The 121,311-nt window shown below is 48.7% G+C and overlaps 3 protein-coding genes and 1 non-coding gene across 5 annotated transcripts; 1 reads left to right on the top strand and 3 right to left on the bottom strand.

Moving 5' to 3' along the window:
- Positions 1–9,184: 9,184 nt before the first annotated feature.
- Positions 9,185–18,434, bottom strand: LOC143825936 (uncharacterized). The gene is made up of 7 exons (XM_077314373.1): positions 18,336–18,434; positions 16,302–16,489; positions 14,636–14,835; positions 14,056–14,305; positions 12,484–12,791; positions 9,927–9,976; positions 9,185–9,370 (listed from the first exon to the last, which is right to left on the bottom strand). The coding sequence occupies exons 2-7, from the start codon at positions 16,476–16,478 to the stop codon at positions 9,258–9,260; spliced, it is 1,098 nt and encodes a 365-aa protein (XP_077170488.1). The 5' UTR covers positions 16,479–16,489; positions 18,336–18,434; the 3' UTR covers positions 9,185–9,257.
- Positions 18,435–57,363: 38,929 nt separating this feature from the next.
- CRHR1 (corticotropin releasing hormone receptor 1) lies at positions 57,364–107,147 on the top strand. The gene is made up of 13 exons (XM_077313849.1): positions 57,364–57,462; positions 73,165–73,249; positions 90,639–90,758; positions 94,385–94,470; positions 96,475–96,581; positions 97,323–97,443; positions 98,301–98,454; positions 98,916–98,976; positions 101,396–101,468; positions 104,468–104,553; positions 105,038–105,173; positions 106,502–106,543; positions 106,866–107,147. Exons 1-13 carry the CDS (start codon positions 57,436–57,438, stop codon positions 107,004–107,006), a joined length of 1,239 nt encoding a protein of 412 aa, XP_077169964.1. The 5' UTR covers positions 57,364–57,435; the 3' UTR covers positions 107,007–107,147.
- A 2,103-nt stretch (positions 107,148–109,250) lies between these two features.
- LOC143825824 (uncharacterized) lies at positions 109,251–117,766 on the bottom strand. 2 transcript variants are annotated; one of them, XM_077314157.1, is made up of 5 exons: positions 117,499–117,766; positions 116,107–116,220; positions 114,282–114,356; positions 113,212–113,457; positions 109,251–112,124 (listed from the first exon to the last, which is right to left on the bottom strand). In XM_077314157.1, exons 2-5 carry the CDS (start codon positions 116,138–116,140, stop codon positions 110,608–110,610), a joined length of 1,872 nt encoding a protein of 623 aa, XP_077170272.1. In that variant the 5' UTR covers positions 116,141–116,220; positions 117,499–117,766; the 3' UTR covers positions 109,251–110,607. The 2 variants fall into 2 exon arrangements, with proteins under 2 accessions (XP_077170272.1, XP_077170274.1); XM_077314159.1 differs by lacking the exon at positions 117,499–117,766 and adding an exon at positions 116,629–117,115.
- TRNAV-GAC (transfer RNA valine (anticodon GAC)) lies at positions 113,105–113,179 on the bottom strand. Its single transcript has one exon. It is a non-coding gene; the product is annotated as a tRNA-Val (tRNA).
- Positions 117,767–121,311: the final 3,545 nt, after the last annotated feature.

Here is a 121,311-nt window from a genome sequence, read left to right as displayed (position 1 = left end):
ACTTTATCGAGTAGTGGGTTCGATAAGGCGCAGAGTCGCTCGTGTGCCAAAACAACAGCTAACTAGCAGCCAAACTAATATACAGTTTAGGGCCAAAGCTTGTGAGTGGCCCAGAGCAGAGCCCCTTATGCCAACCAATAGCAGTCTGGATCCTGTGTGCTGACCAATGGCAATCATTTGTCCCCGATGCTAGCACTAGGAGACCTGCTCCCAGTCTCTGCGATCCTGCAAACGCAACAGACTTTGCCCGATGGGAGAGAAGAAACTCTCAGGTAAGTTCTAATGTTTTGTCTGCCTTCAGCGGGGGAACTCATCCAAACTGGTTCTATACCACAGCTACAACCAGGGTGGCATCCTCATTTTAAGGTTTATCCTGTTACGTTGCACACCTTTCTACCTGGTTTTCACTGGGCTAACCTGTAATGTCTCACACAGCTATTAAAGGAGGACCAGTCATACCTCCCTTCCTCCCGTATCTGTCTCCTGAGCTCTGGCTCTGAACTGCAAGGTCTCTTGGAATGCGTCTACTGCAAATTTTGAAACCCTCTTAATCTTTAGGATGGCTCTCTTAAGTGTCAAGGGAATGGTGTCTAGTCATTGAAGGTCGTCAGCCCAAGCTGTGATGGCCCTGGCAAAAACTGAGAATACACCAGGGTCCAGATTGCCAGAGAGGCTGCCCTGGGCCATCTCATTATTTCACACTGAATCTTATTCATGTAGGCCACTTCCTTCGTCAAAAACGGCTCCTGAATGTAATTCTACCACTGGAGCATCTAGCAGAGGGAGCTGGTCTTGCATGTTGTCTGCCTTTTCTCCTATGCTTGCAAAAAAGGATCCCTAACAGGACTTCCCCCTCACAGTCATAGTAGTTGTGGAATCAGCTCCTCACTGGTGGTCTTTTAAGCAGCTGCTGGATGGATATTTATCATGGATGCTTTAGGCTGATCCTGGATGGAGCAGAGGGTTGGACTAGATGCCCTTCTATGATTCATTGCATGCCTTCAGCATGAAATCAAGTGATATGGATGGTCGCTTAAAACCTCTAGTATCCAAACTGGTAATGCCTTCTGCATGCCAAACAGATTTTCTTCCACTGAGCCACAGCCCTTTCCCCCTTAAGAGAAGAAAAGGGCACCTTTTCAAAATCTCCAGAAATGTTCCGGCTGTAATAGCCTAGATGAATTTCCTTAGGACCGGCCTAGGGGAATTTTCTGACCCTTCACTTTCTTCTCTATCAGAGCTTTTGGTCATAGATCCCATGGGTCAAAGGAGCTCCTTTACCCCCAAACCCAAGCCTGACATGGGTGGTGAGGGAGGAAGGGAACATCTCTTTCGACAAGTTGTCAAAGGCTCCAGATGTCTCTGGTCCTTGTGGCCTGATGAGCAAGATCAGCCTTTGCTACCACTTGGCCAGGTACTCCTAGCCACAGGAAGGCCCACATGACTCCGGGTTCCATATACACACTGATGGGGGAGGCCCATGATGGCCTCAAGGACTGTGGCCTCCAATCTGTGGAGGATAGAAAAAGTGCAGAGAAGCTGCCCTATAGGAATTTTCCTGAATGGCTAAAACCTCCGGGAAATGCATCAAACAGGCTTGGGGGGGGGGGGGGGGCTGGCATTGCTCTCCCTGCTTGGATTGGCATTTCTTTACTTTATCCACTAGATGGCAGCAAAGATTGTGCTCCTGGACTGCCCCAGGAGAGAATATGCAGCTGCTGGTTTTCCCCAGCAGGGAGCAACAAAGAACTTGTACGGGATGCCAGCCAAAAAAACATAAGGTACAATTGCAAAATTTGTCCACTAGATGGTGACCATAAAACACAGTATTCGTCACTCCTAAAAAAGTATATTGATAGATTCAGGGGTGGCTGGCAGCCACGTTGGTCTGAAGCAACGGAACAAAGTAGCAATAGGAGAAAGTTAGAGTCCAGTCACTGGATTCTCAGAAAGGGAATGTGAAGTCGCAGAAGCACCCTGGCGTAATCCTGTTGCATTCTCCATAGATGAGCCCTGATATTAAAGAAAAGGTATGCCTACAAGGGCAAGGCATCTCAAGGTGACCCAGCCTCTAGGACGGTACAGTGCAGTGCAGCTTATTATGGTCAGCAACTAGTGAAAATATACAGTTGATCACCAAGTAAACAGCAAACTTTGAGGATAACGAAGACGAGGAGTAAAAGTAGCTAATTTGTTTAGATAGAACTTTCCTTTTCCTAGAGGCTAAAAAGCAATATTTGGCCATGTCGTCTGAGACTGCCTTAATCCCACCTCCCAGTAGAAATGTTACAAGAGGTCCCTTTGCGTATTTCAAATAATTCGCAAAGAGATTAAGGAGAGAGAAGGCGGGGATTATTAGTGTATCCTCCTCATATCTGTGCTCTGGAAAAGGCCCATCTGTGGTTAAGATTACTGATGTTCCCTAGATAATGGGCTATGGCAGGCGTGGCTAAACTGTGGCTCTCCAGATGTCCATGGACTACAATTCCCCCAGCTGGTGGGGGCTCATGGGAACTGTAGTCCATGGACATCTGGAGAGCCATGGTTTGCCCCCCCCCCTATGGCAATATCTGTCCATTATTATAACCTAGAGTCAGGAGCTGGTAATGAGGAAGTCTCCTGTTTGAACCTCTGTGTCCAAAAGTCAACGATGTATCAAGCTTTTTTTGCTTTAATGTGACATGATTGCCTTCCTCCCAGAAGACAAGATCCACTACAGCTGCCCCAAGTGTAAGCTGGTAAGACTTTTGGAGGAAAAGATTAGGGCACTAGAAAACAGAATTATTACTCTGACCCAAAGTAAGAAAGGGGAGGAGTTCGTAGTCCAGAGCTCTGCAACATGGAATAAAGAGAATACAACCAGTCCTGAAGAGGACAAGGAGATTGACCACAATAGGGAGCCTCTGCAGGCAGTTCGGAAAAAGACTGTACGGCAAAGGGCGAGACAGTTCTCGGGGCCTTTGGAGCTCCAGAATAGATTTCAGGCCCTTGCAGAGGAGGTGCAAGGGTCAACGAGGGAAGATGTGCCAAAACAAAGTCCAAGACAAAGGGAAGAGGCCATGGGGACAGAAGGAAATGGAGTTGAGAAGAAAAAAAAAAGGAGAGTACTGGTAATTGGAGACTCCCTGCTAAGAGGAATGGATCGCCATGTGGCTGGGCCCGACCCCCTAACCCGAGAGGTGTGTTGCTTGCCAGGGGCGAAAATTAAAGATGTTTCAGAAAGGCTGCCCAAACTCCTCAAATCTACGGATCGCTACCCATTTGTGATGGTCCATGTGGGAACGAATGACATGTCCCTGAATACCATCGCTCCTATTAAAAAAGACTATCAAGATCTGGGGAGGAAGCTCAAGCAAATGGGGGCACAAGTGGTATTCTCTTCAATCTTGCCTGTCAAGGGAAGAGGAATGCGTCGGGAGAGGAAGATAATGGAGGTGAATCACTGGCTGCGTAGTTGGTGCCGGCAGGAGAGATTTGGTTTCTGGGACCATGGGATAGGCTTTCTTGAGGAAGGCCTACTCGCACCTGATGGACTGCACTTATCGAAACTGGGGAAGAATGTGTTTGGCAGGAACCTGGGGAGATTCATCAGGAGAGCTTTAAACTAAAGCCACTAGGGGAAGGAGACGATCAACATAGGGAGTGTATGGAAGGAAAACTATTGGAGGCAGCCCAACCGGCAAGGCCAGCTCATAGGGAACCAAAAGTAAAAGGATTCAGATGTCTTTATACTAACGCCCGAAGCATGGGCAATAAAAAGGAAGAGCTGGAACTTCTCATGCTGATGGAAAGGTATGATCTAGTAGGCATCACAGAAACTTGGTGGAATGATTCTCATGACTGGAATGTAATGGTGGATGGATATGAACTGTTCAGAAAAAACAGAATAGATCGAAGAGGTGGAGGAGTGGCACTGTATGTGAGGAAAGGGCTTACCTGTCAGGAAATTCTAGTGAAGGAGAGCATATCTACAGTGGAAAGCATCTGGGTGAAAATAAGCGAGGGGAAAACAAACAGTGTGGTGGTTGGTGTCTGCTACCGACCGCCTGACCAACGAGAGGATGTGGATGCTGCACTTTGTGAGCAGCTTGAGAAAATATCCAAACGGCAGGACCTTGTCATCATGGGTGACTTCAATTTCCCAGATGTGTGCTGGGAAACAAACTCTGCGAAGCGTCCTCAGTCATGCAAGTTTCTGACCTGCCTGGCTGACAATTTCATTTATCAAATGGTAGATGAACCCACAAGAGGTTCAGCCATACTGGACTTAATACTGACCAACAGGCAAGAGTTGGTGGATGAGGTGAAGGAGGTGGGGACCCTAGGGGGAAGTGACCATGTCCTCATAGAATTCCTTTTGAGATGGGGAGCCAAGGAAGCTTGTAGCCAGACGCGGATGTTGGATTTTCGTAGGGCAAACTTTAATAAACTCAGAGACATGATGAGTGTCATACCATGGACGAGAATGCTGGAAGGGAAGGGAGCATGTGAAGGGTGGGCGCTACTCAAACAAGAGCTATTGCATGCTCAATCAATGACTATTCCAGAAATACAAAAACACTGCAGGAGCTCTAAGAAGCCTATTTGGATGAACAGAGAACTTCAAGAGGAACTAAGAAAGAAAAGGAAAATGTTCAGGAAATGGAGGGAAGGACAGAGCTCTAAAGAAGAGTACCTACAGGTTACTAGGCACTGTAGATCAATCATCAGAAAGGCCAAAGCTGAGAGTGAGCTAAGATTGGCCAGGGAAGCCCATTGTAACAAGAAAAGATTTTTCAGTTACGTGAGGAGCAAACGTAAAGTAAAGGAGGCAATAGGCCCGCTGTTGGGTGCGGATGGACAAACTCTAACGGAAGATGCAGAGAAAGCAGAAAGGCTTAGTGCCTATTTTACATCTGTTTTTTCCCACAGGTCAAAGTGTTTAGGCACATCTAGAGATGGCTGTAGCCAAAGGATAGTGTCTGGGTGGCAGGTTAACATGGATAGAGAGGTGGTCGAGAGGCATTTAGCTGCACTGGATGAGTTCAAATCCCCTGGTCCAGATGAAATGCACCCGAGAGTACTCAAAGAACTTTCCAGAGAACTTGCACAGCCCTTGTCCATCATCTTCGGAACCTCTTTAAGGACTGGAGATGTCCCGGAGGACTGGAAAAGAGCAAACGTTATTCCGATCTTCAAAAAAGGGAGGAAGGATGACCCGGGAAACTACAGACCAGTGAGTCTGACCTCTGTTGTGGGGAAGATAATGGAGCAGATATTAAAGGGAGCGATCTGCAAACATCTGGAGGACAATTTGGTGATCCAAGGAAGTCAGCATGGATTTGTCTCCAACAGGTCCTGCCAGACCAACCTAGTTTCCTTTTTTGACCAAGTAACAGGTTTGCTGGATCGGGGAAATTTGGTTGATGTCATTTACTTGGATTTTAGTAAAGCTTTTGACAAGGTTCCCCATGATGTTCTGATGGATAAGTTGAAGGACTGCAATCTGGATTTTCAGATCGTTAGGTGGATAGGGAATTGGTTAGAGAACCGCACTCAAAGAGTTGTTGTCAATGGTGTTTCATCAGACTGGAGAGAGGTGAGTAGCGGGGTACCTCAGGGTTCGGTGCTCGGCCCAGTACTTTTTAACATATTTATTAATGATCTAGATGAGGGGGTGGAGGGACTACTCATCAAGTTTGCAGATGACACCAAATTGGGAGGACTGGCAAATACTCCGGAAGATAGAGACAGAGTTCAACGAGATCTGAACACAATGGAAAAATGGGCAAATGAGAACAAGATGCAATTTAATAAAGATAAGTGTAAAGTTCTGCATCTGGGTCAGAAAAATGAAAAGCATGCCTACTGGATGGGGGATACGCTTCTAGGTAGCACTGTGTGTGAACGAGACCTTGGGGTACTTGTGGATTGTAAACTAAACATGAGCAGGCAGTGTGATGCAGCGGTAAAAAAGGCAAATGCCATTTTGGGCTGTATCAACAGAGGCATCACATCAAAATCACAAGATGTCATAGTCCCATTGTATACGGCACTGGTCAGACCACACCTGGAGTACTGTGTGCAGTTCTGGAGGCCTCACTTCAAGAAGGACATCGATAAAATTGAAAGGGTACAGAGGAGAGCGACGAAGATGATCTGGGGCCAAGGGACCAAGCCCTATGAAGATAGGTTGAGGGACTTGGGAATGTTCAGCCTGGAGAAAAGGAGGTTGAGAGGGGACATGATAGCCCTCTTTAAGTATTTGAAAGGTTGTCACTTGGAGGAGGGCAGGATGCTGTTTCTGCTGGCTGCAGAGGAAAGGACACGCAGTAATGGGTTTAAACTTCAAGTACAACGATATAGGCTAGATATCAGGAAAAAGTTTTTCTCAGTCAGAGTCGTTCAGCAGTGGAATAGGCTGCCTAAGGAGGTGGTGAGCGCCCCCTCACTGGAAGTCTTCAAGCAAAGGTTGGATACACACTTTTCTTGGATGCTTTAGGATGCTTAGGGCTAATCCTGTGTTGAGCAGGGGGTTGGACTAGATGGCCTGTATGGCCCCTTCCAACTCTATGATTCTATGATTCTATGATTCTATGATTCTTAATTAAGCCTTCTAATCGTTGAACCGGGACAAGCTCAATTAATCTTAATTTGCCTGCTGCTTTATCTAGCCATTGTGGGTAGGGGACAGCTGCTAACTTAAAAGGAATTTGGCCGGTGGGCTTTAAATTGGATTGCCCAGTTTCCAAGTCATTCAGGGCCGGTTTACACAGTGGTGCTCTCCCTTAATGAGTGAGAAAACACTGGTTTGCACACAGGCTGGATTTTTTAAATTATTTATTCATTTAAGCTTTTGTTCCTCCCTATCTCAACAGATTCCGGGCAGATCTCAGGATTCTTAAGATCATGTAAATTGAATTCTAAGATACAAAAATAAAACCTAAGGTTAAAAGTTTGGTCATAAAAACTCCAGCATTGGCCGTAAAGGATTATAGCAGGCCAAACGGTGGCTGAGCAGATGTCCATTGTAGCTTGGCAGGTGCAGGCAGAGAGGTCAGTGAGATCCAATGTCAAATACCAGGTTTTAACTGTAGGTCTTAAAATACAGATTTGGGGGCTCTGCCCCTCAGCCTCCTGTATGCAGTCAAATTGCATGGAGCCTCTGGATTAGGAGATCAAAAAGTGTGAGTCGATTCCCTTCAGGCTCTGCAAGTCCAGCGGATCCGATGAGCATCCACGCGTGGTTACCGGATTAGGGTTGGAGACGCTGATCTGAGAAATCTCCCACCCCCCCCATTTTGTGTTTATAACCTCCAGTCTGATGACACATTCTGTTGAACTCAAGAGCTTGCATTCTGCTTGGTGTTATTTCGGTGGGTTCAAAGAAAAGGGCTGGGTGTGGGGTTTGAGTATAAATCTGGGGGAAATAATGCTTCTTCGGAGACTCAACCTGAGTCAAAGCCACCCCAAGTGTAGCTTTGTCATTTTGCCAACTTAATGGAAAAAGAAATTCAAAAGAACTATTTTAATTATCTTCTCCTACACTGGGAAGAATCATCTTTTGAACTTGGAAACGTGCTTTAGAAATGGTAAGAATGGCATTTAAAAGAGATCTTCAGTGCAATTCACACGCATATTGGGCCCTTCACGCTCCGTCACTTAACCCTCTTCATCCTGGAGTGTAAAATGTCCGCCTGCCCCCTCCTTTCGGCCTCCCACCCCCCCCTTCCAAGAACAATCTCATCGGAGTGATAATTTTCTGACTTGCCAGGGGTTTACAAGCCACTCTCCGATTGCCTTAGGTAATTAGCAGTTCCCTGGCCGAGTGTCACAAACCGTGTCGGGCAGGCTTGGAGAATCGAACTGGTCGAAGGTTAATGTTCCCGGCGTCCCCCTGAGAACTTTAATGAAGGTGACCCCCTCCCCAAGCGGAGTAAATCAGGGGCCTGCACTAGCCATTGGCCCGGTGCCGCTGGACGCATTAAGCACAGGACGATCCGAAGGTGTGAAGACTGATTGACTGTCCATGGAGGATTTTCACCTGGGGGAATCAAGTGGAAGAACAGCTTGTCCTAAAGCCAAGGGCTCATTTCAGGCCCGTGGGCACAATCGGAAATAGCCCCAAAGTTCAGTATTTCAAAGAGATGTGTTTCTCCTCCCTCCTCCCAAGTCTGACTATTCTGCGGGCCGGTCAAAGCATTACGGAATACCGACTGAAGCGTTATGGAGTTCCCCAACCGTTCTCAGAGTCAGACATGACTTGTGAGTTCTCCTCGGTCCCCATATTCACAGTGCCTAATTTGAACTGGGACTGAGGTCCGTGTGGAGATGGCGCTTCCATTTCTCCTCTCGTGCCCTTTTCCTGGCCTGAAACAACCCAAAGAGCTGTTTTTAGGCCATTATGTCTTTCCCAACAGGTCAAGACTAAAGGTAAAGGTAAAGGTATCCCCTGTGCAAGCACCGAGTCATGTCTGACCCTTGGGGTGACGCCCTCTAGCGTTTTCATGGCAGACTCAATACGGGGTGGTTTGCCAGTGCCTTCCCCAGTCATTACCATTTACCCCCCAGCAAGCTGGGTACTCATTTTACCGACCTCGGAAGGATGGAAGGCTGAGTTGACCTTGAGCCGGCTGCTGGGATTGAACTCCCAACCTCATGGGCAAAGCTTTCAGGCGGCTGCCTTACCACTCTGCGCCACAAGAGGCTCAAGGTCAAGACTACTTCAGCACAAAAAAATGGTGAGGGATGGGTGGGGTAGAGGCAGAATGTCTTTCCATCTTCTCCCTGGTCTATTCCAACCTTTTCCAACCCGTTGACCGTGGGATAACCCGTGAAATATTCTTCAGGCTTCAAGTAATGGCAGACGTGATGCCTGCTAGCCAGGCCTCCCTGTCACGTTCCCAGAATTCACACATTTATAGTGTGCATGGAATTACTACTCATAAAATTAAATGCCTCCCACCCCATGTTGCTTCAATTCGTACAGCCCTCAAATGGTTTCACTAAGCTGTGACCCTCTACAGCAGGGGTAGTCAACCTGTGGTCCTCCAGATGTTCATGGACTACAATTCCCATGAATCCCTGCCAGCATTTACTGGCAGGGGCTCATGGGAGTTGTAGTCCATGAACATCTGGAGGACCACAGGTTGACTACCCCTGCTCTACAGTCCTTGTCCCCATGCTTAGACGGCCAAAGCCTGACTAGTGTTATAACCAGTCTTGTTTATTCTAGCAGTGAGGGTTTGAGAGTTCTTCTACGTTGAGACTTTTCTTTTTTAGCGTTTCTTCCCTTTGTTCTTGCCTTTGGACTGCCGACTTCCGCTCTTCTGGCTGCCCCAGGAGCAAGATGTGATAAGGGAGAGGAGTTTGCTAGGCTTCCGGCGAGAAGCTGCAGAGAAACCAGAACACAGAGAGAAAAGAGTCTCAGAGACTAGAGCTATCAGCCAATTGTACACTACCGTTGCAGGCATGTGTACGGTGTCTATGAAAAGGTTTACTAAAAGAATTAGAAAGCGTATACATCAGCCTTTCTCAATTTTTTACCATTGAGAAATCCCTGAAACATTCTTCAGGCTTCGAGAAACCCCAGAAGTGGAGCAATCATGCAGAATATGGTTGGGAAGCAGAGCTGTGGACACGCCCATCCGGGGCCCCTCCCCTTCCCACCCCCTCCAGGCCCATCATTGGCCATTGGAGGGGTGTCAACCTGACCATATATGGTCATATCACTTGATAAATATTGAACAAATTTTTAAAATATTTTAAAAAATTATTTAACTCCCCCTCTCTTTGGAAAACCCTTCCAGGGCTGGCAAGGGACTGCAGGATTTAATTAAACCCTAGTTGAGAAATCCTGATCTGGGAACATCAGACTGGGAGTCATAACTGATGGTGCGAATTAACAGCTTGGTGATTCTTAGGGGACAATGTGTGGTATCCCTTACCTCTCCGGGGAGATTTGCTTCGACTCTTCCTTCTGCTTTTACTGCTCCTTCTGAAAGAAAAGCCCTCATCAGACATCTTATCTCTTTGGCCACATTGGACCTTATATTGTCTCTCTCCCCCCCTCCCCCCATACACCATGGAATGAATTCAAGGTAAGGTCACCAGATGTTAACATTGGTAAAGCTTGAAAACCATTGACCAGGGGGGTTCTTGAGTAAAAATTTGGTCTATATGGAGCAACGAAAAGTTTCATAGAACGCAAAAATATATATTTTTTAATTTCAACATAAGTCCAAGTTGCCAGTTGCCCCCAGATGTCCCTCCAAAAGTGGGACAAATCTGGTCACCTTAATTCAAGGCCCAAATTACACGTATTTAAGGGAGATGTGTGAATGGATCCACCCACCCCCTTTAAAAAAAAATTGCTTTAATAGGATCCCAATCTGCAGTGTGAGGAGAGCAAGCATATGAAGAAGAGTTGGCTTTTGTACTGTGCTTTTCACTACCCAAAGGAGTCTCAAAGCAGCTTACAGTCGCCTTCCCTTTCCTCTCCCCACAACAGACACCCGGGGAGGGAGGTGGGGCTGAGAGAGCCTTGACAGGATTGCTCTGTGAAAACAGCATTATCAGGACTGGGACTGGCCCAAGGTCACCCTGTTGGCTGTATGTGGAGGAGCAGAGAATCAAAACCGACTCTTTGGATTAGAAGCCGATGCTCTTAACCGCTGCACTAAGCTGGTTCCTTACCCACCATGTTGTTTGTTGTAATCCCCCCCTCGTCTCCTCGTCACTTCCATCTTGATAGGAAAGAGACCCCAAAGTCACCTGGCAAACCCCACCCTGTGGTATCCTCTTTTCCAACCTCCTAGCTCAGCTCTCATGGATGGGAATTGAAATACAAATGAAAACGTCACTTAAACTTAAAAATTAAAAAAAGAAAAGAAAATCTTGATTCTGACAGCCATCCCCAAACAAGCAAACCAAAAGGTCTACGGCTGATGAAATGTCAGATCATCATGTCTTTGATTAAAATGCAGTGCGTTTAGCTTGCATTTCATTACAAATGCCAACAATCACTGTGCGTCAAAGGAACTGTGCATCTCCCCCCCCCTCTTGATGAAGAGAAGTTGGTAGGGGGAGAGACAGCAACTGTTCCTAGGGTTGCCAACCTCTAGATGGGGCCTGGAGACCTCAGGAATTACATTTTCCAGATTACGGAGATCGCTACTTCTGGAGAAGATGGCTCCACATCTCCAGACATTTCCTTACCCAGAGTAGGCATCCCTATTGGTTCCTCCCCAACGCAGTGCACAGGGCATAACTGGGAAGGGGCTCATGATATTCTTGGCATTAGCCAAGAGCTGGCAGGGGCTCATGGGAATTGTAGTCCATGGACATCTGGAGGACCACAGGTTGACCACCCCTGGCCAAGAGTGTTCATTCGTGCTACCTTTGCTTTCTAAAACTGTTTTAGAAAACAAACAGATGACCACTCAGTGGCAGGATGATCAAACCATGGAACAAGACACTGAGCTAAGGCATCCCAGTCAGCTTGACCCCTTTAGAACATTGGAGCACAGGTCTCGGATTAGAAATCAGGTTCAAGAGGCCCCTCTGGTTAGTCATTTCCTTGAAGTGCAACATGGTGAACAAGATTTTCAGGGGTTTTTTTTGTTTTACAACAGATAGTACCCAGGGTCTTTCAGAATGCAGACATGGAACAAAAGCTTTTAGAAATAGAAGCTTTTTATAGATATCATTTAGGGACTCAATCTCCCGGAGGTTTGAATGCTTCATTGAATTATTCAGTATTTTTATCAGATGTGGTTCCTCTCTCTCTCTCTCTTTTTTTTGGTATTTCTCCTTTAAAGTTTTCTTACACTATGTTAATTAAATGATTAGCTTGCATAGTATATCTATCCATGGACCATTCTGGCAATTTGGGTAGACCCAAACTGACTTCATAGATTGTGCTCTGTTGATAGATCAGCTACCCATAAGATACCTTCTACTACAGAACTGGATCTTACTTTTGGGTAAGTCTCTCTTTGTATAATATACAATTAACAAGGTTTTGTGCTGAACTTGGCATGCGTGACATGTTTTCTGAATGAAACTGGATTTTCGTTTTTGGGGCTCGATATAGTAGAGCTCTTTATATTTATGCTACCGTCAAGCGTAATACCAGGCTGTAATCGGTTTACTTGTTGGAGATATTTCATATATAAGTTATTAATTTAATACAGGTATTAGCTTCCAAAAAACCGTGTTGACCTGTTTGGTTTTTAGCCATTGTTCTGAATAAAAGCTGATTCTTATCACAGTTGATATGGGAACCTCAGCTCAGTGCTTTGTTCCTCGGCGTGGCCCGGAAATCTCATGGAATCCCATGACATTTGACCCTGCTGAGATCCCTTCCCTGCCCAAACCCCACCTGACTCAAACCTCCAGGAATTTCCCAGTCCCGACCTTGACAACCTTACACGATTAAGGCATGCCCCCTCCCCGCAAGATCAATCCAAGTTCCGCGACCCTCAGCTCCACTACCCGCTGCACCTGTTGGATGGCGGGCTGCTCTTGGATTCCACCTCTTCTTCAGGGCTGAGGTCCTGGTGGATGGGGGGCCTCTCCAAAAGCTCCCCCGACCCCATGTCTTCCGAGGGAGGGGAGCTACTAAGCTCGGAAGTCTTTTCTTGAATGACGGTGGGCATGAGGGGAGGGCCCTCGACACTGCGCTGACTCCTCACGGAGAAACTCAGACTCTGCCTGCTCCGGACGTCATCTTGCGTGAGGCTTGGGGGTCTGGTGAAGGAGTACACCGTCTGGATGCTCACTGTGTCCGCCAGGTTCACGGCACTGGGGCTCTGCAGGGAGACAAGGGTACGGGAGAATGGAAGCTCTAGCCACGCTTCTCCATGGTGAGCATATGTGTTGCACCAAAACGCTGCTTCTGTGTTATTGCAGCCTGGCACGGTTGGCCTTTCTTCTCCCCATGCTACTTCATTCCCCCCCCCCTGACTGTCACCTTCGCATTCAAGCCGTTTCAAAACCCAAAAGATGCACCAGAATTTTGGAAGTCACTGGGATCACTTATATGGGAGGAAAAGCCTGGGAGTGGTGGTGGTCTTTACTGTTTCTCCATCCCTCCTTGCCTTGCAGTCTTAGGCTGTATCAACAGAGGCATCATCTTGAAGTTTCAGGATGTCATAGTCCTGCTGTATACAGCATTGGTCGCCTGGAGTCCTGGGTGCATTTCTGGAGGCCTCATTTCAAAAAGGAGATGGGCAAAATTGAGAGGGGGCAAAAGAAGAGTGACAAGGATGATTCAGGACCTGGGGTACAAGCCCTAAGAGGAAGGGCTGAGGGACTTGGGGATGTTCAGCCTGGAGAAGAGGAGGATGAGAAGGGACAGGATTGCTCTCATTAACCGTTTGAAGGGCTGTCATTTGGAGGAGGGCAGGGAGCGGTTCCTGTGGGCAGCAGAGGAGAGGACCCGCAGTAATGGGCTTAAACGACATGAAGATATTGGGGGAGCAGAGTCTGAATCAAGTAACAGAACCAGCCACGGTTTCATAGACTCTCTGTAATCTGCCTTGAGTCCCAGTGAGAAAAGTGGCCAAGAAATAATGTGAATAAATTCACCAAAGGTCCCCCTTACAAGTTTCAGGGACAGAGAGGGGATCTGAAACCATGTCTTCCATGTCCTCAGTCCAACGCTGTAACCATTCTTCTATACCACGGGTGGCTGAACGGTGACTCTCCAGATGTCCATGGACTACAATTACCATGAGCCCCTGCCAGCTGGCAGGGGCTCATGGTAATTGTAGTCCATGGACATCTGGAGAGCCATAGTATGGCCACCCTGGTACCTGCACTGGACTTAGTCTTCTCCACTTTCCCTTCCCCCCTCTTCTCTCCCCTTTCTATGGAAATTCAGATTGTAAGCACCGTGGAGGGAGGGTCTGTCTATGTCAGGGATGGCCAAACTGTGGCTCTCCAGATGTCCACGGACTACAGTATGAGCCATATTGTAGTCCATGGACATCTGGAGAGCCGTGGACATCTGGAGAACCACCGGGGCTGCTGCTATGTACATTGGTACACAAATAATAACGCCTAAGAGCAAACCTCTGATCTCGGAGCCGGAGCTTCCCAACGTCCTCCAGGGTCTCTGATCTCGGCCTGTCTCTCCGATCTGCGCTCCGGAGGGGGACGCAGCAAGTTCACCACCTTGACCCAGTAGTCGAAGAGGTCTTCTCGTTGCTCGGGTGTGGCGCAGAGCTGCAAGTAGAAGGCCCGTCCACTCGCCAGCTTGAATCGCAGCTGCTTCTTCCTTGTGTTGTGAACCGAGATCTTCACAAAACGCAAAGGAAGGAGTCTGCGGCGAGGAGGGGGGGGGGGCAGAGAAGATGGTGAGGATATGATTGAAGAAACCTTCGCGGACAACGGAGTTACTGGACTTTAAGGGGCAACTATGTCCAGTAGAGTTTGTGAGTCACTACTTCTTCAGAAAGTTCGTACCGAATCTCAAATTTTGTTTGTCTTCAAGGGGTAGCTGGATTTTTAGTTGTTTCTGCTGCTATAGACAAACCCAGATACCCATCTTGATCTAAGCACACAGTTCTGCTTAATCCAGGGCTTTGAGAGTCTAAAGCCCGTGAAATGTATTTGCTCTTTTTTACCAGTCAAGTGAGAAGGCTGGACCCACCTGGTAAGCTCAAATGCCCTCGGTGGTGGATACTGGCCGTGCAGATTTTTAAATGGTGGCAGATGCTCATCAGAAGGTTGGACAGAGCGGGCCAAAAGCAACACATCTGGGATCTCCAGTAGGAGCTTGGTGCAGGCCACCGCCACGGTCATCGGCTCAACTTGGTTGTGGACGTCAATCACCTCTCCTCGCTTGCTCACCTGCAGAGGACAGGAAAGGGTTTGAGGGCAGAGGTGGCCATATGAGGAGGCCAACTGAGCTAGCCCCCTCAGAATGCAGGTGTGGGGCACCACTAAGGCCCATAGTACAGGTAAAGAACCATTTAAATCAGGGGTAGTCAGACTACGGCCCTCCAGATGTCCATGGACTACAATTCCCAGGAGCCCCTGCCAGCAAATGCTGGCAGGGGCTTCTGGGAATTGTAGTCCATGGACATCTGGAGGGCCGCAGTTTGACTACCCCTGATTTAAATGATGAGAACCCCAAAATGACCCTCTGTACTGCCAAATTCTGCATTGTCACTATTAATATGCTTACAAATTTCATTTTGTGCATTTTTGATTGCATTTTTATAATATATTTCCAAATGTTATATAGATTACTAATTACGATTTTAGTGTTAAATGCATTCAACTTTTTACCTTGCATTTTGATCTCCCATCATTTATTGCACTGGTCTTAAAGGACTGTAAATAAAGTGTCATCATCATTTTCCTAGCTTGTAAGATTCTGTTTCTTTGGCGGGTGATGTTTTTGTTCTGTGTGCGTTTGGCCCCCTCTAGTGGTCAATCTGATTTTACATTGACTTTTGTCAAACATAAATACCAGCAATTTAAATCTGCAGGGAGCCATGAACTGATATAATATCGAATCGAACACTAGAGGAAGCCAAACATACATGGAATGGACCTCCCACTCCCAAAGAAATGGGAACTTAAAAGCAAGGGGAATGAGAATGTGGGAAAGCCCCTGGCTGAGAGGAAAGGTTGTTTTCTTTTCCGTCTCCAGTTCCAGAAAAATAAAAGTGGGGATATAAAACTTGCAGTCCTCATTGAAACTTCCTTCAAATGGGGCCGAGGTACTATTTTGATATTTGTTTGCCAGATCAGGGAATCATTTAGCAAGCAGGGAAAGTCAGACTTACATTTCTCACATTAAAAGTGGGGTAAGAAGGATTAAATAAATTTACATAAATCTGTCCCTCCCCCCCCCCCATCTGAGATTTGATACCTAGAGGGAGGTGGAACTTTGCCTGAGTAACACCCTCATTTCTTTGCCCAGAGTTTTCCGGGCAGGGGGGGGAGAGAAAGCCAACTCAGAGATGCAGTGAGGGATGAAGAAGGAGGAGAAGAAGAGTTGGTTTTTATACACCGCTTTTCACTGCCTGAAGGAGTCTCAAAGCAGCTGACAATCCAAGCGGCCAGAGCCTTTTACACCACAAAGGCCCACTCAGCAGAGATTGGAGCTCTTGAGCTGCCACTTCCTCCTTCTCCCAGCTCCAAGGTCCAAGGGGGTGGCAGGTGACAGTGGGTGAGCGATAGGGTTGTGAGTGTCCTGCATTGTGTGGGGGGTTGGACTAGATGACCCAGGAGGTCCTTCCAACTCTGTTATTGTATGATTCTATTCTATGATTCCTTTCAACCCAATCCAACCTGTAATTGGTTACCTGCAAAAAGTCACTTTCCAACATGGGAGCAAGCCTGAATAAGTCGTATTCCCCATTGCGAAGCTGGCGTTGCAGGGGTCCCATCTTCCGGTTGAAAAGCCCTTTCCCATGGTCACCTTTGGCCATGAAGCCAGGCATCTGAGACTGGGACTGAGATTGGGACTGGGACACCGACATCTTCCTGAGCCCTAAACCAACATGGGGAGAAATCAGAGCAAAACTGGCATTAGAGAAGAGTAGGGGTGGTCAAATGGTAACTCCCCAGGTGCCCATGAGGTCCTGCCAGCTTGCCCTGTCTGTGGACATCTGGAGAGCCACACTTTGGCCACTCCTGGATTAGAGCTTCCCGATGTTCTGCTTTGGCCATAGATTAGAAGAAGATAGTAGACTCTTGGGTTGTACCATTAGGTCCACAGAAGAAGGTTATTGAATGTCCTGGTATGTTTACATGTAGTCAGCTAGGATGATGGCCATCCTAAATTCTGGTTGAAACACCACCCTTTCCTCTCCCTGCAATCTGAGGTGAGACAACCTAGGGGTCTAGTCCCTCATTTCATTTATATAGAAGACGAAGAAGAGTTGGGGTTGATACCCTACTTATCACTGCCCGAAGGAATCTCCAAGCAGCTTAAAATCCCCTTCCCTTCCTCTCCTCACCACAGACACCCTGTGAGGTGAGGCTGAGAGAGCTCTGCCAGGACTGCTCTGTGGAAACAGCACTCTCAGGACTGTGACTGGCCCAAGATCACCCAGCGGACTGCATGTGGACGACCGAGAATCAAGCTCGGCTCTTCAGATCAGAAGCCGCTGCTCTTAGCCGCTACACCATGCAGGCTCTGATAGGTAAGATTTTCTCTCCTGGACTCAGTTTTCCTTTTGTCAGCTGGGGGAGACGATGTGAGCGCCATTTACAAGATGGCCGTCGGTGGGCGGGAACCAGTGACAACATGACTCACACAATGGTCGGGTTCAATCAGAAAAAGTGGGTAGGTTCCATAAATTATTGGGAATACCCTGTTCTGGCAGAGGCAGATGTGGTCCCTTCACACATTAAAGCTTCCGGGCTGGGCTTATTCCAACGAGCTCTGTTTTGGGGAAGAAGCATGTGAATCTCAAGACGTGGATCAATAGGTGCTCAGACCTTCATGGCCACCATGTTGACAATTGCCCTTGAGACTGAAAATACTTTTAGCTAGGCCTCCTGCCTTCCTCCTTCTACCCACCCAAACTACTGTGTTGGTAGCTCTGGGATGAATCCCTCTGCCAACTGAATGTCACACCTTCTCATGAGATAGTTCCTGGTCCACAAAAACGGATGCCACGACGAATCCCTTCATCTTGAGGTTGCCCCAAGAACGGCTGCCGTTCTACGTTTATCGCTCTCTGCCTTGAGGCATATTGTGATGTCAGTGAAGCATTATGGGCCGGATACTACAGAGGCTACTGCATGGCTTTTCACAACTTCAGCCGAAATGCCCTCCTTCACTCGGGTGCCATGGAAATAATTTGGGTGAGAGGGAGATAATGCTTGACCACTTGCTGACTAGTTGGACGTGTGTATGTAGGAGGCTACTTTAAAAGCCGTAAATTTTAGGATTCGGGGGACAAGACCTCCTCCCTTCTTTAAGGGTCTTGCATAATCAATGTGGATGTATGAAACAGCACCTAGAATTCTTTGACAAAGGAAGGACTCCGAAAGGAAGCACGAACCCATTTTTTACTCTTCTAAGTAGGGTTAACAACTGCATGGGCGGAAATTCCTGGAAATTTGGGAGTGGAGCCTGGGGAGGGCAGGATTTGGGGAGGGGCCTCAACGGGATATAATGCCATAGTGCTGGGGTGGGCAAACTGTGGCTCTCCAGACGTCCATAGACTACAATTCCCATGAGCCCCTGCCAGCAGAGAGACAAACTATGGCTTTCCAGCCTGAACTTAGAATCTGGGTAGTCATTTGAGGCTCCCCTGGGTACTGAAATGCCCATTCCTTGCTCCTCCTCCCCGCTCCCCCACAAAAGCGGTGGTTTTGAGACTCACAGTCAGTCTTTTTGTAGGTTGTCGGGTCCTTGCTCTTCACTGCCCACAACAAATGGCCTTGGGGCTGGAGCTCCTCAGTTTACTTGTGCACTTTTGTGATGTCACCTTGTGTCTCTATGACCTGTTTCGACTAAGCAGTAAAGGGTGGCTTAGGGGAGGGCCAGGAGGACAGGGGCACCTTTCTTTGGGCAAGTGGGAAACTGATCTCCATTTCTGGGGTTCAAAAAGAGAGCTGGCTGGTGTTAGCAGTCACAGGGCCATTCCGCACTGGGATCCATGTTGCAAATTGTTTGTGGAACGAAAAATCGCAATTTTAAATAGTGGAATTTGTCGTGATGCATACCTGCCTTTGTAGTGGAATCCAGTTGCGTTTCTATCGTTTCCCACAGGGTTCCGGTCTCGGCAAAAATCGCTAGCCAGGAAGCGCTATTGCTGAGCTGTGTCCCGCCCCTGGCCGTCAAGCAGCCAATGGGCAGCTGTTATCATACTCCCAAACAGCCCCGTTCCCTTTAAGGAAGGTTTAAAAAAAACCCCGTTGCAACGAATATGCGTTGATTTGTTGCAACGGAGAGACCCATCCAGCTAGCAGGTGGTGTTTGATCTGCCGTTTCATCATTGCCACGCTCCCCTCGAGTGAAAAAAAAAATTACCCCCCTCACGGGCGCGATTTTCGGCCGAAAACAGTGTGAAAAATAAAGGGAAAATAAACATGCAAACGGGCCTCTGTGTTGCTTGTGCTTAGTGACTTTAAACAGAGGGACTGCAGCCGGGGAAGCCTCGCTGGGTAAACGAAGGCTTGCCGGTGCGTTGATCTCCGCTCGCTCTGAGAAAAAAAAATGGCGATCGCTTTGCCAGAAGATCAGAGGAGAGAGCCAGGGGGAGGGACTTTGCAGAAACCACAACAATGGTAACACACAGAACTTTCCCGCTAGTGTTGCAGATTGGTTGCAGGAGTGTAGCGCTTTCCGGAGGGTGAATCCACTTTTTGGGATTTCCCTGAAAGCGCTACAACGGAGCGGCTTTTTGCAGATCGGTTTCAGGAGTGTTGCAGATTGTCAACGACGTGCATAACGGCAAAACTGTAGCGATTTCAATTAGTAACCATTGTGCTATTTTGGACGAATGCGGAACGGCCCACAGTGTTGGTTTAGGCTGTGGGAGAGCCAGCTTCGTGGACCTCAGAATGATATTATAAGTGGACTGGGTTTCCCATGGGAAGAAAAGTGAATATTAACAGTATTGATTTCTTAATGGTATTTATGGTTTGATAATTTTAGGGCATGGAGTGTAGGTTTTAATATTTTGTGGGGTTTTAAGGGGCATGTGGTTGTATTGTTGTAAGCCACCTCGAGACAACTTAGTCAAAAGAGGTGGGATATAAATCAATTTTAAGAAACTATATTGAAATTTGTTTGTGCTGGTTGGTGTGGTGGTTAACAGTGGCACTTGGTTGAAGCCCACCTCAGGGCTCTCCTCCAGCATCCTCTCCCATCCTGGACCAGAAGGGAGCAGTTCAGTTGACACTGGACTGAAACTTTGTCTGGCAGTTTCCTTCTTTAGACCTTCTTTCACTGGCTTCGTACATTTTGTATTCAAGACGAGCTGCCGGTTTGTTTACCTATCTGGGGAACGGAGGAAATGGCTTACATTTAATAGCCTTCATAGCCTCTGCTCTTCTAATCTCTTCTGTGTTTTGATGCCCTCCCTCCTTCTCCCAGAAACAATCTCCTGGTTCAGCACTGTGTTTTCACGGATGCCGGCCTCCGGGTGAGACCAAGGGAACCCCCAAAATTACAGCTCCTCTCCAGACTACAAGGATCAGCTTCCCCTGGAGAAAATGGATGCTCTGCAGGGTGGACTCTGGGGCAGGGGTAGTCAAACTGCGGCCCTCCAGATGTCCATGGACTACAATTCCCAGGAGCCCCTGCCAGCAAACGCTGGCAGGGGCTCTTGGGAATTGTAGTCCATGGACATCTGGAGGGCCGCAGTTTGACTACCCCTGCTCTACCACCAAATCTCCAGGTGTTCCCCAGCCTAGACCTGGAAACCCTATTCCACACTGGTGACCAAGGATGAACTGGGAACCTTTCCATTCAAAGACAGGTGGGTGGGGTGTCCCCAGGGCTGCTTTGGCCGCTGGGACAACACAGTGACAATAGGTCTACGAGGCAGGAGGTCCCTGCTCACATGCTGTAGGGGCATCTGTCCCTCCCCAGTCACAATGTACATATTCTATGGGTCCATAGGATGTAATTAATTTCCACTTTTCATTTAAAAAAAAGAGTGTTCCTCTTGCCATGTCACTTGCAACACAAAAGCTACACAAAAAGAAGAAAAAACACACCTTGTTTTGCCAACTTCCAGGTGGGCCCTGGAGATCCCCTGCTATTCCAACTCTTCTCCAGACCACGGAGAACAAAAATGGTTGCTTTGGATGGCAGAACCTGTGGCCCTCCAGATGTTCAGGGACAGCCTCTAATCTGGAGAGAGCCAGATTTGATTCCCCACTCCTCCACATGCAGCCAGCTGGGTGACCCTGGGCTTGTCACAGTCCTGATGGTGCTGTTCTGACTGAGCAGTCCGGTCAGAGCTCTCTCAGCCCCCCTAACCTCACAGGGTGTCTGTCGTGTGGAGAGGAAGGCATGGAGGATGGCCACAGATTCTGCCTGGCACTTTATAGGTTCTCATGAAGGGGGAAGGATTACCATCAGAGGACAGGGCGGTATCCCTTTCTATTTGGAGGGGGCAGAGGTGATGCCAGGCAACTCTGGGGATTGTCTAAAATGCTATTATTTGCCTGCCAGTGGGCCTCCATGTCCTCTCCCCCAGATTTCCACTGCTTGCCATTCATGGTCCAAAGGCAGATGGGGACAAAATCCCCATCAGTCATTTCTGGGTCCATCTACCAGGGACTGCTGCACCCTCTGCCCCACCAGCCCCACTGGATACCAGCTGCCACTGGATGGGAGGTTTTGTGAGGACACACGACAATAGAGATTCCTGATATTATTAACCAAAATAAGCTATCTGCAAGATCTGGGCAAAATTTTGTGTGTGCGCACCCAGAAAACCTAGACAATGAGGGTCTGATTTGAGCTGAGCTCCTCCCACTCTGAAAAATAATAGGAGCCCCAGACGCAGGCCGCGTCTGCTGAATTGCCATTTTTTGATTGCTGCAAAATTCTCACAAAACAACACCTAAAATTGCTTGCAGGCCCAAACCCAGAGGCGTGTTTGCTCTGCATAAGCATCTTTGGTAGGATCTGGCGGCTTGTGTCAGCAGGCTGGCTTGTGAGCATCGCTCACCCCTTCAGTTGCTCTTTCTTTCTTGACAGCCGTGGCTTTTCTCTCCCAAGCAGCTTACAACATTGTGTGTGTGTGTGTGTGTGTGCATGTGCGTGTGGGTGACAGACTGTCATTTAGTCATCTTGTACATCAGAAGGGAGATTCGAACCTGGCTCTCTCAGTTCCTCATCCAGCACTCAAACCACTGAACCTCTCTCTGGAATGTGCCTCTTGAGTCAGATCTGTCAGTAGGTCGTTTACTCAGCTGCCCTTAATGACACCCAAAGGAAGAAACAAGCCGCGTAAGCCGTCTTAGGCCTGCATACTGAAACTCCCTTCTTTTGAAAAGCTCATGTTTTGAAAATGGCAAGGGGCTTTCAAAGCAAGTGAGAGGCAGAGGGGGTTGGCCATGGGCTTCCTCTGCAGAGCCTTCCTTGGTGGTTTCCCTTCCAAGTACTGTCCCTGCCTAGCAAGGGGCTTTCAAGGCCAGTGAGAAGCAGAAGTGGTTGGCCATGGGCTTCCTCTGCAGAGCCTTCCTTGGTGGTCTCCCTTCCAAGTACTGACCCTGCCTATCAAGGGGCTTTCAAGGCCAGTGAGAAGCAGAGGTAGTTTGCCATGGCCTTCCTCTACAAAGCCTTCCTTGGTGTTCTCCCATTCAAGAATTATTGGCCACCCCTGCCAAGGGCTTTCAAGGCCAGTGAGAAGCAGAGGGGGTTGGCCATGGCCTTCCCCTGCAGAGCCTTCCTTGGTGGTCTCTCTTCCAAGTCCCCCCCCTGTCTAGCAAGGGGCTTTCAAAGCAAGTGAGAAGCAGAGGTGGTTGACCGTTGCCTTCCACTGCAGGGCCTTCCTTGGTGGTCTCCCTTCCAAGTACCAACCCTTCTCCCCTCCTGGGATCTGTCAAGTGTGGGCTAGACCATACCGCCTCCCTTCCTTACACGGTAATTCTTAAATTGCAGATTTTTCTGTCCCCTCCGCCACTCTCTCCAAACAGGCACCTGCCTGAAAGTTTTGCCAGTCGGCAAGCACATTTCCGTGCAATCAGCAAAAGCCAATTAACAGGCTTAAAAACGCTACGTTGACTGACATTCTTGGGCGCTCCATCGCCTGGCTGCTGGCTGCTTTCCTCGCCTCCTCCTGGTGTCAGCAGGCTTCCCCTCTCTGCTCAGTCTCCGAAGGAGGGGACGGAAGATGGGAACGGATCTGTTGATTGATAGCTGAGAGGTGGAGGTGCTTCAAAAGCTCGCTCTGCGGCTGTTGGGGATGCTTGCTTCCTTGGGGCACAGCCGCCCCCTCCCCAGCATGCCTTTGGAGCTGATCCATTTGACACTGTGTCAGGCGAGGCATTCGTCAAGGGAGGCAGAGATGAGCTCAGGGAGATGCTGCTGGCTGACAGGAGGCAATTGAGAGTTATTAAGAACCACCTCGAAAAAAGCGAGGCAACAAGGCACACTGCAGCCGAGGGCCGAGACGTCCTTCTCGCCTTCTAAGAGCTCCCAGGAAAAAAACATATCTTCTCCATCCCTATTTTTGCGGCAGCTGTACCACTCGGTGAAGCATCACCCCCTGGATCGTCCCGGATCATCGGGACACGTTTGGGGGTTGTGGCATTGCCTGTCCAATGAGTGTCTTTGGTGGAAATCATTGTGGAAATGTCCAACCCCCCCTTTATTTCTGCCATGATCATAGAATCATAGAATCATAGAATCATAGAATCATAGAATCATAGAATCATAGAATCATAGAGTTGGAAGGTGCCATACAGGCCATCTAGTCCAACCCCCTGTTCAGTGCATAGAATCATAGAATCATAGAATCATAGAGTTGGAAGGTGCCATACAGGCCATCTAGTCCAACCCCCTGCTCAGTGCATAGAATCATAGAATCATAGAGTAGGAAGGGGCCATACAGGCCATCTAGTCCAACCCCCTGCTCAATGCATAGAATCACAGAATCATAGAGTAGGAAGGGGCCATACAGGCCATCTAGTCCAACCCCCTGCTCAATGCATAGAATCATAGAATCACAGAATCATAGAGCTGGAAGGTGCCATACAGGCCATCTAGTCCAACCCCTTGCTCAGTGCATAGAATCATAGAATCATAGAATCATAGAGTTGGAAGGGGCCATACAGGCCATGTAGTCCAACCCCCTGCTCAACGCAGGATCAGCCCTAAGCATCCTAAAGCATCCAAGAAAAGGGTGTATCCAACCTTTGCTTGAAGACTGCCAGTGAGGGGGAGCTCACCACCTCCTTAGGCAGCCTATTCCACTGCTGAACTACTCTGACTGTGAAAAACGTTTTCCTGATATCTAGCCTATATCGTTGTACTTGAAGTTTAAACCCATTACTTTGGTTATATTTTGCTGTAAGTTAGAGTGTTTAGCTAGCCTGGACTTTGTGCCCTGATGTAACCGAGATGCCTTCACTTGATACCCAAGGTTGCATACCAACCTCCCCAAACCTCCCCCACCTCCTCTCCTTTTGTGCTCTCTAGTTTCCCACACCTTCCTGTCCCTTGAAGCCCATATTGTTACCTCTTTATTATGACTCCTTTGAACTGTGCCTGGTTCGAGTTCCCAGGGGAGGGGGAGCCCCTAAATCGCTTACCCTATGCCTTGTGAATCAGTTCTGACTATGGAATTGCCGAGGGTCAGACACGACTGAACGGATAACATCATCATCACGTCTTCAATCTAGAAGGGACTTGCATTTCTAATCAAGAAACTTTACTTCAAAGAGTTTCCTTATTTAGAATTCAAAGTTGCTCACAGGAAAACGGCATGTATTTCCCATGGGTTTCATCAGATGCGAAAGACGCAAATGGGGTCCTCTGTGCATAATATGCTATGGGAAGCAATAAGTCCATTGATTAGGGTTGCCGGGACCCTCCCTGGTCATCGGTGGGGGATGAGCCGGGTTTGATTTCCCACAACTCCCCATGCAGCCAGCTGGGTGACCTTTGACCAGTCATAGTTCCCTCAGTACCCTTTCAGACCTGCCTACCTCTGTGGGTCTCTGTTTTGGCGAGAGGAAGGGTAAGCAATTGTAAGCCGCTTTGCATCTCCTTTGGATAGTAAATAATTGGGCTAAAAAAAACCAGCTCTTCTTTGTGTGGCAGTATCCAAGTCACCAATGAGGAACTCTGGCACCTTCTCGTGAGGAACTGCAGGTCCCTTTGGTTGAGCCACAACCCAGCAGAAATCTTCCCAGCGCGTTGCCGATTTAGTTCTCTCCTTACGCTCACGGTTTAATCCATGGCTCAGAGCTCCTTTTCAGTGTCGGGATTTCACTCCGGGACATGGAAACAATGGGGAGCCCCTGGGCGTGCGCTTTGCAAAGTGCCTCTTTTTGAATGACTACAGATGTGCTCATCCCAATGTCCATCTCTGTGGGACTGCAGACGGCCTCCTCCAAGGCAGTGAAGAAGCGTCCTTGTCACTGAGATTCCGGCCAAGTCCTTCTCCGGCTGCAAATCAGGGAGGAATTCGCTCCCGGCTCTTGTCTGCAGGATTTAGCACTGGAGAGTCATCCTGTGTTTGTGGAAACAAGATTTGCAGAATTTATAGGACAGACGCCCCCAAACCGCTTGGCTTTCTTTCTTCGCTTGGCAGGACGGGGGGATTTGGTTCCTCTCTTCCTTCCCGCAGTTCTCTCTGTGGCTGCTACAGTGGGCAGGATGGATGACTTTGGAGTGAAATGAAGCTGCAGAGAGGGACTGTGAACCAATAGAGAGTTTTACAGTCTGCAGCTACTTCTTCCTGGGCCTTTTCTCGGATAACTTCTGGGAGCGGTAGCCACCACCGAGCTGAAGGAATTAAGGAAACCTGCCCGGCCTTCTGTGCTTCTGAGCACGTGAAGAGTACCTTTGAAGGGATGAGAGCCCTCCAGGTGGGACCTGGGGTTCCCTTGGAATTACAGCTCATCTCCAGATTGCAGAGATCAGTTCCCCTGGAGAAAATGGCGGGTGATTTGGAAGGTGGGCTTCATGGCCTTGTACCCCGCTGAGGTCCCTATCTGACCCGGGGTCCAATCCCCCAATCTCTGGGAGTTTCCCAACCTGGAGCACGAAATGCTGCCCCCCCTCTGCTGCTAGTACTTTTCCTTGATTATCCAGTCATTGCTGTAAAAGGCAGTCCCTCCATGATGGGGTTAAGGTGGGGTTACCACCCAGGCAGAATATTATTGACTGTTCTTGGGGTGGGGATATGTTAAAATAATAATTTTAAAAATCCAATCTAGCTGCTCTGGCTGCTATATCTCATTAATTATAGGGTTGCTCACTTATAGGGTTGGGAAATATTAGAATGCATTTCCTGATGGCAAGGGCTGTCCGTAGATGGAATTTGCAGCCTTGGAGGGTGATAGAGAGTCTCTTGTTGGAAGTTTTGAGGAGTAGACTGGATGAGTCCCTGTCAGGAGTGGCTGATATTTAAGTCTCCAAGTCGGCTGGAAGGCTAGAGTGGATGGCCCTTTGTGGTTTCTTCCAACTCTGTGTGATTCTGGTTTTGAATGCCTGGACTTTTGTTGGTTTTTTTTGGGAGGGGGGGGTGTGCAAGCAAAAGTTCCCAGACTGACCTTATTTAGAGAGCATGACAGCTTGGTTAGCAGCAGCAGTTTCTAATCTGGAGAGTCTCCACATGGAGCCAGCTGGGTGACCTTAGGCTGATCGCAGTCCTGATACAGCTGTTCCCACAGTAATATCAGGGCTCTCTCAGCCTCACCTCCCTCACAGGGTGTCTGTTGTGGGGAGAGGGAAGTAAAGATGATTGTAAGACACTTTGAGACTCCATCGGGTAGTGAAAAGCAGGGCATAAAAACCAATTCTGCTTCTTCAGAAAAATTATTCACCTTCTACATCCATCTTTTATTTTAGAAAGCAGGCCTGGGGAAGGAAGAAATATCTCTCCCGAACAGACTTGACCAAGAATCTCTGCCTTTTTTCTTAAGCCCTCTTCAGCCCTGACTTCAGAGACATTTCGGGCAGAGAGTTCCTGGCAATTTGACAGTCAGGGGAAAAAAGGAGTTTAGCTGGCACGTAATCCCGAGGCTGTCTTTGCCAGAGTGAATTAAAACTAAATATAGACTCTGCCGGCTGGGTAAATTGCAAGGGGAGTTTCAAAGTGGCGGGGAGTGTCTCCCACCTACTTCCACCTGGAGCTGTGCTTTTTAGGAGGAGGGGAGAAGGGCAGGAAGAAGCTATTTAGGGGCATTTCCTCTCCAAAGCAGGATGGAAGCAGGTGGAGGGGGGGGAGGGGGGGGATGGACGGCTTTCTAGAATTGGCGCCAGCAAGGAATCAGTGATGGCCAACTTCTTGCGTTCCAAAGATAGGGTCCAGGGGGTCTGGGCGTGGTGTCTGGACCATTGCTTGTGACTTGCAGGGTTTTAATTAATTTATTTAGAGATTTTAATGCCACCCCTCCCAGGCTTTGCCGTCTCGGGGCGGTGCGCAGTAATAAAACAATAAGCAAGTAAAAATACACAATAAAACAGGCAAAAATATCTAAAGCCATTAACAATAAAATCACACCTGAGCCATGTTATCCCTGACTGCAGTGACTAAAGTGGCTTCCAGGAGCAGATTTGGGGGAAAGAATAAAGAAGGGGGACAAAGGGAGGGCCGGTCTTGTCCTGGCTGGCCTCAAGCATAGGCTTGGTGGAAGAGTTGCGTTTTGCTCAACTCTTGTGTGTGTGTCACCAAATCTGGATCAAAAATTGTGCCACATCCAAAGAAGGGGCTTCAGAATCCACGCCTGTACCATGTTCTCAATCCACAACGTCCTGTGGGGCAACGTCAGGAGAAGGCCTGTTTTTTATCAGGGGAGGGCCTTGACCTCCATGCCCTGTTATTGGCCCTTCACAAGAACTGGTTGGCCACTGTGTGAGCCAAGATGCTGGATTCGATGGACCACCGGCCCGATCCAGCAGGGCTCTTCTAAAGTTTTTGTTCCTCCTTCTTTGTGAACCCCAGAATATTACAAGGACTCAGAAGTGGAGAATAGGGAGTCTGCTAGATTAAACTAAAGGCTATTTTCTTGCCAGAAGCAGGAGATGTGGGACTCGCCCCCCCCCCCAAATAAATTCCATTGAAATGCCTTTTATGGGGGACACAAAAATGACACAAAACAGGATGCAAGTTTTTGAGCTCGCCGGAATATCTCTCCGTGCCAGATGTTACAGAGAAAGCCCGTGTAAGCACCGCTAAACAGAAGGAACTTCAGTAAACACGGATACATTACGACCACCTGCAGGGAGTACTATTCATAACTGTGGGAAAACGTAGACAGAGGTCTGAACTCGATGTGTCAGCTGCAGGCGGGGCGGATAAAAGAAATCAAATCAAGCATTCTGGCTTTTCTACATGCTGGGCGGTATGGAGCAGCAAGCGCAGAAATCTCCGTCAACGGGAAAATGCTTAAGGCTGCAGTGAAAAGCGTTGCATGGCAGGGTTAGCTTAAGAGCTGCAGGGCTGACAGAAAGCTACAAAGCGGGTGGATGCTCATTCTGGCTCTCCCCCTGTGGCCGTTCACAACACCTTCATTTGACAACACTTAGCCCTCTTGACTGGTGTGTAATCCTTCTTTCTCTTTTTAATTCATCTTGTATTGTAGGGAGACTGCCTGGTTAATACGGGCTAGGTTTTTATGAACATAAGAATGTCAGAAAAGCTCTCCTGGATCAGACCAGGGGACCAGCTAATCCAGCATCCTCTCTCACCTTGTGGCCAACCAGTTCCTCTGGAGGGCCAACAGCAGGGCCAAGAGACCTCTCTGATAAGAACACAAGAAGAGCCCTGATGGATCAGACCATTGGTCCATCTAGTCCACCCTCTTTTCTCACCCGGTGGCCAACCAGTTCCTCTGGAGGGCCAACAGCAGGGCCAAGAGTCTAAGGACGTCTTTGATAAGAACACAAGAAGAGCCCTGATGGATCAGACCATTGGTCCATCTAGTCCACCCTCTTTTCTTACCCGGTGGCCAACCAGTTCCTCTGGAGGGCCAACAGCAGGGCCAAGAGCCTAAGGACGTCTTTGATAAGAACACAAGAAGAGCCCTGATGGATCAGACCAGTGGTCCATCTAGTCCACCCTCTTTTCTCACCCGGTGGCCAACCAGTTCCTCTGAAGGGCCAACAGCAGGGCCAAGAGCCTAAGGACTTCTTTGATAAGAACACAAGAAGAGCCCTGATGGATCAGACCAGTGGTCCATCTAGTCCACCCTCTTTTCTCACCCGGTGGCCAACCAGTTCCTCTGAAGGGCCAACAGCAGGGCCAAGAGCCTAAGGACTTCTTTGATAAGAACACAAGAAGAGCCCTGATGGATCAGACCAGTGGTCCATCTAGTCCACCCTCTTTTCTCACCCGGTGGCCAACCAGTTCCTCTGGCCAACAGCAGGGCCAAGAGCCTAAGGCCTTCTCTGATACGAACTCAAGAAGAGCCCTGATGGATCAGACCAGCGGTCCATCTAGTCCGACATCTTTTCTTAAACCATGGCCAACTGCTTCCTCCCACTTGATCTCCTTGGCCAAGATCTGCGCCCAATCCAGAGTCATCGCTAGCTATGGCAATTCAGCCCATGAGGGAAAAGCAAGCTCTGCACATGCTCAGTAGTGCTCTTGCCTTTTTACCCAATGCCCGCACATGCTGCTATGCTGAAAGGTGTTGCCTGAGCTCAGCTCCAGGGAGATGTGGGGAAGATTAAGCTTGTCCAGCCGAGCGCAAAGCAAGCTGTCACATCGCCTGTCTCCTCCGTCTTCCTTCTGCCAGGCTCCCTCTCATCACCATGCAGAAGCCCGGAGGCCGCGACGAAGCCAGAAGCTCCTCTCTTCAGATGCCGATGATTGAGAGGCTTGCTCCGGCCTTGTCAGATAAAGGGCTGGGGGATTTGTGTTTGGCTTCCAAGGAGCCTCACCCGGACAATCAGTTTGACGCGCAGCTGCCACCGCTGGGGACTCCGAGGCATAAATCTTCTGGCCGAGATGGGAAGTGGACGGGAGTAGCGCGTATAACTGGAGAGATTGTCCTTTAGCAGTCCTTTGTGCACCGGGCCCTGTGTGGGTTACACAAAGCAAAGATTTCAAAGGGTGCGCATGCACACATGCTGTGAGGTGGAGGATGTGATGCCAGCACAAGGTGCAGCTGGGTACAGCACAAAGGGCTCTCCCTCAGGGAGGCCTGCTATGTCCTGCTGTCGGCACTGCCATGACCTTTGAGTGGTACTGCCATGACCTTTGAGCGGCACTGGGTAGAATTCCTGGGCAGAGTCTTTCAGGATGTCACTGGGTGGATGGGAAAGGCATGATGACTTGCTGTGCTGAACCATGACACAATTTCTTCCTGTTTAATTGCTCTTCAGATTTAGCACCAGGATAGTGTTTTAGCCGGTCGATATCATGGAATGCCGGGCGGAAGATCCTTTGTACTTTTCCTCCCAATTGATCTCCTTGGCCGAGATGGGCGCCAAATCCAGAAGCATCGCTCGCCATGTCTTTCTGATGCTGCTCATGAGGTCTAGAAACTTGCTTCACCCAGTAAGGAGCCGGCTTATTGGTGATGGGCAAGTCGCATCATGGACTGATGCGTATAACAGTTAAGGGTGCCTGTGGCAGCAGGTTTGACAGCAAAGAATCAGTGGGCTCAAAACCATTCATCCATGTGTCCGTGTGTCCGTTTGACCATTCATTCATTCATTCATTCATTCATTCATTCATTCATTCATTCATTCATTCATTCATTCATTCATTCATTCATTCATTCATTCATTTTGCTTACCATCCTTCCTTGCTTACCCCCAGCGATGCTCTGGAAACCCTGTTTAATAGTACAGCCAAGTATTACATGCTAGACAAATTTTCATTCCAAACCAATTACGGGCGAATCTTTAATTAAAATCAATGCGTTTGGACAGGGCAACTCTGCCTAGGAAGTGAACTACATGTGTTTCTCTCCAGCCTTTCACTGTGAATTTTGTTCACATTATAGAGGGTGAGACCAAACCTTTTATCCATTTATCCACTTTAGATGCTGCCCTTCCTTGAGGGCTCAGGGTTGCTTACAACGTTCATAATAACGAAGCGAAAACGTTTTCGCATTAGAATAATTAGAATCCGATATGAAAAAGAGTTAACATTTAAACATGTCAGTCACTTCCTTCCACGTTCAAATTCAATACCTTTATTGGCATAGCTAAAACAATAAAACTAGTCGGTAAAACAGAGCACAGAGAATCAAAATTCAAACTCAGGCTGTCAAGATTTACTGTCTGAATAGGGAGAGGTACAGAAATCTGGCGCTGATTTCGGTCGTCTGAGGGTGACGATCTTGAAGAAAATAACTAGTTATTTTCTTGGTGTCGAGGGAGTCATCTCTTCTCATTAATGGTTTCAAGAATCGTCCTCTACGGAGATTGTGTCTGTTGCAGTAAAAGAAGACGTGCTCGGTGGATTCAGGTTGTTTAGCCGAGGAAGTGCAGAGTCTCTCCAGGTAAGGGATTTTTAGATCTGTTTATTTATTATATTTATATACCACCCTCCCCTTGTGGCATATCGTGTGGTTGTGTGTGTGTGTGTGTTCTGGGGCCCAGGAGGTGCCAAATCAATTAGTCTCAACCAAATGCCTGGCCAAAGAGCTCTGTTTTGTAGGCTCCGTGGAACTGTGTTAGCTCCAGCAGAGACCAGATTTATTCTGGGAGCTCCTTCCACCAGGTGGGGGCCAGCACAGAGAAGGATCTGGCCCAGGTTGACTCCAAAAAAGCTTCCCTGGGGCCAGGGATCCACAGCCAGTTGGTGTCGGCTGAGCGTGGTGCTCTTTGGGGGGGGGGGCGTAGGCAGAGAGGCAGTCCCTCAGGTACACTGGGCCAAGACCGTGTATGGCCTTGAAGGTGATTACTGAGACCTTAAGCTTGATCTGGGATTCAACTGGTAACGAGTGCAGCTGTTGGGGTATGTGCCAGATGTGGGCTGTCCATGGTGTTCCTGGGCGAATCCTGGTGGCTGCATTCTGAACCAGTTGTAGTTTCCAGATCAGGGTAGGCCTGTGTAGAGCAAGTTGCATTAATCCATTCTAGAGGTGACCATTGCATGGATCACTGTAGCTTGGCGTTCCAGGGCCTAGTAGGTTGCTAGTAGTTTGGTTTGGTGCAGGTGTAAAAACACCAGCCACGCAACTCTTGTGATCTGTTCCTCCATAGAGAGGGAGGCATCCAGGATCATGCCCAGGTTTCTGGCAGAATAAGTCACTGACAGCTCTACCCCATCCAGGCTGGACAATCGTGCTCCTTCGCTTGGACCCTTCCTCCCCAGCCATGGAACCTCCATCTTTGAATGGTTGAGCTTCAGACAGCTTTGCTTCAGCCATCTCATCGCTGCTTCCAGACATCTGACTAAAGATTCTGGGGGTGAATCAGGGCGGTCATCCATCAGGCAGAAGAGCTGGGTGTCATCTGCATGTCGGTGGCATTGCAGCCTGTTGGGCAAGAGGTGTTAAACAAGATGGAGAGAGAGGACCGCTTCATGCGCGACTCCACCTGTGAGCTGCTAGAAGCAGGGGTAGTCAAACTGCGGCCCTCCAGATGTCCATGGACTACAATTCCCAGAAGCCCCTGTCAGCATTTGCTGGCAGGGGCTCCTGGGAATTGTAGTCCATGGACATCTGGAGGGCCGCAGTTTGACTACCCCTGTGCTAGAGGCTTTTAGTTTAGATACCAGCCTTTAGTTAACGCTGTTGTTAGCGAGTTTAAGCATTCCTTCCACATTGTCCTCTTATGGAAACCGTCTCCTGCCCTCTAGTGTGGTTTGCAAATCAGTGAAATGCAGCACGGTATCCCGTTGACATGTCCCTGCAGTCCATGAATCAGTGAGCCGTAACTGCAAAGGGGAGCTGTACGTATCCATCCTGCTTTCAGAATGATAATTTGAAGCCGAGGATAAGCAGGAAGGAGACCACGAGGGAGGGGGGGAGGGCTTTCCAGGAGCGGAATCTTAGCTCGTAGGGAGTCAAACCCACATAGTAATTGCTAATGAGGGATTATTAATTGGCTCTGTTGTCTTGACCAGTGTGTAGATTTATGACGAGGGATAAAGAATGGCTGGGGGCTGCAGTGAGAAAAGGAGCATTGCCGTCCCTGCTTAATAGTCAACTCGTGTTACGCTTAACAGCTCTCTGTGGGCTTCCTCTTCTTTCTTCTCTCATCTTTGCAGAGACGGACAAAATCCAACCAATCTTAGATTAGATTGATTAGTAAAAATGAGATTGAAAGAAACAGGAGCCAGCTTGTGGTGGAGTGGTTAAGAGTGGCGGCTTCTAATCTGGCCAGTCAGGTTTGATTCTCTGCTCCTGCACATGCAGCCAGCTGGGGGGGTCCCTGAGCTAGTCACAGTCATTGCAGAGTAGTTCTGATAGAGCTCTCTCAGTCCCACCCACCTCACAGGGTGTCCGTAGCGGGGAGAGGAGGGGAAGGTGATTGTAAGCCACTTTGAGAGAAAAGTGGCATATATGAACCAACTTCTTCTTCTTCAGCAATCTCAGGGCTCTCTCAGCCTCCCCTCCCTCACAGGGTGTCCGTTGTGGGGAGAGGAGGGGAAGGCAATTGTAAGCCACTTTGAGACTCCTTCTGGTAGGGAAAAGCGGGGTGTAAAAGCCAACTCTTCTTCTGATTCATAAACAGTGTATTTATGTATTGGAAAGAATGTATGTCAGAATAAGAGATGTATTTTTCTGTTCTTTATAGATTGCAAAATGGCAGTTTAACATTTCTCAGAACAGTAGTCCGGTAATACGCAGTGTAATATTTTGAATTAAATAATATTTTTAAAAGAAAGCAAACCTTCTAGAGGATCTGCAAATATAAGTTATAAAGGTATTTCTGCAGGTGTTCCTAATATTACCAGGCAACAAGGTTGACATGAGAACAAAGTGGACCAAAGTTCAGACCAACATGGCTACACACCCGAATCTGCCTAAGATTGACATTGTTGAAAAAATGGCTCGCTCCAGGAAAAAAAATCGCTAGCTCTTTCTAGAATTATGTAGTAGAATTATGGTTTTGCTAGAGTTTGAACAAAGGAATTCTAATTGCAGGATTCCTTCCCTTATTGAAGATTTTAAAATATGGTATGAATTAATAAGATATGCAAATCATAGATTCTCACTGCTGACTTCCGTTTCTGGAACAAGGAAACAAGGAATGACTAATCTTTTCTGTGGGTAACACTATACTTTGGAAGCAAGATAATCTTTACAGAGCAGAGGGCTTTCTAAAGCTGAGGAGCAGTATTGCCTTAGGAGATAATTATCATAGAATCACAGAATCATAGAGTTGGAAGGGGCCACACAGGCCATCTAGTCCAACCCCCTGCTCAACGCAGGATCAGCCCTAAGCATCCTAAAGCATCCAAGAAAAGTGTGTATCCAACCTTTGCTTGAAGACTGCCAGTGAAAGCATTTATAATTCCCATCACAAATGCTTTAAGACTTCCCTTTTAAAATTTCTACAAATGAGATATGTGATAAATGATTTATTCCTGGCCGAACTAAGGAAATCAGAGGCGAAACAGAGCTTGACGTTCTTATAAGTGATTGTCCCAAGAAGGTTTCTATAAATTATTGATGAAAGGAACAGATTAAATTCTAGATATCTGGAAAACTGGAGTGTTAGAATTAACAAAGGACCTTCATGAATGCTATGCCCCCATATTCATCAGACTCTTATTTTAGTGGACAAGGAGAAAAATTTGCTAGGTAACTATGTCCAGCTAGTGTCTAGCATCCTACAGGTTACCCTGAGAATACAGAAAATTGATCTAATGTCTAAACTAATAGATAAAATAGAATTACAAATCAAGAAGTTATAGGGACTGATGATGAAATCATGATTTTTTTTTCAAAAATTTGTAATGTGATCTTTTGGTACTTTTTGGGGGGATTTTCTCTTTTGCTCCCCCACCCCAGTTAACAACAATAAATAATGTTGTAAAAGAGAGAGAAGGGACTGCAGACTAAGGACAAGAGCCCAGTAGCACCATAAAGACTAACAAAATTAGTGGCGGGGATCAGCTTTCATGAGTTCACTTCTTCAGTGTCTTCAGATATCTTGTCATCTTCAGTGACTCACAAAATTACTTGATAGCCTCACAGAAGTTAACATCCTGATTTGAAAAGGGAGAATGAAAAGCCATCTGTTAGGGAGGGGACTGGGGCATGCTGTTATAGACTCCAGACTGGATGTTGACCAGCTGGCCGGTCAAAAGACCTGGGATTTAAAAGGCTGCTATATAGGGGATGAAGCAGAGTTGTTCTGTCTTGCCCCGGAGGGACGGACCAGAACCAATGGGATGAAATTAATGCAAAAGAAATTCCGCCTAAACATCAGGAAGAAGTTCCTGACAGTCAGAGCGGTTTCTCAGTGGAACAGGCTTCCTCGGGAGGTGGTGGGTTCTCCATCTTTGGAGATTCTTAAACAGAGGCTGGAGAGCCATCTGATGGAGAGGCTGATTCTGTGAAGGCTCAAGGGGGTGGCAGGTTACAGTGGGTGAGCGATAGGGATGTGAGTGTCCTGCATAGTGCAGGGGGTTGGACTAGATGATCCAGGAGGTCCCTTCCAACACTATGATTCTATGATTCTGATCATGGGGCAGGGAACCCGGTGTGGATGGAAGAGCCTTTCTTTGGTCTCGGGGTTACAACACAGGATTCTCTGGCTGTGGATTGTTCTGGGAGCGTTTGAGTTGATGCCATTGCTTGGAAGGCTGCAGGGTTTGGAGGGGAAGAAAATGGGCCGGACCCACTCTTAAATAAGCCGCAGGTTAACTGACCTCAAAGTGAACTGAAGGCTGAATTCCTGCAGAAGAAAAATCGCCCCATTTTTTTTTTTCCGGCATGGATAACACACTTGGAAAGCAGAAAGGCTGAAAACCCCTGGGGGAAATACTCTGTGAATGCAGTGAAAACTGCCGGAGTGAAAAAGGTCAAAATCTGAGGCTGTGGCAGAACCTTCCACATGGGAAGACATAGAGAAGATGCCCAGTAGGCAAGCAGAAAAATGGAAGAAGGCTGCAGAAGAGGAATATGAAGTTCTGATTCAGAAACATGGACATCCACAAACCTGCCCCTATGCGAGAAAGCAGCAGGGTGCAGGTAGGTTTTCCGAGAAGAATCTCAGAAGACTTTACAAAAGAAGATGAACTTCAAGAGCTATGTACAGGAGACCTTGAGAATGGGTGTTGGAATATGCAAAATTTGCAGTGTGCATAACTGATCAGGATGAAAAAGAATATTCTGTAGGAAGCATTGGAGGAGACGTGTTTAGCATAGCTAGAATAGGAACATCCTGATGAATTTCAAATTATTATCTTCAGTGTGGCGCAACAAGGGGCTTCCTGCTTGTCTGAGCACACTTCATGCCTGCTTGCCTCCAGAACAACAGTTGAAGTATGAGTGCAGATTAGGTATCACCTCTCTTCTTTCTATTCCTAGTGGTTTCTCTTCCGAATAAACACTATTTTATTCTTTAAGCATCCTGATGCTTTGCTCTGCATGTGAATCTGCCAACATCATCTTAGCTTTATCAGGGGATAGACCTAGAAGTATATTTGTCCTGTCTGTTAGGTTTATCTCCGGTAGGGATAATCCCATACGGATAATTGCTCTATTTTATTTTATCTGTTTTATCCTGTAGGGATTATTGCCCCAATGGCTTTTTGGCCTACTTTTATCTAGCTAATAACATAAATAACATAAAACCAAAAAAAAAATCTAATTAAATTAAAAAAAAAACCACACAAGAACTTAAGTCATTCAAAACATCAGCCGTAAAGCATCCGCAGCTAGTGAAACCAGCCGGGTAACTTAGCCTAAAACAGGATATAACAGCAAGAAGAAGAGCTGGAAGGGAGATAACAAATAAAATTGAGTTTCACACAGTAGAATAAGCAGCACGGGAGAGCACATTTGTAAAGGAATAGTCCCCTATTATGAGGATTGTAGATATGGGCCACACTTTACTGCAGACCCTTATGTTTTGTAACCCACCCGTAATTCTTACAGCATACATTGGCAGGAGATAGTTTCTTACGTGCATTGTGCTTGAATTCTGTAATTCCCTAGTCTCACTGCATTATACATCGGTCGTCCTGAGCTGCCTGGTTGCACCACTTGACCCTGTAATCTGCTTTGGGTCTTAATGAGAAAGGGAGGGAGGGGGGATAGACGGGAAATAAATAAAAATACATTTAAAACATTTAAAAAATGTTCAAGCACATGCACATGAAGGATCAATAGGAAGTGATTCCCTACGTGCTATGCTTGCCAACTGCAGCCCAGGGGATTCCTGGAGATTGCAGGACCATGCCCCATAGGGCCCGCTTGTTTAAACGGCCATTTGTGTGAGAAGGACTGATAGTTGTCATCCGGAGGTTTGTTTTTCAGGGAATTCCAGATCCTATCTCAAGGTTTGTAATTCTACTACTGGCTTCCCCCTCCACAAATCCTCTTCCCACCCATGTTTTTCCCAGGCAGGCTAACCTGAGAGCCTGTATGGGGCAAAAATTAGAAATAAGAAATTTTACTAGTGTAATCAGATCACTTCTGCTTTGACGCACAGAAGACATGTGGTCATCTAGGGCAGTGGTCCCCAACCTTTTTATCACCAGGGACCACTCAATGCTTGACAATTTTACTGAGGCCCGGTGGGGGGGGGGTAGTTTACTCCTGGGGGGGGGGTAGTTTACTCCTCTACTCTCAACCACTGCCCTAACGCTCTCTGGTCGCTATGGTAATGTTTAAACATCCCTTCAAAATAAGATACAGACACGCCACAACAATGAACATAAGGAACATTTTATTTTCATGGAAATTTTAACTCATGACAATGACAAATCAATGGGAACCCTGAGCTTGTTTCTCTGCAATGAGATAGTCCCACCTGGGAGTGATGAGAGACAAGGACACCTGAAGTGTGTTGTAAAGGGCCGGGGGGGGGAGGATAAGGCGTCCTTTGCGGCCCACCTCCAATTAGTCGACGGACCACATGTGGTCCACGGCCCACAGGTTGGGGATCGCTAATCTAGGGAATGAATCTTCCTGACGTTTAGTTTCCAGACGATTTCTAGGAAATATTGTTTTTGCCGAATTTTAATCTTATAGATAAAAAATGTCAGTTCTCCCAAAGAAAAGATGTCTGGTTGTCCAGACGAAGTTCGATAAAAGCAATATTTGCTGGAAAATGAGAACTGAGATGTAAGGAGGACTCATTCCCGAGATGCTGACATGTTTTCTTTGCATTGAAGCAGAAGCAATTCGATTTCACGAGTAAAATTTCTTATTTATTTTGTTTGCCAACATGGCAGCCCACCGGAATCTATCTTATTTAAGCCTATAAGAGATTTTTTTCCTTCTTAGCCACTCAACTGACAGAACAAGCCCTCTGAGTAGCAACCTTTCCAGACCTCACTTCATGCTTCAGAAAGCTCCCTCTCTATTAGGAAAACTGATTTCCAATGTATTGCTTTATTTCCCCATCTACCCCCCCCCCCGCCCCGCACACGCACAGACCTCCAGATTCTTTGCTTGGGCATCAAACAGAACGACAGATTTTTTTTTCAAGCCTAAGAAAAGACACCGAGAATCTCTGTTTCTGCCTGCCGGATATTTTAAATTGTGCGGAGAGATCATGGGTGGAATTTTCAAGGAGGGCTCCGTGCTGGAAGTTAATAACAGGCTGATTAAAAATTTAATCATTCTCTTCTGGTGAACAAAATAAATAAATGAATAATCACGAGCCAGTAGCCTAAAAAAAGGACCGGGGGGGGGGATGGGCTTGATCTATGTGCTGTGATACTCGATGTTCTATATTAATTCAGGCAGCATAAAATAAAGTGCTGCCCTTCATTTAGCATTTGGATTGGAGAACTATCTATCCATCTATCCCTTTATCCCTCTATCCCTCTATCCATCCGTACGTGAGGCACCCCTGTTGGTAGTGGTCAGTGCAGATACATAGCAAGTTGAAATGCCTTGAAATGCCTTCAGTTTCAGTGGCCTTGAAACGGAGCAAGCAAAGAAAATAAAGAATAAGTTGAACTTCACATTCAACACTCTTTTTGCTTCTCCGATTTGACATAAGCCCTCTGTCCACCTTTCAATGAACACAGGTACATGCTGCTTGCGGGTATAGGCACCTGTTTGTAAGAAAGAACCAGTGTTACGTTCACTTTATAAATGTAACCAGGTACCAGCATTAATTTAGCATCTGAATTGGAGTACTATCATACATCCTCCCCTATCAGGATATCAATTAATGCTGCAGTGTGATGCTTCTATCGTTTTTTAAAATGTATTTTAATATATTTAATGTTTTATTGGAATTGATGCATTGGTTTAATGATATTTGTGTACGCCACCCCGAGATGCCTAGCGCAATGGGGGGGATGGATAGACAAATAGACAGACAGATAGATATGCATTTCAATTGCATCAGCTACACATGCATTGTGTGTATCATGAGAATTACTCAATTGTTCTGTAAAAAAGAAAATGAAGGGTACGTTGTACACAGATGGTGTAGATCCGAACAGGGCTGAAGTGCACACCAGCAACCAGGAGCTATTTTAAAACAAAGCTTGCTTGAAAGATTCCATTTTAGAAATCGTATATGCGGTGATTCAAAGGTGAATGCAGTTAAATGCCAGAACACTCTGCAATTGTCATCCCAATGACACGCAAATAAGATTTGCATCAAATGCAAAATAAGTTATAAATAGATTCATGGAATCAGCAAGATAACCAGGACACTGTCTGAGTCAAACATCAGCAGAATTTAGCTCCAGATCCTGTATTGTGTTCTGTGGCTTCTCATTAGAACATCTGAATTAAAAAGATATTGGGTGGCTACACTTCATCACATCAAGTTTAGAGCCTTGGTTGCCAATTCCAGGTTGAGAAATAAAATCACCTCTTCCTCTCCCACAAACAGACACCCTGTGAAGTAGGTGGGGCTGAGAGATCTCTGACAGAACTGCTGTATGAGAACAACTCTAACAGGACTGTGACTAGCTCAAGGTCACCCAGCTGGCTGCATGAGGAGGATTAGAGGCCACTGCTCTCACCTACTACTCTTTGGACATTTGGATATATCCGAATCAATTGCATCTAAATTTAAATAGTACCAAATTTTTTCTTGTTGCACATTCCGACTGTCTCACTAATATGGTATTTTCTGTTCCTTAGAAATCCGACTCATTTGAAACGTAGTTTGGGTGAGTTTTACAGATGCTGTGGAGTACCAAAAAGACAAATACATGGGTTCTCGATCAAATCAAGTTGGAATTCTCCCTAGAAGCTCAAACGGCCAAACTGAAACTCTTGTACTATGTTCACATTCAGAGAAGAAAAGAACTACTAGGAAAGACAATTATGCTAGGAAAAGTTGAAGGCAGCAGGAAAAGAGGAAGAATCACCATGAGATGTATTGACTCTATAAAGGTGTTCATGGACCTCAGTTTCATAGAATCATAGAGTTGGAAGGACCTCATGGGTCATCTAGTCCAACCCCCTGCAGGACACTCACAGCCCTGTCACTCATCCACTGTAACCTGCTAGCCCCTTAAGCCTTCACAGAATCAGCCTCTCCCGCCTCTGTTTAAAAATGTCCAAAGATGGAGAACCCACCACCTCCCGAGGAAACCTGTTCCACTGAGAAACCGCTCTGGCTGTCAGGAACTTCTTCCTGGTGTTTAGACGGAATTTCTTTTGCATTAATTTCATCCCATTGGTTCTGGTCCGTCCCTCCAGGGCAAGAGAGAACAACTCTGCTCTATCCTCTATATGGCAGACTTTTAAATACTTGAAGATGGTTGTCAAAGCTTGTAAGGCTTGTGCAAGGTTGTTGACAACAGGACATTTTGGAGGACATTAATTCATAGGGTCACCATAAGCCGGAAGCCATTTGACAGCACTTAACACATGCAAAATGGTGCTCCAACATATGGACCAGAACCCTGAGGGGGGTTGTGGAGCCCCGTCTACCCGGTCATGAGCATTCTCTGGAATCACCATTTCTTCTGCTGCTTCTGAGAAGAACCTTCTACTAGTACATGTGAGTAGAAAACAAGGGTTCTATGCCTCCCATTCTTTCCACACCTAATGAGAGCGGAAACCAAAGTGGAGAAGATCATCCCTAAACCTGACTCTTGGATTCTTCCTTACTACGGTGCACTTCCTGATGGCCACTCCTGCTGCTTCCTGTATTGGGTTTTCTCAGACTGCTGTCCTAGGTCCTGAAAAAAGTGCAGGACAGATTAAGGAGAGGTTTGCAGCAGATTAACCTTTTAAAGATGGGTTCTCCTGATGTGCATCTTGGATACACACAGCATCATGATTGCTCACCTCACCAGCTGCTTGGTCCTTTTAACTGGAGATGCTGGGAATTGAACCTGGGACCTTCTGCATGCCAAGCAGATGCGCTGACACCAAGCCACAGCCCCTAAGAAGAAAAGGGCAGTGGCTGTGGCTCAGTAGCAGAGCATCTGCCCAGCATGCAGAAGGTCCCAGGTTCAATTCCCAGCATCTCCAGTTAAAAGGACCAGGCAGTTGGTGAGGTGAACAATTTCTGCCTGAGACCCTGGAGAGTTGCTTCCAGCCTGAGTAGACAATCCTGACTTGGGTGGACCAACTCAGTGTAAGGCAGCTTTGCAAGTAGAGATAGAGGGGCCAACACCATGTTGTAAACAGGGCCCTGCTCTAAATCTGAGTTATGTGGGAGCCAACAGCAGGAGAAGCCGATTAGCCCCACACCTTGCCTTGTTCAGAATTTGGGTGACCTCCTCTGGAGACAGGATGCTGGGCTAGATGGACTGTTGGTTGAGGCCAGCAAGACACTTCTTCCATTCTTCTGTGGCACACACGAAGTTGTGTGCACTGCCTGGAAGGGGTTACCATAGCAATCCCCATCTTATATGTTAATGAAGACGCGTTTTGATAAAAATACAGAAAGCAAAAGGTCAGGCTGGATTATGTTTGCGCGGCAGCGATGCCATCTCATAGCGCTAGACAAGGGCAGCTTCCATGGATGGAGAGATCAGTTCCAACGGTGGCAGAGGAAAAGGAGGAGGCAGTGGGCAGAAGGCAAAGGCTAGGAGGAGAGCAACAATGCAAAGGAGCCAATGTATCTCCCCCCCCCCTCTTGCCAATGGTGGAAGACAAGACATCAAATTTCAGGCAAATTCCACCGATATCTGAAGCATGGTTGGACTTCCCATGGTGGCCTTGCCGTTCTTCCCAATTTAGCCTGTTTTAAGGAAGAGGAAGAGGAAGAAGAAGAGGAAGAGTTGGTTCTTATATGCCACTTTTCTCTACCCAAAGGAGGCTCAAAGTGGCTTACAGTCGCCTTCCCTTTCCTCTCCCCACAACAGACACCCTGTGAGGTGGGTGAGGTTGAGAGAGCCCTGATATCACTGCTCGGTCAGAACAGCTTTCTCAGTGCCGTGGAGAGTCAAAGTAGTTCAACAGTGGAATTGGCTGCCCAAGGAGGTAATCAGCAGTGAGTGGGCTGGTGGAGGGTGTATGGAGGGCAATCCACCTGGCCACCCCACCCCCGCCTGCACTCCTACATCAACATGCCCCACCCACCCATTGCCCCAGAGGCCAAATAGGCAAGGTATGCCCCTGTCCCAGTCTGGACCTAACAACCCTACCCCCACCCCGACCAGGGCCCGGGGGGGGGGGGCAAAGCTGGCAATCCTATCTGGACATGCTTAGATGTGTATCTTTGGTCCCAGTTCCTTTGTTTTAGCAGCAAGCCCAGGCTGCGTTGTGAGGTCTGTAACTGGCCTTGGGCCCCCAGGGAGAGGCCAGGAATAAATCTGATGATGATGATTATAATAATAATAGCGCTGCTAAAAATCTATATCCTCAGGATGAACCCGGCTCCGGTTAAGCACAGAGAGGCCGAGGAGGCTCAATTCTGCTGTCTAAGAGTCAGTTTTAAAAACAAAAAAGGAAAGCCAATTCCTCTCCTGTTACTAGCAACTTGACTCACGAGCGAATTCCTCTGCACAAGCAGATGGCTTGGAGAGCTCGATTGTTTAATTAAAAGTGCTTACGATGCAGTGCTAATTACGGAGGCATCCCCTGGTGGGGAAGAGGCTGCCTTACGCTTCTGCCAGGGAATGAAAGCCTGTATCCTTCACTGCAGCTCGCGGCTCTGCCCCATCCACTGCAGCGCCCTCACCTATGGATCTCCGGTGGGTGGGGAGATGACGGATTATTTTCAGGGGGCTCTGACCCCGTTTGCCTCCCCTGAAGTCCAACATGCCCTGTCCTGACCCGGTTCTCGCCACAAGGCCGTAGCACTTTGTCTAATGGGTTAAATTAAGCTTGGCTAAGCCGTGCTCTGGGGGGACAACTTCTTTGTTCCAAACCCAGCAGCGGAACGGGCCGGGGACGCAAATTAATTCCATCCAGAGAACAGAACAATGACAGTAAGTAGCATCATGTGGTTCGGCCTTTTAGTGGTAACACTTGTGTTGTTTTAAGAGATCCTATGGGTGGGGGGGAGGAAAGACATTTTGCTTGGAGGACAATTAGGATTAAGATCCTAATGGATAATAATATTTGAAAATGAGCGGAGGCAACAGTTGTTTGCTTTCTGTGAAATCTTAATCTTCAACATATTGAGGGATCCCCCGATGGTAACACCAAGACCCCGCCCTGGCCTCAACCATATGCCTGGCGGAAGAGCGCCATCTTGCAGGCCCTGCAGAAATCTGACAACTCAGACAGGGCCCTCAGCTCTTCTGGGAGCTCATTCGACCTGGTTGAGGCCAGGCAGATGTCTCAGGGGGCCTGGGACAACCAGCAAATTAGTACCTGCAGAGTGAACAGCCCTGCGGGGGGGGGGCATAAGCAATTAAGTGGTCCTGCAGATAAGTTTAAAATTGTATTTTACTGTACTTTTATTATTGTGTCTGATTTTATTGAATGCTTCATGGTTGTCAACTGCCACGAGCCCACATAGGAAGGGGTGGAATAGGAATTATATATCATTATTCCTAGAAAGGGAAGGAAGCAGTAGTTTCCCTCCTCTCTCTAAAATGGTGAACTTTAGTAACAGGGACCTCCCTCATGAGGAGAAACGGCAGAAACCAAAACCTCTGGAGGAAGATGGCTGGGAATTGTCTATGGCAGGGGTAGTCAACCTGTGGTCCTCCAGATGTTCATGGACTACAATTCCCATGAGCCCCTGCCAGCTCATGGGAATTGTAGTCCATGGACATCTGGAGGACCACAGTTTGACTATCCCTGGTCTACAGGACCCTCCAAGGCCACAATTTGCCCTTTAGGGTCCATGAGTGCCATCTCCCGGTCGGATATCTCCCCCCTCTTCACCCTCTCCCGCTTCCCGAGTTCGAATTCCCAGCAGTCAATCTATTTTAAGGATCACGGAGACCAGAGAGCAGTTCCCTTCTAGCGTTTTTTTTTTTCACACTTCATCTAAAGGCTTTTCCAGATAAAAGGTCCTTTCTTGTGGTGGGAAAGTACTTAGCATTTTAATAGTACCCGACAGATCCATCCAAGCGATATCCTGGGTGTCAGCTACTTGAGAGAGGAAATAAGGAGGGAGGGGGAGAAACTGGCTTTTATCAAGAAAGCGGTATGATGAATTCTTTGCATAGGTGGGAAAGGGGCTTGGGGAGGAGTATTGCTCTGTTAATGTCAAGTCACACTGTACAATGGGCTGTGCGTATGCCGCTGTAAGGTCAAAGGGGTTCAAAAGAGATAGGGCAGCTTGCCCAAATACAGAATATTTACAGAAACGCTGGTTGAAGCTCAAGTTCGTTTCTTGCAATTGTCCAGCCAGTTTGTAATTTAAAAAAAAATGCAGGCGCCAAATAGAATTAAAAAAAAAAAATTGTTCACACACCATTGGAATGACCAAGAAGTTCAAATGCACTTATAAACAAAGGGGGGAAAGAATAAGCCTGAAGATAACTAAGAATAGGGGGAAACATTTCAACAGATTAAGAAGAAATTGCTAAGTCTTTACGTCTTTGAAAGGCTGACACTTGGAGGAGGGCAGGGAGCGGTTCCTGTTGGCAGCAGAGGAGAGGACCTGCAGGAATGGATTTAAATTACATGAAAAATGGAACCAGCTAGATAGCAGGGAGAAGAAAAAATTCACAGTCAGAATAGTTCAGCAGTGCAATTGGCTGCCTAAGGAGGTGGGGAGCTCCCCCTCATTGGTGGCTTTTTAAGCAGCGGCTGGGCAGATACTTATCAAGGACGCTTGAGGTTGATCCTGCATTGAGCAGGGGTTGGGCTTGATGCCCTGCATCAGGGTAGTCAACCTGTGGTCCTCCAGGTGTCCATGGACTACAATTCCCATGAGCCCCTGCCAGCGTTTGCTGGCAGGGGCTCATGGGAATTGTAGTCCATGGACATCTGGAGGACCACAGGTTGACTACCCCTGCCCTACATGACCCTTTCCCACTCTAGGATTCTAAACATTGTTACCGCTGTTACTCATTTGACATGGTTACTGAGTTAGACTGTATTGTTCCTTGCCCCCCATGTTCCATGTAAACCGCCCTGAGCCACAGGGGAGGGCAGTATAGAAATATAAAATTAATAAATAAATATGACAAACTATGTGACACCCATTATTTCAAACAGTAGTTTCTCTCAAGCAGGAGTAATATATAGGCTAGGATTGGGGGCGGAGGGGGGAAGCAAATGCAATGTTTTTATTTTATTTACATATTGACTTTATTTAGTCAATTCCTTCCCCTCCTGCCCTGACACTTCACACCAAAATGCAGTCCTATACTGGGGTAGGGGACGGCCTGTCTCAAGAAGACTATGGGATTCACCATCCTTCTGGCATCTTGTCCACCTCCTTCTTTGACTTCTCCAGCTTCTCCTCGTCGCTGAATCTCTCAGCATCTCCCACGACTTAATTATGAGGTTGGCATTTTGTCAGGATGCCAGCCACCCCAATGAAAAGATGCTCAGGATGTGGCTGTCTTGCAGGGCCTGGAGAGATGGGTGTTCTCTGCCTTCATAGCAACCATGACTTTCCAGAGGCGGTGTGTTTGTTTTATTCTTTTTTCTCCTCTATTCAAATTGATGCGAGCAAGGAGCAGAGGAGAAACCACATCCGCAACGAGCTCCCGTTTTTTACAGCAATGAATATTTTGTTCTCCACTTTTTGGGGAACAGAAATAGGGAGGGAGGAATCCAGCTCTCAAAATCTCAGTTGAATTCATGGCCGGAGAATAAACCGGAAATTTAAAAGGGAAACACGCTGGATTTTGAACCTGACTTAGAAAATATTTTGGCGAAAATTCACTGGTAAAAATGCACTATGAGAGCCCTGCTGAAATGAGGAGTGGTTTTTTGTGTGTGTGTGTGTGAGAGAGAGTTCCTAAGCATTTTGGTGGGGATTGTGCAGGAAGTTCAGGTTGCTAAACTCCAGATCAGGGGTAGTCAACCTGCGGCCCTCCAGATGTCCATGGACTACAATTCCCAGGAGCCCCTGCCAGCATTCGCTGGCAGGGGCTCCTGGGAATTGTAGTCCATGGACATCTGTAGGGCCGCAGATTGACTACCCCTGCTCCAGATGGTGATTGGAGATGATGGTTGGTACAATGGGCTTTGCCTCTAGTTTGACCATAAGATTTTGTTGAGCAGGAATTCATATTGTGTGATTGATAGGCTGAGGTGAGAGCCAGGATTAAAACCAGTTGCCTTTTATAGCTCTCAAGGCTCACCTGTCCCATTAGGGAGGAGAAGATGCAGGCTTAGAGCTGAGCTACAGACTAAAAGGAAAAGCGCTCACCTCATGGCTAGACGTCAGCTGCCGACTGATAGTGATGCTGAGTCATTGCAGGATTAAGACTGAACAGCTGGCATAAAACATCTTGAGGGACGCTGTAAGGTATGGATGCAACATAGCTATATGCTGACACCTCCTTGTCTGAAAATGTGACCTCTTGGACTGAACTGCTGTGCTTGGCTGATTTCTAGACTGTTGGGTCTTGGGTTGGAATGACCTTGCATCTTGTAATCTCCCTTGGCTTTGTTTATTCAGAAGAATAGAGAAAGATGCGGCAATCTGATACTGGTACCTGGCCAGGTATTACAGTTAGTTGAGTTGCTGGGAACCACAAAATTCAACCTTACCTGCTTGAAGAAAAAGTGGGGTATACATCAGAACGCTGCTAGTAAAATTGCTGTTAGTGGGGCACTGGTGAGATTGTGGGACAAGATTTTCCTGGTTTTATCGAAAACATTTATCTGCCACCTCTTCAGTGATCTGCTTGATGCAGCTTACAAAATACAGTAAGAAATTTCATAAGAGCATGCAATGGGGAAAAATTAGCAAACGTTCAAAGCAAGCCAGCAAAGCAAGCCCTCAAATCCCATAGAACAAAATAGGGTTGCCAGCTTTGGGTTCGAAAACCCCTAAAGACATTGGGAAGTGGAGCTTCAGCAGGATATCATGCTGACTGCCATGATGGTGGTATAAAAACCAATCAATCAGTAATAAATAATATCTTCCAACGCTCTCGTTTTCTCTAAGGAAACTGATCTATCGATGTTGCTTGGAGGTTGGCAGTCCTGGATAATCCCATGACAAGTCAGAATAGATGCAGATTAGATACCAATAGACAAATTGGGAGGGGGAAAGTTCCTGCAGCATCACCCCATGTTAAAAGCCCGGGGGAAAAAAAGAAATGCTTTGTCCTAGCTCCTCAAACAGGATAGAGGAGGCATCAAAAGATCATAAATATGGCCTAAGGAGAAGCCTGAAATCAAATTCTGGGGCGCAGGATCTTTTAAAATTCTCTCCTCCTAAGGAGACGTTTCAAAGAAGTCTGATGAGTTTAGGGAACACATTCATCTTCAGGTGAGGTGTGGATCTCTTGCAGAATTAAGAGACGGGAGAAGGGCTATAAATAAATATTTTGGCCTTCCACCAACAGTGAATAAGGCAGCTTTCCTGGAGCTGTTTCTGTTCTACCAGATAGCAGATCAGCGGTTAGCTGGCCGGCTTCCATCTTGTACAGACATGGCCCTACAACAGGGTCGCCACATTAGCATCTCTGGGCATACAGAGAGTGCGTTTTCTGCCCAGGGACAGAGAGTATTTACTTGAGTCGGTGTCCAAATACAGTAAAGATATTCCCTGCAGCTGGCTAATGCTGTCTCTCTATGTGTGTGTTTAAAAATACCCCCTCTTTTCTCCATTGCCTGTCCTAGGAACTCCCTTAGGAAAGATTAGCCTGAATTTCTCATCACTTCGTTAAATGATAAGCACAAAATTTTAAAGTAATAAGCACTCAGGGCTGTTTTGAGAAGATGGGGAAAGCTCATTTCCTGGGATGGGAACAGGGTCTGCAGAGGACCTTCCACCCCTCTAGACCTGCTTTTCTCACCTTGCACGAAGGTCTGAGCAGGACAGATGTGCAAGAGAATGATCAGTGTGATGCCACGCCCCTTTTTGCTCCCCCATTGGGGACCCATCATGGCTTACAGGAGTATCCTCCTCTTGTCCTCTTTATCCTCACAACAACTCTGTGGAGAGGTTAGGCTGAGCGTGTGTGACTGGCCCAATGTTCCCAGCAAGCTTCCATGGCAGAGTGGGGGTTTGAACTTGGGTCTCGAAGCTCCTTCTCTAATCACTATACCATGCTGACCTCTAACAAGGAGGCTCAAGAAGAAGAGTTGGTTCTTAGATGCCGCTTTTCTCTACCCGAAGGAATCTCAAAGCAGCTTACAGTCGCCTTCCCTTTCCTCTCCCCACAACAGACACCCTGTGAGGGAGGTGAGGCTGAGAGAGCCCTGAGATTACTGAAGTAGAAGAAGAGTTGGTTCTTAGATGCTGCTTTTCTCTACCCAAAGGAGCCTCAAAGTGGCTTACAGTCGCCTTGACTTTCCTCTACCTACAACATTGTTCTTATGAATTCTGTAAACCATCGTGAGATATTTGAGAGTGGTGGTACATAAATATAAAAGTGGATGGATGGATGGATGGATGGATGGATGGATGGATAGATAGAACAGTACAGGCTAGATACTGGGCAGGGATTCACAGAGAAATGCAGCAGTGGAATTGACTGCCTAAGGAGGTGTGGAGCTTCCCTTCACTGGCGGTCTTCAAGCAGAGGCTGGACAGATCCTTCTCCTGGATGCTTGAGGCTGACCCTGCATTGAGCAGGGGGTGGGACCAGATGGCCTGTAGGACCCCTTCCAGCTCTATGATTCTATGGTGTGCTGTAGCTGCAAAACACACATAAAGCTGTGTTAATTTGTATTCTAGTAGAGTGCCGTTAATGTTCCGAGATGTGGCATCCATCATTCTCACAATCTCATAATATGATCTCTTACTGTACAGCTCTTCACCTTGGAAACTCTCTGGCATCAGTAAGAGGCACAGGACCAAGTCACGGAGTCCATGGATGGATGGATGGATATACTCTGCAATCTGGAGAGCAGCTCTAATTCCAGATTCCCAGGCCTCAGCTGGAGGTTGGCAACCCTGCACAGGGACTGTTCTAATTACAGAGGGCTGGCTGGTAACCTTTAGCGGCTGTTTTGCAGAGATTTGTGGAGCCGTGATTGAGCTTCCTCCCTCAAGATCTCTCCATCTGGTCTTTCTTTGGCTCTATTCCTCATGTGTGTTTGTGTGTCTCTGTGTGTGTGTGTGTGGGGGGGCTAATCTAGTCTACAGGGGCCACACGGCTTCTCTTAGTTCTTCTTTACCCGGTTTCCTCCTGAAATCCAACAATTATTTTCTTTTCCTCTTTTTAGGAATTTGAAGGAAGTTTCCAATCGGCTGATTTTTTGATCAAAGGGACATGCATTTTTGATCATAGGGAGGGTCTGGGAAATGTCAGGATCTCACTCTGTACATATTCAGAGACAGCCAGTGGATTCCCAACTCTTCCATTCTTCAGGCTAGAACGCCATCCTGTCGTATGTTATCTAAGACATAAGAGACAGTTCGGTGTCATGGTTAGGAGTGGCAGCTTCTAATCTGGTGAGCTAGGTTTGATTCCCCGCTCCTCCACATGCAGCCAACTGGGTGACCTTGGGCTAGTCCCAGTCCTGTTAAAGCTGTTCTCAAAGAGCATTTCTGTTAGAGTTCTCTCAGCCCCACCTCTACCTCACAGGGAATCTGTTGTGGGGTAAGGAAGGCGCTTGTAAGCTGCTTTGAGATTCTTCAGGGTAGTGAAAAGCAGGATATAAAAACCAACTCTTCTTCTTTTACAAGCAGGGATGTTGCCTTCTCTTCAAATAGAAGCCCCTCTTTTAAAAGAGAATAAGGGGCATAAGAGGCACCTAAAAAAGTGAATTTGGGGACAAAGGAATTCCGCTCCTTATAACATTTATTTTGGAGCATTTGACTTTTGGGTCTGTGGGTTTCAGTTTAGGGAAAAGTATACCGATAATGTTTTAAATGAATAAAAGGTATGTGTTCAATCATACCCAGATATTTTAACTGGACCTTATTAATAGATATATTTGCACCAATGTATGTAAACCGCCCCGAGACCACTGGCTCAATAGGGGCCGTCTATAAATGTAAATAACAAATCAATCAATCAATACTGCTCCCTCCCAGCTTCCAGATCATTCCCTCCTGGTTCACAATCTTCTCCCCCCCCCCCCCGCGCCACCCCGCATTTCTCTCTCTTGCTCCCCAACTTCAGCCCTCTGTCGCCAACCAGCTTCTGGTCAGCGCTGCCTCCCCTGAGGCCTCAATCCAAATTCACAAAGGCAGATTGATCAGCACCCACCTCCCCATTACGGCTGACGGGGCGCTGTCATCTGGCTACAACCAGAGTGGTTCCCTCCACCTCCTCCTGCCACCCCTGCAGAAGGAAAATCTGTTTGACTCATATTCAGAACGGCATCTGCTAATGTGCTGAGCGCATTTAGGGGGCTGTATTAAGAAGAAGTGCCTCTTGTGACACAGAGTGGTAAGGCCTCTGCATTGGTTCTCAGACCTGCAGTCTGAAAGCTCTGCCCATGAAGTTGGGAGTTCGATCCCAGCAGCCAGCTCAAGGTTGACTCAGCCTTCCATCCTTCCGAGGTCGGTAAAATGAGTACCCAGCTTGCTGGGGGGTAACCGGTAATGACTGGGGAAGGCACTGGCAAACCACCCCGTATTGAGTCTGCCATGAAAACGCTAGAGGGCGTCACCCCACGGGTCAGACATGACTCGGTGCTTGCACCGGGGATACCTTTACCTTTACCTTTATTAAGAATCACCCCGGAATGCAGTCACCAACTTTTAAAACCAGCCTTAAGATGCGCAGGCTTGACGCACAGGTGACAGCTTTCTGAAATGTCAACAGCCTTCTGAGACTTCATAAAGGCCAGGCTTTAGCTGTTCTGAGTCTTGTCAGTGCGAGGAAGACTTCCTTACTTCTTCCTGGGAACTTAACATGTTCCTATTGGTTCATGCTGATGATGCAGCTGTGGGATCGAAGGGAGGAACGCTTTGCCCTCTTCCGCTGCCTGGGCACCTGGAACGTCCCGTTTCCTTGGAAGTCAGAGGCAGTAGTTAAACTCAGGGCCTTTGAGCTGACCTAGAAGCCCAGCTGGTGCTGCGACACACCCTTCCCTGCCCTGCATTTCAATCAGCCAATGTGGCATCTGCCAAGACTGACCCATTGAACTCCAGCCACTGAATCAACTTCATAAATATTCAGAGACGTTCTCGGTAGACGAAAGCTTTGACCTGACCATGCTGGAGCATAATATGCTGTTTTATTGTCTGTCCCAATGATGTGGCTTAGGGCAGATTCTCCCACAGGAATTCACTGGCAGACAGCGGAGGGAGGAGTCGGGACCATCAACAAGGGAGAGAGGTAGCATAGTCAAAGTGGAGGCAGTGTGAGAATCTCTGACCACTCCCAATAATCACAAAGCATTGTTCTCACAAAGCATTTCTCTCAGGGCTCTCTCAGCCCCACCTCCCTCACAGGGTGCCTGTTGTAGGGAGAGGAAGGGATGATGATTGTAAACTGCGTTGAGACTCCTTTGGGTAGTGAAAAGCAGGATATAAAAATCTTTATTGTATTTTATTTTTTGGTTAACTCAACTTTGCCAATTCCTTGAAGGTTGGAAATAAGGTTGCCAATGCTGGTCCTAGAGATTTTTGGAGTGGGACCTGGAGAGGGACCTCAGCAGGGGATAACGGAGAAGACCCTCCCCTCCAAAGCAGCTGTTTTCTCCAGGGAGCTGTTCCCTGTCATCTGGAGATCAGTGGTCAGTCTGGGAGAGCTCTAGACCCGCCCCCCTGGAGGCTGGCCACACTAGCTGGAAGTGGTCCACATTCACTCCGAGTGGATTATTCACACTTTGGAACTGTGCTCTGCAATGTAATGCAAGAGACCCATGCCCTGGAAAACTGGCCCTCCTCATTTCTCTTTGCAATAATTCACCCATTGTACCCAGTGGCGTACTTAGCTCTTGTGGTGCCCAGGGCTGTTGGGCAGGGCTTGGTCATAAGGGGGAGAGGCTTTATGGCAAGGGTCAGGGGTTGGGGATGTGCCTCACCTCTGATTCCTTGGGGAAATTTGCCACTCCTTTCTCTCAGTGGCCGAGCCTGCCATTTGGTGAGGAAGGAAGCCCTGGCTGTCGTGATGTGAGGAGACTGTCCCCTGATTCTCCCTTCCCCTCAGGGCGGGCCCTGTATTTGCCAGCCAGCCCTGCTCCAGGCAGTTTGGAACACTGGCTTCCCGAGGGTGGCCATGGATCAGGAATGAACCCAGCTGCCTCTGGTCCCACCACTCCTGGGACAGGCAGCTGCAGCTCACAGGCATTGTTGAGAAGGTTGAGGGCCTGAAGGTGGGCAGCGGTGGAGATCAGAGCAGAGATGGCCTGGTGGTCCTCTGGCACCCCTCTCCCCCAAAGGGGTGCCAAGGTGCAAGCCCTGGTTGCCACACCTTAGTTATGTACCCCTTCTGCTCTATGTAGCTTTGTGTACAGATACCTCTGCCTACTGAACGTAACCCTTTCTACATCGGAGAAAGTGGCTGCTCACTTACAAAAGAAAAAAAAACATGACAGAGAAATTGCGAGGTGAAGCCATTAAACGGAGGCTAGAAGATCCTCTCACCACGCCAGATGCTTACTCAGACCCCAGGAGGATATATACCTGCCCAAGTATCTCCAAATTGACATTGCGATGTCTTTGATAATTGCTGAATCTTGAGAAACGACTCTAAATTAGAAGACTTCACTGAGCCATTTTGTGTCCCAAACAGGAGAAAAGTGGGATGTAAATAATTTTATTTTTTTAAAGAAAGGATATTCTTGAAAGGCATTGCATAGCTGCTCAAGGTGCATACGGAAAGGACCTCTGTTCACTTCCCAGGAGACCTGAGCTCTGTTTGAATCTTTGGGTCTCGTGCAATTATTATGACAAAGCTGAAGAAGTCCCACAACGAAACTAGACATCACCTGGCAGCCTAGTCTTGGTTGGATGATATTAAAGACTCCAAAGAGCAGAACTTCTCTCGGTGTTTAATGTTAACCTCTAGTAGAAACATAGAAATTCTGCTGTTAACTGCAAGATTTATTAAGCCACACATGTCCCCCCCCCACCCCCCAATTTGCTTAAGGTGCAGGTTGGAAAGAGTTTGGCTGGTGGAATGTCACCACACATGAAGCTTCCTTATCGTGAATCAGACGTGTGGTCTATCAAGGTCAGTCCTGTCTACTTAGACTGGAAGCTGTTCTCCAGTGTCTTAGCAGAGGTCCTTCCTCTATTGCAGGGGTGGCCAAACCGTGGCTCTCCGGATGTCCATGGACTACAAAACCCATGCTGGCAGGGGCTCATGGGTATTGCAGTCCGCGGACATCTGGAGAGCCACAGTTTGGTCACCCCTGCTCTACTGCCTGGTCTTTTAAACTGGAGATGCTAGGGATTGAACCTACAATCTTCTGTGTGAAAAACAGAGGCCACAGCCCCTCCTGGGAAGCTGTCTTGGAAGCCGTAGCATTTTTCTTTTAAGGAAATAGTTGAAGGTCAGATTGGCTAAAGAGAATGCGTGTTCATTATCTGTGAGGCTGGGCTTCTCAGCGAATTCTCTGCCTAAAACGGTGCCACTGCAGAGGTTGCTCAGATGTTCAAAAGGCCCCATGGTCAGCGGGGTGATCAGTGTCTCCTCCTTCATCCCGCCACTGTCTCCTCCTCCCGCACGCCCAGCCGAGCAATCCAGTGTTAGCTGTGACAAACGGGATGGTTCCCCTCGTCTTGGGAAGCGTTTCATTTTGCCTTGGCTTCCTCCGACGACTTGCGTTTTGCTTTAAATCACCCTCAGCCAGACCTCCAAAACAGCTCTGCAGTTCTTTCCCTGATGTATGGCGACAGAATTAGCTTAACGTCCCTGGCAACCAATCCCTCCACTAAAAATAGTTGGGTGCTTCTCTGGCTTGGTGTTGTGGTTGGGAGCAGCAGTCCCTAATCTGGAGAACTGGGGTGTATTCCCCGCAGCCAGCTGGGTGACCTTGGGCCAGTCACGGTTCTCTCATAGCTCTATCAGTCTCACCTACCTCACAGGGTGGCTGTTTTGGGGAGAGGAAAGGAAGGCAATTGTCAGCTTCTTTGAGAGTCCTTCGGGTAGTAAAAAGTGGGGTACAAAAAACCGCTCTTTTTTTCTTCTTCTTCCTCCTCTTTTCTGTATGTCTCCTTCCCTGCCTCTGCCTCCCACCTCTAGCATTTGGCAAGAAAGTTGTCCATGGGGGTGAAGACCCCTTAGTTGATTGTTGAGGGTCTACTGATGGGTCAAGTAGCAAAACAGGACTGATTCCTGGCTGAGCAGGGATGTCCACCAAGCCCCCTGCTGCAAACTCAGGTACAGAAAAGGAACAGATGCTGAAGCAAGTATAACATCTGCCTCTTTCCCAGATGAAGACAGCCAGGTACCCCCTGCAGGATCTCCTCTTCACAAAGCCTTTAATAGTTTTGCGGTTGGAAAAAAGCTGGCAAAAGAGAGCAGTTAAGTCTGGGCACCAGGCTCACAGCGAGAAGAGGGTTTAATGCCAGCTTTTTTATGAGCATGGTTTCCTGGTGCAGAGATAGGAGGACTGGATCTGTTTGTTTGTTCGTTCATTCATTCATTCATTCATTCATTCATTCATTCATTCATTCATTCATTCATTCATTCATTCATTCATTCATTCATTCATAGATTTGTATACCGCCGCTCTCAATTGTCCTGTGGCAGTTCACAATAAAGCAATAAAAACACAATAACCCCCATAAAATACCCCATAAAACATTAAGAAGATGGTGAACTATTTCCCCTCCCTTCACAAACTGAGTATCAGGAAGCAGGCAGGACCCCAGATCACAGATATCTGTTTTAAATATCACAGGGCCCTGTATATATCATGAGGATTTTCAAGGACTCATAGATGTCATTATCAGCCGCATCAAAACACCCCCTATTTTCAAAAAACAGCCCTAAAAATCAATATATCATTATAGATAGTTTAAGCAAGTTATCTGAATTCCCAGCTTTCATTTTTAAAAAGATGCAAGTCTCTAGTTCCTCTTCTAGAGGACATATGCCTTTTTCTTTATAACTCCACAACGGAAAGGGCTAGGGGCTAACTTTTAAAACAAAAATGCACGCTGGAAATTCAAGGAACCTGCCTAAAACGTCATTATAACATGGCTGCCAGATATCGATCTTTTTGGGCCATTTGAAAAGAAAATGGAAAGCACTCTTCTTCAGGGCAGGGGGGAGAAGGAGTGGAATGATGATGGATAAAAATCCTCGAGAGATGGGCAGGAGTTGGGTGGGACAAAGAAAAGGGACCCAAACATTGTGCACTAGGAAAAAGCCAATTCTAAATTGACTTCTGGGAAAACATTGGGGCCTGCCTTTCATTTCTCAAACTTTTAACTCCACCCACTGACGGAGCATTGGTACATGTCCCGAGAGGGCATCCTTGTATCCCCAGCCCTGAGGAATACCATCTGGCCATCCTGCAAGAATATGTGGGTAAACCAGAGCCCCGGGGTGGATGGGCTGGGGGGAGAAAGGTCACCCTCCCCCTTGGCCCCTCTGTCTTACGTTTCAGTTATATTAGCATGTAAATCAGAAGCAGTGCTTTTTCTGTGGCCTCCAGCCACATGTGGCCTCTATGCAGCATGTCATAAGTACTTGCTCATCGCGGATGGCGTTGCATTTAAACGGTCCTTGCCAGATGGGCTTGCCTGTATAGAAAATGATTACTGACACAAACGAGGATATTAACCGACAAGACATTAATCGCTCAAGACATACAATAAATGGGTGGTGGAGACGCTGACATCTCTACCTCCAAAGCCCGTTCCCTGAACTCTGTCATGCTCCAAGAAACAGATTCTAGAATCACAGAATCCTAGAGTGGGAAGGAGCCATAAAGGCCATCTAGTCCCACCCCCTTGCCCAATGCAGGGTCAGCCTCAAGCATTCAGGAGAAGGATCTGTCCAGCCGCTGCTTGAAGACCGCCAGTGAGAGGGAGCTCCCCACCTCCGTAGACTGAACTACTTTGTGAATTTTTCCACCCTGATATCTAGCTGGTACCGTTCTACACGTAGCTTTAAGCCCTTACTGTGTGTTCTCTCCTCTGCTGCCAACAGGAACCGCTCCTTGCCCTTCTCCAGGTGATGATCTTTCAGATCCTTCAAGAGAGCCCTCCTGTCCTCTCTCAGCCTCCTCTTCTCCAGGCTGAGCATTCCCACCTGGAGGCTGGCAACTCTCTGATCCTGTGCCTGGAGGTCAGCAAGCGTAGGCCCTCTGACAGAAGGGATTGGGGGGCTGATGGCCATCCCAGCCCGAATGAAGGACACCCCATTCACATGCATGGACCAGGTCACACTGTGTGTTCGGGAACAGGGGCTCGAAGGTAGAAAACAGGTAATGGCTCCAGGGGACTTCCACACAGGGTTGCCCGGTTCTTCCTGGGCAGGGGGTGGTCGAGTTCCTAGCTCCAGAGGAATATCGGGGGGGGGGGGGGCTGGGGTACATGGCCTAGGCGCCACTTGGTGTGCGTGTGCAGGGTCAGCAGAGCATGGTACCCAACCAGGTGCTGTGGCCAGAGCAGAGGAGGCACCTGACCCCTTTGCCGCCCTTGGGGATGGTGTCAGGACATCGGACAAAGAAGAGGACTTGGGCGGGGGTGGCTCTTTGGGGCAGCTGTGAGTTCGGGCCCCTGCCCCAGCATCAACAAGCCCCGCCCTCTGTGCCACCAAGCCCCGCCCCTTGACAAAACAGCCTGATACAGAACTCCCCAGCTCTAGGTTGGGACACTCTTAGAAAGAGGGAGACCATGCCCCCAAGCTCTCCCTCCCAAGCAGCCGTGCTCCCCAGGGGGGGGGGCTGATCTCTGCAGTCCGGGGAGGAGCAGCTGTCATTCCGGGGGATCCCCAGGCCCCACCTGCAGGCTGGCATCCTTAGGCGACCCCCCCTCCTCTCTCTAGACGTTGTGCTGCAGTCCTCCCTGCAGGCGGGGGTGGGGGTCGGGCACAGGGCATCAAGAGGAAAGGGGGCAGCGCGCCCCCAGCCCCCCCCCCAGGGCAGGAGGGATCTATGGGGGGCGGGAGGGGGGAGCAGGAGGGACGGGCTGGCTCCCTTCTCCCCCTCTCCGGCTCAGAGCGGGCTCAGGCAGGTGGGGGCGGGCCAGGGGGAGGGGAAGGAGGAGGAGGAGGCAGCCGCGGCCCTCCTCCTCCTCCTCCCCCCCCCCCGCCCAGTTTCGCTCCGCTGCGGCGGCAGGAGATTTCCCCGCGCCTGGCCGGAGGGAGCTGCGGAGCGAGGATGGGAGTCCGGGCGGCGCTGCTGCAGGTGAGAGGCGGGGAAGCGCGGGGCGGGGGGGGGGGGTGCTTACCTTGCGGGGGCTTATTGCAGGGGGGGGTCTTCCCCTGCCTCCTCCTGCCTGCACTTGCCCCCCTCCCATGTTCAACTTTCCAGGCAACCCGCCCGGGGGGGGGGAGGGGGCTGCAGAAAGAATGAAGCCAGAAGTGGGGGAGTGGGAGGGGGGGGCGGGATATTGGCTGGGATTGATGGAGAGGGGTGTGTGTGTGGGTGGGGGGGGTCTCTCCTATCTTCAGCATCCCCTCCTCGGACTGAGGACGGGAGTTAGGCATGCTGTTGGGGGAAGGCTGAGCCCTCCTTTCCTTTCATGCACCGGAATTCTAATCTGCAGCCCCCACCCTCACCCCCAATTTCTCCCTGTCCACCACCCCCACCTCCATTTGCCGGTGTGGGGCAAAGTCTGGCTATTGCAGTTCCCGAAACTGCTCCTGCTTCCTTCCTTTGGGGGGTGGGGGTGCAGTTCAAAATATGGACTCATCCTCCAACCCCACGCTATCTTCTAATCCAGAGACCTGGGCTTGATTCCCCACTCCTCCTCCACGTGCTGGGTGACCTTGGGCTAGTGACAGTTCTCTCGGAGCTCTCTCCACCCCACCTACCTCCCAGAATGTCTGTTGTGGGGAGAGGAAGGGAAGGCGATTGTCAGCCGCTTCGAGACTCCTTCGGGCGGTGAAAAGCGGGGCATAAAACCCAGCTTTTCTTCTTGGGGACTAGGGACTCCAATGCACACCTGGAAGGACAGTGACCCTTGTCCGCAGTTGTAAGTTTTTTTGGGGCGGGACCCCACAGAGGGAGCCCCTTAAGTTTTCATATATAAACTGTTTCATCCCGGCAAATGTAAATGCACAATAATGACTAACTGTCCTTTTCAGAGGGTTTATCCCCCCTCTCTATCCCAAGTGATGTATATGAAAGTGTAGTAAGAACTACGGAGAGGTAACAAATCCCCAATAAGAGGTCTTGAAGGTCTATCGGGGGAGGAGGGGGGGACTTCTCTTCTTAATGGGGGCCCAGAATGGTACAGGGCATCTCCTCCTCTTCCGTTCCATCTTCGCAATAACAACCCTGTGTGCTGGGTTAGTCTCAGGGGCTGCGACCCACCCAAGGTCACACAGCCTAGCTTCTAGGGCAGAGAAGGGGCTCACACCTGGGTCTCCCAGCTGCCAGGCCAAAGCTCTAACCATTACGCCAAGCTAGTTGGCAGGTTTGATTGTCCAGGACAGGGCTCTTCCCCACAGGTAGTGCGGTCCTTTTGCAGGAACCGTGGCCAGAGTGAAATCTGTTCTTTACAAAATGCAGGTGGCCGAGCAGGCAAAGGTTATAGAAGAACAAGAACGGGTGGTTTTCAGACTCCTGACCTTTAAGGTCTGCTTTTGGCTGCTCAGGACGCGTTGAGGGCCAGCTGTGGGGCTACAGCACAGTCCAGAGATAACATTCAGTACAAGTGGGGACATACTCTAGGCCAGGGGTAGTCAAACTGCGTCCCTCCAGATGTCCATGGACTACAATTCCCATGAGCTCCCGCCAGCATTTGCCAGCATTGTAGTCCATGGACATCTGGAGGGACGCAGTTTGACTACCCCTGATGTAATCGGTTTAGTTGTTGGCAGGGGCTCATGGGGATTGTAGTCCATGGACATTTGGAGGGACGCAGTTTGACTACCCCTGATGTAATCGGTTTAGTTGTTGGCAGGGGCTCATGGGAATTGTAGTCCATGGACAACTGGAGGGATGCAGTTTGACTACCCCTGCTCTAGGCCTTTAGGAAACCTTAAACCAGGAGGGTGTTTTCCTGTGGCCATATTTTAATAGAGTTGGGTGAATCTTCAAGCAGCAGCTGGACAGATCCTTGTTCTGGATGCTTGAGGCTGATCCTGCACTGAGCAGGGGGCTGGACCCGCTCTGCGGATACAAATCTGTTAGTGGCCCCTGGCCCCAGAGAGATATGCCTGGCCTTGGTGGAATGAGCTCCCGGGAGAGCTGGCAGGGGCTCATGGCAATTGTAGCCCATGGCCATCTGGAGAGCCGCCCTTTGACCACCCCTGTCGTCAGGTTCCAGGTAGGGGAAACGGGAAGCTGTACATGGCAACCCTGCTATTCCTTAGAAGTCCCCTGTCCAAATACTAGCTAGGGCCAGCTCTGCCTAGCTTCCGAGATCTGATGAAGCAGGGCTAACCTGGCTCACCAGTATTGGTGCCAGTATGGGACTCTTCCTAAAGGTATCCCCAATAAGCCTTCAAGGAACCTCAGAATTCAGGGGCACTGCTGGATCCCACAGCTGTACGAGGCTTCTCCCCTTCCCCTTCCTCACAACTTGCTTGTGGTGCTCGTGTGCAATGGCAACCAAGGTCACTGAGTGCTAAAGAAACCAAAAGCAGCTCTACCAAAGGGTGAGAATGCATTGTGCCCAATAAATATCCCCAGGGGAAGACTCTGTGCCAGGTTCTTCCTGACGCCCAGCAATCATCTTTCCCGCTTGAAGATTTTTCTTCTTTACATCATTAGCTACCGATGCTCTTTTTTCCCTGCTCTTCTCCAAGGTGGCCTGATTTCCGCCTGATCATCTGAAAAGTTGGGCTCTGCAGGGAACTTTTGGGCAGTGTGCCTGCAGTTCCTTTTTTTGGCACGCTGTAGCGCCGGAGGCCACCGAGGTCAGCCTGGATGGATGGTCTCTCCTTGTGGCAGAAGGTGCTGCCGTCTTTGGTGCTCCTTGGAAATTTGCACAAGATGAACGATTGGCCAATTAATCCTTTTAAAACATGTGGCCACCACCACAAAATACCTGTTCCTTTTCTGTGGCTTTTAGAAAAAAAAGAAGAAGAGGAGTTGGTTCTTATATGCCGCTTTCTCTCCCCGAAGGAGTCTCAAAGTGGCTTACATTCGCCTTCCCTTTCCTCTCCCCACAACAGAAACCCTGTGAGGTAGGTGAGGCTGAGGGAGCCCTGAGATTACTGAAGAAGAAGAAGAAGCGTTGGTTCTTAGATGCTGCTTTTCTCTACGCAAAGGAGTGTCTAAGCAGCTTACATTCGCCTTCCCTTTCCTCTCCCCACAACAGACCCCCTGTGTGGGAGGGGAGGCTGAGAGAGCCCTGATATTCCTGCTTGGTCAGAACAGCTTTATCATTGCTGTGGTGAGCCCAAGGTCACTCAGCTGGCTGCATGTGGAGGAGCAGGGAATCAAACTCAGCTTGCCAGATTAAAAGTCTGCACTCCTAACCACTACACCAAGGTGGTTTAGGACTACTTAACTGTCTCTTTACATCAAAACTTTTTTCCCTCCCTCTTTCTTTGGTAGGTAGGAGAAAAGCACCATGTTATATCAGTAACTGTAAGTCGGGATAGGGGATGAAATGAACAGGTTGATTGGTTGTTGTTGTTGGTGGTTTTGGCTAAAGACATCTTTCTTTTAATTTCCGTTTATTTACACTATTTGGATGTCCCAAAGCGACTTTCATTGTTCTTATATTGGGTTAAGATGCAGGAGCAGGACTTTAGCAGGGTGGGCCAGTGTTCAAAATGGAACGGAATGAATGTGAAGCAATAAAAAGGACATAAGCCTTCCTTTTCCAAGTGTTTATTGCTAAGAAACCCCTGAAACATTCTTCAGGCTTGGAGAAAGCCCAGCAGTGGTGTGATTCTGCAGCATTTGGTTGAGAAGCAGAGATGTGTACAAGCCCACCTGGGTCCCCTCCCCTTCCCACCCCCTCCAGGCCAGTCACTGGCCGTTTTGGGAGGCGGTGGGTGGGTCATCATGGGATGGCAAGGGATACGCTTTTGTGGGTCACTGCTCACTTATTGCATGGGGCAATGCAACAAGGGGGGGCTGTTTGATGTTCCCACTTGCCACCACCAAAGGGGAGACGGCGCATCTAATGTTCCTTCCCTTCTCACTCTGAGAATAGGGAGAAGTGTACAGTGCTACATTTGGATAATAAAAATGTGATGCATAAATATAAGACAGGGCATGCCACGTGAAAGGGACTTAGGAATTCTGGCGGGCCATAAGCCAACTGTGTTATGTGGCAGCTAAGAAGGCTAATGTGATATCAGGCTGCCTTGCTAGGAGCATAGAATCCAGAGCAAGGGAAGTTATAATGCTTCTCTGTTCTGCATTGGTTAGGCCTCTTTTGGAATATTGGGTCCAGTTCTGGGTGCTGCCGTTCAAGAAGGATCTTGACAAGCTGGAGTGTGTTTTGAGAAGGGTGACTAAGAGGGTTGAGGGGTTGGAATCCGTGCCTTACGAGGCGAGCTTGAGAAAGTTGGGTATGTGTGGCTTGGAGAAGAGAAGGGAAAGGGGTGGTTTTTTTTGGGCTGTGTTTAATTACATTAAAAGTAGACCTGTTGAAGAGGGGGCCAACTTAACTACTGCCACTTTAGAGACACGGATGAGGAGCCATGGGTTCAAATTAGGAGAAAGGAGATCCCACTTAAATATTAGAAAACATTTTCTTATAGTGAGGGCTGTTCATGGATGGAATATGCTGCCTTGGAGAGTGGTGGAATTTGGAAGATTTTAGGAGGAGATTTGGACGAGCCCCGGTCAAGAGGGTGTGTGTTTTTAAAGTCCCCGAGAAGATGGGGGGCTGGACTGGATATCCCTCTGTGGTTTCTTCTGGCTCTGTGTGTCTGAAGAAGTAAGCAGTGACTCACGGAAGCTTTTACCCTGCCACAAATTTTGTTATGCTTTAAGGTGCTCCTGGGCCTAGTCTGCACACAATAGATAATGCACTTTAGAAGTAGATTTTCCTGTTCTGCACTGGAAAACCCAGCTGCCAAAGCACATTGAAAGTGCATTATCCTTTGTGTGCAGAATGGGCCCTGGACTCTTGCTCTTTTCTACTGAGAAATGTTGAGCTGCAGGTTCCTCTTCCAAGGGAAGAACTAAACATCTCTCTTGTACGATGAACGGAATGCTCAAAAAGTTTCTTCACTTGCTCAGAGACTAGGGGCCAAGCCCGTTGCATTCAGGAATTCAACGGGCCCTAGATTGGGAGCGGGGGTGGAAGAACGCTGTGGATGGCCTCCCCATCCCCCCAGGGCCTGGAAAGGTTGCAGGCTGGAGGCTCCCAGGCATGGAACTCACCAGCAGGGGCAGCTCTCATGCAGCAGGGATCTGTAGCCTCTGAGGGGAGTGGAAGAGGTGCAGGTTGGAAGGTGATTGGATGGCTGCTGGACAGGCAGGCAAGCCGGTTGGAGAAGGAGGAGGCACTCAGGGGCGGGACAGCCGCCCTGATTGGATGTTAAGCGCTGAGTGGCACTTAAGCCATGAGACCAGCTCCTCCTCCTAGGCCTTACCGGAAATATATTATGGGGAACAGATAGGCATGTGCACCAAGAAAACATTTGATACTGTTTCAGTTCAGACTCAGTCTATTCGGGTATATGCAAATCACCTGAATACCCATTGTTAGAATAGGGATTCAGGTGATTTGAATCTAGCCAAAAGAATTTGGATACAGCCCGATGAACTGCTGATCTACGGAGACAGGCCTCAACCGCACTGGGACGGGCGGCATGCTGGGTGCGGGAAGCAGCCTCAGAGGGGTCTGCTAGGGAGAAAGACCGCACCAAACAGCTCAGGATCAGCTGAGCTGACAGCTTATTTGGGGGTGGTCTTTCTCAATCAGCCGAATCATGAATGAGCTGCATTTAGCCCGAATCGATTTGGGCTTCTCTGATCGAGCTCATTTAAACTAACGGGACGTGCGGCTCAGCTCAGGGAAGCCTGAACAATGCCTGAATCAGCATTGATTCCAGTATTTTGGGGCTTATTATCCAAGCTGAATTGCACATTCCTATTCACAGACACTTACCTATTCAACCTGATGGTGACCGGGGAACTTTTGGGCGAGAATCATTAGAAAGGAGACGCTCACCCCCAAAAGTCCACAAATCTTAACTCTGGGGACACAGAGTACTCCAAAAATAATGTGCCCTAGAATCAGACCCCTTCACCCATCACCAGAGTGCTGTGCCAGCCACAACCCTGGTGATTTCTCCCCACGTTATTGCTATATTCTCTGGATGCCGGAACCACATGGGCTAGGCCACCTGCACGGGTCCTTCCCAGTGAAATGTTGGCCACAGCCACGAGCCAGGCGTACAGAAAGGTCGTATGCATTACCGGGATGGCCAATCTGCGACTCTCCAGATGTCCATGGACTACAATTCCCATGAGCCCCTGCCAGCTGGCAGGGGCTGATGGGAATTGTAGTCCATGGACATCTGGAGAGCCGCAGATCGGCCACCCATGTATTAAACTCTGCTCAGAGCTTGTAGCAATGCAACAGCATGAGAGGGCCCTACAGAGGACCAGCTCTCCTATTCTAGGGGTGTGAATCAGGACACTCTTGTGACGTACCCCCCCCCCCACACACACACACCCATGAGTCCACGCAGTGAAGCTGTAGCAAGGAGCTCCCCTGTTAGTTGATGTAAGCACAAGTCTTAGAGGTGGAACCACAAATTGAGCCTGAGGCTCTGAGTCCATTTCTAATGTCAGGGTTGTGTCCTGGGGTTGAGTGGCCTAACGGGGAGAGTTCTGAGCACGTGTAGAGCGCCTTGCCTTCTTCTCACTGAGCTGTCCGCTGCCTCATTTCTAGGGTGTAGCAAGAGGGCCATACAGGCCGCCAAGCCAGGAAGCAGAACGCCCTGGCAATCTCGTCCTCCTTGCGAAGATGGCGAGGAGGTTTCCGTTGAGTTAAAGACGCTTCTCCCTCCTCCCGTCGGCATCATCCACGCACATCAATTATGCCTCGTGCAAATAGAGTCTGCAGAATTTCCCTACATGAATTCATTCCAGATACAGACAGGAATTAATATATGTAAATCAGAAATAGAAGCTATTTTTACGCCCGGAGATACCCTTTCTTAAGAGGCGCCTGGGCCCATCCGGGCTGCCAGAAGGAGCATGTGTGTGTGTGTTCATGTGTGTGTGTCTGTGTGTGTGTGTAATGGTGAGTGATTACAGCTTTGTATATTGCGGGGATGGCCAAACTGCGGCTCTCCAGATACACACGGACTACAATTACCATGAGCCCCTGCCAGGATGGTGCTGGCCAGGCAGAGCCAGGCAATAGCCACCTCTGAATTTCCCCTATCTTGAACGCTGCAACAGGGGTTAGTAGTGGCGAGGGAGCATGCATGAGTTCTCTCCTGCGCCCTGCCACATATACAGGGTTGGATCCAGAGCAAATTTTCCAGCAGCAGAATGGAAATTTCCAGCTAGCCTTCCCAAGCAGCGCACTGATCTCCACAAAAGGGAGATGGGGAATCCTGAGAAATGAGGTGTGTGTCTACGGGTCCTACCTCGGGACGTGGAAGTATGGTGGAGGTTGCCAGCTTAGTCTGGATCAAACACGCAGCTCGTGAAAAAGCATGCCGGTTTTTGCGAGTGAAACATTTGATGTGAAAAGTGGGAAATTCTCCTGTATGCCTGACAGCTAAGGAGGCTTCAGAAGACAATGGCAGAAAACAGGTCTGTTTTTCATTTTGTTTGGTTGTGTTGTTGTTCAAGTATTTAAAAGGCTGCCACGTAGAGGATGGAGCAGAGTTGTTCTCTCTTGCCCCAGAGGGACAGGCCAGAACCAATGGAATGAAATTAATTCAAAAGAAATTCTGTCTAAACCTCCGGAAGAAGTTCCTGACAGTTAGAGCGGTTCCTCAGTGGAACAGGCTGCTTCAGAAGGTGGTGGGTTCTCCATCTTTGGATATTTTTAAACAGAGGCTGGAGAGCCATCTGATGGAGAGGCTGATTCTGTGCAGGCTTAAGGGGGTGGCAGGTGACAGTGGATGAATGATAGGGCTGTGAGTGTCCTGCATAGTGCAGGGAGTTGGACTAGATGACCCAGGAGGTCCCTTCTAACTCTATGATTCTATAATTCTATGATTCTGAGGAAGATTCTTGAAAACAAAACAAATCCGGAGGTTGTGCTGATTGGACTCCCAAGAACAGAAAAAGGTTTGAGAGTTTTTTGTTACCTTGAGAGCCCCCTCACAGTTTTCTTGTTAACAGCACCTTTTGTCTGTGCTGTTTCTGAGATCCCCAGCACAGCCTTTTTTACATGAACAGGGCCCCCCCTTCCCTCCCATTTTCACCCACGGAAAAACCACTTTGGATCCAGCCGATTAAATGGACTTGCATAATACAGTCCAGGCCCGCCTGTTTCAAATTCCACGAGGCCTCGTTAGCCAAATGCCACAAGCTGTCTGCCTTCCAAGGCGGGTCTCCGGAGGCGTGACTGGTCTTTCTGCCAGTGCTTCTTTGGAAACTGGTTAAAGCTGGGCTCTCTGTGTCCTCAGTGTCCAGGATTTTATATCCTACTGGGACTGGAAATAAATTTTAATGTAGGAACATCTTGCAAAAGGATGGTATTTATGGCTGCTAGTCCTCCCCACCAGCCCGCTCTGCCCCTTTGAAGGCTGGGGGCAGGGTGGAATAAGGGGGGAATAACCATGGTGTTTGCAGCATGACATGATTTTTGGGGTGAGCCATAGAGTTTCTGTTGAAATTGGGAGTGGTGTGATGTCGCTAGCGTTGCCATTTCCCAGTTGGGGCCTGAGGATTCCCTAGTTTTGCATGTCCCCCTCCAGTTCAGGGCTTTAAGAAACTAGGGGAAATCCCGCCCCCCCCAACAGGCTGAGTTTTGTCCCGCTCTCTCAGTTGCTCTCTCCTGCTTCCTTCTCCGGGGTTGCTGTTGCTGCTGCAGTGTGGCAGCTTGCTTTAGCAAGATTTTCTTGATCATGGGGAAGAGATACAAAACCGAGCCACCCTTCCCTCCGTTGGCTGATGTGTCCTTCCCTCCTCCTCTTTGGGGGAAGGAAAGAGAGGGAAAGAGAGAGAGACAGAGACAGAGAGTCAGAGAGAGACAGAGAGAGGGACAGGGAGACAGAGAGAGAGGTGTCTTCCAGAAAGTGCCTTCCCACCCCCAGCTGGCAGCACCTAGGGACCTGGCAACCTGGCCCCCTAGATATCACTTCCAAGATCAGCCGGAAAGTGATGTCATGCAAGTGATGTAGTGGCAGCCAGGGGTTGCCAATCCCCAGGCGGCACCCGGAGACAATAGTGATCAGTTCCCCTGGTGAAAAGGGCTGCTTGGAAGTTGGACTATATGGCTTTATATGCTGCTGAGGTCCTTCCCATCCCCCAACTCCCCTCTTCCCCAAGCTCCGTCCCCCAAATCCCCAGGTATTTCCCAACCCCATGCGGCCATCCCTCAGTCTTTCATCAGCTGCTAGGGTTGGCCTTGGCAATCCTGATTTAGTTTCCTAGGTCGGTATTTTCCAGTTATCCCCAAAAGCAGGGGTAGTCAAACTGCGGCCCTCCAGATGTCCATGGACTACAATTCCCATGAGCCCCTGCCAGCATTCGCTGGCAGGGGCTCATGGGAATTGTAGTCCATGGACATCTGGAGGGCCGCAGTTTGACTACCCCTGCCCTAAAGGTTAGGACTCCTTGTGTGGAAGGAGACAGAACTGGCCCGATTCCACAGAGGCTGTTTGTATCTCACGTTTCTCGCAGCCGGTTCTCCACTCTTTTTGCCACACCCTGTCTCCCGACAGAGGCCACATCCCGAGAAGTCGAAGGATTCGTGCTGCTGGAGAGATTTCAGGGAGTGGGTGAATTAAGGGAGAACTGGCGGGTACGTCTGAGAGGGAAACCCGGGAGGGGGTTGTTGTTGGGGAGACAGGAGTGCTGGCAAAAGTCGCTTTCTCGTTCTGAGTTCTGGGAGATGGGCGGGCGGGGAGGGGGTCCGCTCCGCCGTCAAAATCACCCGGCGCTGGAAGAAATGTTCGTGGAGGAGGGGATGACTAACAGGGCAAAACAAGTGGTTTGCCTCCCCCTCAGTGCCTGGAAAGATCAGAGCGGTTGCAGCTCGCCTACAAGGGAGGCGAAAGGCTGAAACGATGCCAACATTGCCAAAGCAAGATTTCACATTTGCCCCTCCCATGGATTTTGTCCACACGGCTCCCACAGTGCTCACCATAGCCTTCCTAGGTACTCAGAGGGGATTTGCTCTTCATTTGCAGCCAGAGAAAAGCTGGTTGAATGCAGTCTCATATCTTTCTTGTATCTGAGAGCCAGTGCGGTGCAGTGCTTAAGAGTGGCAGCTTCTAATCTGGTGAGATGGTTTTGATTCCCTGCCCCTCCAAGTGCAGCCAGCTGGGTGACCTTGGGCCAGTCACAGTTCTCTTGGGGCTGTGCTCACAGCCGTTCTCCCAGAGCTCTCTCTCAGCCTCATCTCCCTCGCCGGGTGTCTGTTGTGGGGAGAGACAGGGAAGGCAATTGTAAACTGCTTTGAGACTCCTTCTGGTAGAGAAAAGTGAGGCATAAAAACCAACTCTTCTTCTTTACCTTTCTCGTGAGTCAATTATTTACCCATCGAGACAGTTTTATCTTATTCTTTTCCAGGCTCATTTGAGGCCCTTTATAAATCCATAAATAAGTTACAGCACATTGAAGCAATTAATAGAAAAATTAAGGCAGTGAAGATCGTCTGTCGTGATTTTCGCCTTTGTGAGGCAGTTTTCTCTGGCCCCAAGTGGGTTTTTTCCCTCCTCTAAAGGACTCCTGGAAATAGGACTGAAAGTCTTAATTGGTGTAATTAATTGCAGATTTAAAATGTGGGCTGTTAATCACAGTTGTAGCCTGTGAAAAAGAAGAGCGAGTGGCATTGTTGTTAAACAAGTTGTGCTCACGCTTGGCTCAGGCACTGCCAGGGATATGGTTTCGGGCACAACGAGCCAGTTTGTCTCTGCCATATACTTGAAAGGCTCTCTTGGTTTTCCTAAACAGCCTGGAAATATCGCTTGTATTGGGAATCCAGTCATGATGATTTCTAAGCTGGTAAGCTTTTGGCATGAATCTTGCGGGTCACATACGATGCTGTGCTAAATCTGAAGATGCTCTGAAATATCAACGACACGTTTCCCTCTTGCATCCCTCTGGTTATCTGGGACCGACGTATCTGTGGGACTGCCTTTCCCGTTATGACCTTATAAGAGCATTACACTCAGCAGACCAAAATCTGCTCAGGGTCCCTGGCCCAAAGAGGTGAGACTGGCCTCAACCAGGACCAGGGCCTTTTTAGGCCTGGCCCCTGCCTGGTGGAATGCTCTGCCAATTGACATCAGGGTCCTCCGGGACCTCAGTCAGTTCCACAGGGCCCCTAAGGCAGAGCTACTCCGCCAGGCTTATGGTTGAGGCCAGGATTATAACACCCAATAACATCAATTTGGCTGGCCTCCCTAGGGAAACTTCTGATAGAATACGAAGAACTGAGTCATCCACTCAAAGAAAGAAACCCAACGATTATATCAATTGACAGAGGCATGGACTGTAAATTGTTTTTAAGTGGAATTTAATCTTAAGTGTTTGAATGTTATTTATAACTGTATTTTACTGTTGATGTTACCTGCCCTGAGCCTCACGGTAAGGGTGGGTTACCATGATAAAGATAATAATAATAAAGATGATGATTATGATGATGATGATGAAGTTTAGGAAGTTTAGGAAGACTTAACTCTTGCTTTGGTGCCACAGTGTTCCGCATTTCCGACCAGTGAAAACAAATGATGGGGATGAATAGTTCCACCAAAAAAAGGATGTGCGCCTTTAAAAAGTTACTTGAAAGTATATGTGCTTCTGAAAAGCTACTTACATTCTTTCTGACATGCTATTTATGCCATGTATTAGTGTGGTAAATACCCTTGGGGTTGTTGATAGACTGAAAGGCACTTTGTACTTATAATGCATGTCTTTGAAGCAGAACCTCAGGAACGCTGATGACCTAGAAAAATGGAAATATGCAAATATGCCTCTGTCACATCTAACAATGTGAGAAATTCTTCCTTCCAAAGAGCCTCTGAGACTGAATGGAGAATCTTCATATGGAAGTGTCTCAGCAGGTATAGTGGATAGGTGCATGGACTTCTAATCTGGGGAGCCGGGTTTGATTCCCTGCTCCACCACAACCAGCTAGGTGACCTTGGGATCGCCACAGCACTGATAAAGCTGTTTTGACTGAGCAGTTATCTCAGGGCTCTCTCAGACTTGCCTACCTCACAGGGTGTCTGTTGTAGGGAGAGGAAAGGGAAGGTGATTGTAAGCCGCTTTCAGACTCCTTTGGGTAGAGAAAAGTACCATCTCTTCTTCTTCTAAATTTGTTGATGTACATTAAATCCAGGATTGCATGTCAATCCTCATTGTGCACGGGCATTATGAAATATATTGCATATACTCCAAGCCCATGCTCTGATGCTGACACTACTTCGATATATTTTCAGTAGATGCTCTACTGCAGATCTAAGCAAGCACTAAAATAGAGTCACAGCAGTCGTGGCAAAAAATATGTAGACACACACATGGTTTAGTCACTCATAAGCGCTGAAACGAAACCACTGCCAGTAAGGATATATTTGTTAATGCCTATCTGACCTTCCTGTTAACAATTTAATCTTTGTTCCGAAGCGCAGAGAGCACTTTCTGCAAAGGATAAAGGCAGTGTAAAAAAAATACAATTGGAAGGAAGCTGGATATGAATGAGAGCTAATTAATAAATGTCTCAGTGAAGAGCTCTCAGGAAGAGAGCCTGATCTTTTGTCCCCTCAATTGCTCTAGCAAGCGAGTAACTTTTTAGACTTCCCACACGGTTCATGCAGTATGCAGAGAAATGAGACAGTCCTTAATCATGTAGTGCTCATTCAAACTGGCTTGATTATCCCCTAATAGCTCCAATCAGGTGAAGAGCAGCCTGATATGGAAATAGATTTGATGACAGAGTAACTGACCTCAACATCACTTTTCTTTTGTTGTAGATTTATGACATTCTGAAAAACCTCAGCTCTAAGGTTTCTTTCAAACTTGACCTCAGCCCTAAAAAAAGGTCACCAACCACGAGATGGGCCTTGGAGATCTCCCAGAATTAGAACACACCTCCAGGTGAAAAAGATTGGTTCCTTTGGAGAAAATAGCTGCTTTAGAGGGTGGACCTTGTAGTCTAGTTCCTTACTGAAGTCCTACCACTCCCCCAACTACCTCTCTTCTCAGGCTCCACCCCCAAAATTTCCAGGTATTTCTCAAATCAAAGCTGGCAACTATAACTTTAGAACATGGTTGTCCAGACTGTGGCTCTCCAGCTGTCCATGGACTACATTTCCCATGAGCTTCTGCCATGGTCTCATGGGAATTGTAGTCTGTGGACATCTGGAAAACTACAATTTGGCCAGCCCTGCATTAGAATCTGCTTCCAGTGCCGTATCTCAGCACTGGAGCCGGGACAGCAGGAAAACCACAAAAAAGGAGAGCCACCAAGTATCTGGTTTACGAATACTTGGTGACGCTAATAGTGTATTCTCCAGTTAACATCTGGCAGCCAGTTTTTCAACAGCCTGTTCACCTGCTTGTTGACCCATTTGTGGCTGTCCAGCAGGTTGCTTTCATGGATTCTTTCTTAGCTATGTAGCGTGTTGCCACTGCACAACTGGCTTCTTGCACATGCACAATGCTACAGCGCTTGATTTGAATTCAACTCTTGGCATTCCTTGCTGTGCTACTTCTCCAGAAGATAAAATATTATTTAAATACACCATTCAATTAATCGCAAATCACATAAATTAGACACAAATAAATGCCATGTGTTTTGTTGTGTTTTTAAAAAACCTACCATTTGGTGTTTGCCAACATTAACACCTGCTGATCTCTTTGGATTGACACTATTTTTGTGTATGTGTGGTTTTGAAAACAGTCAAGGCAAACCTGTTCAGCCAGGGATTCCCTACCGGGGGGTCTTTGGACCCCTGGGATTTCGTGGGAGGTTTGAAGGGGGTCTGCAAGAGCTCTGAAGGGGCATGGTATAGAGGGGGTCTGGGATCCTACTCTTCTTTCTGGCCTGCATGAGGCAACTCTGCCATAGTAGTGGCAAAGTCAGGGGGAGGGAGCAAAAGGAGGACTAAGGGCAGGGGTAGTCAAACTGCGGCCCTCCAGATGTCCATGGACTACCATTCCCAGGAGCCCCTGCCAGCATTCGCTGGCAGGGGCTCCTGAGAATGGTAGTCCATGGACATCTGGAGGGCCGCAGTTTGACTACCCCTGACTAAGGGTGTGGGTTGTGATGTCACTTTTGGGGGTGTGGCAGGGGGTGTGGCCAACTGATATCTGTGCTAGAGGTTTTGCCTTGAACAGCTTAAGGGCTGTGGGAACGTTACGCCAACGGATATCACTTCTGGGGTCCTCAAAGTCTGAAAAATTATTCCAGAGGATTCTTCACAATCAAAAGGTTGAAAAAGGCTGCGTTCAGCAGATGACAAACTCGTTCAGCAGTGTACTGAATAGACCATGTGATTGACTCTCATCTGACTGATACAGCAAGTTCGGCTGTTTGTGGCCAAATTCATGGCATCCCCAATCTTGGTCCCAACAGTTCAGTAACCACAATTACTCCGTATCTATATGGGATTGCAGGAAATGTTTTCCTACTCAGAAGATAACTCTCTCGGGCTCCAACGACTTGTAAATCCGGCCCCTCTCGCTCAACATCACACACTCTCTCTCTCATTCTCCCAGATCCAAACGCGCATGCAAAATAGCCCTTGCAAGCGGGTGGAATTATTTACCCAATAAATTGCAGCAAATGCCTTGTATCAAGAGCACAAGCAAGCACTGCTGACGGGTTCTGTCAAAGCCTCACCACCATCCATCTTCCTTCTCCGGAGCTGTCAGGTTGCATCCTGAGATAGCGGTCAGATCTTGTCCTACATGCTGAAATATCTGAGCTGTCAGCAGGCCTTGTCACTGCACAGTGTGTTGCTTACCCTGAAGGGGGGGGGGGCATTCTGGTGTCTGGATCTCAGACATGACAGTGTCCTCAAGGCTTTATCTGAGCAATACATATGTCTGGGTGAGTCTGCATATGGTATCAGGGTCTCCATTGAAATACAGTTTGGTTGCCGTGCCGGCCTGCATCAGCAGAATCAAAACAGGAGTCCCGTCGGCCACAAGATTGACTAAGGTTCTAACTTTTAAGGCAGGCTTTCTCAACCAGGGTTTCGTGAAACACTGGGGTTTCTTGATGGCCCTAGAAGGGTTTCCCAAATGGGTAGGAGTTAAATTTAGCATATGGCCATGTTGAGTTGCCCCCTCCTCCTGAAATGGCCAATGGTGGTCCTGGAGAGGGTGGGAAGGGGAGGGACCCCAGGCGGGCATTTACACAGCTACACTTCCCAACCGTATTCTGCAGGATTGCACCACTTCTGGGGTTTTGTGAAGCCTGAAGAATGTTTCAGGGGTTTCTCATTAGTAAAAAGGTGAGAAAGATTGCTTTAAGGCTTCATGCAGTAAAGGTCTGGTATATCTGAGGGACCACCTTTCCCAGTATGCCTCCAGTAGAACATTGCAGTCTTCAAATGCTAACATGTTGGTGGTCCATGGCCCAAAAAAAGTGGACCAGTGCTTGAGATCCAATCTGGGATTTTAGATCCCAACTAGGGATCATAAGACCAGCCAATGGGGATGTAACAGAAAGCTCCTTTAACATGGCCCTGGGAAATGCCACCCAGTCTGTAAGAATTCGGCCTTTGGCTGTGCACCGCAATTATTGATTGTGAGAAGTTGCTGGGGGTACCGTCCGCTTCCTCCCTGGCCGTTTCAAAGCATCCCCCTCTTATCTTCACACAGGTTCTTTTCTTCTGGGTCAACCTGGCTGCAGCCACCACCCTGGATGAGCTGTGTGAGAACTTGTTTCCCGCTAACAACAGCACCAGTAAGTGTATTATAACTTTACTTCTGACATTGTGCTGTGGTGCCTTCCCAATGGACAGTTATCCCTTGTGGCAAGGGAACAAGTGATGCAGCTATCCAGAGACCTTCGGACCACTCTAGCTTTGAACACCAGAGGTTGTGTCTGCTGGCCCAATTTCAGTAGGCCCTCAGTTGCTGGCCCAGAGATTCCTCAGCTTTCTTGTCATCTCCCTTGCTAGCATTCATCCGTCCTTTTCTGATTGCCTGCTGTCATTGGAGGGAGACCTGCAACCTGTCTCTCTCTCCCAGTCATCCTCAAACCTGTCTGCTAATGCAGGTGATGAAATCACTTCTATTGACATGCAACGTCTGGGGGGGTTGGCAGGGAGGTGTGGCCACCCAACATCACTTCTGAGCTCCTCAAAGTCTGGAAAATTATTTCAGGGGCTCCTCTATGGTCAAAAGTTTGAAAAAGGCTGATCTAGGATGACAAAAGATGTTGGGTGAGCCCTGGATGGGTCACCATACCCTGTACATTTGGACTTCTGGGTCACCATCCCCAGAAATCTGGGGATCGCTGCTCTAGGCTAGAGTCAGGCCAACAAGACTCCATTGACACAGCTGTCTTTTTGAGTACCCTGTCATATCAGGGATGAACCATGAGCCTCTTTGCCAGCACTAGCATCCAAACCAGCTGCCTAGGACCATTGGATTGCTAAATGGCTCACCAAATGGAGCCCCAGACCCCAGAGGGCAGGTTTATCGACTGCCCTCTCAGTGCCCAAGAGCTCTGGCCGAATCTACGTTGAAGAGAGAGCCTCTTACGGGAAGAGGGTCTGTTGGACTGATGGCTTGCAGGAGAGGCTCAGATGGATTGGAGGGCCAGACTCCCCTGCCAAAACACATGGTCTGAGGGACACAAGGAAGTGGTGGAGTTGTTTGTAAACACTGCGACAGTCCCCCAGTCTCATATCTTTCCTCTTGTCTCCTAAAGTTCGTTCACCAGCACTCATTTGGCTGTGATCTCTTCTTGCCCCTGTCCCGCATTACAGAGCTCTTTGAATGCATAAATCTGCCTTACACTTAGTTAGATCCTTGCTTGGTCAGTTCGTCTTGTCTGCTACGATTGGTAGCAGCTCTCCAGGGTCTCAGGTTTGCCTACCACCTGGAGATGCTAAGGTCCAAACCTTTTGGCAGCCCTCAAAATCTGGTGCCCTGGACCATTACCTAGATTTGGCCAGTGGTCGCTCTAACCGTGGTACTGGGGATGCTACATAACGCATTAGACCCCAAACGGATCAACTGAGTCCCTCGTCGTATGTCTTCCAGCAATGGGGTATCGCAATACTGGCTGAGACCCTCCTCGGCCAGGAGCAGAACTGCAAATGGCAGAGCCAATTTCTGTTAATTAACTTGCGAGATCATTGCCTGCCTGATCGACGGACCCTTCAGTGTTTCCATTGCACCTTTCTGCGCATTAAATGTGTGCGGTCATTAAATCACATTCAGCAATTTTCAAAGTCCATCAGCACAAAGGCATTCCGATGCAAACCATCCAAAAGGAGAACTGGGAGCCGGAAGAGAGAGATCGGCATTCAGGCTAACCAGACGGAGCGTAAAAGAATCTCAGTGCATCGGCCACGTGCGGATACCGTTTTGGCAAACGAACTGTCTGAACGCCTGTGCCAAAGAACTCTCAAATCCTCTGGCGGATCGCTCTAGCGCTTCTTGCAATTCATTGAAAGAGAATTATTCTTCTCTGGAAATCCATATTTGTTTTTAGGGAAATAGAATGGGAATTGGAAAGGAAAGTCGGCGGGATTTTGGAGTTGTGGTGGTGATTGTCCTGTAGACCTATGAGGACTATCAGCTTGGTTAGTTTTAAAAGGGAAAGGAGCTGAATTTTTGCGTGGGGGGGAACAATTCAGCAGAAGCAAATTAAAAACAGAGGGGGAGAGAGCGTAGTCTGTCTGCATTTTATCCTTGCGACGATTTCATGATTCGCTTATAATTTCCCTCCCAGAATGATAACGGTATCTTATTCTAACTGGCCCACCCTGATTTCATGCTGTTTTGTCAAATTATGTTTTGTGGATTCTGTTATTTTTCTGGTTGGTGCTGTGATTTGCAGAGTCAATTATTCCAGCTCCCTCTTTCTCCCTTCTTGAGAGGGCCTTATTCTTTCTGGGTGATGGTCTGTGAATGCCACGGATCTCCTCCTCTACCCACCGGCCCTCCTCCCTTCCGCTTCTGTTTTGACGGCTTGTTTGTCTTTGCTTTGTTTTTATCCTTGCCAAGAGTGTCCCTAAAACCGGTACCACTAGATCAGCTATTTTGATTCCCTTGTGGCCAGTAGGTCTTTGTTCCTTATGCAAATGAACCCGCTGTCCGAGTGTCACGTCCTGTCCTCTGGCTGTCATTGGCCCGGCTGCTCTGACATCAGTGAGAGCCATGACCTTCACGGTTTGCTGCTTTAATGCCCTGGGGCAAACGTGAGTTTTACAATTGCAAAGTTGAGGGCTTACTTTTGGGCTAAGTCAGCCTTTCTCAAACCCCTGGAACATTCTGCAGACCTCAAGAAACCCCAGAAGAGGGACGGTCATGCTGAATATGGTTGGGAAGCAGAGCTGTGTATACCCAGGGTTGCTCCCCTTCCCACCTCATCCACGTCCCTCGTCCATTTTGGGAGGGGTTGGTGGGTCAACACGAACACGGATGGTCATATCATCCAATACATTTTTAACTAATTAAAATATATATAAAATTAATTTACTCCCACCATTCGGGAAACCCTTCCAGGGCCATCAGGAAACCCCAGGGTTTCATGAAACCCTGGCTGAGAAAACCTGGGTTAAGTTAAAGAGGGGTCTGGGTTGCATTTATTCCTAAGGTGGAATTCCCTCAGCCACTTGCCAACGTGGACCGGTTGAACGTTCCCTAGTATTTTGCAAGCACAAAACAAAAAGGGCGATGAGGAAGAATCCGTGAACAAATTCTCCGCAATTCAACTTTGCTTGCCAAAAAATTATAATTTCAATAATCCGTGAAATGAATTTCGCGGGACTGGTAGATTTCAGCAGAAGGAGGGGACAGAGAATGACATTGAGCAATTCAGGGCTATTTGGTGGGTGAACACATAAAGGGCTGTACGCTTGGCTGTGAGCTCCACATCCTAACACTCCACATGCACATCTGTGGTCTGTGATGAATGGTTATTCGCATGCACGAGTTCGGTTCCCTTTGCCACCACTGCCTCACTTGACAATTCAATGGATTGATAGATCTCTTTGCTTCATTTATACTCCGTCTCTCCCCTCAATGGCGACGGGAAATGACTTCCACTGTTTTATCCTCGTACAACCCTGGGACCGAGAGTTGTTGACGGAGAGTGACTGAAGTGTTGTTCAGCAAGCTTCTGTGGCAGAGTGGAGAATCCAGTGGGGGTCTCCAAGATGTAGCCCCACACTCTACATAACGCAGTTGGAGGGAATTGATTTTTTTTTAAGACAAAGTAGAACAACAAAAACCTGCCAAGATCGATGGTCAATTAAGCCATTGGTTGAGGACAATTCAATCCCTTCTTTCCCTGAAGGAGCTCAGAGAGGTTTGTTTAGCTTTTTCTTCATCATTCCATTCTCACAACAACCCTGTGAGGTAGATCAGGTGGAGAGACAGGGGCTGGCTTGAGGTCACCCAGCAAGGTTCCATGGAAGAGTACGGATTTGAACCTGGGTTTTCTAAGTCCTCGTCTGATGCTGGGCCTTTCCTGACTGCTGGCGGCACTGAATTTGGAGGTTGAAGAAAAAACATTCCTTCCTTCAGGTTTTGGTTTGCAAAATTCCTGGGTTCTGAAACACAGAAGACATGAGAACCAGCTTGGTGTAGTGGTTAGGAGGGCAGACTTCTAATCTGGGCAATGGAGTGACCAATATGTGCCAGGCTTGGGGCAGGGTCAGTGCCAATGTTGTGTGGCCACAGAGATTAGCCCCGCTGCCATAACAGGCGCCAGCCCGGTTTTCTCCACCCGTGCGGAATCAGTACTCTAGTGGTTAGAAGGGCAAAGTAAGCATGGGGGAGGGAGAGGAGAAGTGGGTAAATATGCCTTTGGTTAAGGTGAACAGATTTTAACATTGGTAAAACGGGACATCATTGACCGGGGTGGTTCTTGATTAAAAATGTGGTCTATATGGAGAAACAAAAATTTTCATGGAACGCATAGAACGCAAAAATAGTATTGTAATATATATCTTTTACTTGCAACATAAGTACAATTTGCCAGGTGCCCCCAGATGTCCCTCCAAAAGTGGGACAATCTGGTCCTTACCTTTGGTATACCCTGTCTTTTTTTGGCAATATGCCTCCCGGTCTATCTGGACATGTGCTAAAATCTCTGACTTGAGTCAGCAAGTGATAAAAAGGAGCTTCCGTTTTCCCGTGTATTTATTCCCTAGGGGCTTTGCCGTGGCTTTAATCCATGCAGTTGTGTTGTCAGCGATTTCTCATAGCATAAGCATGGATTTAGGACAGGGTTTGGTTTGCTTCCTTGAGATTTAGTGGCTGGCTTTCTTGGTAGCAGAAAGCAGGAAGGCGACAGGGGAGCGAGAGAGTTAGTGGTATGTTCCATGCACCCTAAGACAATCCTAGTCGAGGAATTAGGCATTGTAGAAGCAATTATGTTATTTCACTTGCATAAAGCCCTGTCCCTGCATATTTGGGCCTGGCTGTAATGATCAGCAGCTTTCTGAATGCCGGCTGATTTCTCACAAACTCTCCTACAGTTTGAGGATGTTGGCGCAAAAATCAAGTTCTCTGCCTTAGGGTCATCAACTTCCAGGAGGGGCCCAGAGAGCGCCTGGAATTACAAGTGATTTCCAGTCTACAAAGATCAGCTCCAATGAAGAAAACCCAGACTGGAGTCCAGTAGCAGCTTAAAAGACATCTGGGGTATGCTGTTCCAAGAATCGGGAGAAAATGGCTAATTGAAGGGCAGGCTCCGTGGCCTTGGACACAGTCTTCTCCTGCTTGAATATCTGGATCCTTTTGCTTGCAACAGCCACTTTCTGCTGGTGGGTCTCCGAGAAGAAATTCTGAGAGGGGAGAAATGGGAGGACCCAACAGAGGGAGTGCTGCGGGTTCAGTTCGTCCCTTCCCCACCTTTTCCATTGGCATGAATTCGACAGTAAGAGAAAGAAAAACCTATCCCAAGGCTATTATTGATGTTATTAAAATTATTACAGAATAAATAAAGGCTGGTATTACTAGCATCCCCATATTGAAGAGCCAAAGGACGATATATATGCTATATTATTCAATAGAGGTTGAATTTCACCATTGGGATATTCATGATATTTACATTCCGAGGACAACCATTGAGGAAAATTTCCATATGAAAACGGGACATATCTAGAAACCGGTCTGTTTGGATCTTACACTATAATAAACAAACAAGAAGGAAGAACCCTTTACTTTATTTATTCTGTAATAATTTTAGTAACATCAATTGGGATAGTTTTTTTCTTACTCTTATTGTGTTCACTACAAACCGCCCCCCTTGTTTATATTTGCATGAATTCAACAAGGCTGCCGCAAAAATCCCCAAAGACCTCAACCCATCACTGGCCACTTTGGGAGTGGGCGTGAGTTGAGCTTCCCAAATAAGGAGAAAACCTCCCTGGGAATTAATTTTTTTCAAAAAATTGAAAGCAATTACATCTCCCACAACCAGCGTAGCCCATCTGGGGCTCTGGAGTAACCCTGGGGTTACCTTTAACCCTGACTAGGAGTGGCTGCTTTAGAGAAAGTACACAAAGATGAGCTTGGGCAACATCTGGCAGCGTCTTGCTGTTCTTAGGAATCCCGGTCTCCTTTTCAGACTGATAGATGGGCCTTCTGGCGGCCCGATGATGGATGCCTCTGCCAAGCGGCTCATTTACGGGGCTTTGCAAAATGGCTGGCTGAAATTAAGTATTGGCATTTGCAGCAGGTGACTCAGTCCTGGTCAGATGAGGTTGCTGGGACAACAGCAGCCTGTTTCACCCTGTCCCAACTTCCCCGGAGAAGAGAAGCCAGGTTTTACCTAGGTGGGCAAGGCAGGTGTCCTGTAGTGTCTCACTTACGCCCCTCCCAATCCATCCAGTGTTCATTGCATCATCAGGGGAGGGAGCCATTTAAACTGTGACTGGAGAAGGAAGGGTTAAATTGCCATATTTGACCTGAAACTGCTTATGGATTTCTTCCTCTCGCAATATCAGGGCTGGGTATTTTCATTGGGGAGAGGGGATTTGTCACTTTATTTTAAAATATGCCATTTACAGGTGGCTCAAAATGAAAACAAAAATCCACCATGTATAAGAGGCCAAAATATAATTCATGTGTCATTCTAAAATTTAAAAAATGCTAACAGGATCGGTATCGAAATGTTTGTCAACAATGACACTCTACCCCCGTTTAAACAAAAATGGAGTACAAAGTTTTATTCAAGGCATGAGCAGGCACGTTTGTTTGTTTGTTTGTTTATTTTCTTAGATTTTATATCGCTCTCCCATATGGCCCAGAGCGGTTTACATGGGAACCTCATGGGATACATAGAACATCATACATTAATAATAGTCACAGCAACATATCAATATCAATTCTAACAGTAAATCTGTAACATCAGGCTCGCTGTTATAATAACTTGCTAAGGGCTAAGTGGGCGGAGAGTGGGTGTGGCCTGTCTGAGGCAGGGCCCAATCAGGATGCCCAACAGGATGCTGGCATGGTAGGGGAACCGGCGGAGGGGGGCTTTCCCTTGCCCGTTAGCCTGTGAAGCCGAAGCGGCCAGAGGGCTTCATGGGCCAATGGGAAGCTGACGGGGGTGGGGGCTGGTGGGGGGGGCTGGTGGGGCAGGGTTTTCCCTTACCCGTTGGACCTCTTTCAAAGCCTATTTTTAACAGCTCATCAGTCCTTTTGAGTTCAGTTGTAGTTCACAAAAGCATAGGAGACATAAAACTGTCCATGTTAATTAATGGCAGACGCTTTCCCAGTTGTGAAAAGAAATAATTAAAAGAGACTAGTTGCTGGCCCTGTCCGTCTCCACCCAAGTGGGGAAGCATCCCTGCAAGTGATAGGCCGTGTTGGCAAAGTTTACTAATTTGCCACTGATTTACCTTTTCTGTATATCTGTAATCTCATGATCCTTGTTCCATTTTGTCTGAGGAAGAGTGCTTGCACTCGAAAGCTCACGCCTTGAATAAATCTATGTTGGTCTTAAAGGTGCTCTTGGACTCTATTTTTGTTATGCTACTTCCGTCCAACACGGCGACCCGCTTGACCCTATTCAAACAGTTTGCATGCAAATACAATTGTCAATACATACACAGGTTAAAGGGATGAATGGAATGAATTTATTCGCAGGGAGCTGGAAGTGTACTGCAGAATATGTGAAGTTTGCAGTGGGACAGAACAATCATAATAAGGTCTGTGGGGAGGATAGTCACTCAGAAAGACCTGCCCATTAAGGAAAATTAGATTAGGCAGATGAAGCTGCCTTATCTTGAGGCTGAGGTCTTTCTACCACCTGTTAACTTGGAGAGCAGGGGTGGCCAAACTGTGCCTCTCCAGATGTCCTTGGACTACAATTCCCTGCTTGGCAGGGGTTCGTGGGAATTGTAGTCCACGGACATCTGGAGAGCCACGGTTTGGCCATCCCTGTTGGAGAGGCTGGAAATAGGATCTGTGACTTTCTGCATGACAAAGCTGATGTGGTACCACCAACTTTCCATGTGAACATGCATTCAGAAAGACCTGGGGAGTTACAATAGTGCAGGGGTAGTCAACCTGTGGTCCTCCAGATGTTCATGGACTACAATTCCCACGAGCCCCTGCCAGCAAATGCTGGCAGGGGCTCATGGGAATTGTAGTCTATGAACATCTGGAGGGCCACAGGTTGACTACCCCTGCAAAAGTGGAACCTGTCCTTGGCAAATACGAAGCCTAAACGCATTCCTTATTCAAACTAACAACGAACAACAAGACCACAGAACTGAACAGAACTACGCCAGTCTGGAGCAGGAGTGAGTTTTAAGCTAAAGGTGTAAATATGTGGGAAATGGGGAATAAAAGAGGTAGAATCCACCAGGACAGAGGTGCCCAGTCTCCCAGATGTGAGGTCTAAACAGCAGAGAAGAGCAATCTGCCAGCTCTTTGAGTGTAGCAGAATAGTTTGGGGAAAAGGGGAGAAAGTCCAAGACAGGGAGCAGGCTGTGTAGAAATCAGGACAGAAAAACAAAAGAGGCAATGTTTTGGAAGCCTGGGTTGCTGATCCTTTTTATAGCCAGAATCAGATTCCTGGCCCTGAAGTCAGGCTAGAAATACTGTTTGGCGTCCCTGGGATAACATAGGATCTTTTCAGGAATCAAAGGATTGCAACAGCAGACAAAGGGAACCACTTGGGGATTGGGAAACATCAGGAGAAAGCTGTAGAAAACAATTGGTTGCCACAGAGGGGAAAGGACTGGCCTGGGGAATAGAGTGAATTGTTTGAGAGAAAGCTATCGAACTGGGAGCTTGCTTCTCGAATTAGCATGAAAGGCCAGCAGGAAGGGAAGTTATTGATAGAATTATAATTCAGAGTACATTTTGTAGATTTGTATTTTTGGGGTGTTTTAAATTGTATGATGTTTTACTTGTTTAAATTGTTATATGATGTTTTATTGTTAACCGCTGCAAGCCAGCTTGTTGGGAGCGACGGTATACAAATCTAACAAACAAACAAAACTGAAGGCAGGGAGCTGATTCTCTCCCTGAAATTTTTGCACTGAACAGAGCTGTGCATTTGTGCGCATGCACCTGCATGCGCTCAGACAAGGAATTAGGGTGCTGATCCCTGTCATTAGGAAATCTGTCGTGATTCCAGGAGATCTCCCACACACACAACAATAATTCTGCAATTTTGGTAACCAGCGTGGTGCAGTGGTTAAAAATGTCGGCTTCAAATCTGGTGGCCAGATTTGATTCCCCGCTCCTCCGTATGCAGCCAGCTGGGTGACTCTGGGCCAGTCGCAGCCCTGATAGTGCTGTTCTGACTGAGAAGTAATCTCAGGGCTCTCTCAGCCTCACCACCCTCACAGGGGGTCTGTTGTGGGGAGAGGAAAGGGAAAGCAATTGTAAGCTGCTTTGAGTCTCCTTCGGGTAGAGAAAAGCAGCATATAAGAACCAACCCTTCTTCTTTAGTAATATCAGAGCTCTCTTAGCCTCCCCTCCCTCACAGGGTGTCTGTTGTGGGGGGAGGAAGGGAAGGCGATTATGAACTGCTTTGAGACACCTTCAGGCAGTGAAAAGCGGGACATAATAAGCAAGTCTTCTTCTTCTTCTGAAGCTCAGAAAGATCTCTGTGTGGACGTGACCTTGATTGAAGGGGCAGGCCCTTCATGTCAGCAGGCCTGTGGCTTTCGGGCAGTTTCCCAGCCCCTCCGAAGTCAAACCACCTGCCAAGAGAAAGTGTGGTGGAACACTTCCCCCTCTCCCCTTGGCTGGGCCGGGAACTGGGCTTGCTGTTCATTTGTTTACTGCCCAAAAGCATCTTGTTTCTCTGCTTCGGTAGCTGCCCCGTACCCTTGAGCGCTAGCAGTGATGGATGGGCGCCGTTTGGCTGTTATTTATCTTTCCCAAACAGAGAGTGCCAGCAACATTCTGGGCTCCCCATCCGTTACGTTCTCCGAGACTGCCTGAGCGATGTGCCGCTCCCCCACTGCTTGCTTCTAAGACGGATACTGCAAAAGACCGGCCAGATGTTTGGAAGAAACCCGTCCTAAATCAGGATGTCAGTCACAAGGGATGGTGGGCAGAAGAGGTCCTGCAACCAAGGGCGAAAAGACCAAGGGCAACTAAAACAGAAGGCAGGCAAAGACCATTTGAGTTCTTAGAGAATCATAGGAGCATAGCGATGGAAGGGACCTCCAAGGACATCTAGCCAACCCCCTGCAGAATGTAGGAAACTCTCAACTACCTGTCCACCCACTGTGACCCCAATTCCATGCCCGGATGATGCCCCTCTCAAACTAGAAACCCTGGCCAGTCTGGCCTGAAGGAAATTAGCTTCCAAAAGTAGTGATTGGCATTTCCCTGGGCATGCAAGAAAGGGCACAAGAACCAAGCTCTGGCACAATCCCTTCTGCCCACCCACTCTGGACAAATCTGATAACTGAATGACAACTGCTTCCCATGCTGTTCAGCCCACCCTTTAAGAACTGCCCCCCCCGGGTCATACTCTCTGTGCCCCTGCTTGCAGAGGGAGCTTGAGGGCACCCTGTAGAGTTACCAACCTCCAGGTGGTAGTTGGAGATCCCCTGGGATTACAGCTGATCTCCAGGTGGACTCTTATGGTATTTCACCAATGGAAGTCCCTCCCCTCCCCGAACCCTACTCTCAACAGGCTCCATCCCCAAAATCTCCAGGTATATCCCAGCCTGGAGCTGGTAACCCTAGAAGCCAGAACCAGGACTTTTTCAGTGGTGGCACCTCACCTTTGGAACACCCTCCCCCTTGAGGTTCACCTTTTGATGACTTTACTGTTTGGGTACTAGGTGGGTGCTTCCCCATGTAATAATACATATTCAGTCTACTTCAGCAACCATTTCCATGTGGATTTTGCCATTTCGCAGAGTAAAAGCCAGTTGTAAGGTGCAGTGGAAGTCCAAAATTCTACATCTGGGTCGCACACAAAAAAAGAAACATGCATACTGGACGGGAGATTCAATTTTGGGTTGCAGAGTTAAAGGTGGATAACTTTTTAGCTCTTTCTTTCTTTCTTTCTTTCTTTCTTTCTTTCTTTCTTTCTTTCTTTCTTTCTTTCTTTCTTTCTTTCTTTCTTTCTTTCTTCTGAGATCTCATGAGATCAGGTTAGGATTGGGGCTATGCCCAGTACCCAGCAAACCCAGGGTCTTGATGGCAATGCTAGTGGATACCAAGCACAAGAATCACAGTCTGGGGTAGATATTCATTCATTCATTCATTCATTCATTCATTCATTCATTCATTCATTCATTCATTCATTCATTCATTCATTCATTCATAGCTTGATTGCTATCCTGCCACTCCTGTAACCCTAACCCCAGCCCTAACCCACAATAAAATCCCTCCCCATAAAACATAACCATAAAACTCCACCCACAACAGCAGAATAATGCCCTTCCCGTCCCCCCCCAAGTGCCTTGGGGGCGTGGGTTAATAGGGAGCAATGTAATGACCACGTTCTCTCTTTGACCGGGAGGGGGCAGATCTTAACTGCCCTGGCCTCAACCAAAGACCTGGCGGAAGAGCTCTGTCTTACTTGCCCTGCGGAACTGCATGAGTTCCGTCAGGGCCCTCAGCCCTCCCGGGTGCAGAAGCAACCCCAGTAGCTATTATTTATCAAAATGCACCAGTAGGATTTCCCCAGACCTCAAGTTATCAGAAACTGGCCCTACCCCTTAATTGGAACTACTACTTAAACTTCTCTTGAGTAGAGTTACTAAGTCCTGCTTAGCTACTGGCAGGTGATTTGGAAGGAAGGGTTGCAAGATATTTATACGATTTTAAAAATGAAGGAATGGAAAGAACCCATCCTTGCACAGAGAAAAACAAATCAATGTTTGGGTACAGCGACTGCCCCCCCCGCCCTTCTCGTTCCTGCCCATTTACATATTGTAATAGCTATGGATTTCTACCTATGAGGTGTGGAGGAATGTCCCCTGTTCTGACAGGGACTGATCGAACTTGATTAAGTGGGCAATTACCTCCCAAAGGAAGCTTTTTAAATCGGTGTGTCCCCATCTGCCAGGAGTACAGAGGGATTACCAACACACGTTTCTAAGGAACGGAGGGCAGGGAGCGTCCGGTATCCTTGTACTGGTCTGCAAATGTAGAACTAGGGCTCTGTGGTGTGTGTGTGGGGGCGGGGGTGAGGGGTGCTGCACCTTCTGGGACACTGAATCCTTGATTCATGCAAAGATCGCCACACGGGTGTAACTGCAGAGTTATTCCCCGCTGGAATGACAAAGACAGGTTAAAGCACGTGGCTATCTGCAGAGTAGTCTTTGATTGCCAGGTCCCCCTTTGACCACCTGTGTGGAATGGAGGGGAAAAGTTACCATATCTAAGTTGGGAAATGCCTGGAGATTGGGGGATGGAATCTGGGGAGGACAATAGACCTCAGTGGGGTACGAAGAAGAAGAAGAAAGAAGAAGAACAAAAAGAAGAAGAGTTGGTTATTATACCCCACCTTTCACTACCCTAAGAGTCTCAAAGCGTCTTACAATCGCCTTCTCTTTCCTCTCCCCACAACAGGCACCTTGTGAGGTAGGTGGGGCCGAGAGAGCCCTGACAGGACTGCTCTGTGAGAACAGCACTGTCAGGACTGTGACTACCCCATGGCCACCCAGCTGGCTGCATGCGGAGGAGCGGGGAATCAAACCTGGTTCGCCGGATTAGAAGTCCACGAGTGTTATCCTCAAGAATAGTTGTCCTCCGCTTCTAAATGACTTAACTTCATTTTGGATTTGTATGTCTATTTTGCACTTTGTCCAGTGTATGGTGCTAAAGCGTTATACTGTAGCATAAATTGGTAGTAGCAGTAGTTGAATTTACCACATTTTAGCTCTTCGACTCCTTTTAATCCATTTGGTGTCATTTTACGGATTTGCCCTTGCCGATGTTAAGCGTTCCATTCTCTGTATCGATGTAAATAGTTCTATGATCTTCTAAAAAAAGAAGATTTTCAACATCCAATAATCCACCTTATATATCCAATTAGAAGTCCTGCACAGTTTTCCTTTTGTTTTATTTTGTTTCTTTGATTATAGATCACTTCTCTTGCTGAGACTCATGGTTTTATTGATTCAAGAGAGGACACCTCAAAACAACACCGTAAGGACACGGCAATTGTCAACGTAATTAGAGAATGTGTCACTCAAACTCGGCTAGTAAAGCAGGAGTGAGAAACTGGGGGACGATATAGTGAAAAAACATGTTTTAATGGGCAATTTTCATTGAATAAATCCAGATTAGAAGAAGAAGAAGAAGAGGAAGAGGAAGAGGAAGAGGAAGAGGAGGAGGAAGAGGAGGAGGGGGAGGAGGGGGAGGAGGGGGAGGAGGGGTTGGTTCTTATATGCCGCTTTCTCTACCCGAAGGAGGCTCAAAGCGGCTTACAGTCACCTTCCCATTCCTCTCCCCACAACAGACACCCTGTGGGGTGGGTGAGGCTGAGAGAGCCCTGATATCACTGATCGGTCAGAACAATTTTATCAGTGCTGTGACTAGCCCAAGGCCACCCAGCTGGCTGCATGTGGGGGAACGCAGAATCGAACCTGGCATGCCAGATTAGACGTCCACACTCCTAACCACTACACCAAACTGGCTAAATCAGTGAGCACTACATAATCAAAACAAAGACGGCCTTAAATTTCACGGACGTTAAGTGCTATTTTATTGACTTTATAAAAATGCCCTTTTAGAATAATTCCGTTTTACAGCTTCTCGCCTGTTCTGCACACTGGTTCTCCCTTTAGGTTTTGGTGTAAATTGGGACTTGGCAGGGGATAATGAGCAGTTAAATCTCGCAGATATGAATTGCTCCTACCTGTCAGGGTAAGAACTGATGCCAGGTTTTCCTCCTGAGTCAAAAGACTGTGTGGGAAGTCATCTGCAGCGGCTGATCCGGCAGATGGGAAACTGAATTGGTAAGGCGGGGAGAGGGGGGCTAAGGGCCAATATTGCCCTGTAGAGGGGAAGCAGTGGCTCAAGAGTAGAACCCGTGATTTGTAGTGCAAGAGTTCCCAAGTTCAAACTCTACTACTGCTATTACAATAACAGTAATGGAATTTTCATGGAGTCACCAGCCTCAAGGTGAGGTCTGGTAAGCTTGATCTCCAGGCAACAGACATGGATTCCTCTAGAGCAGGGGTAGTCAACGTGTGGTCCTCCAGATATTCATGGACTACAATTCCCATGAGCCCCTGCCAGCAAATGCTGGCAGGGGCTCATGGGAATTGTAGTCCATGAACATCTGGAGGACCACACGTTGACTACCCCTGCTCTAGGGAAAATGGCTCCTTTGAAAGGTAGACTCAATAACATTATACCACTGAAGTACCTTCCTTCCCCAAAATCCCACCCTCCCCAGGCTTCACCCCCACTCTTCAGGAATTTCCCAATCCAGAGCGGAAGACCTCCTTCCTAGGGAACACCCTATATCTCAAAGATTTCCCAAACAAGCTCAGTTAACCCTAAAGAAGGGTTTTATAGGAAGCTTTCCTCTACCGTAAGAGGTGTTGAAGTGGCTTACAATCACCTTCCCTTCTCTTTCTGTCCTCACAGCAGACCGCTTGTGAGGCAGGTGGAGCTGAGAGAGAACTGGGACTGGCCCAAGGTCACCCACCCTAGCTGATCTGGTGCCCAGGGAAGGTCGGGCTTGGTTTGGGGTGGGGGGCAGGGCATTGTGATGCGGTGGGGCAGATTGCACTTCCAGTTTCCATTTGAATCCCAGCTTCTTGCAAGGCAACGAGCATCATACAGGGTGGGAGACCCACGTTTGTAAGGCACCGCCAGGATGGGAGTGCTGGCAGTGTGAACAGGCATTAAACCCCCAACACCAACCCCCCTGCACAGCTTAGGAAGATAAAAACGGAAGGCTTTGAAAGCCTACCTTGAAAGAGAGCAAACAGCTCCTCGTGGGCTGGAGTTCAGGGAGGCAATTTTCTTGGCGATGGAGATGATAGTTTTTTGGAGAACTGCCTGTTCCGGAGCATGTCGGAGGAGGGGCTGCCGTTTGCACCTTTGGGTGGTAAGCAATTTGCAGAAGCTAATTCCAGAAGCCTTCAGAAATGATTCACTTAATAGCAGAGGCTGGGGGTTAATTAAGCTCAACGTTTCAGAGGGAAGGAGCAGCACCGTTAAATCGTAGGCTTTGTGCAAATATCGTGAGCCATATGGCCTCCAATATTCAGCTGGACAAGGGGGGCAGAGTTGGAGAGACCTAAGCTCTGTAGAAGAGCCATCGGAATTCACAGGGCTCGTTCGTCTGGAACAGGGGTAGTCAAACTGCGACCCTCCAGATGTCCATGGACTACAATTCCCAGGAGCCCCCTGCCAGCGTTTGCTGGCAGGGGGCTCCTGGGAATTGTAGTCCATGGACATCTGGAGGGCCGCAGTTTGACTACCCCTGGTCTGGAATATATCGAAGGTCCATGGCCCTGTGTGCCAATGTACACCCCCCAGACCTGACGCTTTTACAGATGAACATACGAAGTGGCCTTATCAAAAGTAGGTGGAACCTGGTATTGATTGGCTGTGCTGATTTTTAAAAATATGACTTTGGCAGCCGCTGCCCCACCATAGCAGAAGTGTCTTTATGGAGCGACTGAGCGTCAGCCGAGGTGACCGTTTCGGAGCTGGTTCCACCTCCTACAGCACCCGCTTTGGGGTAACTGTTTTGCGGCTGTGCCCAGCGCACTGGGACAGAATCCCAAAAGTGTGTACAGGATCAAAAAAAAATGTGCGGGTGGCTGATGAAGGAGATGTCAGGCAGCTGGAGCACCGAAAGGACATTGGCATACTGGCACAACTTCACACTGAGCAGGATTTCCCTAATTAGGGACAGAAGAAGAAAAAGAGTTGGTTCTTATATGCTGCTTTTCTCTACCCAAAGGAGTCTCAAAGTGGCTTCCCTTTCCTCTCCCCACAACAGACACCCTGTGAGGGAGGTGAGGCTGAGAGAGCCCTGAGATTACTGAAGAAGAAGAGTTGTTTCTTATAGGGTGCTTTTCTCTACCCAAAGGAGGCTCAAAGTGCCTTGCCTTTCCTCTCCCCACAACGGACACCCTGTGAGGGAGGTGAGGCTGAGAGAGCCCTGAGATTACTGAAGAAGAAGAGTTGGTTCTTATAGGGTGCTTTTCTCTACCCAAAGGAGGCTCAAAGTGGCTTACAGTTGCCTTCTCTTTCCTCTCCCCACAACAGACACCCTGTGAGGTGGGTGAGGCTGAGAGAGCCCTGAGATTCCTGCTCAGTCAGAACAGCTCTATCATTGTTGTGGCAAGCCCAAGGTCACCCAGCTGGCTCCATGTGGAGGAGTGGGGAATCAAACCCGGTTCGCCAGATTAGAAGTCCGCACTCCTACCCACTACACCAAGCTGAACCTCCCCAAACAAGGGAACAATCTTTTATAAATGGAGTGGACTTTGATTTTCACATTATAGCCCCTGCGTGGACTGCACTAAAAAGATTTTCCTCATGGTTGTGCTGCTTGCCGCCGGCATAATATTTCAGAACTGTGCAGTGGCCCACAATAACGTCTCCACAAGAGAGCTGCTAATACAGTAAGAATAAATGGGCAGCTTTAGTATCCTTCAGGGAGCTGTGCATTCTCCAGATCCATTTAATTGTTTGTAATGACAATTGGATCTTGACCGAGAGAGTTCAGGGTAGCTGATTTTCACCAGTTCGTTGAAGTTAAAGAGGATTGACTCTGGCCTGTATTTGGACAAGAGGCCATGAAGGAATACCAGGGTCACCACGCAGAGGCAAGCAATAAACACCTGAACGTCTCTTGCATGGGAAATTCTACAGAGTCGCCATAAGTTAGCTGTGGCTAGAGAGCAAAAACAACAACAACAGATTATAATCAATATCATCATCTTTCAATTTATTACCCGCCATGCCCAAATGGCTCATGGCGGGTTAAATCAGTCTGGATAAAACCCTCCGATAAAACCCCCATTAAAACCCCAGGCATAAATAAAAACATCATAATCCAATAATCACAATACAACCAAAAGGAAAGATGCGGTGGAAACACAGTTCAAAACCTACCCCTTCTCCCAGTGCAGATCTCATAAAGGGAGGGGATCTTCCTTGTGACGCCAGCCTCAACCATAGACCTGGTGAAAGATCACAGTTTTGCAGGCCCTGTGGAATACCAAAAGCTCCCGCAGGGCCTGCATCTCCTCTGGGAGCTCATTCCACCAGGTAGGAATATGTGGAACCACTGAGGTCACCAGAAGCATAGGTTGTTCCAAGAGATGCATGTGGTCTGATAAACCAGTCAGTCGCCGCCTTCTCCAGCTAAAAGGACCAGGTGGGTGGTGACAGGACAGACCTGTCAAGATGGCTGCCATTTTGGGCTGCCTCAAGAGTCACTGCCATTCTGAGTAGACTATACTGGCCTTGGTGGACCAAGGGACTCATTCAGTAGAAGACGGCTTCCTGTGTTCATATGATCGAATCCTTGCTTATTTTATACATTCTCCCTTTAGGTCATATGCTCGTGTGTTCCTTTGGCCAGATGTTGGAATAATTAACCACGTTGCATTTCTCCCAGACTTCTGGGTTTCCAGCCTGCCTGGATGTCACTGGCAGCATCACTACGTCATGCTCATTCTCTGCATCTGTCCCTACAGGCCCGCACTGCAATGCTTTAGTGGACCTGATCGGGACATGTTGGCCTTGGAGTGCTGCAGGACAGCTGGTGGCTCGCCCGTGTCCGGAGTTCTTCTTCGGAGTGAGATACAACACCACAAGTAAGCTGGGCAAGAACTGGAGGGACCTAACGCCTGAGGTGGAATTCCTAGGGTAGGGTCTCCGTGAAGCATTGTTAGCCAAAAGCCAGAGTGAACCAAAAGGTCATGGATGCTGAATAGATTCGGAAGGATAGGCACTTGTACAGCGTTCAGAAAACCAGGGCTTGGGGAATTTGTAACCTAACACACAGTGAGCTACCTGGGACTATGTCTTGATGAGACCCCATAAACTCTGTTTGGGCATAGATAGGAGCAGTGGTGTTTTGCATGCATGTTTTGCATGCTTTGGTGAGCATGGATGAAATTGGGGGCTGGCTATTATAGAAGTACGCTCCTGTTAGATTTCACTTGGGATGGTGCAATTTGCTCATGTCTCAGGCCTTCAGATGCTGTTCATCAGATAACAATCTGGAATTCCCTAGAGAAAACTTTTTTTGGGGGGGGGGAGAATTAAATGCAGAGTGCATGCACTGGTTGCAAATTAAGTCACCCCAACGTGACTTCAGTGAAAATCAGAAGTAACCTGTGCATGCAGGCAAGGCCTCTCTCTCTTGAGAATGGGAATTCTTGGCTTTTGCACCAAACTAGCTGGGACTTGCAGCTGAAGTCCCCTCTGTGGCACCTTGGAGCAGGGATCCCCAACAGGGGCGCCTGGGGAGCCCCATGGCAGCTGCCAACCCCTCTCCTGGTGCCCATCAAGTGATTTTAGAATGTGGGTGGAGCCAGGTGTGGCTTTTGACCAGCAGCGCTTCTGATTGGCCAATGAAGACTTGATTGACTGTGCTGATTTCTAAAACATTGCCTTGGCAGATTCTGCCACCATATTACAAGGTCAGCTGTGGCAGCGATTTTGTAGCTGCGCCCACTGCCCCACGTCAAGGTTACAATGTTCCCCGTAAGCTCAGAAAGGTTGGTGACCCCTGCCTTGGAGATCTTTTGTGGGCAGTGGTGTTCTGAGGTTCGGATGTATCTCCATGATGTTGATTGATGCCCATTTTGTACAGCTAAATCCAGAACCTTCCACTGGGGCATATTCCAGAGTGGGGGTAGATTCCTGAATCTTTGCAGGGGGAGGAGGAGGGCGGACCCATCTCCGACGACATGTTCTTCGGTATCTTTGAGTATTTCTTTTGCAATAAAACATTTTGCTGAGAATCGACACTTACTGGAGCCGAAGAAGGAGAAACTTCCCACTCTGTTCCTTTGTTCCGAGCCAGGCAGATGCTAGAGCAGAAAGTGCTATTTTGGTGCTTCAGTGGGGTGATGGTTGCCAATCACAAAAATGCAAAATGTACGGGAGTCATGAATTCCCAAACCTGGGCAAAGACTCCCTCCAGAGAGGAGAGATGCAGGAGCTTTCATGGTTCCAAAGAGCCTGTAAAACGGAGGTGTAGGAGAGGCCAAGGTGTAGGAGATTGAAGGGGCCCTTCCACAACTAAGAAGAAGAAAAAGAGTTGGTTCTTATATGCCGCTTTTCTCTACCCGAAGGAGTCTCAAAGCAGCTTACAGTCGCCTTCTCTTTCCTCTCCCCACAACAGACACCCTGTGGGGTGGGTGAGGCTGAGAGAGCCCTGAGATTCCTGCTCAGTCAGAACAGTTTTATCAGTGCCGTGGCGAGCCCAAGGTCACCCAGCTGGTTGCATGTGGGGGAATGCAGAATTGAACCCAGCATGCCAGATTAGAAGTCTGCACTCCTAACCACTATGCCAAACTGGCTCTCTACAATTGACACCCCTGGGGATTAGTGCCCTGAGGGGCTGATGGAGGTGTGTTTTTGGATACAGGACGTTAAGGAAGGTTATTTTTATTATTATTCTCATCACCAGAGCAGGTTGCTTTTAGATTTTATGGTTTTAACGTTTTATGTATTGGGGTTTTATTCTCGATGGCAACCCACCGGAAGTCAACTCTGAGAGTGAAAGGTAAAAATACCTAATAAATGGAAAAAAAATAACATAAAATATTCAAGGGGGCGGCGGGAAGTATACAATATTATTTTCAGGTGGCCGTAATTGGTGACCGTTGCACTTACTGGTGTCAAGTGTCATTTCAACTATTTCTGGTGCAAACCTTTGGGGAGGCGGCCCAAAATGGGAATGATTTTCCCCAGGGGAAGATTTCATGGCTATGGATGGATTTGTCTGTGCTGTAAAACTGGCACAAAGTAGCTGTCATTTCTTGCTGGTTTTTGTTTCAGCCATGTTATATGTTCCTTGTAACCAAGCTTGGTGTAGTGGTTAGGAGTGTGGTTTGATTCCCCGCTTCCCCAGATGCAGCCAGATGGGTGACCTTGGGCTCGCCACAGCACTGAGAAAGCTGTTCTGACTGAGCAGGAATATTAGGGCTTTCTTAGCCTCACCCACCTCACAGGGCGTCTGTTGTGGGGAGAGGAAAGGGAAGGCGACTGTAAGCCACTTTGAGACTCCTTCGGGTAGAGAAAAGCGGCATATAAGAACCAACTCTTTTTCTTCTTCAGTAATATCAGGGCTCTCTCAGCCGCACCTCCCTCACAGGGTGTCTGTGGTGGGGAGAGGAAGAGAAAGACAACTGTAAGCCACTTTTGAGACTCCTTCGGGTAGAGAAAAGCGGCATACAAGAACCAGCTCTTCTTCTTCTAAGCTTCTCCGGACAAGCCCTAACTGGAGAGAAAATGGAGAAAAATATACCCCTGCTGGGGAACCCCTAGTTCAGCAGTTGGATTCTTTTGAATTGCCCAAAATAATTCTCATTATTAAAACCACGTGACTCCCGGCTTGAAATAGTGTCGGGGAGGAGTTGGGCGGGGGAGGACTGACAGCACAGTCCCAAACCGAGTTACAACAACAGGAAGGGCTGGTGACTTATAAAAAGGAGAAAGAAAGAAATTTGGACAATAAGAGGAGCTAGCACATCACGGCGGTAGATCATTATCACATTACTGCTCTGTACAGCAAGAGCAAGTGCTGATCCTTTTTTTAAAGCCCTCTGGTGACTGTATGTAGTGATGCACATGAGGTTCAGGGGCAAGGAAAATAATTTAGGTTGGTAGGTATGTATTTGTCTATGGCCCTCCCTTGTGGCTCAGGGCAGTTTTCAGAAAACAGCAGTTTACAGAAAACTTTAGATGAGTAACAGTACAAGGAAGTTTGGGAACTGAATCGATAATCGTAACCCCAATCAGTCATAATGTAACATGGATTCAAGTGGGGAGCCGTGTTGGTCTGAAGCAGCACGACAAAACAAAATCAGAGTCCAGTGGCACCTTTAAGACCAACAGAGATTTATTCAAGGCGTGAGCTTTCCAGTGCAAGCACTCGAAAGCTCACGCCTTGAATAAATCTCTGTTGGTCTTAAAGGTGCCACAGGGCTCTGATTTTGTTTTGTCCTAATATAACATGGCATGTTCAGGTGATGATTATGAACACAACCCCATAGAGAGGGTTGAGCTGAATAAGAGGGGTTCTGGGGGCCCATTCGATGTTAGCACCGGTCTTGACCTAATGCCTGGCGGAAGGACTGTGAAAACTCGGACAGATTTGTCACCTCTTGGGGTGGGACCTCTGTGGGTCAGACGAGCATGGCTTTGAACTATTTTGAGCCCCTTGCTGCCAGGACTGCTCAGTCTTCCCCCATCTTTTCTCTTCCAGACAACGTTTACAGAGAGTGTTTTGCAAACGGGAGCTGGGCGACCCGTGTGAATTACTCCCAGTGTCAGGAGATCCTCAACGAGGAGGTATGAACACTCTTCCACGTGTCCGGTTTCAGCATGCATTTCAGGGTGTGCGTTAGAAGCAACAGCACTGCCCCATCTTCCCTCATAATAGGTCATTTCTATCCCAGAGAAGGTTGTCAGTTTGTAAAAGGTAGAAATCTGGCAAAGCACAGGTTCCTCCCATGAATCTTGGGCCACAGAGTGTGGCCCAAGATTCACCTGCCCAGAAGTAAAATCAGTAGAGTTAAAGGACAGAGGACATGGGTCAGGGACAGAGCCGGTAGAAAATATTGATTCATTTTGAGCCCTCAGATTTCTCCCATCAGGGTCCCAGCTCTGGCCTGCAACCCAAAAAGAGGGGAAGAGAAGTGGAAAATGCAGCCAAATATAGCCACACTGTTTAGAGAAGCTGCTTTGGAGGTGCAGAAAAACCTGAGAAGAAAATGGAAGGTAGAACTCAACCAGCTCTGACTTTGATTTGCGGCCAAAGTGCTGCCCAACACGTTCGTTTGCTGTGAAACAGTTAAAAACCAGCCTTCTCACTTCTGTTCACTTGCTCATTTGGGGAATAAAATTGCATCGGGCCAGAAATTTAAAAAACAAACAAACCAGCCTTGCCAGTGTTAAGCTGGCCTCATGACAACCCTAACTCCTATTTCATTTGGGCCCTGCTCTCTCCAGTGGGTCCCACAGTTTAAGTAGATTTGAGGAGGTGGGGGATATACTGGGGTTTGATTGCGATTGTGGTTGCTTCAAACATTTTCCGCCTTTGCAGCCGTGTGTGTGTGTGTGTGTGGTGCGCAGAGTGGGAGGGAGGGAAGTGCAGAGAGTTCTTGTTGTGTAGCTATTATCTGGAAAATCCCAGACGGCTGACGCTTAATTAAAATTTAGCAAAGGTTCCTAGACACGTGATATATCCGTGATGGCAATTATGTTGGGTTGTCCCCAGGGGCAGGAAGTAAGACTAGGATAGAAGTCACAGGACAGAAGGGCTGGCTAATTAAATTAGCCGATTGCCTTGCTGTGAATTTTGCATCCAGCAATTTGTGAATTGGCAATTAAGGGGGGTGGGGGAGGGAAGCTACCCCCTTTTGCAAGAGAACTGGCACCCTAAACCTCAGAGGGCTGAAAGCTGATTCACTCTCCTACTCAGCCTACCTTTTCTGCATATGTAAGCATTTATTTTCATTCCTGAGAGCTATTCCATAGGCAATTCTGGCCGAGCACAGCATCTCCAGGTGTGCTCCTCACAATCTCAGCTCATTCCCAGTTCCTTGGCTATTTCTGTGGGAAAGTCAGTCTCAGAGAGGAAATCATCGGCAAGGTAATGATCGTATGCCCTTCAAGCCACAGCACGGCCTGTGGATTAGCCCAGCCCTACGTCACTTCTGGATTTTAACCTGGGAGAGACATATAGACACAGCTGAGGTCTCCCTTGTGTAGAAACAAAGGGATCATAGAATAATAGAGTTGGAAGGGATCTCATGGGTCATCTAGTCCAACCCCCTGCACTATGCAGGACACTCACAACCACTGTAACCTGCCACCCCCTTAAGCCTTCACAAAATCAGGATGTCTAAATGATTCTGCTGATCTGTGAAGGGCGTCCTCTTTCAGTGAGGGAGAGGGAAACCTGGATTCACTCTGGTTTGAGGTAGAAGCACATGAACAGCAGAAATCACATTGGGAACCATGGACACTTAGGTCCCATGCTGAGGACCACTGATTGAGATTCTGCAGGGTTCCACCAGTGAATTTCTGCCTTTGGCTGCCAGTTTCTCTCCCTCCGCCCCCGGCTTTGCTTTGAGACCCACACTTTTGGCCTGATTCACCACCTGTCGGGCTCTAGAAATCTGATACTAGCACCCAGCATCTTTGAAATGAAATAACCAGCATCTTATTTGCCCAATCCGTACACTCTGAGGTGTGCAAATTGGATGTATTTAGCTCGTTTCCCCACACATTTATTTAGCTCGTTTCCCTTTCTGCATAATCTCTTTTTTTGTGTGCTTTTCCTCTTGACAGAAGAGAAGCAAGCTCCATTATCGCATTGCGGTGGTCATCAACTACCTGGGGCACTGCATCTCTTTGGGAGCATTGCTAGCAGCTTTTGTCCTGTTCATGCGCTTAAGGTGAGCAAAACTATGGGAAGGGGTCCCAAGGTCATTTACCCAGATAGCCAACGAGGTGTAATGCAGGGGTGGCCAAACTGTGGTTCTCCAGATGCCCATGGACTACGATTCCCATGAGCCCCTGCCAGCTCGCAGCATGCTGCGAGCTGGCAGGGGCTCATGGGAATCATAGTCCATGGACATATGGAGAACCACCGTTTGGACACCCCTGGTGAAGTGGTTAAGAGTGACAGATTCTAACCTAGACCACTGGGTTTGATTTCCCACTCTTCCACATGCAGCCAGCTGGGTGACCTTGGGCTAGTCACAGTTTTCTTAGAGCTGTTCTGGCAAATAAGTTCATTTAGAACTCTCTTAGCTCCACCTACCTCCCAGGGAGTCTGTTGTAGGGAGAGGAAGTGGAAAGTGTTTGTTAGCAGCTTTGGTATTCCTCCCAATGGTGAAAAGCAAGATATTAAAAAAAGAAACCCTAGCTTCTCTTCTCTCTAGAGTGGGGGTTTTCAAACTGTAGCTCTCCAGATGTCCATGGACTACAATTCCCATGAGCCCCAGCCATCTGGCAAGGGTTCCTGGGAATTGTAGTTCAGGGACATGTGGGGAACTGCAGTTTGGACATCCCCAATCTAGAGGATAGGAGAGGACACCAGCAGGACCATGGCTTGAGGCTGGGAGGGGTGAGAATGAATTAACATCTGGGTTCCTCTCCATCCCATCATTCTGAGTGCCCTTTCTCCTTCTCAGGAGTATCCGCTGCTTGCGAAATATTATCCACTGGAACCTGATCACCGCCTTCATCTTGCGGAATGCCACGTGGTTTGTGATGCAGCTCACTATGAATCCAGATGTACATGAAAGCAACGTGGTAGGTTCACCCTGGCCTGCTCTGGTGACTGTAAGATATGCAATTTGAAGCATATATTCTTCTCAGGGAAATGATCTGTGTGATCTGGAGATCACTTGTAACTTTGGGAGGATCTCCCACTTGCTCTTTTTCTATCATGTGTGGAACTCACACCTTATGGCATCATTTCCTTGCTGTATTTTAAACTTGCTTAGCTACAACTTTTTCTTTATGACAGTTCCAAGGATGCCTTTTTTTGCATACATAAACTTTACCATGTTTTTTCTCTTGTCCTCCGTGCTATCATACACCAGTGGGTGAATGGAAAGCCCCTTTCTGTTTGTCATCCGTCATTCACTAATGAGAGGTCGATGTGCCCCTTTTTGGGCACCACCCCTTCCATCTCTGCTATTATAGTTATTCTGTCATTCCCTCAGAAGCATTTTAATCCACTCTCTAAGAGGAACAGTATACCTCGGGGAAAGCTGTGTGCTCCCACAAGAATTTGTAGTTGAAGTCTCCATGTCTGTGAACTACAATTCCCTGTTAGCAGCATGTGTCAGAGTAGCCTATCAATGAGCATCCAGTACGATGAAAGAACTACCCCTCCCAGTTAAGGATTTGTCATCTTGCCTGTTTCAAATGCATAATCATTTAATATGGTCTACTACGGTATGCAAAACAACAACAACTCAGTAGCAGCGCATATGTATAAACAGCAAAAATTTTAAAAGGGTGAGCAAAAGGTGACAAATGGTAAGTGCATAATACACCCTGGTCTTAATCCTCTAAAGATGACCTGGTCATAGATAGCATTTGGGTGTCTGAATGCTTTTGGTCACTTTATCTCCTGACCTGCTCCGCTTTTCCGCTGGTAGCCCTGGTGTCGTCTTGTCACAGCTGCCTACAACTATTTCCACGTCACCAATTTCTTCTGGATGTTTGGCGAAGGCTGTTATCTCCACACGGCCATTGTCCTCACCTACTCCACTGACAAGCTGCGGAAATGGATGTTCATCTGTATTGGTTGGGGTGAGTACCAGGGGGAGGAGTGGGTGAATCTAGGGTTGCCAGCCTCCAGGTGGGACCTGGGGTTCCCCCAGAATCACAGCTCACACCATAGAGGTCAGTTCTCCTGGAGAAAATGGATGCTTTGGAGGGTGGGCTCTTGGGTGGGCCCACCAAGGTCCCTGTCCTCTCCCAGCACCACGCATAAAACTCCAGGAGTTTCCCAATCCTCCCATTCCCTGCCAGTGCTGGGGACCGGCAACCCTAGATGAATCATATCTAGGCAGGGTAACCAAAAGGCAGTGGGAGCCTTATTTGGGGGGGTGGGTGGTTGCTCAGCTGAGCCCTTGCATGGAAAACACACTCTGGGGATGAACTCCGGTGTTGGGAGCTGAACCCGAGCGTGATTTCCCCTTCCTCAGCCCTCCTGGTCCGGGGCCTTCTGCCCGCACAGCCGCTGAGATCTGTCTTTGTTTCTCCTGCAGGCATCCCCTTCCCCATCATCACCACCTGGGCCATCGGGAAGCTCTACTACAACAACGAGAAGTGAGTCTGTCCCACCGGCCACCCACCTCTCGGTTGCTATGGCAGTGGCTTCCGGAGCAGGCCTGGCGCAGCCTGGGAGTGGGTGTGGTGGAAGGATCTGGGGGTGGAAGGCTGGATCGATCTACAGGCATCCAAGAAACGCTCTTTTAATTGCTAAGCAGGTGACTTTGGTAACCTAGCAGTAGGAGGAGAGTAGGTGTTTATCTCTTCCTCAAAGCAGTTTACGGTCGACTTTCCCTTGGCATTGTGGTTAAGAGCGGTGGCCACTGATCTGGACTTGATTCCCTGCTCTTCCGCGTGCAGCCAGCTGGGGGACCTTGGGCTAGTCACAGTCCTGTTAGAGCTGTTCTCACAGAGCATTTTCTCTCAGAGCTCTCTCAGGCCCACTCACCTCCCAGGGTGCCTGTTGTGGGGAGAGGAAAGGGAAGGCAATTGGAATCCGCTTTGAGACTCGGTTGGGAAATGAAAAGCAGGATATAAAAACTCTCTCTTCTTCTTCCTCTCCCCACAAGAGGCGCCTTGTGAGGTAAGTGGGGCTGAGAGTCCAAGGAATAAAAGTATTTGAAAAATTGCCTCTTCTGCAAAATTAATAAGCACCCCCTGTGGCAGTTTGGCAATTTGTCTGCTGAGGAGTGGGCTGCTGTTTCTTGGGCTCTGTGCTGGGCCCGTGGAGGAGGGGGGAGGGAGATCTTAATGCAAAAAGCGTTGAAAGCTTTCTGCCTCTGGGGAGAAGAAGAGAAGCTAAAGCTCAGGGGCAGAGGTCCCGTTGCTCTCCCGGCCACCTCCAGCTAAAAAGGGGCTGAGGAAAACCTCTGCAAGGCAACGGCTGCCGGCCCGAATAGGAAAAGCGGTCACTTTTTAAGAGCAAAACCAAGAAAACGACGATTCAAACCCGGCTCTCCAGATTAGAAGCTGCCTCTCTTAACCGCTACAAATAGACGTGGAAGAGCTAAACCTGTCCCTTCCCTGCATTGCCCTGAGGCAAACTGAGGCTGTTTTTTCACAGCAATATTCTAGTCCTCATGGATGTTTGGAAATGTTCCAGGGCAATCCTTTCCAAATGGCGCGTGTGCTTACAAAAGTCAAGGCTTTTTATGCAGGGCTGAACACACAAACACCGTTATTTCAGGGGGGTTCGGGAAAGCGGCACGACTTATTTCAAAATCCAGCCAGGCTGGGTGCAGTGCGTTTCCTTTTGTGCATAGCAAGCGCGGTGGATGGGGTGGTGGGGCTGGGAGGCCCGGCCGAGGGAAACGAGGCTGGGATTTCATGAGAGGGGCCTCCGGTGTTTCCCTCGGGGGGCCTTGATCCTGCTTTCCCTGGGAATAGCTCATGGAGGTCTTAGCAGGCCCCTGACGAGGCTCTCCTGTAGTCATTAATCAGGCAGGCAGCCCGGATCGATTTCGGACAGCCAGCGTTTCTCTCCATTGTTCGCTGGGGTTTTTCACTTCCGTGCTAAGTCCAGGCTGTAACCAGACTCTCCCTCCTCTCTTGTTTTAAGGCGCTTAAAAAAAAATCATTCTTTATTAGCTTAAGAGGGTTTCTTCCCCGGGGGACAAAGCTAGAGTCCAGTGGCGCTTCTAAGGCCAACAAATGTTTATTCCAGATGTAATAAATAAATAAATAAAACTTTGTGGGTCTTTAAGTTGCCACGGACTCTCATTTTGTTCTGCTGCTTCAAACCAACAGGGCGGGCCACCTGAATATTTCTTGGCTGGGCACTGCCCTTTTCAGAAATATATAGAGGAACAATGAATGAATGAATGAATGAATGAATGAATGAATGAATGAATGAATGAATGAATGAATGAATGAATGAATGAATGAATGAATGAATGAATCAGCAAACGAATAGAGGTGACACTGAACTCTGATAATAACTTTTCAACATTTCTCTGCTTAACAGGATGTCTCTTTGGTGTAGGGATTAGGAGTGTGGACTTCTAATCTAGCGAGTCAGGTTTGATTCCGCACTTCCCCACATGCAGCCAGCTGGGTGACCTTGGGCTCGCCACAGCACTGATAAATCTGGTTCTTATATGCCACTTTTCTCTACCTGGAGGAGTTTCAAAGCGGCTTACGTTCACCTTCCCTTCCTCTTCCCACAACACGACACCCTGTGAGGGAGGTGATGCTGAGAGAGCGCTGATATTATTGCTTGGTCAGAACAGTTTTATCAGTGCTGTGGGGAGCCCAAGGTCACCCAGCTGGCTGCATGTGGGGGAGCAGGGAATCAAACCCAGCTCGCCAGATTAGAAGTCCGCACTCCTAACCACTACACTAAGCTGTCTCTCCTTAAGTTACGGGGCACCATGACTTGAAGCGAATAATTCAAATCCAGAAAAACTGTGTGAGATGAGACAGTTCTGAGAAATCCTCTGTGTAATTTCTTTTTCTTCTACTGCATTTTGACCTGCAGGTGCTGGTTTGGGAAGCGTGCAGGAATTTATACGGATTACATCTATCAAGGTCCCATGATACTGGTGTTGCTGGTAAGAACGAAACCCCTCCCTCTGGAGGGGAGATCCTTTAGTTCCTTTGTGTATATAAGTTGAGGTTTGGGGTGAGTTTTCTACAGCTCAGTTTTGCCCCATTGTACCTTTGAGCTGGGGTTGCAATGAAGAGCCAAATGAAACTCCCAGTGTCCTGGTCTCTGACCCACGGATTAAACAAAAACAATGCCAAAAACAGCCTGCATAGTACATGCAGAAAACAATGCAATGAAAAGAAAATATACATTAGAGCGCAATGAAACCAAGACAATGTAATATATACCACAAGCAATGCAACCAAACTATTTCCAAAGTTGGAGGAGTCATTCCCCACCTCCACCCCAGGCATCACCTACTTAGAACCCCCCCCCCCACACACACACACACAGAAATGTGTGGCTTCAGTGTAGGGGAAGTGCCGACAAACCACCTCAGCCATCTAAAATGATGGATCTGCCTTCCACCCACCTACAAGCCATAACAAGAGGTCGGCACAAATACAAAAGGCTGCAAATAAAACCAAATGTCATTTAGCCGGTAAATCAGCAGAACAATCCGTCATGTTAGCCTTAACAAACTGTTCTGTAGTGAGAGGAAACCCAGTCTTTTGGTTGGCAGACAGGTTAAAAAGCCCCGATTGGAACAGACTGTCTGTCCGTCTGTCCATCCATCCATCCATCCATCCATCCTTCCTTCCTTCCTTCCTTCCTTCCTTCCTTCCTTCCTTCCTTCCTTCCTTCCTTCCTTCCTTCCTTCCTTCCTTCCTTCCATCCATCCATCCATCCATCCATCCATCCATCCATCCTAACTTTCTAAATCCGTGGGCCCCCTGGAAGCTCTTGGCAGAAAAGCCCTTTCTAGATTCAGTCACTTTCGATTCCACATAGATTCTGACAGGAGAGAGGACTGCAGAATGATTGGAAGGGCTGGCGTTTCCAGATTCTGTCTGTCCCCTCTTCTTAATACGCAATGTCGTCATGGCTGGCTGTGACTACATTCAGAACGATAAGGGAGGGGATAGTGTTGTGACTACAGCGATCATGATCCTAAGGAGTTTTGGAAAGTGCTGGTAGGGTTGCCAGCTTCCAGGTGGTGGCTGGAGACCCGGGATTGCAGCTGAACTCCAAGGTGCAAAGATCAGTTCCCCTGGAAAAAATGGCCCCTTTGGAAGACGGACTCTAGGGCAAGAGACCCACTGAAGACCCTGAAGTCCCTTCCTTCTGCAAACCCTGCCCTTCTCAGGCTCCATCCCCAAAATCTCTAGGCATCTCCCAACCCAGAACTGGCAACGCTATTGATCAATAAACTATTTTAGAAGAAACTGCATGCACACTCTTGCCTCTGCACTCAGAAAAGATCCTGGTGTATTTATTTCAGGGGAGGTGTGATCTGAGTAATTTTTTTCCGCATTGATAAAATTTAAAATCTCCCTACATCTATGATGGGATATGCTCTTGTAAAGCCATAAAGTAGGGTCACCAGATATCCTCTCCCTTTTTTTTTTTTTTTGGTGTCCATCCTCTTTTGAGCACTTTAAAAACAGATGATGAAAATGTACTCTTTGGGGCTCGGGAAGATAGGGATGTTCCTACTTAGCAGCAATTATCATAGAATTTCAAAGGAAATTTGAGTGGGTCGCCGTGTCAGTCTGAAGCAGCAGAAGAAATGTAGAGTCCAGGGGAACCTTTAAGCCCAAGAAAGTTTTACTCAAGGTATTTAAAATGAGATTTGTCACAGTGATTGTTTGGTTGGAGTAGTCAGGTTGTAAATATGTCCTTTTTTTCAAAATATGGTAGCCCTGCCTACCTAAAGACCCTTCAAGTTATACAAGACAAATGCCAGATTTGTTTGTTATATGATGTCTGAGTGAGTAGCGCCCTCTTGTGGCTTGAGAAGGCTACTTCCGGGGAACCTTGTTTGGATGAATCTTCAGAAATGGTCTGGCTAACCGTGTTTCCCAATCTGTGGGTCAGGACCCCATAGTGGGTCGCAGGCGAGTCCATCCTCAGGATTACTCCAGGTCTTTGCATTATTATTTTTTCTTGTCATCCATTTCAACGTCTCACATTATAGCCTTCCACCTTGCCTTTAACATTTGGGGGGATCTGGCAATTAAAAACTTTACAGCAGCACTGGCTGGAGAATGCCGAAGAGTAGATAGGAGGTAATCAGTGAGTGGGGAAGCAAGAGAAAAGAAAGAGGGGGAAGCTGAAGGTTGGGAAACGCAGGCTTAGGGTACCAGAAAACCTTTGGGTTGCTTGTGGATGGATCACTGTACTAGATCACCGAGTGACAGCTTTCGGCATTCCGCAGGGCTTGTAAGGCGGAGCTCTTCCGCAAGGTCTACGGATAAGGCCAGTTTTCCAGGGCATAGATCTGGTGGGCCCCCCTAGGAAGACCAATTATTTGTCATTTTGGGTGGCAACCAGTGATCGCATCACCATCGCCTTCTAGGTGGGGTTATTTATACCAGGGGTAGTCAACCTGTGGTCCTCCAGATGTTCACGGACTACAATTCCCATGAGCCCCTGCCAGCAAACGCTGGCAGGGGCTCATGGGAATTGAAGTCCATGAACATCTGGAGGACTACAGGTTGACTACCCCTGATTTATACCATGTTGCTATTATATTATTGGGTTTTCAACTTGGTTTTAATGAGGGCTTTTATCAGTTGCTTTTATTCTGTAGTCCATCCGTGCTGAATCTGATGCCGTTCTTGTCAAAAGAAACATCTCCCCCAGAAAGCTTTAACCTCCTTGCACCCCTCATCAGGTTTCATATGGTGGATGGAACTGGATTTTCTATGCTTTTTCAAAACATGAGCGCTGATTATATAGCTACAATCTAATCTTTATTAGTGTTTGCGTATCCGTTTGGACTTTTTACAAAGACGTGCTTTGCATGGGGTGCAAAATAACGAGGGGGCGTGGCCTGCGCTGATGGGAGTTGTCAGGGCTGGCCCCGCCTCCCGATAACCAGATTTCTATGTCCTCTTCCAGATCAACTTTATCTTTCTGTTCAATATTGTCAGAATCTTGATGACGAAGCTGCGGGCCTCGACTACCTCCGAGACTATCCAGTACAGGTATCGGCAGGACGGAGGGCGGAGAGGGCCGTTCTAAGGCCACACCCCCAAATTTGTTATGCTAATTCAGCCAGGCTCAATACTCTAAATAACTGATTCCGGTCCTGCTAGCCGGTCCTCCTAGGGGTGGGGGCCCGGCCACAAAGAACCCTGCTAGGAATTCCTGCCTCGTCTGCCCTTGCTAAAGGGGCGCAGAAGTTCTGCCAGAAAGACAAGGGCTGCCCTAGTGCAGGGGTAGTCAAACTGCAGCCCTCCAGATGTCCATGGACTACAATTCCCAGGAGCCCCTGCCAGCATTTGCTGGCAGGGGCTCCTGGGAATTGTAGTCCATGGACATCTGGAGGGCCGCAGTTTGACTACCCCTGCCCTAGTGAGCCAGATGGGGGGAGGACAGATGTGTTCATGCGCAGGGGAAAGCAGATGCCTTGGTGCTGATTCGGATGAGGCTGGCGGGTGATTCCTGCGTCGATCCTTCTCTTGTCAGAAAAGCGGTGAAGGCCACCCTCGTGCTCCTTCCGTTGCTGGGCATTACTTACATGCTTTTCTTTGTCAACCCCGGAGAAGACGAGATATCCCGGATCGTCTTCATCTATTTCAACTCCCTCTTGGAGTCCTTCCAGGTATGGAAACCCTTCATAGAACTGGAGTTGAAATGATTCAGAGGGACGGATGAGGGGAACACGAGGACATATGTACAACGTAGACAGGGATTCCCATCCAGGGGTCGGTGGGAGCTCTAGAAGGGGGGTCCGTGGCCTTTCCCCTCCTGCCTTAATGTTGGCTGCAAGCTAAGGAACCAGCATCGTCCACTTCTCTCCCTCCCAAGCATAAGTTTTCTTGTGATTTTTGCACCTGGGAGTGGGCGGAGCCTGCATGGCTAGCCCCACCTTAAACCACATCCTGTCTTCCCCCCACCCTGTTAATGAGGATGGTGATGTCACCTTTGGTGATGTCACTTCCAGGGGTGTGACAGGGAGGCGTGGATAGCTTCTGGGGCTCCTCGAAGCCTAAAAAATTATTTCAGGGGCTGCTCCATGGCCAGAAGGTTGAAAAAGGCTGATCTAGATAGTACTTATGTCTTCAACGTTCACGAAAAAGTCCAAATTATCCTCAGTGGTTGCATTTCAAATGCCACATTTGGAACTTTCAAAAAAGCATCTGTTTTTGAGTTTGTACAAAACTCTGCGTGGGCTCTGTGAGAATCTGCTCCAATCCCAAAATACCAAGAATAACCTTCTAACTATGCTGCTGTGAATATCCCTGTCTCCCCATTTTCCCAGCAGCTGAATCTTCTCTGGAACCCATTCACCAACCAGTGCTCAGCTCTAGAATTTGCAAAGTAATGGGTATACATTCAGATATCAACTAAGCAAGATTCATACCACCAATGGTATGCTCCCACCCAGAAGTACTGTCCCTCAAAGCATTCCTGAGTTTCCTTGGTGGTCTCCTTTCCAAGTGCCGTCCCTGTTCAGCTTCCAAGAGCTGACAAGACCAGGCTGTCCTATGCCGCCTTTCCTTCCCCCCATAACACTTTACAGATTCCAAATCAGCTGAATTAGAAGAAGTAAATTTCTGGGTGCATCGCTCTACAAAATATTAAAGTGAGCTTTTGAGCATGTGCAGGGTGTGTCCCATTTCCTCACTGTAGCTCTCAGACATCTTGGATTATGGTAGGGGTGCCTGAACTGTGGCACTCCAGATGCCCACGGGCTACAATTCCCATGAGCATGCTGGCAGGGGCTCATGGGAATTGTAGTTCATGGACATCAAGAGAGACACCGTTCGGCCACCCCTGGTTATGGGGAATGAGGCTGACAAGATCCAAAAGTGGTTTATATAATAAACCACTGGCTGTGCCCAATAACAGGCATGATGGGCAAATGCAATGTCTCCCCTTTCTCCTGGGACTCAACTGACCCTGCATTCTTTTCTGTTTCCCCTTCAGGGCTTTTTTGTCTCGGTCTTCTATTGTTTCCTGAACAGCGAGGTGAGTTGTGGCCGGGAAAGGGTTATGGAATTCCCATTTTCTTATGCACAGACGGCAGAGCCCTGACTTCCCCAGCTAGAATTGGCCTCAAAAGGACCTCAGGGTCTGGGGATCTCTACACAGAGGGCCCACAATGCTTTGCAGTGCTTACCATGAGGACCTCAGGGTCTGGGGATCTCTACACAGAGGGCCCACAATGCTTTGCTGAACTGCAACTCCCAGGATTCTTTGGGAGAAGCCATGACCGATTTGTTGTCAAACTGATACATGTAGCCATGGCCAAGTTACCTTCTGAGTTGGCCTTTTTGATGTGTCTTCCCAGGTCCGTTCTGCAGTACGGAAGAGGTGGCACCGCTGGCAGGACAAGCACTCTATCCGGGCCAGGGTGGCCAGAGCCATGTCCATCCCCACGTCACCGACACGCATCAGCTTCCACAGCATCAAGCAGTCGACGGCGCTCTGAGGTTGCTCTTGAAATGTCATGGCCGCCGTGGGGACTGGGCCCAGTGGGCCAGGACTTACGTTCTCCCGGAACTGCGAGCCGGGGAAGTCACAAGACGTCACCTGCCTTCTTGCTGAGAAGCTGTGGGTGTTGGAAGGAAGCATCGTCCCTGGTCGGAACTGCAGTCTTGGCAAAACTCAGCAGCGGTGGGACAACGGGAAGCTCCAAGGCACCCCAAGACACTTCCCAGTCTTAGCTGGGAGAAACCTTCTCCTTGAAGGGGTGGCCTCATGCATTCATTCCATCTTGGAGCTCCCGGTTGTGTTTTGTTTACAGAACTAAGAGAGGCTGATTAAACCACGAACGGGAGGAGAATGGATATTCACTCTCCGAACACAGAAACTCAGGGGGGTGTTCTCGTCATCTGCCCGAGTTTGATGGGCAGCCTAAACCAAAGGAAGAGGTTCTGCAGTGGGATCAACCTTGGGAACTCCTTTACAAAGCATAAATGGCTTTTAAGAAAAGGATTCTGTGAATTTATTATGGCTGTTTATCAGTGGCTAATATCCCTAACCACCAAAAAGCACAAACCTGGTATTTCAGGGGCCTTTGACTTACCCAGTCATGGACATTTACAAATGTACCATCTGGCTCTGCTTGGGAACTTTTCTTCTGGGGAGGTCTCTTGCATCACAGTTGAGCTAGATCCAGCGGTGCCATTCTGGTGATCTTCCTATTTATTCAGCAGGATGGACTCTGGGAGCAGGCCAGCCCACCAGCAGGGAGATCCATTCTGTAGCGATAGGACCAAATTACAGCTGGTACACTCCCACCACCACCTTCTCTGACCCTGGAGGCTCCCCCTGGATGCCCAGAATGGAGCGCGAGACTCATCAATTTGTTTTGGTGTCTCTTAATAAAATATGCTGCTGTCTCTAGCGCAAGGGCAGTGTATCTTTTCTCTTCTGCAACGATCAGACAGCATTCAGCCAATTCCCCACCCAGAAGAATAAATCAGGGCGACATGTCATTCTGTTAATGACGCTTCACAAGGATGTACAATAGCGCTGGCCACAATATTTAATGGAGACCTGTGGCTCTTTTTTAAAAAAAAACATTAGCTACCTGTCTATATATATTTGCAATAAGGTATTTGAAAACAGTGCCTGGTTAAATCTCGGAATTTAAAGGACCGGGGGGGGGGTGATGATTTCCTGTGCTCCGGAATCTTTTTGCTGCTCTTTGCTTCTCCCCATGAAAGGCTACCTTACATGGTTTATAACTGAGGCTGCCCACTCCAGCTTGCCACTATCTTGCAGGTAATTTCAAAGAGCGAGCTCTGGGCAGGAATTCTTTTGCTGAAGCTAGATGACCTCAGAATTTGTCCAGTGGCAAAGGAATCCAGGAAGTAGATTTCCAACCTGAGTTTCCAGCCTTTGGCGAACTCTTTGCATCCCCACAACACATGTGCTTAAGGCCATCTCGGTGTAACCCCCTTTCTACCAGCCTTTCTCCACTTGTTTACCCCTGAACCATTCCTCAGGCTTCGAGAAACCCCAAAAGTGGCACAATCGTGCAGAATGTGGTTGGGAAGCAGAGCTGTGGACACGCCCACCCATGGCCCCTCGCCTCCCCACCCTCTCCAGGCCTATCATTGGCCATTTGGGGGGAAAGGGCAGGTTGACATGACTATATATGGTCATACCACCCAATAAATATTTAACAAAAAATATTTTAAAAATTAATTCCCGCCCATTCGGGAAACTCTTCCAGGGCTATCAAGAAACCCCAGGCTTTCACGAAACCCTGGTTGAGAAAGCCAGCAATACATTTTAGAAACGCATCTAGACCAGAAGGTAGCCGGAGATATTGGAAAGGTCAACAGCGACTGCACCAGGCCTTGGACGGATAAATGGATGTCATTTGAAGCGTGACATTCTAAAATATTTTAAATGGAGAGGAAGGCCTTGAATCTAGGAAAGTGTGGGTTTTGGGGTGGGTGGGAGAGAACCTTGTCATCCCCAAGACCACCAAATTGTAAGCTTCGAGGAGCAAATCATCTTCCGATTGGGGAAGGGAGCGGAACTATTTTTCCAACAGCGACATCCCCCCCTGCCCACAATGCCGGTCGAAGAAACGCCACACTAAGGTTTTTGGTAAAACAAAGTTCTACTATATTTAGTCCTAAACCAGATATTGTTAACCCCTCCCTAATCTAGAGTCCAGTTCAAGCTAAGCCACAAACCTTTGTGGCCCACCCACCCCCTTGATCCCCCCGCCCCCAGCCATGGAGCACCAGTCCGAAAGGGAACGGGAATGTACAGGCAACGGGGGAGAGACCACAGTCCCGGTGGGCAGCCGCACAACGGGGCAGAGGCTTGGCGTGTGGGTTTTGCAGAAGACTTTCCACAAAAGCCAAGGGCTTTCGACGTTCACTTGGCAGCACGGTCTCCGCTCTCTCGACGCTTGCTTAAAACCGCCAGTGGCTGGACAGGCCAGACTCCGCCCCACATCCAGGCACGTTTTTCGAGTCCGTTGTTCCCATCGGATCAGACGCCTCTTGCTTTTTCTCCCCCGCCCCTCCGTTTCCTCAAGAGTGGTGATGAAGCGCTATGATTCCTCTTGCAGCCACCGGCCGTCTCCCCAGCTTCAGCAGGTGGGGGCAGAGGCCGTGGCCCACTGGCTCTGCTGCCGGAGTTTCCTGAAAGGCTCACCAAAGGTGGACCAAGCCTTGCTTCCGCTTGGTTCCGTGGCTTACGGTGCATGGCTCTCCGAGGAACCTTGTCCACCCCAAACCCGCCCCGACATATGAGCTCGGTAGCCGGAGATCCTCTGTGCCGACGTGCACCCCGAATAGGGGAGGGCTCAGCCTCTCAGTGAAGCCAGGTGAAACTTCTCTTCCACAAAAGAGAACAAAGGAAGGGGCCAAAGGAAGGGAGAACTTGAGCTAGGAGACATTGGCAGGAATAATGCTGGTGGGGAGGAAAGCAGGAAGCACAAACATTTATGTACGGAGAAGAGTTGTGATGGTGTGGTGGTTGGGGGGGGGGGGAGGCAAGAGGATGGGGATCTTTGTGTGTGTGTGTGTGTGTGTGTCTTTAGGAAGCGTGTGCCTGTGACTGCACAAACTATGGGGCACAAACGGTGATGCTTCCTGACACCTCTTTGCTACGGGCAGCGTGGGGTGCTCCCTTCCCCCCTCCCCTCTGGCAGAAAAGCAGATTAACTGACCTCCCCCCACACGTGCGCACACACTGTCCAAGACTTAAAAATGTGTCCAGCTACTGACTTGGTGCTCGAGAGCTTGACTGCGATTCCGGGGAATATTGCTAAGGTGTCCCACGCGGGGACCGCGGCCGCCCACCTATGACCCACTCGATCCATGCGCCAGATGCTCGATGTGAGCAGGCAGGAGGCCACGCAGAGAAACAAAGCTGCCAGGTGACCCGGCTAACAACAGCTGGGCTCTAAAATGTAAACTCCTCCCGCGCCCTATCACTCCCTACCCCTGCCACCTACAGAGGGCTAGACTGCTGTCTGCGCAACTGAGGCACAGCGAGGGGTGCCCGCTGGCCATGACAGGTTGCAGAAGAGCAGAGGTGCAGGAGGAGCACCCGAACGATCAGAGAGGGCTGGGGCAGAACGAGAGGCGGCTAGAGGAGGATGCAGACCAGGGCAGGCCCAACGAAGCAGTGCCCGCAGCTCCTCGGGCTGCCGTGAAGACCGTGGACCCTGCTGCCGGAGGCGTGTTGCTACGCAGACGTGATTCGAGGGCACTGGAAGCCACCCCGCGCCCGTGCTGCTGATGTTCGAGAAGGGCCACGGCGTCCGTGGCAGAGGTGCTGAGCAGTCGGGCACTCTGGTGTCGAGAGGCAGCGGGGGTGGCGGGCATCCCGCCGTGGGTACGCTGGTGGCGTTTGAGATGAGCCCGGCGAGCAAACCGCTTCCCGCAGGCCGTGCAGGGGTAAGGCCGTTCCCCGGTGTGAGCCCGCTGGTGGATGAGGAGCTCGGAGCGCTGCAGGAAGCGCTTGGCACACATGGTGCAGGCGTGGGGGCGCTCGCCGCGGTGCATGCGCCGATGCTTGCTGAGATTGGAGCTGACGCTGAAGCGGCGGCCGCACTCGGTGCAGATGTAGGGCTGCTCCCCGGAATGCGAGCGCACGTGGATGGTGAGGTCAGAGCGTTGGAGGAAGCGCTTTCCGCACTCCACGCAGCCGTAGGGCCGCTCCCCGGAATGCAGGCGCCGGTGCTTGCTAAGCGCCGAACGCTGTGTGAACCGCCTCCCGCACTCCCCACAGGAGTAGGGCCGGTCCGGTTCCGGGGGTGGGGATGGAGGCGGAGGAGGCGTCGCCAGGCCCCCGCCGCACTCCACGCAGCGCCGGGAGCGTCGGTGGCGCTCCAGGTGGCAGCCCCAGCGGAAGCGGCGGCCGCAGTCGCGGCACTGGTGCGGCTTCTCCGCCGCGTGGCGCTGCTGATGCCTCTCCAAGTTGGCGAGGATGCGGAAGCGCTTCCCGCACTCCTCGCAGGCGTGGGGTTTTCGAGACGGGGCCACGGCAGAGTTCACAAGCAAGGGCTGGGCAGAGGCCGGCGGCTCCGTGGAGTTTAGCGGCAGAGAGACGGAAGACACGGAGGCGAGGTCCGGCGGAAGAGTCAGGGCAGAGTTCAGGGGTGAATCAGATCTTGTGAGTGGGGCGGCAGTGGATCTCCTGCACGGGCCGCAGCGGTGGGGCTTCTCTCCCGCGGGCGGGCGCCGGCGTCTCTGGACGTAACGGGGTTTCTGCCACCCAGACAAGAACTGGGCTCGTTCACTGAATGGCGGCCAGACCCTCCCGCCATCCGCGGCATCCAGGCTCACGCCGCCGAACAGGCTGCGGCCAACGCCGTCCCGCGGCTCGGAACCTGCCCCCCACCTTGACCCCAAAGAGCTCTGCTGGTGGGAAAGGCTGTCGTTGTACTCTTTGGCATCTCCGTGACCACTCTTCCCTGAAATGGGGGGCTTTTGCCCTGCCATCGGCCCGGGATATAAAAACGGGGTCTGCAGCTCGTTTTCCGGTGGCTTCCTGGCCAGGACTGCTGAGCCTTCGAACAGTCCGGCGCGAAACTCCCGCTGGGTCTCCAGACTGTTCTGCCCGTCATCCCCTGTGGAAAGAAAATGATGGGCTCATCTTTGCGCTCAGGGAATAAAACATGGGAATGTACAAAAGGGGGAGGGGGACGTCCCCTTGTAGGGTTAAGGAGACAAGTCTGGCCTCTCTTACAGATCAGAATGGAGCTCTTCCGCCTGGAATTTGGCCGTGGCCAAGGATAGCACCTCTATCATCTGTTTGGACCCCACCCAGTCCCACACCTGGGGATCTCACGTGGGCCGTGTGTCCCCATCTTGAGCTAGGCCGGACAGGAGAACACCAATCACAGTAAGTCTTGGCTTGTCAGATTAATGACTGTCGTATGGAGTGACTATTGATTAAACTGTAAATCAATTTTAGAAGGAATTTTGTGAAACCCTGGGGTTTCGTGATGGTCCTGGAAGGGTTTCACTGACTGGGTGGGAGTTAATTAATTAATTGGCATAGGCTTATTCCAGCCCTGTTTTGGGCCGGCGGGGATGGAGTGGGCCTGCCCCAGCTCTGCAGGCTCCCACTGGTGAAGAAGAGCAAACTGGTAGCCAGACCAGATCGCAGGTATGGCTCTGTTCACCAGAAAATATTTCTGTGCGGTGGGTATGGCCTTATGATGTCACATCTGGTGGGAGTATTAAGGTGATGTCACTTCTGGTGTCATGCAACTTCCGGGGGCACAGTAGTAAGGTGTGACCTGGTGATCTCACTTTCAGGATTTCTTGAAGAACGTTTCAGGGGGTTCTCGACGGTCAGAGAAAAACAGGGCACGAATGAATGAACAACAGCAGGGAGAAACAGAACTCAGACCGATGTCAGTTCTCCAGGGAGTTTTTCACATCACCTACTGCAGGGGTAGTCAAACTGCGGCCCTCCAGATGTCCATGGACTACAATTCCCAGGAGCCCCTGCCAGCTGGCAGGGGCTTCTGGGAATTGTAGTCCATGGACATCTGGAGGGCCGCAGTTTGACTACCCCTGACCTACTGCCTGATCGTTTAACTGGGGATGCCGGGGATTGAACCCTGGACCTTCTGCGTGTCAAGCAGACGCTCTGCCACTGAGCCGATCCGTCCCCGAGTCCTCCTCCCGGGGGCAATGCCTCTTCACCTCCGTGGCGGGGGCTCCTGGTCACTCTCTTCCGCCGCCTGACCGTGCCCTGCTGCTCCTGCTCCTTCACCAGCTCCCTCAGCATCTTCTCCACCTGAGCCCTGCCCACAGTCTGCAGGATCACCCCGAGCTGCCTCCGGAAGTCCGGCAGGATCCCTTCTTCGCTGGAGCCAGCCGTGGAGGCAGCGGTGGCTGCTTGGCCCGGCACAGGAGCCAGCTGCCCTTGCTCCGGCTCCATTTCTAGACCTGGAAAGGGGGGAAGGCAAAGAAAAGAATTCCAGATTCCGCCCTTGACCCGGGGACCCCAGCAGGGCCCACGGTCAGCCTGTCTCGCTTTCCCCTACTCTGCCCACGGAATCCGATGATTGGAATGCAGGAAATATGGCCAGATTGGCTTGTTCTGAAGCATGTTCTTTTTTTTTTCCTGTTTCCAAAATTAAGTGTAAAAAGTATTGGGGGGATGGGTTGGAGTAGCGACCCCCAACCTGTGGGCCACGGACCACATGTGGTCTGTCGACTAATTGGAGGTGGGCCGCGAAGGACGCCTTCTCCCCCCCCCCACGGCCCTTTACTTCACCCCCCCACTGGCCCTTTACAACACACTTCGGGTGTCCTTGTCTCCCATCACTCCCAGATGGGACTATCTCGTTGCAGAGAAACAAGCTCAGGGTTCCCATTGATTTGTCATTGTCATGAGTTAAAATTTGCATGAATATAAAATGTTCCTTATGTTCATTGTTGTGGCGTGTCTGTATCTTATTTTGAAGGGATGTTTAAACATTACCATAGTGATCAGAGAGCGTTAGGGCAGTGGTTGAGAGTAGAGGAGTAAACTACCCCCCCCCCCCGGGCCTCAGTAAAATTGTCAAGCGCTGAGTGGTCCCCGGTGATAAAAAGGTTGGAGAAAACTGGGTCGGAGTAAGGATTGCTAGCTTTCCCCCCCCCCACCCCCTGGCACCGAAGGGGAAGAGCTTTAATCTCTGCCGAGGTCCGGGGGGAAGCAGGAACCGGAACCCCCCATGAGCTTCCCTCGGCTCACAGGGAGCATTTCTTCCCTGCAAAGGACTTACCGGGAGCCAGGCCTCGCCGTCCTCTGGTCTCCGTGAAGGCAGTGATGCGGGGCCAGCTGATGGCAATTTCTTCTGCTAAGAGAAGGAAGGCAGAAACGGGTTGGCACGGCCACGGGTGATGCTCAGCCAAGATGGCAGGACGGGGAGGGTGGGGAGAAAGCAAGTTTTAAATAGCCTTTTTAGAAAAAGAACCAACAATGTAGCAGAAGATGCATGTAAAACGTAGGAGGAAGATCCTGAGCCTACCTTGTTGTGGGGAAGCGTAGTAGGATATGAATATTTCCAGCTGAGCCTTTTGTTCCCCTGACTTTCCAGCACAGTCTATTAAAACCCTCCGTTGGGGTTAAACATTTTTTTTAAAAGCTGCAGGTGGTTAGAGAAACCTCATTGAACCCTTTCCCCCTCGACCTCAGAAATAGGCAGATGTCACTGCTTCAAGCAGGCCAGGCCATCTCTTCTATCTGGTCTGGGCCACGGATGTGGGAGGGACCGTATATGAGGGACCGCCTATCACCCTATGCCCCCCGCAGGGCCTTATGCTCTGCGGGGCTAACCTATTGGTCATTCACGGTCCCAAGGAAGCTCGCCTGGCCTTGACCAGGGCCAGGGCCTTTTCGGTCCTGGCCCCAACCTGGTGGAATGAGCTCCCGGAAGAGCTGCGGGTCCTATGGGAATTGTCATAATTCTGCAGGGCCGGCAAGACGGAGCTCTTCCGCCAGGCTTTCGGTTGAGGCCGGGCAGCAAGAAGATCTAGCCCCCCTCACAAATGTGACGGTTGCGTCTGTCATCTGCCCCCTCCCTTTCCCTTCTTAGGGGGTGTGGAATTGCGTTAGCTATATTTAATTTTGCCGCCGTTCTTGTCTTAACTTTTGTATTAATTGTATTATGTTTTATTGTCCTTTTGTTGTTTTAGGGGAAGGTTTTTAAGTGACCCGCCTTGAGCCTCTGGGGGGAGGCGGGATATAAATTTAATAATAATAATAATAATAATAATAATAATAATAATAATACGCCTCTCCTCTCCTCACTGAACCTGGCCGTATTTATTTGCTGACTTCCTTTACACCGTGCCTTTCTCCGCAAAGTGGCTTATGGCGTGGCCCTTCCTTGCAGACCCAGGGAATTGCTAATTGCCGCTGTGGGATGGGAGGTGAATCCCCTCCAGGCCAGGCTGGATTCTGGAGATTTTTGATGTGGGGGATCACTCGGGCATGAAACTGGGGTCACTGTGGGTGGGCAGGTAATTGGGCGTTCCTGCATTGTGCAGGGGGTTGGACTGGATGACCTTGGAGGTCCCTTCCAATTCTATGACTCTATGATTCTCCTCCTCAGTTTTGCCCGCACAACCACCCTGAGGGTAGGTGACCGGCCTGAGGTCACCCGATGAGCTTCCAGGGCAAATTGCCGCCAATCAGTTGCGGAGAGGACAAGGTGTGTTCTAGGCCAGCGATTCTCAAATTGCAGAACAGGGCCCAGAAGCTGCTAGTAACTCTCTCAGCTAGAATGGGAGAGGAAGAACAGGGAGAGGAGGGCCTAGGTAGCTGAACAGCAAATCTGTCTATGCATTTCCACCCTGTGTGTGTTTTTGCCGCTCCTAACCACAACACCAAGCTGGCTCTCCTGGTGTCGTGAGCCAACCCTTCACCCTGTGGCATGAATTAGATGAATATTTGAACCTGGCACCAAGGTTTGCCCCTTTTGTTCTAGGAAGCAACCTTCTTCACCCTCGCCCCAGGACCGGACTCCCTTTTTTGATCTGTCAGTGTAAGTAGCTGGAAATCAGGTGATCGTCGGACACAGCATTTCGAGGGGCGTTTCCCCTTACCCAGCGAGATCACGGTTTCGTAGCTCTCCTGCATGTCGACCCACAGAGCCAGGTTTTCCTAGGAGCTGCCGGACGTCTTCTCACCTCCTTGAAAGAGGCGGCTGTCTGCTCCTCCTGCAGGAAAGAGAAAAGACAGGCTCAGTGGGGCCGTGGAATTTTATTTCACTGGTGACACGGAGGTTGGGCCATCCACCTGACGGTGCGGCAGAATGCAAGGGCAGCGTGCAGATGGTGCTAGGTGCCAATAAGGTTGTGTTTTTTTAAGGGACTGATCTAAACCAAGCAATGAGGCTTCATGGAGCCAAGAATATTGTAGTGCAGCATCCTTTGGGGAGAGGTGAAACACGACACGGCCACGCTTATGGATGTTGTCTTGTCTGCATATTCATACCCCCAGGCTACAAGGCTGGCGCTGGCAGGGATGAATCTTCACCTGAAAGATCTGCAAAGGGTTTGCCAAAGACGGCAAATATTGGTGCACAGAAACACACAGAAAAAGCGAACAGTGCTGCAGAAGCCTACCAAAGACTTGTCCGTTTGTAGATTTCTCTCTCTCTTTTTAGGTACACGTCTCCGATTGTTTTAAAGCACTCACGTACAACGTGGCGTGTGAAGGTGACATATGGTTTCACACATGTGTTCTTCACACAGGAATACCTGCCAGGTATCTGAGACTGGCTGCATGGTGCAGTTAAAGTGCTGGACTGGGACAGGGGTGGCCAAATTTCCTATCTTGGAAACTCCTGGAGATCTCTACATTCCGAACACTAATTTGGAGCGTTTGTGGGTGTGTGTTTGTGTGTCCGTGTCCAGATCCCACCAGGAGGCCGGTCAGAAACCCAAACCCGCGACCAAGTCGCATCTCCCAGCTGGGGGGGGGGGGGCTAAACCCCAGAGGGCGCAGGGAAAGGCATCCAGAAGTGCGCGACCTCTCACGGATCGGGACCGACTTTCCCACCGTGGGGGCGCCCGGCCTTCGGGGACCCCGCCTGGGCAGGGAAACAAGCCAGGCGTGGCGCGGGGACGGGGAGCGCAGGGTGGGCGCACATGGGCGCACGTTCCCGACAAAGAGGGGGAAATCGGAGCGGCCGCCGGTTGCAATCCGGAGCGGCGGGGAGGGGGGGGGGCAGGGGACGTGGGAAGGCCAGCCCGAGACGATCGCCAGCGACTGGAGGCCCCCCCCCAAAAAAAATTGACCGCCCCTTCCACGCTGCAAACTCTCCCCCGCCCCTATTCCACGAGCCCCCCTTCTAGGGGTCTCCTCTTTGCCCGGGACCGAGCTGGGACTAGCACTGCATTGCACGATCCCCCCCCCCCCCTGTTCCTTCCGCAGGCTTCCCTCCTCCCCCCCGCCCCGCTCGGCTCCCATTGTTTCCTCCTCCCGCACCGGACCTTGCCAAAAAGGCGGCGTCGGGCTCGGACCGTCCAGGCCGGGGCGCTCTCGGCTCGCGCTCGCCTCCCCCGGGCCGCCTGCGACTCCCTTCCCGAGCGCTTGCGGGGGCGGCGTGCGGGGCCCGGCCGGCGAGGGCGATGATGGCCGATTCGGGAGGGATCGCGGGCCCCCCTGCAGGGAGCTGGGATGGAAGGGGGGGGGTCGGAGGGAGGGAGGGATGGAGGGGGGGAGGGGGGAGCAGCCGCCAGCTGCAAAACCCAGGAAGCTCAATCCCACATCCTGGCTGGAGACGAGAATGAAAGAGAAAGACCTCCCTTCTCCGCCTGTGACAAAGCGGGGCCCTCTTGTGGCCGCCCCGGTGGGTCACTTTCCCAGGCTTCGGCCAGGCCGGCCAAAGATGCGCAAGGGGGGAGGGCGAGGGAGAAGGGGCTGGGCCATTGGAGGGGTGGGGAGATCGACCCTGCCCCTTGGACAGAAGCCCCTCCGGGGAGATCACAACGGAGAGCTGTGTGGGTCTGGAGCATTGGGACGAATTCTGAGTGGGGGGGACAGGGGCTATTTTTTTATTCATCCGATTTCTAGACTGCCACTCTGGGCATCAGCCGTGGCGGTTTACGAACCATAAAACAGTTAAAAGTACAGAATAAAAACATGTAAAAAAATCCCTTATAGCGCTCGATGGCGGCATAATCAAATGACTTACTGCCTCCTGGGCCCATAACCCTGCTGATTTCTCAGTCTTTGATGACCTTGGGTGATGTTAGCCCCGATTGTGAAAAAAAGGCAAGGTTTTTGGGTTAGGACCGAGTTCTATCGAAGGCTGCCGTGTTGGTCGGAAGTAGTGCAACAAAAACTCAGTCTAGTAGCACCTTTAAGACCAAAAAAGATTTATTCAAGGCGTGGGCTTTCAAGTGCTTGAAGACTCCCACCTGTCCATGCTAGAAGCCCATTGGCCTTATGCTGTAAGCTTGCCCTGAAATGTTAAACCATGAAACTAAAATATTTGGTGAAACTGAAGCCTGGAATTAATATTGTAATGGCCAGAGGAAGAGCTAGGGGATCTTTCTGCCATTAGCTCTAATGTTGTGAAGCCGACCGTGGTCCCACCTGGAAGGGGCCATTTCCCACCAATGCACCTGAATTTTGACATCAGCAGGGAAGGGAAGGGTTTTGTACAGAGAGGGGGGATGTTTCTGAGATCTGATGCCTTGTTGTTTGTGGGCGCCTGGAGTGGGTGGATGCATTTGTGGTGATAATTGTGTATCTATTTCTGTTTCAATATTCCTGGGCATGTGTTTTGTTTCATAAGCTGTTCTCTGAGAGCTGCTTCATAGCAGCAGGTGGCAACCCAGGACCCCCAGCTTTTCTTCTCCTCTCCACACTTTCTGAGATCTGGCGCCTCCACGAACGCATGAGAGAGACAACCGCTGAAGTGGGTGCTCATATAAATGCCCCGTTATATAGGGTGGCTTATTAGACAACTGAGTACCCTTGATTGCTCGATATTGCAGCACATTCAGACATCAGGATAATGAAGCAAATGATTTTTCCTGTGCAACTTCGCATGGACACCTGGTCCTGTGTAAGCTGTGGCTGCAGCACACACAAAGCTAGGATGTGTGCTTTTTTGGCATGCCAAAATTGGTGACCCTAGCAGACACAGTTCTGGTACAACAATGTGACATGTTCAGCTACCATTCATGTGCTGCCCCTCAATTACGATGCGATCCTGAGCCCAACCCATGAATGCTCTTTTCCCTCACCAATCTCATGCTTAAATCAAGCTTGCGTTTCGCTGCTACAGGCTAACAAGGTCTCTGTCGAGAACTACCTTCCAAATGGGAGCAAAGTAACTCCATGTTCTTTACATCCGTTTGGTTCTTGATGAAAATGCAGATTTGGAGGAATATATAAGGTACTATTGGCAAGTGAAGAGGATGCATTTAGCCCTCGTGCCCACTGATTTCCCCCTTAAAGTCCAACCTTGCCCCCCTCATTTTTCCCTGCAAGCCACAAATTTAGACAAAAACCATACATTTAGGCAAAATTGATTTTCAGGGGAGAATCAGAAGATTTGGAAACTTGGCCCCTGCAAATATTTCTTCACCTGACATAATTAAAGGTAAAAGTATCCCCTGTGCAAGCACAGAGTCATGTCTGACCCTTGGGGTGACGCCCTCCAGCGTTTTCATGGCAGACTCAATACGGGGTGGTTTGCCAGTGCCTTCCCCAGTCATTACCGCTTACCCCCCAGCAGCAAGCTGGGTACTCATTTTACCGACCTCGGAAGGATGGAAGGCTGAGTCAACCTTGAGCCGGCTGCTGGGATCGAACTCCCAGCCTCATGGGCAGAGCTTTCAGACTGCATGTCTGCTGCCTTACCACTCTGCGCCACAAGGGGCTCTCTTGTGACATAATTATTGAGAGGTAAATGTCGGTTTGGAAACATAATTCTGTCCTTTGTATGTTATGTTGTGTACATCCCTGAGCACTTTTCAGGGTGAGCTGACCAGGATGTGCAGGTTAAAATTTACCAGTGGGCTATAAGAAAGTCCATCTCCCCATCTATGGCACAGAAATACTATTATATCCTGATTTGCCTTACTCAATGATTTGAATTGAGAATTGCCATGATACGCACAGCATTTTGAACACTTTCAACAGCTACTTATGGTGAACAGTCTATGTCTAGCAATGCTAAAGCAGGAGAGAAAACATTGAAAATAAATGTATAAAGAATTGGAATAATCATCTTTATTTCAGATTCTCTTTTTTTATTGTGAGGCATAGAAGGGTTTCTGTTTTTTAGATTTTGATGTATTATAGCTGATATATAAAGGCGACGAGGTGTGTAATATGGAATGCGTAGTAGCAAGGAAAATAATATAGTCGTAAAAGAGATTATGTTTAGAAGCTGGAACATCTGAAGTGGGGATTATTGTAAAGATTATGATGTGGAGGAGGTTGGGGAGAAATTTTTCGTTTGTCTGTTTTATAGAAACTGAAATGCGTAGTGATTTTTTAAATAGGATTTGGCGATACAGATAACCCTTTTTCTCTTTTGTGTTCCTTTTATAATTTTATCTGTTTTTTAAAAATAAAAAAATACTTATTGAAAAGGGAGCTACAAATGGTTATGAAGGAATATTCCTGCATTCTGTTCTTTTGCTGCTTTTCGTAAGTTGTCTGTCCCCTGTCAAAATGAAGGCGCAGGGGGGGGGGCACACATGGAGCCAGCAGAAAGAGACAAACTTGTTCGGAAAAGAACAAAAGTATGTCACAGAACCGGTTTGCCGTTAACCTTTCTCAAAACTTCAAATGGCAACATAGTGCCATAAAAGGAAATTAAGGATGCAAGACATTATTGACCCTTTTCCTAACTCCCTGCTTAATAAATAAAATGATGGGGGTGGGAAAGTAATGTTATAGCAGGAACCACCTAGCAGTGCCAGTAAAAATCCTGCAAATTGTGGCCCACTGGCATAGACTGGGCAGTCAACGGAAGTGAAAAAAGCCAACAAGCTAATTTCAATCATAAATTTTGTTTCCAGAGATTAGATTCCGCTGAGGTCACAAAGCTGTCCAAGCTGCCCCAGGCTACATGGTCCCATTAAAAGAGAGTTCCAGGGGCACCTTTAAGTCTCGGAAAGTTTAATTCTGGGCATGTGTTTTTGTAGGCATGCATACTCCTTGGTTGGTCTTAAAGGTGTCCCTGGACGCAAACTTTGTTCTATTGCTTCAGGCCAGCACGGCTACCCAAGCTGAATCCGTCTTCAGGGAAATCTTAGCAATTCCAGAGGAGTACCAAAGGT

The sequence above is a fragment of the Paroedura picta genome, chromosome 16 (assembly GCF_049243985.1).
Source record: "Paroedura picta isolate Pp20150507F chromosome 16, Ppicta_v3.0, whole genome shotgun sequence".
Lineage (NCBI taxonomy): Eukaryota > Metazoa > Chordata > Lepidosauria > Squamata > Gekkonidae > Paroedura > Paroedura picta.
This window is presented reverse-complemented; position numbering and strand designations above follow the sequence as displayed.

Bases quoted from the DNA above. Each gene is read 5' to 3' on its own strand.
- LOC143825824 (XM_077314157.1), bottom strand. From the start codon at position 116,140: ATGCAGGAGAGCTACGAAACCGTGATCTCGCTGG. The intron at 113,458-114,281 runs GTAAGTCCTTTG...CCCCCTTTCCAG, and splicing joins ACGGCGAGGCCTGGCTCCCG to GTCTAGAAATGGAGCCGGAG. The intron at 112,125-113,211 runs GTGAAGAGGCAT...TTCTTTCCACAG, and splicing joins CAGGAGCCCCCGCCACGGAG to GGGATGACGGGCAGAACAGT.
- CRHR1 (XM_077313849.1), top strand. From the start codon at position 57,436: ATGGGAGTCCGGGCGGCGCTGCTGCAG. The intron at 98,977-101,395 runs GTGAGTCTGTCC...TTTGACCTGCAG, and splicing joins CTCTACTACAACAACGAGAA to GTGCTGGTTTGGGAAGCGTG. The intron at 105,174-106,501 runs GTATGGAAACCC...TTTCCCCTTCAG, and splicing joins CCCTCTTGGAGTCCTTCCAG to GGCTTTTTTGTCTCGGTCTT.
- LOC143825936 (XM_077314373.1), bottom strand. From the start codon at position 16,478: ATGTCGGTGTCCCAGTCCCAATCTCAGTCCCAGTCTCAGATGCCTGGC. The intron at 12,792-14,055 runs GTTTGCTCTTAG...GTCTCCCTGCAG, and splicing joins CTCCGGCTCCGAGATCAGAG to AGCCCCAGTGCCGTGAACCT. The intron at 9,977-12,483 runs GTGCAGCGGGTA...CTTTTCTTTCAG, and splicing joins AGCAGCCCGCCATCCAACAG to AAGGAGCAGTAAAAGCAGAA.